General features: G+C 49.6%; 1 protein-coding gene and 2 long non-coding RNA genes across 4 annotated transcripts; 1 reads left to right on the forward strand and 2 right to left on the reverse strand.

Annotated features, from left to right (window-relative positions):
* Positions 1-9978: 9978 nt before the first annotated feature.
* Positions 9979-12838, reverse strand: LOC121134218. The gene is made up of 3 exons (XR_005871264.1): positions 12783-12838; positions 11240-11331; positions 9979-10060 (listed from the first exon to the last, which is right to left on the reverse strand). It is a non-coding gene; the product is annotated as an uncharacterized LOC121134218 (long non-coding RNA).
* Hk1 (hexokinase 1) lies at positions 10001-99167 on the forward strand. 2 transcript variants are annotated; one of them, XM_040732021.1, is made up of 20 exons: positions 10001-10122; positions 16816-16910; positions 22359-22406; positions 56113-56275; positions 65692-65840; positions 72400-72519; positions 76848-76943; positions 77370-77469; positions 77563-77746; positions 80676-80831; positions 82685-82918; positions 85072-85376; positions 86670-86818; positions 87085-87204; positions 88511-88606; positions 89367-89466; positions 92926-93109; positions 94149-94304; positions 96448-96681; positions 98271-99167. In XM_040732021.1, exons 2-20 carry the CDS (start codon positions 16884-16886, stop codon positions 98413-98415), a joined length of 2766 nt encoding a protein of 921 aa, XP_040587955.1. In that variant the 5' UTR covers positions 10001-10122; positions 16816-16883; the 3' UTR covers positions 98416-99167. The 2 variants fall into 2 exon arrangements, with proteins under 2 accessions (XP_040587955.1, XP_005070963.1); XM_005070906.4 differs by lacking the exons at positions 10001-10122; positions 16816-16910; positions 22359-22406 and adding an exon at positions 33852-34026.
* On the reverse strand, positions 97181-108419 carry LOC110341016. Its single transcript, XR_002382895.2, has 3 exons — positions 108311-108419; positions 97676-97856; positions 97181-97292 (listed from the first exon to the last, which is right to left on the reverse strand). It is a non-coding gene; the product is annotated as an uncharacterized LOC110341016 (long non-coding RNA).
* Positions 108420-110736: the final 2317 nt, after the last annotated feature.

A 110736-nucleotide genomic window follows, 5' to 3' on the forward strand; every position in this document is an offset into this window, starting at 1 on the left:
GTAACCTTTCCCCAGTTCTTCCTGGGTACCACACTGTCAACTCTCCATCTCCATCCCACTTCCCTGGCAGTGAGCAGCATCCTTTTTGGACAGATGGTCTGGCCTACAGGTTCAGCCATTCCCTCCCTTGATCTCTGAGCATATGTATGCAGGTATGAGGAGACCATCCTACTTTCTTGCTTAGTTCTGATCTCTTGGAGGGAAAAGGATCCCCAAGGTATCTAGGGACCCTTGGCCATTGTAGCCAACTGATGACATCATAGAGTTTGAAGCAGAAAAGGAACTCCAGAGAGGGCAAACATCCATTCCATGACTTCAGGAGTCCACCCATGAAACACCCGGGACAATGGAGAGCCCCCCTCTGCTCAAGGCTTGCTAGGCCAGATCAGTAACTACACCAAGGTAAACTGTCTTTAGGAGAACCTCACAGACTTTCTTCTTTAGAAGATAAGCTGGGGATGTAGCTCAATGGGTAGAGAACTTGCCTAGCATACAACAAGTCATGGGTTCTGATCTCTAGCCCTGCATAAACTTGGAGCGGGGACATTTGCTCAAATCTCAGCACTCAGAAGGGGAAATTCAAGGTAAGTGAGTTAGAAGCCAGCCTGAGATACATATAACCCCATTTCACAATAAAATGAAAACAGCCTTGGCATCGTGGAGGCAGAAGCAGGTAGATTTCTGTGAATCTGAGGCCAGCCTGGGCAATGTAACAAAGGCTGTGTTCGGCAATGGAAGACAAAAGCTTTCTTTTCTACATTTTACAGCGCCATGCTGGCTTTCTCTTGGCACTCTTACAGAAAGAGCTGACAGGTAGAGATGTTAGACTTAGGTTCCTCCATCACCCACCTTTCCACAACAAGTGGCCTCAATTGTCATCATTCAGGAACAAAATTTCTTCCGCCCGCAGGCAAGAAAGGGTCTCAATGGGAATGAGGACTGAGTTCTCAATCTCCTTCCGCCCTGTGGTCCCCAGAGCTAACTGCAGCAGCGGGCAGTGTGTAGACCTTGTTCTCTGAAGAAACCAATGAGCGAATGGCCAAACCAGCAAATGATTGTGTTTACTGCTGCTGTTTGACTCTGCTCATCTGTCTCACCCAGTGGGACCCAAGCTTTACATACATAGGCCATGGCTCTATGGGTGCCAAGTCCTGCTTCAGGCATTGAGGACCCAAGGAAATACGACACCATTGTGCCACGGAAGAGTCCACAGGAAAGAGAAGGGCCTATTTGTATCTGCGGGACAGCGTGGTAAATGAGGAGGTGGAGGCAGACTGTACACTCTGTGCTTTAGACTCTCTGAGTGTGTACTCCCATGCATGGGTGCACCATGGACCCTTGAGGTAATAGCATGAAACTTAGGGATCCTTCCTCAGGAAAAAAAAATGTTAAGTGCATAAAATGCAGAAGATTCCTGAAGGAATTATACAACTCTTAAGGAAGTGGTACTAAGGCTGGGGAGGCATGCCTGTTATTCTGGTTACTTGGGAGGCTGAGGTGAGGGTTACAAGTTTAAGATTAGCCTTGGCCACATAGGGAGTCTAGCCTATACTACATAGTAAGCTTCTCTCTCTAACCTCTACTCTATCTCCCCCCAAAGAAAGCAATGAGATAGCCATACATGTTCTTGTTTATTAATTTGTTATAGAACAAGTGCCAACAGAACCTAATAGCTATCATAATTTTGAAGCTCTTAGTGTAAACCTTATTTTGGAGACATTTACAACAATAGCATAAAAATGCCTGTAGTTTCTGGGTCAGCAAGATGACTTAGTGTTGTAAGGCACTTGCGGCAATCTGAACTTGACCCCCAGGACCCAGGTGGTGGAAGAAGAGAACAGACTCCCAGAAGTTGTCCTCTGACCTCCACATACATGAGGTGACAGATGTCACCAACCCCATAAGCATAAAAATAAATTTTGAAAAGTCTGTGATTTCTGCTGAAGACAGGTCAGTATGATATTCACCACGGTGGCTTTCACCTCTAGAAACATTTAGAGATGTCTCTTCTTCTACGGTAGGTCCTAATGACAAATACATTTCCCCTCTATTTTTCTGTTAGTAGCCGAGACTTCATTTTTTCAGGCTGTGGGAAGTGTATGCTGTTTTATTCAAATAGCTTCAATTTCCATCTTATTTATCCCCTGCCACTCTTGCTGTCCCAACACTGGCTCTGCTGCTTCTGTCGTCCACGTTGTCTAACTTGTATTCTTGTCTACTTCCTGGAAACCAGGAGAGCCTTTCGGTTAAGCAGCTCCTTCCCTTGTATTAATTCGAATTGTTGGCTATCTTTCTCTTACGTGTTTGATCTTCTATTGTCTAAACAATGTCTTTGAAATATCGTTACTTTCTTTGAGGATTTCATCCAGTATATTTCGATCACATTCACCCCAACTCCACCCAGGCACACCCCTCCTCTCTGTTCCTTCCAACTTCTGCCTTCTTCATTTTATTCAGTAACACATCTACTGCCAGCATTGTCCTAAGTACAGGGCGGTCCACTGGATGTGGTTGACCTACCAGGAGCCACACCCTTAAGGAAAATGAACTCTACCTTCCCCAGAAGCCACCAACTCCCCAAAGCTCCTGAGTTAGGAGTGGGGGCCCATGAACCCCTTCCCCCCTCCATGCTTGATCTTGTGAGGGTCTTATGCAGGCAGCCAAAGCTGCTGTGAGATCCTGCAAACAGTATCTTTTAAAGAAAACAAAAAAGGCTTTAGCCGGGCGTTGGTGGCGCACACCTTTAATCCCAGCACTCGGGAGGCAGAGGCAGGTGGATCTCTGTGAGTTCGAGGCCAGCCTGGTCTACAGAGCGAGTTCCAGGACAGCCTCCAAAGCTACAGAGAAACCCTGTTTCGAAAAACCAAAAAAAAAAAAAAAAAAGGCTTTAAAGTCAAGTATGGTGATACACACATGTAGTCTCAGTACTTGGAGAATGGAGTCAGGGGACTCAGGTGTTCAAAGCCAGCCTCAGGTGTATAGTGAGTTTGATGCCAGTCTGGGCTACATGAGAATCTGTCTCAAAAAAAGATTAAAAACAGAAATTAAAATTTGACATCTAATTTGTTATTTTGTGTTATTGTATTCTATTAAAAAAGAAAGAACACAACCCACCAAAATATGGTCCCAAGTTTTTAATATTTTTCAATGACCTATCTTATGTATTTCACATGTGTATTTCTGGTTCTTTTTTATTTCAGGGCTTTGAGTATGTATTTTCCTCTTCATTTCATAAAATATCTCTGCTGTCCCTGTTTGCCATTTGGTCTGCCTGTTCTGATTCCTGCTGGAGGTGGCACATGTCACACAGTTTGTTGACATTTTCTTCAGTAGTTTTTTTTCCTCAGATGTCTGGTGACTTTTCATCCTGTAAGTTTTTCACCCACGGGTCACCCACTGCTCTGTCCTGGAATGTTCTGGGTCAGGGCCACTTGGTCTGAGTCATTCTGATACAATGAGAAAGGAGAGGTACCTTGAAAGCAGAAAGTCCTAGGCACCCCCAAAGCTTCAGGGAACCCCCGCCAGTCCTGCTATGTTTTTGTCAGCTTGACATAAACTAGAGTCACGTGGGAGGAAGGAACTTTAGCTGAGAAATTACCTCCATCAGGTGGTCCTGTAGGCAGGTCTGCGGAGCAGGGTCATGACTAAAGATTGACAAGTGAAGGCCCTGCCCGTTGTGGGCGGTGCCACCCCGTTGGTGGTCTTTGTGGAGGAGCGGTGCAAGCCTGTATCCAGGGTTCTTTCGAGGTCTCTTCGTGAGTTCCTGCCTTGAATTCCTGCTCTGTCTTTCCCTCAATGAAGAGGCGATGGACCCTGTCCTGGAACTGTAAGTCAGATAAACCCTTGCCTCCCCAAATTGCTTTAGTTCGTGGTGTTTACCACAGCAATACAGAGCCAACTACAACAGGTCCCAAGACCCTTGGGCAAGGTTTTAGGAGTTGGCCTTCAGTGTGTTCAGGCTGCCCACCTCGCGGGGCTGGCGAGTGAGTGTCTTAGGCTAGGTGAGCCTACCAGCTTTCTCAGCTCTAGGCCGAACAGAGCCTCTTTCTCTGCCCTTAACCCACCAACATCTGTGCGGACCACAGGTTCTGTCTACAGTGAAGGACAATTGTCTCCTTTTACAGAGTTAATTCACGGCGGTGGTGAGGGTGGAATGCGGGGCTTCAGCACGCGAGGCGGCACTGTATGCTGAGCGCAGTTTATCCCCCGGCCCAGGAGCAAAGTTTCAGTCCCCCTTCTCTTACCTCCAACATCTTTCCCTGCAGAAAAGGCCATTTCATGGCGGGACTTTATTTTACACACTGTCCTTCTAAACCTTACTACTAAAATCGTTTGTTCCTTTTCTTAATAGAAGAGCATAGCTAGCCATTAAGATGGACGCTATCTTTTGCATTTTATATAGCCCCTTATAAGCAGATATACTCCGGTTTTCCAGGTGCCCCGGTGTAGATGAAAATCATGTTATACTTAACTGTAGAGAGGAGTAGCAAATACCCTGGTGTGGGATTAAACCAGAGGGCAAGGAGACAAAACAGCTCCCAGGGAAACCGACAGTTCGTTTGTGTCCCAGGTCAGACCCCTCTGCTTAGAGCTACCCTGTCACTACTCGCCGCCCACGTCATGGCTGCCTTGAGTATCTTGTCTTTAATTTTCTCTGCCTTCAAGTTTTGTGACGGCTTCACAGTTCTGTTCTGGCCATCTCCCAACTCCTCACATCCTTGCCCTGCTGGGCCTGGGACCCAGAAGGCAATGGGGATACTGAGTTGGATCAGAAACCTACCTTTTCTGTCCGAGGCAAATGAATCGGTTTGGTCAGTCTCTGGCCTAGTTTTCTAGTCTGTCTTGGTTTCTGTGTGTGCTTAATGGGCTTGGGGCAGGCTTCAGGATAAAGCCAGGGTGGACTGCTCTGGGATGAAAGCTTGGGTCTGAACTGTTAGACAGTGTCTGGGATTGTACACAAAAGAGAATAGAATTGTAGATCAGCTGGGAAGCTAGTGAGGCAGCCGCAGTGCCCTGGCCGCTGGGGCTGGACGCCTGTGGGAGCGCATAGCTGGCATTTTTTTAAGCATGCGATTAGGAAGTCTTTTGCTTCCTCTGCTGAAGACTTGGATCCAATGGGCTCGAGGTAGGATGGGAGCTTTTGTTTTGGTAAAAACAAAACAAAACTAGATTTGGCTCAGGTGTTATGAGACACCACACAGATGAGTGTTCTGCCTCATGCTTGGTGAAAAGTTTCGGAACGGGGGTGGGGTGGTCTGTTGGACTCTCCAGATGCTGTCTTTATTTGAGAAGCCTCAAAGCAACGTTTCACAGTAAGTTCTGAGGTCTGTTCCTGGCTGGTGCTGTATCAGAGCACTTAGGGTAGTGGTTCTTAACTGACAGGTTGTGACCCCTGGGTCACATATCAGATATTTACATTATGACTCCTGACAGCAAAATTACAATTAGGAAGTAGCAATGAAAATAGTTTTATGGTTGGGGTCACCACAACATGAGGAACTGTATTAAAGGGTTGAAGCATTAGGAAGGTTGAGGACCACTAGCTTAGGGGTTGGTGTCACCTTCAGATGGCAACATCCCAGAAGCCCATACTGGGGCACTGGTTGAGAGGGAGGCCTGCCCTGGGCATCTCGTGGAGCTTCAGGCAGGTTCTCTCTGACATGGAATGCTCATCTCTCCACCTCTAGCTCATGTCAGTCTCATAGGATGTTCAGACAGGGCCAGCAAGACGGCTATGTAGGGAAGGGTGCTTGTAGCCAGGCCTGAGTTTTATCCCTGGAACCCACCCGGTGGAAGGAGAGAACTCACTCCCGCGGGTTGTCTCATGACTCCTGCGTGTACACCGTGTGTGTGCATGCTCGGACACACACACACACACACACGCACGCACGCCCGCATGCACGCACACGCATGCATGCACACACGCGTGCCAAAATTTTTAAATTTAAAAATTCTTTTTGACTTATAGTTGCATGTCTGTTGCTTACATAGTATGTGTGTGTGTGCACGTGTGTATATACATGCATGCTATGATGGGGTCATGGGGGTGAGAGACAATCTGAATAGATCTTTTCCCTCCATTGTGTGGATTTTGAGGATGGAACTTGAGTTATCAGATCCTTATCTGCTGAACCAACTTGCCAGCCTTAGAATTTTTTTTTAGGTTTCTTTTTTTTTTTTTTTTTTTTTTTTTTTGGTTTTTCGAGACAGGGTTTCTCTGTATTGTTTTGGAGGCTATCGGTCCAGCCCAGCCTCGAACTCACAGAGATCCGCCTGCCTCTGCCTCCCGAGTGCTGGGATTAAAGGCGTGCGCCACCAGCGCCCGGCTTCTATTTTTTATTCTATGTGTTTGGGTGTTTTGTATGCACTGTGTGTCTGCAGTGCCTGTGGAGGTCAGAAGTTGGGCCCTCTGCTAGAGCAAGTGCTCTTAACCACTGAGCCATCTCTCGAGCGCCCCCTACAGAGATTTTCTGAAAACATTCCTTGTTAGTGTACTTTGCTCTTACAAAATACTGGGCTCGGTTGTGACATTTTCATAGCATGCGTGTCATGTGCTTTGATCTGAGAACAACACTTTACATAAACATGCATCATAGACTGGCAGAAGTGTGTTTAGTTTAGAGCCATTTCATGATCTGTCAGAGATTCTGTCCTAATCCCAAACCACAATCTACTTATTATTTATTTATTGGTTTTTCAAGACAGGGTTTCTCTGTGTAGCCCTGGCAGTCCTGTAACTTGCTTTGTAGACCAGGCTGGACTTGAACTCAAAGATCCACCTGCCTCTGTCTCCTCAGTGCTGTGATTAAAAGTGTGCCCCTCCACTGTCTGGTCCAAAGCACGATCTATTGAACAGGGTTGTATGGTTTTTTTTGTTGTTGTTGTTTTTTTGGTTTTGGTTTTGTTTTTTTTTTCATGAAACTCAAGTGAGCCATTCAAAACGCAATTTTTAAAATCACAAATTCCAAACAATCCAGAAATACGCCGCTGATGCTTCTGTGTATTGATGTCTTTGCTTTCTGTAGTTAAGCCCCGTGTAAGAGCAGCCAGCTGTCTATGCACGGTGAAAACACTGTCCTCCGTAGCACCCAGCAGCCTGGGGCCTGAGCTGAGGGGCTCCAGGCAGCACCCGTTGGTGCATGTGGCGACAGCACTCCTGGTGCAGTGCCTGGCTGTGTGTGTGTTCAGGGCCAAGGCTGCAGTGATGTCACAAGAGGCACGGTGGGTGAGCACTGCCAGGGGCACCTCGGATACGTTATGTGTTTGGTTTTGAGTTAATTTTTGCTTTTGTCTGCTCAGATACCTTATACTCTAGCCACAATTCTTGAGACCTCTTATATTCAGTTGCATGACACCATGTGTGGTTATAACCCATAGTTTAAGAAGCTGGGCTCAAGCCTTTAATCCCAGCACTCGGGAGGCAGAGGCAGGTGGATCTCTGTGAGTTCAAGGCCAGCCTGGTCTACAGCCTCCAAAGCTACACAGAGAAACCCTGCCTCAGAGAAGGAGAAGGAAGAGGAGGAGGAGGGGAAGAGGAAGGAGGAGGGGGGAGGAGGAGGAGGAGGAGGAGGCATCTGTGCTCTAGGGGGGACAGAGTGCATCCCACACCGTTAAGTTCCAGATCTAGATAGGGCAAATGCATAGATATCAGGACAGAGTAGTCATTTCTTTTTTTTCCTTACCCTCCCCTGTCATCAAGTTTCACTTGGCCCCTGCCTGAGAGGCCCCAAAAGGAAACTCTGGCCCAGCTCTAGTCACCTCCTCCAGGAAGCTTTCCAGGATCAGACTCGTGGCTCCCTAGTATTTTCACAACAGCTACCCTGCCACCTGCACGTTGGTCCTTGTGATTTATGATGCTTCTTATCTCTCCTGCGGTCCGTAAGCTCCCTGAGAACATGATTATAGGAAAGCAGAGTAGTGGGGACAGCTGGGGAAGACCGTGCAACCCAGAATGAGAGCACGGTAGCTCTTGTCCCCAGAGGAGGGGCAAAGGTGGAAGCTGGAAGGAGGTGACCAAGAGCTCACTGAGATCTGGCTCGCCTGGCTCCCTGAACTGTCCCTCACTAACCATGGCTTACCAGGCTTCATTTTGTCCATCAGCCTGGCACTGAAAAAAACACCTTTGTGTGCACAGTAGAAGTGGGGGCCACTCGCTCCATGGGTCCTGGTGGAGGTCAGGGGACGGTCTCTGTCCTCACCTTCCACCCTGTTTGAGACAAGATCTCTCATTTGTCCCTGTGTATTACAGGCCAGCTGGCCCAGGGGTTTCTGGGACTTCCCTCATCTTTGTCTCCATGGTCACTATTGGGTGGGGCTTTTGTGATGCTCTGGGGATCTCAACCTCTGGTTCTAACGCTTGTATGGTAAATGCCTTATCCAGTTAGCCATGCCCCCAGCCCCAGTGCACTTCTTTACACACTTTGGGGGTTGGGGATGTAGTTCAGTCTAGTGCTTGGCTCCATACACAAAGCCACAGTGGCACTTACAATAGGTCACACAGGAGGTAGAGGTGTTTGTCCTTTTTTGTTCACACATGGAGGCTTATTCTTCATTATAAAATGCCCGTTCTTGTTGCAAGCTTCTCTTAAATTAGCCCATCTCCTTTTTGCCTCTGGGCTATTTTCTTACTTCTTTATATCTTACTTTCACTCTTACTCCATGGCTGGCTTGGGTGGCTGGTCCCTTACATCCTCCTCTCCTTGCTCTCTCTTGCTCCTTCCTCTCTTCCCAGATTTCTCCTCCTATTTATTCTCTCTGCCTGCCAGCCCCGCCTATCCTTTCTCCTACCTTGCTATTTAATAGACCATCAGGTGTTTTAGACAGGCAAAGTAGCACAGCTTCACAGAGTTAAACAAATGCAACACCTCTTTTCATTATTAAAACAAATGTTCCACAGTGTAAACAAATGTAACACATTTTAAAATTATTTTCCACAGCAAGAGGCAGGAGGACTCTTACATTGGAAGGACATCCTTGGCTGCATAGTGAGTTCAAGGCCGGATTGGGTGTGTTGATCACTATTCTATTGCTGTGAATAGACACCTTGACCAAGGCAACTCTTTTTAAAAGAAAGCGTTTAATTGGGGCTGGCTTACAGTTTCAGGGGTTTAGTTTATTATCGTGGCAGGAAGTACGGCATTGTGCAGGCAGATATGGTGCTGGGGAAGTAGGGGAGAGCTATAGCCTGATCTGGGGAGGGGGAGGGAAGAGGGGGAAGTGGGAGGGAGCAGCAGCGGGAGAGTGAGTGAGCTTGGGCCTGGTGTGGGCTTTTGAAACCTCAAACCCCATCCCCAGAGATGCACTTCCAACAAAGACCACAGTTCCTAATCCTTTTAATCCTTTCAAACAGTGCTACTCTGGACATTCTTATTCAAACCATCATACTGGGCTACATGAGACCTTCCCAATCTCAAAACAACAACAACAAAAAACCTCAGGTGTTCTTAGCTCTGAGCTTCTCATCAGCCCTGAGCCTTACTCCTGCATCCTAGAAGGAAGAACTAGGGCTGAAGGGACAGGGCTCCAAACCAGATCTGCTGTTGCTGTTCTTCCATGAACAGGTGTATTGACCTCTCTGAGCTTCAGCTTCCCCACAGTAGAATGATCTCTAGGTCCCCTGTTGTTAGAAGCTTCCAGGCGGTCATGCACTGAGATTCTTCATGCAGCGGCTGACATCTGTTATCGCCACTTTCGTGGTTAATGCCTTCACCCTTGTCTCCACTCTCTTACCCAAGATCTCAGTGGGACTCCAGGAGAACACAGAACCTGGTGACTAACCAGTACTCTAGATGAGAAGGACAGCTCTAGAGGGAACAGAGGGCAAGGCCCACATGACACCCAGGACCTCTGCCCTCCTTTCCATAGGATGCCAAGCGGCTCAAGCTATTTGGGACTTTCAGTAAGTCTTCTGTGTCTCTGTTCTCAGGGCTCCAGTTAACCAGCTGAAGACTGGCCTCAGAGAGCTGGGAGGAGAGAACTCGCCTTGGTCACTTGCCCTGCTCCCAAGTGCTTTCTGTCGACTGCTCAGTCATCCTGCAAGGACAGTAAATGCTGCTGCCCCCTGGAGAAAATGAGAGTGAAGACAAGTTAAGAGCTGGCAGGCTTGACTCAGGTTCTCCCAAGGCAAGTGGACAAGGACGTGGGCTTGGGCTGTAGACCACCGTGGGTTTTACAAAAAGCTCCCATGAGCTGCCTTGGGCAGTTTCCTGGCTTCTGCAGGATGTGTTAAAGAGACCCAGTTTGGGGATCTGTAGATAGATGTCAACATTTCGCTGATGGGACCTAGAGAGAGAGACACTTTCCCAAGGCACCTAAGCTCACTGCAGTTAAGTGTCTGATGTGATGAGGCCAATGCTATTTTTTTATTGGTTTTTTGAGACAGGGTTTCTCAGTAGCTTTGGAGCCTGTCCTGGAGCTCGCTCTGTGGATCAGGCTGACCTCAAATTCACTGAGATCCTCCTGCTTCTGCCTCACTAGTGGGGATTAAAGGTGTGCGCTGCCACCACCATCACCTGGCTCTTTGTTTTTTTCAAGACAGTGTTTCTCTGTATAGCCCTGGCTGTTCTGGAACTCACTTTATAGACCAGGCTGGCCTCGAACTCAAGAGATCTGCCTACCTCTGGCATTAAAAGCATGTGCCACCACTGTCTGGCTATTAACACTTTATATGATCACAACTGGACAAGATGGAGAATAAACCCCCAGTAGCCATTTGATCTCATTTTTTTTGTATGTGTGTTTTTCTGTGTGTGTAGGTACACATGTGTGCACTTGTGTGTGTGTGTGTGTGTGTGCCCAAAGACATGCTCCAGTGTTATCCCTCAGGAGCCATTCTTCACCTGTGCTTTGAGACAGTGACTCTCTGGAATCTGGGTTCACCAATTAGGCTAGGCTAGCTGGCTAGGAAACCCCAAGGATCTGCCTGCTTTTGCCTCCCCACACTGACATTATGCTATTTTCCATGACTTATGGAGATCAAACTGAAGTTATCTGCTTGCAGGACAAGCACTTTACCACCTCCCTAGCTGCCCTTCCAGCTGTCTGCAGGATAGGATCTCCCTATGTAGTCTAGACTAGATAGACTCAAGTCCACCATCCTCCTGCCTCAGCTTCCCCAATGCTGGGATTGCTGGTATGCACCATGCCTGGTTGTCCTTCCTTGTCAGCTCGGTGTCTCAGTCTCTCCTGTTACTGTGATAGAATACACCAACAAAAGCAACTTAAAAGGCCAAGGGCTCACTCTGGCTCACAGTTCAGGAGACTGTCCATCATGGCAGGGGAGGGGCAGGGCATCACAGTAGCAGGAGCTTGAATCAGCTAGGCATGTCCCATCTACAGTTAGGAAGCAGAAGGCAGTAAATGCATCCATCCCGCTTGCTCTCTCCAGTTTAGACAGTCCAGGATCCACGCCAGGTCCTGCCTACAGTTCAGATGAGTCTTCCCACGTCAATCAATTTATGACAGTCCCCACACACATGCCCAGAAGCCCGTCTCTCAGAGGGATCCTCCCAAGCTGACAACTAACATTTGGTGTCTGAAAGGACAAAGTGACTAAGAATGATAACCCCAGATGATCACAAAGCAAGGAGATTGAGGAGATTCAAGGGTTGTGTTGGGATGCAGAACAAGTTCAAGGCCAATTTTGGGGGACCCTGTCTCAAAGATTTAAAAGTAAAATCAAACTTGGGGATTGTGCTAGTTTGAATGTAACTGGTCCTCATAATCTCATAGGGAGTGGCACTATTAGGAGGTGTGGCCTTGTTAGAGGAAGTGTGTCACTGTGGGGGCGGGCTTTGAGGTTTCCTATGCTCGGGATACCGCCCAGTGTCTGAGCCAACTTCTTGTTGCCTACAAGATGTAGAACTTTCAGCTATTTCTCCAACACTATGTCTGCCTACGGGCCACCATCTCCCCACCACGATGACAATGAACTGAACCTCGGAAACTGTAAGCGAGCCACCTCAATAAAACGTTTTTCTTTATAAAGAGTTGCTGTGGTCACGACGTCTTCACAGCGATGAAAACCCCGAGTCAGGGCTCGGGGATATGATTCAGTTGTGGATAACTTTTGTAGCTGTGTGAGGTCCTGTGTGATAGGGTTGGAGAGTGCGCGGGGGGGGGTGTTTAGAAGATGAATGGGAAGCCAAAGCTAGGTCGACGGCCCAGCTTCCAACCTGAACTTCGTCACTTACTGTCTGTCTGAGCTCAGGAAGATAGCTGACCTTCCGAGCCGCAGTGTCTCTGTCTATAAACGAGAGTGACAGCACAAGGATCATTGTGAACAAATGCTTCTACTCTCTCTGCTGATACCGAACTGTCACCTGCCGTTTGTAATGACCCCACTGAATTAATTGGGGAGAGCAGGTTGAAACAATACAAGGGAAGTCAGAGCTGGCAAGGAATGAGGGGTCCAGTCAGCAGCAAACCGTGAATGAGCTGTCGGTTTCGGTGTTACTAGCACGCTGAGAAACCAGGAGCCTCAAACCCAGGCAAATGACCTAAGACATGAAGCCTCTCACCTGAAACTCACTGTGGGGCCTGGACCAGAGGTTTTGGAAAGACAAATGCCTGACTCTCACAGATGTTTTTGATTCTGTCAGAGGGGAGGAAGGAAGCAAGGAAGACAGTTCTAGACACCCTCACAGCCCCAGAGAGGACCCTGGGCTCCCTTGGGGTGGTGGAGAATACCCACCCCCCAGCAGGAAATGCCCTACAGAATGGACTGCACAGGGCATGTTGCCAGTGGAGTGGGCCACAGATAACATTCCTCATCTCTGCCTAACCTCTGGACCAAGCGATGTCCTGACAGAGTCCTACCATCACCATGCCTCCAACAGATGCCCAGCGCTCTTTCCCCTCCCCCGCTCGTCTCCGGGGCAACAGTTGGTGGTTAGCAGAGGAAGGAAGAGGACCATAATGTGTAATGCTGTCATTCAGACTCTCTGTCACCTGCACCAATGTGATGGGGAGCACTCTTTTGTAAGATGCTTCAAGACCCAGGACAAGCTGGGGAAGCTGCCCCTGTGTCAGAAAGGCCTACAGGTGCGTGGGGGTATCTGCGGACTTCGTAAGCCTGTCTGGCAGAGACACCAGGACGTTTTCTCATAATGACAAAGCTAACTCATCCATGGTGGCTCACGCCTATAATCCCAGACCTTGGGAGTCTGAGGCAGGAAGATGGTCATGAGTTTGACACTATCTTGGTTTACACAGTAAATTCCAGGCCAGCCTGGATTATAGAGTGAAACCCTCAAAAAACAAACCAATAAACAACAGAAACTCATAAATTATGCCCAGTGTGGTGGTGCCATAAACAGCACTGGGGAGGCTACAGCATAAGAGTCGCCATGAGCATAGGCCAGCATAGGCCAGCACAGGCCAGCATAGGCCAGCATAGGCTGTTGTGCTGTGTGTGTTTGGCTCAGGTTCTGCTCCAGGTTGGGTCAGCTGCTGGGTCTAATCAGCACAGGCTGGGGTCACAGCAGGGCCCTCTGTGCAGGAAGCTGAGTGAGGACCGGACAGAAACCTTGCCCATCTGTAAAGTATCCTTGCCTGTTTGACCCCTAGCTCGTGGATTTGAACTACTTTGAGGTTCTATGCCAGCAAGTGCCAGCCATCTCTCATCGACCCGGGGATACAGGTGTGTGGCCACAGCTGGCCTCTTTATGTGGATGCTGGGATCCCATATTGCATTCTTGTACTTGTGGTCAGTTGCTCTTACCCATTGAACCGTCCCCCCAACTCCATAACGGGCATTTTCTAGAATTAGCTAGTGGAGACACCTGTACCCTGGAAACACACTGAAAATAGCCAAAGTCTTTAAATCTCCACGAAATAAGCCGGTTGGCTTAGGGGCTACATTTCAAGTTTTAAATTGATAATTAAATAAATAAATATTGTCATTATATGGAGCAGTCCCCAAGAGTCACACAGTGAGATTTATTTATGCATTTGGCAGTGTTGGGGATCAAACAGACAGCCTTTGGTGCCTGTTAGGCAAGTTCTGTCACGGAGCTACACTCTGAGCCTTATAGGGGAAAATGTAAAAACTCAGAAGTCTGCAGAGACCTCTTCTAACCTTCCTCCACACTTCTTACATACAGTGCACAGACATATATGCAGGCGAAACTCCCATACAGATCAGAACAGAACACAAAGGAGCAGTGTGCAAAGGAAACAGAACCAGCCCGGACAGACCAACACCATGGGTGCCCCATAGTCAATGCTTGAGTTTCCACTGCATCTACCAGAAAGACAGAAGGGAGATGCTTAGGGGTTAAGTCAAGGATTGCTACAGAAACGCTGCATGCTTGTCTGCTGAGCCAGAATCAAGCCTGAGATATCCCTGCAAGGAAAGGGGAAGGTACCCAGAGGGAAGGAGGGAAAGGGGGTACTGGCAAGATGGGAACAGCCCTATAGATACTGAAGATGCCAAAGCAGGCCAGGCACAGAAGGATAAAGGTGCCAGAAAACTGTGTGTGTGTGTGTGTGTGTGTGTGTGTGTACATCTGTGATTGTACATCTTGAAACACTATCTTATCAATTTTTTTAATGCAGAACTTTATTTAAAAGGATAAATAAATAAAAGCTCATATATAAAAGTTCCTTTTGCCGCCCCCCCCCCAGAGTATTGTGTCTTCCTGGACAAACCACTACCTTGAGCTTACCTGAGCACAATATGCCTCCACTCAAGCTTTTCACGGCCCTTCAGTCTGTCCCCAATAGCAGGGAGCATGTGCTGTATATGTGCCAGGCACCAGGACTCCTGTGTATGAACAAAGCTTCGATCCGGTGTGTCTCCGTGATCATGCCCATCTCATAGTTAATGGAACTGCAGTTTCTGCAGCTTCCCAGGCAGGGTGTGGTGCACACCTTTAATCCCAGCACTCAGGAGGCAGAGGGAGGCAGCTCTCTGTGAGTTTTAGGAAAGCCTGGTCTACACAGTTCTAGGGCAGCCAGGGCTACATCGTGAAACTATCTTAAGACAAAGTCTCCCCAGGTCAAAGCTAGTAAGAGGCCAAGCAGAGTCTCAAACTAACATCCTGGCCTCACATCTAAGCTTCATTCCAAAGCTGCATCCAACATGTTACTGTGTGAGGGGTACAGCCTTCTCATACGCCCCCCCATACTGGGAAGTCAGTACACAAGCAATCCAGTTACAGCTATTCCCCAGCAACCTAAAGACTACAAATGCCCAATTCCATTTTGTTTCTTACAGAAACCTTTGAGTAGAGGGAACAAGTATCAATATCAAATCAAAAAGGAATGCTGTAAGCAACTAGCAAGAATGAAAGTGTACCAGTTTTGCTTGTGCCAAACCCCAGCTAAGTCTCCACTGCCAACCTTTGTGACTCGGCCAGCGGCCTGGCCTTGTACCCATAATTGAAAGCCTAGGCTCTGGTCTTCCCTGGTTGGAGTAGGGAGGGCCTCCAGTGGAGGGGACTCTTGCAGTAGCTGATGCTTCATGCCAGTTGTTAGGCAAAGCACAGAACAGGCCTGAGCTGTTCAGGCTGTTAGAGATTGGGCAAAGGGGCTGTCAGTCTTGACTAATTGGCTAGGAATCACCTCTCAGCTTTACTGATGTCAAATTGACAAACTCTGTGTTTGTAGTATTATATGTACACACACACACACACACACACACACACACACACACACACACAGAGTGAAATTATTACCCCAGTTAAGCTAGCTAACAGCCATTATCTTATTCCTTACTGCTTTTTTTTTTTTCCTGTCTGGGTAAGTACTTGATCTACCATCTTAGCAAGCATTGATACTTAGTATATTTAACCATCACCACGCTGTGCACCAGATCCACAACACGAGCTGAATGACTGGAAGTTTATACAATTTGAGAAACACCAGAACAAAAAGACAAAATGATTTTTACCATAAAGTATTTCGTGGGAAAAATGCTAGTCTTAAAAAAGAATATTTTAGGGCCAGTAAGACAGTTTAGCAGGCAATGGCACTTTCTGCCAAGCCTGACAAATGGAGCTCAATCCCCTAGAGACTCCATTCCTGCAAGTTGACCTCTGACCCCGCTTGCTCACAGTGGTGCAAATGAGCATATGCACACAAAGATAATCAATGTAAAGCAGTAGTGTAGCATGACTTTCTTTTGGTGTTGTTGATATGTAGTTACCTAGAGAGAAATTCAAAGAAGGATACATACCTAAAGTAACATACATTATTTCTGCAGGAGTGTGATTTCAATTTTTAAGTCACTTACTTCTGTTCTTGGACTTCTAAATGAACACCATGCATTGCTTTTCTTTTGCAGGGGGTGGGGTGAGACAGGGTTTCTCTGTGTAGCCTTCGCTGTCCTGGAATTGGCTCTGTAGACCAGGTTGGCCTTGAACACAGAGATCACTTGCCTCTGCCTCCCCAATGCTGGGAGTAAAGGTGTACGCCACTACCATCTGGCAACATTGCTTTTAGAGTTAGAAAGCTAGGCTTTATTCCGAGATTCTCCATACCATGTTTTAAGTTAGACAGATGAGGACCAATGGGAACTAGGACAAAGGCCATACTTCTGAAGCAGTGACTTTGAGGATGCCTCAGTTGGTTCCCAGGTCTGCTGATCACTTCCCTGAAGCACACCTGGACTTCTACCTCCAGCCAACCATCCAGGAAGTACTTCCAGAGTAAAACTCCATTGGAAACTTTATGTCGCTTTATCTGGGTTCATGGATCCTTCTAGAAACGGGCTTCTATGCTGTGTCAGTCCTTGATATCTGTCCTCAACTGCTAAAGACAGAAGGATGTTGTAGAGACTCTGACTGACCTCTTCTGAACTTAACCTTTCTTTAGGAGCAGGAGATCAAGTTTCTGAGATTGGAAGACCCCTGGGAAAACAGTACAGCCAACGCCTCTACACCATGGGACAGAGCTGCCAGCGAGGACAGGTAACTCCCCCACCCCACCCCCACCACACCCCCACCCCCGGGATCTCACAAATCCCAGGTTGGCTTCAACTGAACTCCATGTAGTCAGGAAAGACCTGGATCTCCTGACGCTCCTTTGTCCACCTCCCAAGTGCTGGTTTGACAGGCGTGTACTACCATACCCAGTGCACGTGCTGCTGGGAGTTCAGCCCAGGGTCTCTTGCATGCTGAGCAAACACTCTCTCAATTGAGTCATATACCCAGGTTTCCCTGGCCTCTCACAGGGTCCTATATCTTCCTCAGCCCACTCTCCCAGGGTGTCGCCTTGGAGTCCAGCTCAGACCTAGGACACAGCAAGCACAAATCACAGGGCAGGCAGGAGCCCTCCATCTAGCCCTGGCTTTTACCACAGGTTCATTTCTCAGCCAGACCCCTGGTCTCTCCCCAAGGGGAGTCTTGCAACCTCATGGCTAGTCATTTCCTGGAAAGTTATACTACAAAGTCATGGGCATGGGCTACCAGCAGGAATCTGGCTTTGAGAGAAGCCCCTTGGGCTGAACCCCCCATGCCTTCCCAAACCAGAAGCCCATTCTGACACTGTACGGTGCCCCCCAGACATGGGAACACACCTTTAAAAAATGTGGCTAGCACAGCTGGTATTCCTTTGAGTAGCTGGCTCACTTGCAACCCATCTTGCTGCACATGGCCCCTGGAGTGTGGTCCACAATTGTTTTCTTTAAGGGATAGGGGAACCTGTGTCCCTCATAGGTCTAAGTCCAAGGACAGATACAGGGCTGGCACTTGCTATATGCTCTGTGGCTCAGGGGGCTCAGGGCTCCCTCTGAGCTACGGGAGTTAAGACGCTGGTCAGCCCATGGGGGACATGTTTATCGTGACTTGTCTTAAGAATTGAGGAGAGTCAGGCGGTGGTGGTGCACGCCTTTAATCCCAGCACTCAGGAGGCAAAGGCAGGCAAATTTCTGTGAGTTCGAGACCAGCCTGGTCTACAAGAACAAGTTCCAGGACAGCCTCCAAAGCCACAGAGAAACTCTGTCTAGAAAAACCTAAATAAATAAATAAATAAATAAATAAATAAATAAATAAATAAATAAATAAAAGAATTGAGGAGAGCAAGAGCAGGGTGCTATTTGGACTGGAGGTGAGGGGTTTAGGCGTTGAAGACATGCAAAGTCTGGAGAGGTGTAAATGCCATCCTTTGTCCCCTCTGAGAAAACCTTTGCAAAGTCTGGCCCAGATGTGTCTTCCTTCCCTCAGAGGCTTCCAGAACATTGACTTTGTGTCTTCTTCCTCCCTCTTCAAGACGAGGTCTCACTGTCATAGCCTAAGCTGGCCTTGAACTCTCAGTGTTCTACCCGAACCTTCTGAGCACTGGAGTTCCACTCCCAAGTTTATGGGGTGCTGGGGATCGAACCCAGAGCTTCATGAATCCTGAGCAAGCACTCTTATCAATGGCGCCACAGCCCAGCTCTGGAGCAGAGAGGCTCTCCACCTCGTTTTCATTTGCCCAGCCCAAAGCACCAGTGCGGGCTACGTTGGAACAAGGCAGTCATAAAAGAAATCAATCTGAAGAGCCCCTGTGACCCCTGACCTCTGGAGTGCCCACCCCCATTTTTCCCTTTATTCCTCAGCCAGGGCAGAGAATAGTGTGCCCTGCTCTGGGAAAGGAAGAGTGTTTCCGAGCCACAAGGTTTATTTGGGATGCCATTGCCGCCGCCCTTCCCCCCTTCCTGTGCCCTGTCGGGCTTCGCCAGCCCCAGGCAGAATGCCATCAAGAGTTTATAAAGCAGTCCAGGCCAGCCTCGGTGAGGTGGCACAAAGCAGCTAGTGTCACAGGCACCGTGTGGCTGTCAGGAGGCTTGGACACTTGTCTGGGATGCAGTGCCAGTCCATGGGTCTAGCCTTGGTCTGTGTGGTACTTGGGAGTTCAGAGACAGACACATGAGCTTTGGGGTCTCAGATTCAGGGTTAATGGCCGAGCATTAGAAATTGGTATATTTCCCTCAAGCAGCCCCAGGGAGTCTTCAGTCTTGACTGTCCTGAGTCTCTGTTAGTTGATGAGGTATGCGAAGGCTGTTCCCGTTACACAAGCAATCCCAACGGGTCTCTGCATTTGTGGTTCCTGTATCTGTGGACTCATTCAATAGTGGGTTGAAATAGTCAGGGGGAAAGGTTACATCTGTCCTGGACAGATAGACTTCTTCTCTTGTCAATCGCCAAATGACACATTAGAACAGCTATGTGGCATGTATCCTAAGCAACCAGAGGTGACTGGAAGTCTATGGGAGAGTAGCTAAAATGTTTGCTGCAATAGCATAAGGACCCGAGTTCTGGTCCCCAATACCCACATAAAAGCTGGGCATCTGAAACCCCAGTACTGAGGTAAAGGTGGGGAGTGGGGAATGGGTTTGGTGCAGACAGACAGATCCCAAAGGCTCAATAGCCTGAAAGCCTAGCTGAAGCCACCAGTGCCAGGCTCACTGAGGGACCCTGACTCAAAAAATGAGTCTGCGGGACTGAAAAGGCAGAGACTAAAGGTGCTTGACTGTGTAACTGGGGTTTAATCTCCAGGACCCATATAATGACGGAAGGGGCGACTGACTCCATGCAGTTATCCTCTGTGGCCACCCCCTCAATAATCAAAACAAATGAAGTAAAGAGTGATTGAGAAAGATACCCAATGTCAACCTCTGGCCTCCATTCATGTATTCGTGGATGCGCGCGCGCGTGTACACACACACACACACACACACACACACACACACACACACACACACACACACAACCACATAAGCACATGGACATTCTATGGGAGGATGGGCACTGGAGACTGCAGACAGTATACCATTTTGCAAAGGGGACTTGAACGCCTATTGGCTTTGGTCACTGAGGTGATGCCAACCCCTCTACACAGGCATAGCAAGGAAAAACTATATGCCCTGTGCTGGCCTTCTTACATGTCTCAAAAGTCCTAATGAAGTATTAATACGCCCATTTTACTGATGGGTGAACTGAGGCTTGAAGAAGTTCAGCCACTTGTCCAAGCTCTAATAGCTAGCCAGTTGCAGAATCTAGGTGGTCCACTGGGGTCTCTGTCACTCCTGAACTCTGGTCATCCTTCATCCACATCAAACCCAAGGCTGCAGGAGTAACCTATTGGCTCTACTCCTGTCTTCCTCATGCCACGCATGCCGTGGGCTGTCCTAAGCTTAGACACACTGCACACTGGTTAGTAAGTTTCCACTTGTGATCTAAGGAAAGTTCCTCAGTAGCTCTCTCCAGGGCTGCTGCCCAGGCAGTATCTTTCGTTGCTGTCTTAGTCTTGATTCTCATGAGGCCTCTTAAGTATCTGTGGGTCTTCCTTAGAGCCCCTTCAGTGTGAGACCAGCCTGGGCCTTGGGCGTGTACGGAGCTTGTGCAGATGGTTCCGTTTGTCTTTGGTCTGTAGTGTGTCCCCCCACCTTTTGTTAAAACCATGGTTCTGTCTCAGCCCCAGCAGAAAGGCTGGCCCTTGCCCATCCCTGAGGCTCCAGCCTCAGTTTACCTCCTAGGGACCCGAGGCTTCCTTTTCCACAACATAATCCAGGGATGAGAGAGCCACGCCTCTGAGCTGGCCTCCACGTTGTACTTGCCCTGGGGGCTGTTACAGGAGGAAGGAAGGTGTCTCAGACACGGATGCCCGTGTCATTTCTGCCTTCCACACCTTCCTCTGCCTCAGTTCACCGTGTCCCTAGCCCCCCTTCACTGACCCATGAACTGGCAATTTGGCCTGAGCTCAGCTGGGGCTCTTTACTGAGGCTCTTATCCTTGCCTGGTAGGTGATTGACAACAGGCAGAGGTGGCCAAGAGGTGTGGGCCATGGGTCCCCCAGCCTCCAGGAGACCTGCTGGGGCACAACGGGGGTGGGGGTGGGGAGGGCGCTCATCCATGTGGGAATGATTGCAAGGACCCCAAACCAGAGAGAAGTGAACACAGAAGTAGATGCCCTGGACAAGAGCCTTTGCCTGCATTGAGGTACAGTTGGCATGGCTATCATGATGTATAGTTTGCAGAGGTTTTCTCCCATTCTGTAGGCGCTGTCTTTACCCAGCCATGTCCTTGGCCGTGCAGAAGCTTTGAGTCTTCATGCAATCCCATTGTCAGCTCCTGGGATTATTCCCTGAACCATTGGAGTCCTTTTCAGAAAATCATTGCCTACGCCCATGCCTTGCTGTGTTTTCCTCTGGCAGTTTCAAAGTTACAGGTCTCACCGTAAGACATGCGTTCCAGTTTGAATTGATCTCTGTGCAAGATGAGCAGCATGGGTCTGGTTCCATACCTGTACATGTGGAAATCCATTCTCCCCAGCTACTCTTCAACCAACAATTTACTGTACCTACCCTATGCCTTCAGGGACCACCATGAAAATCGTATCAGGCCTTTTCCGGTTGGAACTGGAAGTGTCTATACCTTGTGGGGTAAGGGGAGTTAGGGAAGGGCAAGATACTAAAGTCACCTCTCCCAGTCTTACCATAAGCTGTCTCTATTTGAAAGTGACTTTCTTCCCATGCTCGTCTGGGAGGCACTGTATCCTGTAGTGTTGAGGACACAGTGGAGCCAGCCAATGGTTGGACAGAGACCAGACCCCCGTGTTCCCATCTCTATGTCCCATTCCCCCTTTTGGGATAGGGTCCCATGTAGCCCAGGCTGGCCTGGAACTCATTGTGTAGCAGAAGATGACGATGAACTTTCCATCCCCCTGCCCCCATCTCTAAAGTGCTACAGTTACAGACATGTGCCACCACACATAGTTTATGTGATGCCGGGAAATCGAGTCGGGGGCTTTGTGCGTTCCAGGCCAGCTGTCTCCGCAGTGAGCTATGTCTCCAACCTCTTGTAGCTGTGTTTTCATTTCCAGCAGCACCCTTGCCTTAGTGGCCAGTCCCTAGGGGACTATTGGCTCCCTGCGGGGCTGAGCCTCTGTTGTTCTCCACTTGTTGTTGTTGTTTAAAGATTTATTTACGTTTTGCTTATATTTATGTTTAAGCACCATACTCAATGTCCAGTGCTCCAAGAGTTCAGAAGTGGGTGTCTGATCCCCTGGAACTGAAATTAGGGGTGGTGGTGAGTCACCATGTGGGTGCTGGGAACTGAACCTCTGTCGGTCCTCTGCTAGAACAACAAGTGCTCTGGACTGCTGAGCCATCTCTCCAGCCCCTGTTCTCCATCTTTGAATTACTGGTGCCTTCTGCAATGCCTGGCGCCTCTGTGAGGACCTGATAAGCATTCATGTGAATAAATTCATGAATGGGAAATGTCTGAGGCCATTGCCTTTCGCCTGCAGAGCCATTAGACCCATCTGCACCAGCTCCTGGTAATTGTACTTGTTCTCTGCACGCATGCACCGGTATGTGTGAATGCAGGTTGCCACGCTGCCTTTGTAACACTGTCTTGTCTTGTCTTGTCTTTAAGGCTGTAGATGTTGAGCCACGAATACGACCCCCGCTCACAGAAAGTAAGGTAAGATGCCTAAATGTTTTTGTTGCTTCCTTCTGAAGAGTGTGTGTGTGTGTGTGTGTGTGTGTGTGTGTGTGTGTGTGTGTGTAAGAGATCTCGTGTGGCTGTTCTTTCACACTGGGGAGTCTGATGATGATTTTATTTGTTTTTTTTGTTTGTTTTTTGTTTTTCAAGACAGGATTTATCTGTTTTGGAGGCTGTCCTGTCCTGGAACTCGCTCTGTAGACCAGGCTGGCCTTGAACTCACAGAGATCCGCTTGCCTCTGCCTCTCCTGAGTGCTGGGATTAAAGGCATATGCCACCAACGCCCAGCTGATAATGATTTTAAATAACTGGGCAGCCCTGTAGTAGAATAGAGTTCCCTGGGTGGGGAGCCATGTTTACTTCCAGGCTGTTCCTCTCTGGGCCTAGATTTCTACATGGCAGGGTGCAGTGGGAGAGCCTTTGTGACGAGGGTCCCTTCTCAGCCCTTTTTGGGAAGTAAAATGTTAAGTGTCTGAGCTAAACACAGGACCCTCCTACATTGGCATGGCATGACGACTGTGGGGGAGACTGTAGGAGATAGGACAGGGTCTCTCCCCTCCATGTTTCCCGTTATGCAGACCAGGACCTTGGAGTCTGTCTCCTCTGTACTTCAACATGGACGAGTGTCAGGCCTTTCTTACCCACATCGGCTGATATGAGTCACATGATCCCAAATCTAGAGTTTGCTGTGCCTCCCCCTACTCCCCAAGCAGGCACCTAATGGCATTTTAAGGCTGAACATGGGGCAGCTAGCTGGTCAGTAATCTTAGGATTTGGGAAGCAGAAGCAGGAGGGCAGCTACAAATGTTGGGACAGCCAGGGCTACAAAGTAAGACTTCGTTGTTCTCCCCGCCCCTAAACAAAACTAGAACAAAGTGTGACAGATAGACTCCAACATGGTTTGCTCCGTGAGAAGGTGGTAAGGTAAGGACTTTAGTAACCAAACTGCTGCCAGGGTGTGGTGGTGTGAGCCTGCCAGCATAGCACTCAGCTAAGGCAAGAGGAGTAGCGCAGGTTTGGGGCCACACTGGGATACTAGTGAGGGTCGGGCCTGCCTGGGGTCTATAGCAAGACCTTGTATCAAAATATAATAATATTCCAATTTATCAGGTTACTAAGTCTGTTTTTAAAATTATTTTTCTTGAGACCATACTATGTAACCTAATGTGACATGGCATGGCATTCATGACCCTCCTCAGCCTTCTGTGTGCTGGCGTCCCCGGCTGGTACTGACATGGCTGCATAATAAATTCTTGTTGCTGTGGGATTTTTTTCCACAGGGTCTCACTGTTTAGCCCTGGCTGGCTACCCTGAAACTATGTAGACCGGGCTGGTCTTGAACTCACAAACATCTTACTGCCTCTATCTCCTAAGTACTGGGGAGAGAAAAGGGAGGGGAAGGAAGGAAAAAAAAAATGGTAATGGGTTTTTGAACCCTCAAAGTCCTCCCCTAGTGACATATCTCTTCTAACAAGGCCACGCCTCCTAGTCCTTCCCAAACAATTCCACCAACTGGGGACCAAGCACCCCGACATAGGAGCCTATGGGGCCATTCCCCTCCAGAGCACCAAATCTGCCTGCCCTTAATCATGGATTTCTTACCTCCCAAACCAGAAGACAATACAGTTATGTTGTTAAGCCATGCAACCCGTGGCATTTCATTATGGCAGCCATACCAATAAGGGACTTAGTTCTTCAAGGTGGAAAAAAAAAACAAATATTCGTCTGTTATGAAAGGAGAAAGGAATCGTGGTATGTCCACACAGTGGAATATTACTTGGCAACAAAACAATAAAACTCAGATACATATGACATGGACAAACCTTAAAATTATTCCAAATAAGAGAAGCCAGTCATGAAGCATATTGTGTTGTTTCATTTATATAAAATACTGAAAGTAGGCAAAGATATGGACACAGTCAAATGTTTGCCAATGAGCTGCACATACAGAAATTTGCAAGCTTGTAGTTACCAGAAAGAGGGAGAGGAAATATATTCTAAGGTTGACTGTGGTGAGGATCTCCTCGCTTGGAGATTGTATCAAAATGACTGAACTCTACCTGTGTAGCAGGTAAATTAACCCTCTTAAGCTGCCTGCCTGTAGTCTCAGCTCTTTGGAGGCTAGAGTATGGGGATCCCTTGAGACCAGGAGTTTGAGGCTAGCCTGGTCAACCTGGTGAGTCCCTAAAAAAAACAAAACCAAAAAAAACCCCACAAAAATAAATAAATCTTAAAAACAACAACTAAATAAGGGGCTAGAGAGATGACTCATTGGCAGTTAAGAGTACTTGTTTTTACAGAGCATCACATGGTGGCTCAAAAAAGGTCTGTTACTCCAGGCCTAGGGGATCTGAAGCCCTTTTCTGGCTTCTCCAAGGCCTGTATACACACAGTGCACATATGTACATGCAGGCATCATAAAATACAAATAAATCCTCAAGCAATGACAAAATCAGATGGTGAAATTATGTAATATGTGGGTTTACATCTCAGCAAAACTTGTGTTCCACACCGCATTCATTCTTTTGTGCAGCAGAGACACGGTTCACTGTGGGACCCATGGCCTGCTCCCGTCTTTCTCACTTCCAGATCGTTCCCCGTTTGTGACTGTTCCTTAGCAGAGTTGCATGCTGCAGAAGGAACATGAGCACACGTCTTTGCATGTATAAAGAAGCAGTACTAGGGCTGGAGAGATGGCTCAGCAGTTGACAGTGCTGGCTGCTCTTCCAGAGATCCGGGTTCAATTCCTACCACCCACATGGCAGCTCACAGCTATCTGTAACTCCAGTTCCAGGGGATCCAACAGCCTTACACAGAAATACATTCAGGCAAAACACCAATGCATATAAAATTAAAAATAAATATTATATGTGTACATGTATGTGTAAAGCAGTACTGTACTTAGTTGATGTAATCCTGACAAAAGAAAGTGACATTCAAATACTTTCAAAATGAATAAGCCTTAAAAACATAATTTCCTCTCTGCAGTGGAATTGCTGGGAGATATTTAGCCTGAAGAGAAGCAGCTAGTCTCAAGACCATTTCATGTTTGTGATTTATACATATTAATGCAGTAGTATGCATTGGCAGTTAGAAATACATATGTAATTACTCCGTTGCCTGATTAAGATATTTGAGATATGACCAGAAACATTTCCTGACAGGGAATCCTGAATTCTAGTTGGGGCTAGGAAAGAGTTGTTGTCTATAAGAGTTCTGTTGACTTCCAGGGCTGGGCATGGAAGTGCATGTTGGTAGCCCTAGCCCTTGGGAAGTGGAGATAAGAAGATTGTGAGTTCAAGCCCAACTTGATCATATTACAAAAAGGAGGCCTCTTTCTCTAGGGTTCCCTAGCAAATTACCACAAGGCTACAGGACTAAAAGGGACCACAAAAGATCGTTTTTTTTTTTTCCAAGAAGGTCACAGTTGCAGGATCTGGGAGTTTGTTCACACATGTTCTACTGAGGGTGTAGTTTAAGCCCATCTGCAGAAGACATCCAGAGAGGTGGGATTCGGGGGCATGTGTGGTCTGATTGGTTTGATTTCCTTTGTTCTGAATGGATTTGGTGACAGATGGCCTATGGAACAGAAGGTGCCTAGGGACATTGCTTGGGTTTCCAGTTTGGGTGATAGGGGCACTCTTTCCCAGACTCTGGCATGGCTTTTCCCTCATTTTGTTCTGCTCAAATGTCACATCCTCAGGGAGGCTTTCCTGTATACCCTGCTTAGGACAATGCCCTGACCCCTTAGTTATTTAGCCTCTGATTTGGTTGAATTGTAACAGAAAACCCCTAAATAGCCACAAACACGATGCAACTGTATTTTTCTCTTCATTTTGGAAATCTGGAGATAGAAGGTATGGGGCTGGTGCAGGCTGCCTTGCTGACTGGGACACAGGCACCTATTTTATTTTGGTGCTTTATCTGGTATGGCTGTCTTTCCCAAGGTGATTCATAATCCAAGGAGCTGGCAGGAAGAATGTCCTAGGGAAAGCGGCTCAAATAGCTGTATGCTCGGGCAGGCTTCCAAACGTTACCAGAAGTCTCTCCCACTTTCATCTCTATCTCCTTAGCTGGAGATTGGTCACATGGCCACACATAGCTGCAAAGGAGGCTGGAAATGTGATCCTTAGGGTGGGGTGGGGGGACACTGAATTCAGCTAAAAATGGAAACATTGATTAGTTAGGTCAAAGGAGAGGTGATTATGATGGGATGTGACTGTGGTAGCTACACCATGCTGGCCTAATAAATTTAATTTAATAAAATTAATTTAAGCAGGATTTGTTCACTGTCTCCCAAACTGTGGGCAGACACTTTGTCTTGTCCATTGCCACATCTGGAGTGACCAGGGAAACAGAGAGTAGAGAGTGTCTCAAATATTTATCGAGGGGAAAACTGACATGGTAGGGACTTGAAAATAAGTGGGGTGCATTTTTGTTTTACATTTTGTTTTCTGAGACAGAGTCTAAATAGATAGCCCAGACTGGCCTTGATGTTCCTGACTCTGCCACCCAAGAGCTAGGACTACAGAAGTGAGCCACTGGAGCTGATACAAATATATGTAAGGAGAAAATGACTGCCAGTGTCTGTGTGGGGAGAGGGTTTGATCCTCATAAGAGCTGGAAATGTGTGTCTGAAGCTTGTGGGGGAGGTAGAGGCTGAAAGGACTTGACGAGGCTGACTCTTCAAGGGCCGGCAAGGTGGCTCAGTGTATAGAAGTGGTTGCTAGGAACCACGCCCTCCCATATTGGAAGGAGATAACAGACTCCCAAAAGTAGTTCTCGAATCCCACATGTGTACCACAATATGTCCATGAACACACACACACACACACACACACACACACACACACACACACACACACACAAATGAATCATAAAGAGTTTAAAAGGATGTTCCTAACTAGGTGGGTGGCACACACCTTTAATTCCAGTTCTGGAGGGAGTGGCAGAGGCAGGAAGATCTCTGTGAGTTTGAGGCCAGCCTGGTCTACAGAGTGAGTTCTAGGACAGCCAGGGCTACACAGAGAAACCTTGTCACAGCAAAGCAAAACAAAACAAAAAGGATGTTACTATATATCATGCCTCCTTTATTTTTATTTTTGAGATAGGGTCTCACTATGTAGACCTGGCTGGTATGGAACTTGCTAGGTACATCAGGCTAGCTTTAGATTTGGGGTCATCCTCTTGCCTCTGTCTCCTGAATTTTGTGTATAGCAAGCTTCTTTTTTTTTTAAAGATTTTATTTATATATGTATTAAGTATACAGCATTCTTCCTGCATGTCTGCTACAGGTCAGAAGAGGGAACCAGATCTTATTACAGATGGTTGTGAGCCACCATGTGGTTGCTGGGAATTGAACTCAGGACCTCTGGAAGAGCAGCCAGTGCTCTTAACCTCTGAGCCATCACTCCAGCCCTAGCAGGGCTTCTTAAACTTTTCCATTTCTACTTTGCCTAAGAACTTTTTATATGACCCTGAGTACATAGGTGTATAAGGAAATGTACAGATTAAATATTTAATGACAATGAATCATAAGTTTATTTTAAAATGATTCATATTCATATATATATATTCATATAACTTTTAAATGTAAGGTTTCAGCTGTGTGTTAGTGGCGCATGCCTCGAATCCCAGCATTCGGGAGGCACTTGGCTTTAATTTTTAAATTAAATTAGTAAATGTTTAAATTAAATTAGTGACTATGGTGTGGGGAGGGGGTCGTCGGTGCACGTGCAGTCAGAAGATCACTTTGACAGCCCATTCTCTCCTTCCATGATAGCTTCCAAGGATGGAACCTGGGTTTTCAGGCTGGCAGGGCAGTAGAGCCACCTTGCCAGCCCTAGTATGCATTCATATTCATATGCCATCTACTGAAGATGAGAACAATCTGGCTGCTAATAAGATGAGCATGTTTGGCCAGGTGGTGGTGCACTCCTTTAATCCCAGCGCTTGGGAAGCAGAGGACAGAGGACACCCCCTGTCTGGGCGGTGGGAGTGGAGAGAAAGAAAGAGGAAAAAAAACCATGAGTGTGTTTTTATATAAATAATTAAACCTGGGATGAATATTTTATCCTTATTTCATCCTGAAGGATATACCAAATCTTTGCGGCTTTATTCATTTTTTAAAATTTTTTAGAATCAACTGCTGTTTAATCTTATAATCATCAACGCTTAGAAACCACTTCCCATAAATACGTGGCATAAGATGGCAAAAGCACGTTTAGGGCCATTTCAGAAATGGTCAGAGATTCTAACCCCAGGCTAAAACCCACTGAACGATTTTAAATGCTTGTTAGAGACTCAAATGGCAACTTACAGGGGCTGGAGAGGTGGCTCATCGGTCAAGAGCACTGACTGTACTTCTAGAGGACCTGGGTTCAGTTCCTAGCACTCACATGGCAGCTCACAACTGTCTGTAATTCCAGTTCCAGGAGACCAGACACCCATGACAAAACATTGATGCACATAAAGTAAAAAATAAAAAATTTTAAAAAGATTAAAAAAAAAAAAGATGACTTCCTACATAGTCCTGGAATTCACAATGAAGACTAGAATGGCCTTGAAGTCACAGAAATTCACCTGCCTCTGCCTCCTGAGTGCTGGGATTAAAGATGTGTGCCACCACCACCCCCATCAATAAAAATAGCTTTTGGGAGATCATTTCTTAGCAAAAATACCAAATCAGTTCTTAATTTTTGTCTGCTTGTTAAATTTTCTCTGCATGCTTCTGTCCTGGGAACCTTGTTGTCTAGGCATCGATGTGGCTATGTCTGTAAGCACTTCCTAGTATATTCTGGCACAGAGTCAAAGGCAGGTGGGCGGAGGCAGGACCTTCGATGGCTCTGTGAAGGTGGTCATGTGTGGGGACTGGGCAAAACAAACCAGGACGCTCAGGGTAGTCAGCCAGGGCACTCATAATTGCTCTGGTCCAACAAGATAAGAGATTCCTGTGGGGATGGCCTGGCTTGAGTTAAAGAATGGGTGCCTAAATGAAGTGCCCCAGGCCTTCAGTTTAACCTACCCTCCTCTGGGCATTCCTCAGCCTCTTAGGGTAGAAGTTAGCTAAGGATGTGGGAGTCTAGCCTTCTCTAAGTAGTGATGAACCAGCCAGGGTAAAGCCAAGCAGGCAGGCGGGAGCCATTATACTGAGGGGCAGGTGTATTCAGGGTACAACATTCTCGTGCAAACTTAAATGTGGCACCCTGTCTCCTTCTTACTTTATCCCTACCCCTACCCTGGCCCTAATGCCTGAGACCCATTGCTTACAAAGTCCACCCATTAGGACAGGGGCAATGCTTACAGGTATCATCAATCAGTGGCGTGGGTGGCTTGGGTGGGCATGGGCTAGCTACAGACGCCTGCCTGGGCTGAAGAGAGGGTAGTGGCTGCTCTCATGTCTAGCCCACCCCTTGCTACATAATTATCAACATGTGTGGTTAGACCCCGGCTGCTAGAAATGTGGGTTTGAGTGGAGTCTAGTAATGCTAAGTGTTGGCAGAAAGTCCCTACAGCTGGGCTACACGAGACATTACAGGATACCGTTTTAGTTTAGCAGTTGCCAGTTAATTGGCCCCGTTACCATGTCAGAGGGCAAGAAGCTGAGAATGTGATTTTACCAGTCCAGCCACTATGGGTGGTGCCCGGAGGTGCTGGTAGCTTTTTTTTTTTTTTGGGCAAAGCTGAATAGAGGTCCCAGTGAACTTTCACCCATTGGCACTCTGCATCAGAAAGTCCCTACAGGCTGTAGGTGATAGGAGGCATCATGTCTCTTCATCCCCATGGAAATGCAGGGTCTGAATCCTCAGCCAGGTTGCAAACCACTGATGTGAGCCACAGAAACACGGCCGGGCTCATTGTCTCTGTGAGACCTTCTACAAGCCTCTCTCACACCTCACTGATTGATTAAGTGGGCATAATGATATTTGTTCTCATAACCACTCCAGGCTGTTATCGGGAGAAATGAGGCAATCTATGAGAAACTGCTCTGTAAACTGGTGACATTATGTAAACATGATTATTGGTAGGAGTGCGCTCCCAGGTGCCAGGAGTTTCAGCCAGTCTGTCGGAGGTCACTGTGGAATGATACCCAGTGCTGTGGGTCCCGTGGAAGTTAATAGATGGCCTAAACATCTAGCCTGAAGTGTCTTCTGGGCAGCTGTGTTGTGTGGGTGGGGGTGGGGTGAGCAGCCTGGCAACATTTGGTCTCTCCCACAACTTGTGCCAGGAGAGCCACTGAGTTCAGACAGAAAGGACAAGTCTTCCAGAAGGGGATGGGGAGGACCCTGGGACTCTCTGGAGTGAGTTCCTCCTGTGGGTCATGACCCCTTTGGCGTGGGGGGTGGTGGGAACAGCACTGTCTCTTACAGAGGAGCAGGTTTCAATTTCCAGTTCACAAACATGTGTAACTCCAGTTCCAGGGGATCTGATATCTTCTAACTTCTTTGAGCATCAGGCACGTACACGGTATACATATACACACACACATTCGTAATACATGTAAGCAAAATATTCATATTCAAAAAGGAGCCCTAAAAATTAAAAATAAAGCTGGGCATGGTGGTGCCCGTCTTTAATCCCAGCACTTGGGAAGCAGAGGCAGGCAGATCACTGTGAGTTTGAGGACAGCTTGGCCTACCCAGAAAGTTCAAGGACAGCCGGAGCTACCTAGTAAGACCCTGTCTCAAAAAAACAAAGAAAAAACCCAAGGAGAAACATGTATGAGGTGATATGTGGTTCAACAGACAGGAGATACAACACTGCCCTGGCGCTACCTTCAGGAAACTGTCTGATGGGAGCAGATAACACCAGGCTCCCAGCAGACAGTCACCCATATCAGGGAGGCAGTCCTGACTCAGGGTTGCTTATCTGGGACTCAGGCTGCCTGAGGTGACGAGGTAGGATGGACAGAGTGCTGGCTGAGCATCAGAACCGGGTTTGAGTCCTGGCTCTGAATTCTACCCGGAACCTGCCACTGGGCAAGATGGCCCACCAGTTGTACGTCCGGCTCCTTGTCTGTAGAGAAGAGCCCTGGCGTCCATTTGCATGGACTCTGAGCACTGTCCGAGTGTGCCCTGTGGAGGTGCTGGGGCCTGGGAGGCCAGGGTGAGTAGCTGAGGTCAGGGGAGGCTGACCAGGGAAGGAAAGCCAGACGTGCCTGCCTTTGGTGAAGCTGGGACTTGGGCAGGTGCAGGTGAGCAAGACAGTGTAGGGGCACAATGGAACAGACGTGTGGGGGTGAGGACAGTGGGATTAGCCCTGCTGTGGAAGAGAGAAATGGAAAGAGAAGGGGTAGGGCCAATATGTTTAAGCTGGCTCCCTCAGGACGCAGTGCCCAGAAGGGACTGTGGACAGGGACGGGATGCGATTAGGTTGACTTTCAGTGCAATTAACGTGGCCTGCGGCTTGGAGTGGCTCGGATGGCTGGTGGCCAACAGCCAGAAAGACAGCTCAAATGTTCTTGCCCGTATTTCTGGCTGGAAAGGAGGCAGATGTGGGGCCGGTGGGGGCGGGGGTAGGGGACTGTTGGGAGCAGCAGTGGGTCTAACCTAGAGATGTATCAGGAAATGATGCTGACCCTTGGTGCCGGCTTTGCATATGTGTGTGTGTTCTGAGTCACCTTGGTACAGGGGCTAGGGGAAGGAGCATCTTCTCCTCAGCTGCAGCTTGCTGGGTAAAGGTCATGTGGCAGATTCGTGGTAGTCCTACCCGAAGGCTGGGTGAGGGCCATGATCCTGACACTGGGCTCAGAGAGGTGACCATTTAACCTACTGAGCTAAAAACAGCAAACAAACCTCCATCCTCCAAGAGTCCCCAGTCTTGAGAGCTGGCAGAAATGCACCCGCAGACTTAAATGGGGTTCAGAAGAACCACTTTGTCCTGACGGCCATGTTAGTAGTGTTTGTGTTAGCCGGAAAACCCGCTGTCCCGTCCCTGATTTATAATAGCTGTCCAGGGGTAGATTGAGATTTACGTGGTACTCAAAGGCTAGATAATCTTTTTTTGGGGGGGGAGTTCTATTAGGAAAAATAATTCAAATGTAACTGTTAGGCTCTCCCTGGGCCTGGAAATGGTGACATACAGGTGGCAAGCCCCCAAACTTTAACCTGTAGGCTCCCAAGTCCATTCTATGATGGTACCCCTGTTTATTAGAAGCAGGTGTTTATGCTGTTTCACAAAAGCCATGGGCTGTAAGCATCAGTGGCTACGGCTCTATCTTATGGATAAAGAAAGAGACTCAGAGAGGGAGAGGGGACTCAGGACACACCTGCTCCTGTCATAAGGCAGGTTGGGGAGATGTGCTTCGCATGGAGGCCTCTGGTTCAAGCTCTCCTTTTTAGTGAGTGGTGGGAGCAGTGAGGGCCCTGGGTTACTTGAAGTCTGTCCTGGGCCTTAGGTATCTTTGTCCTGATGGATGCTAGGCAAGGGGCTCCCAGCACACAGGTGTGCAGTCGAAGTTGGACTCTAGTCACCTCAGGGCACCACATGCTGCAGCCCTGGTCTCAGGAACATGGCCTGCAGGAGAAGCTGCAAACCTCTTCGAGGTCACTAGTGTTGCAGATAAGCAAACCCAGCCTCTACTCCTGAACACAACTGTAAAGTAGGCCTCAGGTTAATAACCTGTGGGATCAGGGTGGTAGTCACTTCTGTGTGTCTGAGTTCTTACATGTACTAACATGACATTCCCTCAATCAATCCCCAACCTGAACGTACCCCCAACCTCCCAGAGCCTAGTTGCCCAAGAGCCAGAGAAGGCTGGGGCCTGGGGACCAGATTCCTTTCAGGGGGCCGTGAGCCACTGGGGCGGGCAGTTCAGGCTTATCAATGTGGACTCTGACAGTTTGGGATGTAGGCCTGGGGACCAAGGTGGAATACCGTGTATCACCCTTAGATCCTGGATTCTCTAGGGCGGGCAGGCACAGGGACCCAGTGCAATATCGGTGAAGCCGCCTAGCTCCGGCTTCCGCTGACTTTCCACGCCCACTTGTGTGCTTCCCCAATGTGGGGATGGGAGGGAGGGCGAGCCCTAATCTCCGAGGAAGGGGTGTGGCTCCGTTCGTGTTCTCTAGTATGTGGTGTCTGGGCAACACTCCAGGATCTGTCCTCTCCTCCTCTCCAGATCGTGTCCCACACCTCCTGCCCCGCGTCCCACCCACCCGCACAGGCATGGCACAGTGCCACCACGCGTGACCGTGCGCTCCCTACGTGGGAGACGTGCTGAGTACTGCCTCCTTTCCGGTGCGGGAGGGAGCAGCCGTCTTTCTCCCGCTCTGGATGGGAAGCCCCAGCCTGGTGCTGCAGAGGCGCGTCGCAGCCAATGGGGACTGAGGAAGTGGGCCGGCTGGCGGCTGTCACCCTCCCAGTGACTGGAGCTAGGAGGTCCGGAACGCGCAGGCTGACGCCCCACCCGGAGACTGGGGGGAGGAGCTAAAGGAGGAGGAGGAGTCGCAGATCCGTCACCGGAGGACCACTGCTCACCAGGGCTATCGAGGAGCCACTGGCCCCACGTCTGTTCCCCGCATCCCCAACCGCCAGCATGATCGCTGCACAGCTCCTAGCCTATTACTTTACGGAGCTGAAGGATGACCAAGTCAAAAAGGTGAGCCCCGCCGGCGCCGCCCTGGCCACAGCCCTGCATTCCCGCATCCGCTCGCCACCGCCTGCATCCTCCCCCAGCCTCTCCCAGGCAGCATCTGGTTGGACTACAGGGTGCAGGCGACAGGCCTCGCGCTGGGACTCTCCAGGGCTTTGTCGGCATGCAAGCATGCTTGTGCTTTGAGGAGCTGGGCAGCTGGCTGAAGACCCCTCACTCCTTTCTGGGGCTGGATTGTATACTGCAGTGTCCTTGAAAAGGACCGTGGATGTCAGATGGGTACCCGCGAAGGGCCGGACTGGGACCTGGTTGGGTGGGGACCAGCGGACCTGTCTGTAGGGCCTGTTTGGAAAGGTCCATGCGCCGTGGGCGGGGAAGGTGTGATCACTGAGATATGGTGGGAGGTTAGTGAGCAGCTGGCGGGGGCGCTGGCTAAAAGCCAGGGATCCCATATTTGGGGTTCCCTTCTGGAGAACCTGATGCCCTCCAGAAACGGGGCTCCGCCAGCTGTTGCAGCTGCTCCTTAATCGGAGGACGGGGTGACCCGCCTGGCTTTCCGGTGTGGGGAGGGGAGCAGAAGCCACCGGAAACTTTGCTCATAGGCCTCGGGTCTGGAACCGCATGTCTGAATGGAATTTTTTTATTCCTTAAAAAGCTGTAATTTCCAGGCAGCCTCAGCCCAGGAGCTCAAATAAGACACTTGAGTCACTTGAAGATCGTGGAGGGGTTGGCATGTGTTGCCTGTGACATGTGGGCTCTTGCACATGGACACATGGTTCTAGGGGCGATGTTTGTCTAGTGTTAAAGTGTCATCTGCTGGCGGGGTCTCAAACATTTATCTCACTTTTCTGTCACCTTAGACAGGATGTTTTTCCAGAAATAGCCTGAGGCAGTAGGGGAAACAGGCATTTTTATTATTGCTATAGGTATATGTTTACCTACCCTTGGGTGGTTGATATCATCAAGGTTAGGTACTGTTCAGTCAGTCTGACTTTAACACCCAGACAAGGAGTACTAACCACAGGTGAGGGCAGAGGTGGCCAGGGGCTGACCCTTTCCCACCTGAGACCTCCTCATCTGGCACTTTTGGAAATAGTCTCACTGAAGATCGTGACCTCCTGAAGGACACACAGCTAGTTAGGGGTGGAGCCAGGGCGGGGCTCCGGCCTCCATCTCCCTAAGTACTTGACCAGGACTCCTCTTGGATGTCAGCTGAAGGGGAGGTGCTGAGAGACAAGGCTGCCAGGCATCCTGGATCTCAGGCTGAGTGCGCACCGACCGGGAGTAGGGTGGTTAGGAGACAGGCTTGAGAACATGCCGCAAGCTAGGGCTCCCATACCTCGGGATGCACGTTCACTCCCCTGGAGAGACCTGACCTCAGGGAGCTATGCATCAGCACTTGCAATTCCTGAGTTTCTTCCTCGGTGTGGTGTGCATTGCTGATGCTTATCTCATGGAGAGGGGAGGCTAAAGTCCCAGCACAGCCGAGTGTACTTAGAATAGGCCTCCAGAACCGAGTGTTCACAGCCCTCCTACTTGTGATCCCTCTGTGGCTCCGGAGTGCAGATCCCAGGGTGGAGGCCCAATGGCCTTGTAAGCTAAGTGTCTAGCATCACGTCCACAGCCACCTGTGTGACTGCCAGCTGTCTGGCTGCTCCATTTCATGGTGCTGGGTGGCCTCCAGTGGCTGAGTTGGATTAAGGTTTGGACCACAGTTCTCCACTCCAACAAGTGTCCTGAATCACCCCTATTGCATTCTGTCTTACAGCCCCCCTCCCCCCATAGGTATATGAGTGTGTGACTTCTGATTCAAATGATTGGGATATCCCTTCCCCCACTCTGTCCCAGAGCCTTGCTGGAGGAAGGTCCTGAGGCTGAAACCTATACCTTGTTTGTGTAGGAGATCTTTACAAAAGAAGAGCTCCCAGCTGGGCAGGGTGGTGGTGGTGCACGCCTTTAATCCCAGCACTTGGGAGGCAGAGGCAGGCGGATGGATCTCTGTGAGTTCAAGGCCAGCCTGGTCTATAGAGTGACAGGACAGCCAGGTTTATACAGAGAAACCCTGTCTTGAAAAAAAAAACACAAAACAAATAAACCCCCTAAACAAAAAAAACCTCCAATACCAACAAAACTCCAAGAGTTCCCTTCTGCGTTTCACCCAGAACTTCATCTACTTCCTAGGCTCCTTCTGGGGCATCCCCTCTGCCTGTGCGGTGAGCTGCCGTATGTGGGTGTGGTCCAGGAGAGGATCCCTAGCACATGGCGGTCACTTGCTCCAATGAGTCAGTGTTCTCCACTGCCTCTAGGGCTCAGTCACTATGTTGTTCGAGGCCTGTCCCTCCCACCCCACTGCCTGTTACAGCTGCCTGGGAGTGCAGGTTTCCAAATCTTGTTCTTATTGTGGAGTTGGGCCCCATGAGCCACCCTAAAGGGAACCCAGTGGAGACTTTGCCAGTGTGGGCAGCCATGATGATTCAGCCCTCTACCCTTAGGCAGCCCATGGGGCTCGGGGAGACAGCCTTGGTGCCCTCTGGTAATTCCCAGGAGGAAGGAAATTGGATCTTGTTGGGGAAGGTTTTCAGGGTTGCCCAGAATACAAAAGGACCCAAGAGGAGGGTTTAAATCCCTCCCGCTGCCTGGGAGGCAGCGTAATCCACATTCTGGGCGGAAACGGGGTGAGGCTCCTGGCTTAGCTCAGAGCCTTGTGCTCCAGGCTGCTTCTGCATAGTGATGGTTAAAGGGTGCTGTGAAATACGTGACCTGGCGGATGGAGTCAGAAAGCCCACATTTTCCTTCGCGCATCTCCTGATCTTAAGAGGAAGAAGAGGCCCATGTGTGTGTTTGCGACCGCTTCCATTCACCAGATCGCCGGACATCCTCTGGCTCTGGGAGAAGGAGGCGGGGCCCTTTAGCCTCCGAGTGGCTTTTCACATGCCTTGTGTTGCCCAGCCTCCTCCATTGTGTGTCACCAGGAGGGACCCCTTGGGTGAGGGATTGCATAGTATGCTGTTTGTGCAGACGGAGCCGGAGAGATGGCTCAGTAGCTAAGAGTGACTACTCTTCTTGTAGAGGTCCTGAGTTCGATTCCCAAACCCGCAACAGGTGGCTCCAAGGCACCTATAACTCCAGCTCCAGAGAGAGTCTACCTCTGGGCTCCTTGGATAGGGACACTTAATCTAGAAAAGACCAGATGTGGGATGCTTTTAATCCCAGCACTTGGGAGGCAGTGGTAGGTAGAAACACAATAATATAAAAAGAAACATGGATCCAAGAGTATCAGAGAAGGACTGGATGTCCTTCTCCCTAGGCTCTCCAGAGCCACAAACAGCAAACATTAGTGGCCTTTCTCTGGGTGGATCCCCATCACCCTACATAATCTGCAGAGGGAACGAGCAGGTGTGAATTGCCCAGTGGCCCAACCCAGGAGGTGCTGGCCGGGGAAAGCCAGGTAGAATGTGCTTATCAATTAAAGGGCCTCCAAAGGCCTTTTCCTCAGGCTGGCAGTATAGCCGGAAAGGCAGTTGGGAGAAAGGAAAGATGGAACCTGCAGCCCCAAGACTTGGCAGGCTGAGACTGGAAGGCATGAGAGCTCTAGGCCAGCTTGGGGTACACCCTGAGACCCCCGTCTCAAAGCCATCCTGTTCCTTATTGCTTAGGGAGGGCAGGCGAGATAACTCCGTGGCTAAAGCGCTTACTTCACAAACATGACGTGCCTGAGTTCCATCCCTGGACCCCACGGTTGGAGAGAACCAGCTCTCACAAGTTGTCTTCTAACATCCACAAAAGCATGCCTGCACTCACAACAACAATAAACTGAACTTTAAAAAGAAAGTTATGAGAATTGTCTTGTACGACTTTCAACCTGGTATTACACATGCATCTAGGGAAAGCCTCTTTGGTTCTGCCAAATAATTATAAATTGAGTTTTAAAAATAAAATTATGAAGCCGGGCGTTGGTGGCTCACGCCTTTAATCCCAGCACTCGGGAGGCAGAGGCAGGTGGATCTCTGTGAGTTTGAGGCCAGCCTGGTCTACAGAGCGAGTTCCAGGACAGCCTCCAAAGCCACAGAGAAACCCTGTCTCGAAAAACCAAAAAAAAAATTATGAAAATTATTGTATGTTTCTCAACCTGGTGTTGCGCACACAGCTAGGGAAGGCCTCCTTGGTTCTGTCCTATTCCCTGGTCCCGCCACCAGAGGTGTCTTAGGCGTTGCCACTGTAGTAGTGGCCCCTCATTCATGGGTAGGATCCTGAGAGAATGTCGTGAGGAAGAAACCAGGCAAGTGGCTGGCCGGCTGTGAGGTCCCTCCTCATCTGACCATGCCTGCCTCCCACACTCCTGCTGTTCTCCAGGGAAGTTACAGAAAGCCTTTTCCTTGAAAGACGGGGCATGCATGTGTGCCTGTATGTCTGTACCCAGGACTTCCTGGCTGAGGGAGCTAGCCTCTGGGGCCATCTCTGCATATGCCCCAGGAGGAACTGAGACATGTTAACCACACAGAGGCAGCCGACCCCCTGCGTCTGTGTGCAGGAATTAGTAGTGACCGCTCCCCTTGCTCCTTGACTCTAGGTCCAGGGCTGTGTAAACCAAGTTCTGTGTGTTAATCGGAGAAAGGATGGACATTTAGTCTGGTTGGGGGAGGGTGGACAGGTGCCCACCATCTTCTAGACTAATCCCACACTGGCGGGGTGTGAGGAAACCACTTAGTGTGTTGTGTTCAACATATCTGATTCTAAATAAAAGCAGCTTCTAACAGCAGGTAGATTTTTATTTCTGGAAATGACATTGGCTTCTGATGAACTGGACAAGCAGCCCTGTTAGAGGCTTTGAGAGGTAGAGCCCAGTGGACATCAGTCATCATGTGGTTGAGGTTCCTTGTTCTAATGGTTTCTCAGCTCTGAGCATCCTGAGGTACCTTGTGTCATATGGGATGTCACTTAACTATAACTGAGACTGTGCCATGAGTATTTATTTCAAACATGAGTATTTTCAAACATGCTATGTGTATATGCATTCGTTTGTTCTTCCAGAAAACCCAGAGAGAGCCGTGGCTGTGGCTCAGTGGCTGTGGCATGTATCAGATCCTCAGTTCAGTTCCCCATCACTGCCAAGCTACAATCAAATCCATTAGCCAGGCTGCCAGGGCAGGAGGCATCACCCCCGAGCTTCTAGGCCACCCCTCCCGTGGGCAGTCCCGAGTGCTGCAGAAGGTCTCTTAGTCCCTACTTAGAACCCGGGGCTCTTCCCCACACACAGACAATAGGCTGTCCCGTCCCCCACCCCCTGGGTTGTAATAAGATTATGAGTGGAATCCAGAATGTTCTTGTTCTTTCTCCTTCTTTTAGGAGAAAAACTCACTGTTGTCTATTTTAATGACATACCTTAGAACCTGTATTTAATTTCCTGCCCTCTCCTATAAAAATATGAATTATTTTTATTAGGAAATATTTGAAGTTCATGCGGCTAATATACATGCACTTACCCCTCAAGTTGACAATTCAGACACCTTTGATTCCATTCTTTTTTTTCCCTCTCCAGAGGCTGTCTCCTATCTGAATACTTCATTTATTTGTTTCTTTTAAAATTATTATTTTAAAAATTTTTATGTATGTGAGTGTTTTGCCTGCATGCATGTTTGCACATGGGTGAAGTGCCTGCGGGGGTCAGAAGAGAGTGTTAGAACCCCAAGAGTTGGGGCTATAGGCAGTTGTCTGCCGCCATGGAGATGCCAAGAACTGAACTGGGTCGCCTGCAAGAGCTGCAGGTGCTTGTGATCACTGGGCCATCTCTCCAGTCCTTCTGACTGTCTTAGTTTTAAGGGTTTTGTGTGTGTGTGTGTGTGTGTACTTGGGGGCCCAGAGGCCAGAAGAGGGCATCAGATCCCCTGGAAGCTGGAGTTACAGTGATTGCAAGCTGCCTGTGTGGGCACAGGGCACATGCCTTCTAGAAGAGCAGCAAGCTCTCTCATTGGCTGAGCTGCCTGCAGCCCCGATGTCCTGAAGTTGATGCCTGTCATTTCTGTACTTGCTTGTACACCTGTACCACATGTATTCCGTACATAGTGTCTAATACTGTAGATGCAGTTGTGATCCTTGTGGCATGGCTTTGTTTGGTTCTGAGTGTTTATAGTTGGTGCTCTGCTGTATGCACTCTGCCAAATTCCTTCCTTGAGCTCCATGTTCTAGTGGGGGACTTTTTTCATGTTGTTCAGTGGACTTAATTCATTTAAAGTGCTCTATGCTATGACAGTGTGCACGTCTCCACTGTGAATCTAGCCGTTCTTTTGACAGGTGTTTGAGTTTCTCGTTTTTCAGATAGTACTGTACACGAGCCACTTTCAACTCCTTTTAGCCCCTGAGCAGGCTTCTGTTGGCTCTAAACTGACCTGTTATGAAGTGTTTGTCTCCGGCTCGGCGGCTGTAAAGTCAGGGGCCAGCAGCTGCCCCGTGATCTCATGCCTCTCGTTGGGCACCAGAAGAAGTGTTTATCTAATTATTCTCTGTCAATAAGAACTCGGGAGTCAGGTATCGGGGTAAGAACCCGAACGATCAGAGAAGCAGTGGAGAAGTGTCCAGTAACCCCCTGTCTCTTTTGTTCCTCCATCCTAAAAGACCCTCTCTAAGCCCCGCCCTACTATTTCCTATCTACCTGTCCTCAGTCCCCCCAAATTTTGGTCCACTAGTAGCCAGCTCCACCCTCTGGCTCAAACTAAATTTTATTTACGGCTTGGGAACATCGAAATATCACACAGCACTGTTACTTCAGCTAGAATTATGAGGTGTAGGGTGTGTTCCCAGTTTGCCACCTACCAGATTTGCCCTGATGGCCTTGCCCTATCACACTCCCATCGGAGTGTGGGCATTTGTTTGCTGGGTCATGCCAGCCATGACCCTTGGTATGGTCAAACTTTTACATACATCTAAATCTTTTAAAAATCATGTTACATTTATTTATCTGTGTCTGTTCGCGCGCCACAGTGTGGAGGTCACATCCCTCTGTCCACCCTGTCTGTTTGGGGACTGAACTCAGGTTGTCAGGTTCGCAGGGCAGGTCGTTATTAACCCTTTGCATGTTTGTAACAGAGCACTTCAAGCCGCTTCCATTCACATCTCAACACTGGGGCATACTGTAGAGACTAGCCTGTTTCCTGATTTACCTTATCGAATGGCATTGGTGGTTCACAGGTTCAGCAAGCGAACCTGGCGGCTCTAGGTGTGAGCTGTGCCCCACCCCCACCCCCGGAAGCTGAGCCTTTTGTGTGGGTCTGGGTGGCTGCAGAGCTCCCCTGCCCCTCTTGTGGATCAGCCCATGGCAGAGTAGTCTTATCTGTCTCCTAAATGTGCTCAGCCCTATTCAGACAAAACCCACGCCAACAGCCTCTCTCAGGCTATCTTCCCGTAAGAGGAGAGGGGGTGAATGCGCACTGCTTCAGGGAAAACTGAAAGGATGGCGAAGCTTGAAACCCAGCCCTTTGCAAACAGTAACTGACCCTGCCCAGTGTGGGCAGAAAATGTCAGCGCAGGCTCGGTTCTGTCCATGCTGATGCTAGGCTCCAGAATCTAACACCTGCGGGGAACCTCCCTCTGGGATTGCAGGGAACCTCCCTCTGGGATTGCAGGGAACCTCCCTCTGGGATGGAGGCAGCAGGGGTGGGGTAGGATGTGGGGGAGTCACGCCATGCCTGCTACAAGCTGTGTTTTTCTTCGACTTTTTAAAATAGGTGTGTATACATATGTGCATGTAAGTACATGTGTGTACATGTGTGTGGAGGTCAGAAATTGTGTCACCTTCAGCTTCTTTCTCTTATTTTTTGAGCCAGGGTCTCTCACTGAACCTGGAGCTCACCAATTTGGCTGAACTAACTGTGTCTACCTGTCTCTGCCCTTCCCCTGCTCCCCTAGTGCTGGAGTTAAGATACTAGGCTGTGCCCACCTTTATGTGGGAGCTAGGGATCCAGACTCAGGTTCTCATGCTTGTACACCACATGCTTTATGGAGGGAGTCATCTCCCAGCCTTGGCTTTTCTTTAAAGACACGATTTCTCTATGTAATTCTACTAGCCTGGAGCTCGCGTAGTTTAGTCTGGCTCCGAACTCATAATCCTCCTGGCTCAACCTCCTAAATGCTGGGATTATAGGTTTGCACCACTTCCTGCTTCTTGGCTTCAGAGAAGGCCGATCCTGTTTGTCAGTTGATGGACACCTGAGATGGTTTCTCCTTTGGCTGCCATGTAAATGCTGCAGTGGCCGTTCCAGCCCACATTTTTGCATGGACGTTGGCTTCCATGCGCCTCTTTTCTGTATGTGCAGGAATAGAATTTTTTGTGGGACCCTCCCACCCCAGAGTGGTGAAGCTCCTTGTTAAGTTCTGCCTGACTCAGAAACCCAACCATTGCACTCATGCTGCAGTTTAGGGAAACCGATCCAGAGAAAGGATGGGGGTGGGGAGAGCCAGAGCTGGCTTAGGACCATCCAGGTCTGCTCCTCCCCAACACCAGCTCCACTCTCCACCTCATGCCCCCTTACCCCCCACACACAGAGCGAGCTTAGAGTTGAAGGAGCCCTTTCATTTGGAAAGGAAACCGACCCAGTAAGTTCATGTACAGTGAAATGTTCAGGATTTGTAAACGGCTACTGTTGACCTTTGCCTGATAATGCAGTAAACTACCGGTGATGTCTTCAGTTGATTGACACGTACAGATTGTCTTCAGCAGCCTCACTTGCTCCAGACCTTTCTCTTAGGGACCCTGGTGCTTTCCAGGACCCTGTCCAGTTGGGTGGGATGGAAGTGCCCCCCCCCACGACCTCCATAACAAAGATGCCATGCCCCTTGGCAAGGTTGTGTTCCATTTTCAAAATAATCGATTCAGGGAAATGCTTTGTTGAGTGGAGTCCTTCCAGTGAGCTTGGAAGCAAGTGTTTCTTCCTGCATTCTACATTGGGTCGCAGTTGGGGTCCTACAAGTAGAGTCATGTAATCTTGATGGCTGGAAAGCAGTCAGGCCAGTGCAAGGGACTCATGTGTCCTTGACACCATGGGGTGATCTCTTAGTGTGTATACAGAACCAGGACTGTGGTCTTGGACTTCAGGGAAAGCTGCCCTAAAATATGGCCTCGAAGCCAGAAGGGTTTTCCTGGCATTCTACTGAAGCAATACCCATACCCAGAACAATGGAGGATTCTGAGCAAACAGACCTGTAGTAGTTCCCCCTAATTTGTTTATTGTTGAGTCTTGCTGGTAGCCTAGGTTGTGCTCTGGGATTGTAGCCTGTGCCAAGGCACCCAGCTCAAAAATTCTCATGTGATGAGGATGTTGCACCTTTAGAGACAAGAATATGGACACACCAACCTACCCTGATCTGCAGGGCTTACTATGTGGCCATTAATGACCTTATTGTGCATGGCCTCACATACAGGGAAGTTGTCTCAGCTCCCAGGGCAACACAGGCCAACAACAACAAACTCAGACACCTTCCCTTGTCCTCACACCCCTTGCCAGGGGGACCAGGATAATACCCTGAGGTCAAGCCCAAGGTCCCACCAGTGACCTTGGCACCTGTTAACCAGTGCTGGCTGGGGAGAGTGCTCATGACCATGCAGGGGAAGAGAGCACAACTGTCACTTTGAACCAGCTAAAAATTCAGGAGGCTGCACGCCCTCCCGGGAAAGACAGCATCCCTGGAATGCAGCGGGGCAGGATCAGCAGGCTAGATCCTCTGCTTCCTGTGGCTAGCTGGGGAGGGACTGAGAGCCTCCTAATTCCCTGTGTCCTAGGCGCCCAAGACAAAGGTGACACCTGAAGTGCAGTTTTCTCTCTCAGGATACTGCAGCAGAGAGAGGTGACTAGGCCAGAAATGGAAAGCCCTGACTCAGCCCTCAGGGGAACCAGGATAAGTCACTCCCATCTCCATTGTTAAAATAGCAGTAATGACATATGACAGACATAGGGACGCCTCAGAATGTAGGCATTTCAGATACACATCATAGCTTTTATCTGAACATTTGTCTAGGGAACATGGACACTCACTAGGGCCTTGAGACCTGCTGTCCAGGATCCTTGCCTAGGGCACTGAGATCTGATTATACAGGAAGCCATACCCCTCATCTGGCTGTTTAAGGCACCTCCAGGTGTGTTCTGGGCGAGCCACACTAACCAGACCAGGAGTTGTAGCTTCTATAAGCTTTCCAAGCCACTCCACATTTGTTCTCGAATTTGGTAAATGGATAGGTGTAATGGGTGGTTTGATGTGTCAACCTTTTTTGTTTTGGTTTTTTGAGACAGGGTTTTTCTGTATTGTTTTGGAGGCTGTTGACGTGTCAACTTAATACAAACTATAGACTCATCAGAGGAAGGAGCCTCAGCTGAGGAAATGCCTCCACGAGATGCAGCTGTGAGGTTTCTTCTTATTTAGTGATCAATGGGGGAGGGCCCAGCCCATGGTGGGCGGTGCCTTGCCTGGGCTGCTTGTCCTGGGTTCTATAAGAAAGCAGGTTGAGCAAGCCAAGTAAGCAGCTCCCCTCCATGGCCTCTGCATCAGCTCCTGCCTCCAGGTTCCTGCCCTGTTTAAGTTCCTGCCCCGACTTCCCTCAGCGATGAACAGCAGTGCTGAAGTGTAAGCCTGATAAACCCTTTCCTCTCCAACAAGCTTTTTGGTCATGGTGTCTGGTTGTAGCAATAGAAACCCTGACTAAGACAGCAGGTAACAAGGCAGGAGTCATTTACCTCTTGAGACAAAGAAACTGAGGTGCAGAGGGCTTGGTGGTCACCTACCAGTGCTGTCAGCCTGGGCTTTCATATCCAGTTCCAGGGTTTTCTGAGCAGCTATACGGCAAGACCTTGTCTTATAAAGCAAAACCCCCAAACAAGCAACACTGGGGTTGGAGGGATGGCTCAGAGCTTAAGAGCTGCAATCACTTTCCAGAGGTCGCGTGTTTAGTTCCCAATGCCTGTGTCAGGGTGTTCAGAAACACCTGCAATTCCAGCCCCAGGGCATCTGATGCCCTCTTCAGGACATGTACACGCTAATGAAAGTCCAAAAATTAAAAATCACTGGGGCTGGGGAGATGGCCCCTGGGCTATCTGAGGACCTAGATGCTTTGCCAGCCGAGGACCTGAGTTTGGATCCCCAGAACCCTCATAAAAGCCAGGTACAGTGGTCAAGAGCCCCTTGTTGCTCTTGCAAAGGACTCAAGTTTGGTTCCTAGCACAGATGGTTCACAACCATCTGTAACTCTAGTCTAGATCTTTTTTTTTTTTTTTTTCGAGACAGGGTTTCTCTGTGGCTTTGGAGGCTGTCCTGGAACTCACTCTGTAGACCAGGCTGGCCTCGAACTCACAGAGATCCGCCTGCCTCTGCCTCCCAAGTGCTGGGATTAAAGGCGTGCGCCACCAACGCCCGGCTTAGTCTAGATCTTTCTACACTCCGTGAGCCTGAGGCATGTACATGGTACATGTAACATGCAGGCAAAATAATCATACGCTTATATTAAGAGAATTCAGGTATTGTGTCAAGAAGGCTGGTGAGACTGAGTGAGGAGGACCCTGGGGCATGGTAGCCAACCAGGTTAGTTAAACTAGTGAGACTTTGTCTTTAAAAAAAAAGCCAGCTGTAGTGGTCCATGCCTTTATAATCCCCAAGAGACAGAGGCAGGAGGATCGCTGTGAGTTCAAGGCCAGCCTTGTCTGCATAGTCCCAGGACAGCCAGGGCTACACAGAGAAACCCTGTCTCAAAAACCAAACAGCAACAGAAATTAAAAATAAAAAGAAAGATTGAGGACCTGACACTGACCTCTGGTCTCCACATGTATGTATATACATGCATGTGGATATGAACAGGTACATACACAACAAACAAAAAAAATGGGGGTGCTTTTCCTCTTGAGCTGTGGATAGAGTTGTTTAAGAGTTCTTGGGGCTCACCATGTTCATTGAGGCAAAAGGAATGGCTTGGCTGTATAAGCATTATGCTGCCTGGAGGGAGAGCAACGACCTTGTTTGTATTTTTGCTTTGGAGATACTTGAGCCAGGCCTTTGGAGAACCTCTGCTGGGAATTCAGTTTCCTCCCGCTCATGCCCTCATGTTCCCGCTGTTCCTTAGTGACTTGCAGATGGCTCCGTACCCCCTTACAGGAACATAAGAATCTGATTAGCTTTAGGGCCCTGGCGTTCATGCTGGGCCTCAGCCAATTAAGGGCAACGTATGAAGGCACGGAGAGGGTCAGGTGATGATGGGACAGGAGTGCCTGGCCGTTTGGGGGAAAAGGAGGCCGTAGGCCTTATCTAAGCCAGCAAACCCTCTGAGGCCTCCCACCCGGCAGAGGAGCCACCCAGCCCGGCAGAGGAGCCACACACAACGTGGCAGCAGCCTGAGGACTCGGGGACACACTCAGGACAGAAGACAAGGCGCCTGCCCCTCGGGCACTAGCAGTCCAGCAGAGGCGTGGACCACGCATGTGTTCCTGTGGCATCAGGAAAGACACACACCATGACGTGTGTACCGGGCCCCGCCGACTTCTCCATAGAGGACACCTAAGGCTGGGGGGATGCTGAGGAGAGGGACAGACGGAGGCGTGGGCCGGGTGGATCATGGCATGGCCCGTGCAGAAGGTGAGTCTGAAGGTGGCTTGGAGGAGCAAGAAGCCGGGGTCAGTCGGCATGGCGGCACCAGAAGACGGGGCAAGCAGGTCTCTGTGAGTTCAAGGCCAGCCTGATCCATGTAGCAAGTTGTAGGCCAGCCAGGGCTGTCTCAAAAGAACAAAAGCGGGACCCACAGAAGCCACTGGGTGGTGACTCTACAAGGAAGAAATTTGGGTGACATACCATCAAAGCATAAGTCTACTGGCAGCTATGGTGCTCTAGGGACCTCCAAAGGGTTGTAGATGCTCCCTGACTCCCCACAGCTAACTCCATCCCTTACTCAGAAACTGGCTACCAACTGTGGGAAAGATACTAGTTTCCTACGTGGCCGCCATCTGCAGCTGTGAGGTGGGGCTGGCAGCTGGAGAGCCACGTGCGTGCGTGCGTTAGGAAGTAGATTGGGGAGATACTTGGCTGGCCCCGAGATGGCACCAACCACAAGGGAGGGTCTGGTGGCCCTGGACCTTCCAGCTTTGCTATGATTTCTGAACATTCTCCCCATGATGGCTGGGGGATGGGCGGGCACATAGGTAAACCAGCCCCTGATGGGAGGTGAACTGGGCCACCTGGAGTGCTTTTCAGACCTGTGGCAGACTTCCTGCAAGGCTCAGCAGGCACACTGCTTAATGGCTGCCTGGAGTTGTGACAGCAGTGCCACCTGTGTTCCATTGTCTCGTGGCCACCAGGGAAGCCCCTGACCTGGCTGTGATATGCAGTCCAACATAAAGTTGTAAATTTACTTTGCTTAGGACAGTATGAGATTTCTTCTAATTTTTTTTTTCAAGACAGGGTTTCTCTGTATAGTAGCTCTGGCTGTCCTGGAAATCACTCTGTAGACCAGGCTGGCCTGAAACTCACAGAGATCATCCTTTGTCTTCCCAGTGCTGGGATTCAAGGTGCATGCCACCACCACCGGGCTTCTTTTTACTTTTATAAAGGAAAACTTGATTTGGGTTTTCAGGCATGAGATTTCTGCTTTTGTCTTTGAGACAGGGTCTCACCATCTCTGGCTGTCCTGGAACTCACTGGGTAGACCAGGTTGAACTCAGAGATCACATGCCTCTGCCGTCTGAGTGAATGCTGGGATTAAAGGCACGGGCCACCATGCCTGGCTCTCAAGCATGCATGACCTATGTAGATTGCATTGTGTTGCTATGTCAGAGGTTGGACCCGTCTGGTTTACAGGAAGGAGCATAGGACCGGGGATGGTGGAAAAGCTTCTCCCTCCTAGTTCTCTGATTGGCATGTGGGAAACCTCCTTGACCTGTGACTTTTCCCTGGAGCAGTGGAATTAACTAGTCCCGTGTTCTTCAGACAGTAGTACGGTGTGGACCAGCTTGTGAAAGGGCTTGCACAGTGGAAGCCTTTGTAGATCAAGGTCACTGAATATACCCGCAGGATAGATGGTGGGAAGGGTAGGGTAGGAAGGCCGAGGGGCTGCCAGGAGTCAGATTTGAGCTGGCACTATCCCATCTTTGTCCTGTGTTCAGCCAGCCTGAGCCCCTAGCGGAGCTCCTGTGTGGCTCAGGCAGGTCTTGGAGGCAATTCACAGAAGAGAGAGGAAGGTGGAGTTAGGACCCAGCGATACACGGGATTTCCAGATTGATAAAGCAACATTTAAAAGCCAGTGTGGTATGTATGCTTGTGCAGGTGGGAAAACATGACAAGGACACAGAGCCCTGTAAGCAGGGGTGTCTTGGGGTGGGAGAGAACTTAAGCTTTTATTTTGGGGTACAAGAGTGTATTTGGCTAGTGTAAAAAATAAGTACATATTGTTCTTGTTTTTTCTATCCATGCATCCAGGCATCCATGTATCCATGCATCCATCCATCCACTGACCTATCTATCTTGAGACAGAGTCTCATGTAGCCCAGGCTGGTCTTGAACTCTGTGTAGCCAAGGATGACCTTGCACTTCCAACCCTCATACCTCAGCCTCCTGAGCGCTGGGATGATGTGGGACACTCGGCTTATTACCGCTCTTTTTTTTTTTTTTTTTTTTTTTTTTTTTTTGGTTTTTCGAGACAGGGTTTCTCTGTATTGTTTTGGAGTCTGTCCTGGAACTCGCTCTGTAGACCAGGCTGGCCTCGAACTCACAGAGATCCGCCTGCCTCTGCCTCCCTAGTGCTGGGATTAAAGGCGTGCGTCACCAACGCCCGGCCTATTACCGCTCTTAAAAGCAACAAAACTGCAAGTGTTCTGGGGGATTTGGGTGGAACCTCTTATTTGCCCCATTTTTTTAAGGCATATTGTCACCTTGTTGTTTTCTGCAAAGTGGGCCAGTATTGGAGCTCGAAAGACAACTCCTAGTGTTAGAGCCCTTGCCACTCTCGGCTTTTTTTGCAGAGACCCAGGTGGCTCCAAGATATCCAGTGTCGCCTTCTGGCCTCCATGAGCATCAGGCAGGTACACAGTGCACACATACGCATGCAGACAGTCACATGTGTAATTTTTTTTCTTACAAAATGGGTTACTATAACTTGTAGTTGAGTCGTTCTTAAGGTATTTCCTAAGAACAGAAGGAGCTGAGAACACATGATTATGTCACTCAGGGTTGGGGAATGAATGCTTTTACCTCATCCTTGGCACATGATGAGAGTCTGTTAGATGAAAGTATTGTGCCCATCCCACGAGTGAGGAAAGCAAGACCGAGGAAGATTAAGAAATTTAGTAAAACCACACAGCTAAGACATGGCAGTTCCTTAATCTGAACCCAGCTGCTGACCCGCTGCCCCCCTGTTCTTTCTAACGGTATCTAGAGTCCAGACATGGCTTCCATTTAGAAGCCCTATGACTTTGGGGTGCTGTGTCTCTCAGTGTCCTGTCCTCTAACTCGGAGACGATGACCCTTTCCTGGTGGCCTTACCTATGGCGGTGGCAGGGAGAAAACGGCCAATGGACTGCAGCCCCTGCTTCCTGGCTGGCACTTGGCATGCCAGAGCCCTCTGCAAGTGTTAGTGCCAGTGACCTTAAGCAGCACCAAGCCCCTTGTCTCCCTGTCTCAGTGACTTGGAAAAGAGAAGTGAGCCTGTGTTGAAGTCTCCACCGCACATGTGCCAACTTCTTAACCCCTTGCTGCCCGCTGCCCAGTTCTCCTCTGTGAAATGCCTTGCTTGGAAAGCTCAGTATAGTCGCTTTGTGCTTCAGACTCCTGCTGCTTGGTCTCATGAGTCAGGGTCTCATTCTTAATGTTTTTTATCTCTGAGTCAGAGTCCCATGTAGCTCAGGCTGGCCTTGATCCCTACGTAGATGAGAGCGAGCTTGAAACTTTTTTTTTTGTTTTTGGTTTTTACAAGACAGGGTTTCCCTGTATTGTTTTGGAGGCTGTCGGTCCAGCCTAGCCTTGAACTCACAGGGATCCGCCTGCCCCTGCCTCCCGAGTGCTGGGATTAAAGGTGTGCGCCACCACCGCCTGGCGAGCTTGAAACTTTTAAGTGTGTGTGTGTGTGTGTGTGTGTGTGTGTGTGAATGGTGTATGCTGTATGCTTACATTTGTGTGTGGGTTATGTGTGCGCATGCATGCATATGTGGGGCTGGAGGAAAACACTGGGTAACTCTCCCTTTTTATTTATTTTTTTCAAGACAGGGTTTCTTTGTGTAGCAGCCCTGGCTGTCCTGGAACTCGTACTATAAACCAGACTGGCCTCGAACTCGCAGAGATCTGCCTGCCTCTGCCTCCCGAGTGCTGGGATTATAAAGGTGTGCGCCACCGCCGCCACTCTCCACCCTGTCTGCATCCACATCAATATCTATTGGTCGTCCTCACTGGACTCCAAGTTCCTGTTTGGTTGGCTAGTCAGTGGGCTTGTGGGACCCACCTGCCTCAGCCTCCAAACACTTTGGATTACAGGGATGTATAGACTATGTATGACTCTTCCAGGAGTGCTGGGGAGTTGAACTCAGGTCCTCTTGCTTTCACAGCAAGTGCTCTTACCCACTGAACCATTTTCCCAGCCTGACCCTGAACTTCTGTTCGTCCTGTCTCTAGCTCCCACGTGCTAAAATTGTAAGCTTGTGCCCCCAAACTTGGTTTATGTGGTGCTGTGGGTGGAACCCAGGGTCTCCTGCATGTTAGGCAGCCACTCTGGCAACTGAGCCACAGACCCAGCCCAGGCTTCACTTATTTTTAAGCGATGTCTTACCGTGTAGACACGCTGGCCTCACACTTGCAATCCCCCTGCTTCAGCTTCCAAGTGCCAGCGTGACAGGTGTGCCTCACCACTCCCAGCTGCCTCATTCTCAATTCCCATGGAGAGAGAATGGGAGAGGGAGTGAAATTTTCCATGGCCGTGCCCTGCCTTCGTAATTGAAAATGCCCATGTTGCCAGTGGCGACTGGCAATCCTGCTCACTTGGGCATGTCTAGTCTTGAATTCTTTTTTGTGTTTGTTCTATTGGGATCCGGAGGCGGGACTGGGGTCAGGCACAGCCATGTGGGTGAATAGGGCCCAGTGCCAGGGCACCAGGTCTTTCATTGGACATAGGGCTTTTGGCCAGGGGACTTGGGAAGGCGGCATTCTTTCTGCTGATGGCATCTGCTGCCTCAGCCTAAGCCCATATGGGAGGTGCTGAGCTTCAAGGCCCTCTTGGTCCACACTGAAGAATAGTGAGGTTCCGACCCTCATGGTTAGGACTGGTCCCACATGGGATGATGGCATAGGCCCTGGAGTCTGATCTGACTCAGGCAAGAGCTACAGGTCTGACTTGGCACGGGATACCAATGCCCCTGTCAGCCTGAGATCCCTGTAGACTCGTGTGCTGTATCACGTGCTAGAGTAAGCACTTGACAGCTTTATTTACTTATTGGGAGGCTTATGACAAGATGTTCCAAAGCCTGAGACTTGTGAGAAGAACCACCTGTAGATGGACTGTGCTGATCAGTATAAAAGGGAAGGACGGAAGGGAGTCTGTGGTCACCAGTGCCTAGCCGGAGCACTAAGGCAGCAGTGGATGAGTGGATGGGAGCAGAATCCCAATGGGGGGGGGGATTGTGAACGTGTGTGTGTGTGTGTGTGTGTGTGTGTGTCTGTGTGTGTCTGTGTGTGTCTGTGTGTGGTCACGTAAGTGTTTGTGGGTATGAGGACCTGGGGGAGAGGGGGATATCTTGCATCCTCTGATGACTCATGTAACCCACAGTCTCATGCACCTGCTGCCGTGCCTTCCGAGCCATGATGGACTGTATCCCCGGAACTGTAAGGCCAGCCTGGCCTACAGAGAGAGTTCTAGGACAGCCTCCACAACAATACAGAGAAACCCTGTCTCAAAACAAAAACAAATATAGACTAGCTTGGAGGCTGTAACCATCGAGGCAGGACTGCAGATGTTCTAAGGGGGGCATTGCCCTCCTTGGCCCATTAGACCTTGGAGACAATGGACCCTATGGAGTTGAAGTTTCCCTAGGAGTCTCACACTGAGAAAGTAAAGGCTGGAGTTCTGGTACCAGCCAGAGGAGGAGCTTGTCTCCTGGGAAGACATTTCCCCCAGTGCTGACAACCTGAGGGGCCCTCCAAGACCCAGGAACTGAAGCAATGATGCATCCATGTAGGGAAAGATCATACTTGATGGGGACTGCTTAGCTATGCACACCCTTTACCTTCTATTGCAACCTGAGACTCACGTCAGGATCCCAAAGACAGACTTGGGGGTGCCTTTAAGCTTCTGTTTGTTCCCCTTCAGTGTGACCATAGTGAGGAAATCTCCTTTCTCTGCTTTTCATTCGTTTTTGTCTGTTTAATTGGCCTACTGAGGACAGGTGGCCAAGCCAATGCAACCTGTGACCCTAACAACTCCAGTAACGCCGGTGTCTAGTTTCCATGTCTTTTTTTCTGAGAGAGTGTTCTGTCCCGTGGTGACTCACACACTTGAGCAGGAGAGAAGGGTCCTCCAACCTGCTTTTTCATTTGAACTTCTTGGCTCTCTATGGGCCAGGATCAATTCAAAATGTTGAGTTTTGTGATTAGTATCTGTACTGAGATAACCATCCAGTTAGGAGTGAGGACACCTGGGGAGCTTCAGAGTCCTGCCTTTTCTAGAAGCTTCTATCTAGCTGGAAGACCTCAATGGCTCTCCTTAGGTCAGCCCTCAAGAGCCAAGGATGGTTGCAGGGGGGGCCTTGGGCTTGCTGGTGGGAAGACCGTGTACTCCCCTGACTGGGTTCTTTGAATGGATCCCTTAACTGCTTGTGGCCTTTCTCCTGTAGCCATAAAACAGGGATTAAGGACAAGGTCTTTTGAAGGGTACACGGCACGCTGGATGTGAAAGCACTTGGTTTATGGAAACCACACTATGATTACAGAGGGACTCCAGCAGCTGGCAGCATCCGAGCTGCCTCCGTGCCAGGCGACTTGCAAGGCTCCATTCAACACATTTCCTTTCCCTGGGGCACCCACACCATTAGAAGGCATGGGCATGTGCATCCTCAGACAGTCGGGATGTCGTGGGAGAAGGGTGGCGGATGAAGCGTGTCCAGAGAGCTGGGACAGCCTTGTGACTAGGTCAGGCCCCTACTCCCTGCAGACACCTTCTCGCTCCTCCAGAAGCTCCGTCACCTTTGACGCTGTCTCGGGCTTGCCATGCGCCGGGATCAGGTCTGTATTTGTTGGCATGGCTCTTGGGACCCTGTGTGGTGCAGCCGGCTCTGGGTGGTTCTCTTGACTTCTTCACTTCTTGAACTGTCTGCTCCATCCACACCGAGCTGATTTCCATCCATCTTTGGCTACATGTGCACCTGCTTTTGTCTGGACTCACTTTCTGACGTCACCCCCTCAGGACTTCTCCAGCATGCTTGCATTGTGACCTTTGTTGATGTCCCCCCAACCGAGGGCACCATGCCTACCTACGCTGGTGCTGCCAGCCTTGGGGTAGAACACTGTGTGTCTCCACCCAGGGCCCTGCTTCTGGCAATTTCTATTCTGCTTTATGTGGCTTTGTCATGAGGGAGAAAGGAAAGGGTAGCTGGACGGCTGTGGGGACTGGGGACAGTGATGCGTCCCCTCGGGCTACTTGGGACGGGTAGACTCCTAGCCAGGGTTTTCTATGAAACAGGAGACAGCAGAGCCTGGAGTGAGCATGAGGCCTGGAGAGCAGAGCAAATACGAAGAAGTGACCTGGCCTGGGGACTCTGTCCTTAAGTCAGGACATTTCTAGCCTTTCTGAACAGTGAGTATAAGATGCAGTGCTCAGCAGCCAATCAGCATCAAGGTCTTGTCACTGTTACAGGGACTTAGATCTGGCTTCAGGGATCCAAAGGGGGGCAGCGGGGAGGTTGAGGCAAACAGCACAGATACTGTGGAGGGAACATGTGCAGAAAGTCGTGATACATGTTGAGGACCGTGGGAAGGGTTATCTCCAGCCTTGGGGGACTTGGGCGATGGTAGGAGCGTGTGACTCCTGACCTGGATCTCCAGGGGCTGATAAGGGTTTGATAGCTGAGAAGAGAAGGAAGTCATTTCAGGTGGAGGTGACCCCTGGACCAGAGGCAGCAGCAAAACGAGCTAGGGTTGGGTGAGGGCAGAGGGCAGAGTGTCCCAGAGTGGTTGCCTCTGGGAAGGGAGGGAGGGAGGGGACTGGCCAGACCTGCCCTGAAATGGGTAGCATGGAAGGAGACTGAAGATGGCATCCGAGGTATCTCCAGTATTACTAGCTCATGCTCAGCTGGGTTTCATAAGTGGCCGAGAAGCCAAGAGAGCAATGGAGAGCACCAGACAACTCCACGAGGACAGGTGTTTAGCTGACCACTTTCCGCACTCTGGTGCTGGGCCTTGTTGGGGCTAAGAAGGAACTGTACCACTGAGCTACAACACCTTGTAAATTATTTTGTTTGAGACAGGGTCTCTCTGTATAGTCATGTAGACGGGAGGACCTGAGCTCCTCATCCTCCTGCCTCCGCTTTCTTAGTGCTGGGATTACATGCCTGTGCTGCCAGACCCTGGGTTTGACCCAGGCCTGCACACATGTGAAGCAAGCACTCTACCAACTGACTAATACCCCCAGCTCCCGGTAAAACACTTAGAGAGACTAAACAGAAGGGACATCCAGTGACCACCCAGGGCTTTGAGATTAGCAGCCTGTGGACTAGAAGAGAATCAGGGGGCGGAAAGAAGTCTGAAGGACAGAGAGCTCTATTTGGAGCATGTTAAGCAGGCACTGAGTCCCCACATGTGGGCATGGGGCCCCTGGCTCCGTCTCCATACATTTGAGGGTGGGGTTATTGCCTCCTCTTGGGAATAGCCACCTGTGTTCTCTGAAAGTTCTAGCTCTTTGACTCTGACCACTTCTGCCGTCTTAGAAATTATATTTGGGGGTCTGGAGAGATGGCTCAGTAGTTAAGAGCACTGACTGCTCTTCCAGAGGGCCCGAGTTCAGTTCCCAGAAACTCACAACTGTCTGTAATTCCAGTTCCAGAGGATCTGACACCCATGGTAAAACACCAATGCACATAGAATAAAGATTAATAAATTTTAAAAAAGGGTGACAGAAAAGACCCATTTTTTTTTAAAGAAATTATATTTGGGACTGGAGAGATGAGTCAACAGTGAGGGGCACTTCATATTCTTGCAGAGGACCTGAGTTTGAATCCCAGTACCCACAGACACACACACAGCATACTTATATAGGCATAGACAAAGTACTCATACACATAAAATAAAAAGAAATAAACTTTTAAGTAAACTACAAATCATGTAGCCATGTGCCCAAAGAAACCCATGGGCACTGCTGCTTCATCTGTCCATTCATTTAATGTTGGTTTTTTCTGTTTTTGTTTTTTGGTTTTTCAAGACAGGATTTCTCTGTGGCTTTGGAGACTGTCCTGGAACTAGCTCTTGTAGACCAGGCTGGTCTTGAACTCACAGAGATCCACCTGCCTCTGCTTCCCGAGTGCTGGGACTAAAGGCATGTGCCGCCAACGCCTGGCATTTAATCTGGTTTTTTTGAGAGTCTTGCTATATAGTCCAGGCTGGTCTTGAACTTGTGATTCTCTTGCCTCAGCCTCTTGAGTTCTGGCATTATAGGCATACACTTTCGTGTCTAGTTAAGTCCTATTTATTTCAATTGAAGAAACAGAAATCCACGCAACTCTTAGATAACATGGCTAGGCCTTGAAGCCATGTGACTGGCCCTAGTGCCCATGCTCTTAACCTGCATGGTCTTGCCAACCTTGAGGACCCAGGGCCCTCTCACAGAGGGAAGGATGCCTAAGGTGCCTCTGTTGGAGGAGGAAACCTGCCTGTGTCATATCCTTGGGGACGGAACAGCATTTGCCATGTAGTGTTCCAGGATTGGAAGGGGGCCTTGGAGTCGTCCTGTTCACTTTGTAGCCGAGGAAAAGGGACAGGGAAGCACTTGTGGATCTGCTCTGGGTGGCACTTTCTCACCCTGCCACGTCCAGCCGCGCTACAGCTGATCTGCGCGCCCCATGAACTCAGCCTTCTTCTTTCTCCTTTCTTATCACCCCCCAGATTGATAAGTATCTGTATGCCATGCGGCTCTCTGATGAAATTCTGATAGATATCCTGACGCGCTTCAAGAAAGAGATGAAGAATGGCCTTTCCCGGGATTTTAACCCGACAGCCTCGGTCAAGATGTTGCCGACCTTTGTTAGGTCCATCCCTGACGGCTCAGGTGAGTCTCTGAGAGATCGGGCTCCCGAATGTTGGGTGAGACCATTCGTCCAGCAGGTGTTTGCTCGTTTTCACTCATTCGCCGTTTCATCCCCGGCTCTCCGACTGATCTGCCTACCGTCCCGCCACCCACCCGCCCGTTCTGACGCTGATCTGTCTCCTCCCTCTGTCCTTCCATCCACTCGCCTACTCTCTCACCCGCCTGCTCTCGGTTGCTCCCACTATTCACTCCCTCATCCCCTCATCCCACTCACCATCCTCCACTCACCCCCTTGGCCACCCCTTCCCTCGGTCTCCCGTTGATCCCTCTGTCCATCAGCCCATCTGTCATGTGTCTGCGAGGCACACTGATGACACCACATTGGACAATGCTGACCAGCCCTCATGGACGGGCCTGTGTGACACTTAGAAAGTATAGCATTTAGGGGTTGGTGGGTGCTGTGTTGGGGTTATCTTACATCTCTAGTAGAAACCAAAGGTTCGTGGGGAGAATCCCAAACAGCAGGTCATCTTCCCTTTGGTGCCCCAGATAAGTAGCACGCCTAGTGGCCAGGTAGGGCTTGGACTCAGAAGTAGGACATACAAGTCCCCCTTGGAACAAATTCCCTACCCAGTATCCAGGTAGCCCCAGGAATTCTCAGTCTGCTGTCTTGTGGTCCTGCCTGCTGCGGGGAGTTGAAGGACTTTCCCTGAGGCCTGACAGCGCTCCTCTCCAGGGAATTGGCATCTGCTCTTCACTGGCCGAGTGGAAGCAGGGAGGCTGTGGCAGCTATTTTCCCAGCCAATCCATAGTTGCTACTAGTTTGCAAAAGTCCATGCTGAAGGCACTCCAGTACCAGTAGGGGGTTCACCTACAGCATGCCATGAGGGGAGCTAGGTTCCAGGAAGTTGTTTCTTTCTGAGTTCTCTCCCATGAGTGTGGCCTCTGTCCTTCTGCAATTTCTTTCCTGTTCTGGAGGCCTGGATTTTCAATCTTGTCTCGAGATGGTCTGAAGCAGTTTGTGTGCAAGGCTTCAGCTCTTACAAACGTTTTCCCAGCAAAGGGCAAGTGCCGGACTTGCTGTGCAATCTGGCTAGAATTGGAATAGTCCGGCTATAGCTGGCCTTGGGGAATATCCTCACTGAGTCTCCGGCCTGATGTCCACTTGTGCCGTTTGTCCTGTTTTATAGATGGGACTCACTGTACACACATCACTCTCTCTATCTGAAGCTTCTTTGTTAAGGAATTAACTAGCTCCAACTCAGGACCTTGTGTTTCTTCAAGGGCTGGTGACTAGCAGTTCAGCTCTTAAAGCAGTTCTAGCCAAATGACCCTGGCTGCTATATCTTTGGCGCGTTCTGGTGCCTGTGGCTGGGGAAGGGAGACCCCTTGTGTTGTGTCTCTTTTTCTTAGCCCTGGGTGAGTCCATTAGCAGGTGACTAATCTCCCTGCTGTTTGCAGCTGAGTGGGGAGAGAGGGGAAGTGAGCAAGTGAGCTGGGCTTGGGGAAGCTTGGGAAGGTCACATGATCCCGTGCGATCAGGGAGGAGGAGGAGGCAGGAGAGGGGAGGAGGCAGGAGATGTCTTTTCTTTCTTTCTGAACTTGCATCTCCCACCAACTTCCCCCAAGTACCCTTAGATCAAGCAGTGCCCCTCCCCCACTTTTCCCACTGTTCATTTCCAGGGTCTCAAAGTGTGACATAGTAACCTAGCCACCCAACACATACACACACCCCACCCAGATATGCTTCCAGACAAGGCCCACTTTTGGGAAATACCTCATTCTCTAGTTCCCTATGGGGGTCCAAGGTAGATATTAAAGGCCCTGAGCAGTCCCGCATGAGAAGGACCTGTTTGCTTTAGCATAACTGCTCCCATGTTTCATTCATCTGGATTCACACATTAAAAAAAAAAATCTCAGAAATATGTATTGTTTTGTATTGCATTCCATCCTTTTTTTTTTTTTCCTGTTATTCCCACCTTGTAACTAGCCGGTGGCATTTTCTTCTTGGTTAATGTTTCATCAGATGATTGTGTGTCTCACAATCAGTGGTATCTTAAATGTGGTGACTCACATAGCTATATGCTCATGTTGGGATTTAGTTCCAGGGTCTGAGGAATGGGAGGCAGCGGCCTGGGCACTAGGCCTGTTTCCTCTAGTGCTGACAGGCTTGAGTGTTGGGGCTTCTGAGGAGCACAGGTGGATATTGACAATGAAAAGAGGAGGGGGAGAGAGGAAGGGAGGGTGAAACCGAAGACTTGAGCAACAGTGATTATTGGATCAGGGATGGGTGGGGGCTCATGAGCTGAGCCTCTTTTCCCTGGTTACCATTATCTGTAAGTCCTCAGGGAGCGGGAGGCCTCATGGCAGGGTATGGATGGGCCCCGTCTTACACAGATCTTATGCCGATAAACGCAGTGGTGGTGAGGTGGAGAACACAGCTGTGTTGTCATGTTCTGTGGCAGCCTTCCTCCTTGCTGTACCCCCTTCTCCAGCTCTTACGTCCTTCCCATCCCCTCCTCACCATTTTGCCTGAGCCTTGCAGGGGTGACATTGATGTCCCATTTATGGCTCAGCATCCAACAGTCCCTTGTGAGTTTTTGTTTACTGTTGTCCACTGTAAACAGGAGTTTCTGAGGCAAGGCTGTTGGCAGCACTGACCCCTGGAGACAAACATTCATAAGGCCACATACCTTTGGGTTTTTTTCCAAAGATAGATCTTTCTATCTATGTTATCTATCTGTGTATCTATGTATCTATGTATCTATGTATCTATGTATCTATGTATCTATGTATCTATCTATCTATCTATCTATCTATCTATCTATCTATCTATCTACCTACCTACCTAGCTAGCTTATTTGAGATAGGGCCTCACTGTGTAGCCCTAGCTGACTTGGAACTTACTATGTAAACCAGGTTGGCCTGGAACTCACAGAGATCCACTTGCCTCTGCCTCCCCAAGTGGTGAGATTAAAGGTGGTTTTTTTAAAAAATGTATTTAAATGTTTTGTTTGCAAGTATGTATATGCACCATGTGTGCACGTGCCCTCTGAAGTCAGATGTCCTGGAGTTGGAGTTAGGGGTGGTTATGAGCCATTAGGTCAGTGATGAAACAGAACCTGGGTCCTCTGCAAGAGCAGCCAGTGCTCTGTCTCTTCCGGCTCCCTTGGATTTGGATTTTTTTGTTTTTTGTTTTCTTTTTTTTTTTGTTTTTGTTTTTCGAGACAGGGTTTCTCTGTATTGTTTTGGAGCCTGTCCTGGAACTCGCTGGGTAGACCAGGCTGGTCTCAAACTCATAGAGATCCACCTGCCTCTGCCTCCCGAATGCTGGGATTAAAGGCGTGAGCCACCAACACCCAACCCCTTGGACGTTTCAGTATTTCTCATGAAGTTGCTCCAAACTGACTGTGTCTCATTCCTGAGGTTTCCCCTGCCCCGTTAGTGCTAAGGATATTGTAGGTCTTGGTTAGTCCAGGAGCTGTGGGAGGCTGCTGCATATTCTTGGAAGTTTGTTTCTTTCTCATGTTCTTTACAAGGGAGAAGCCACAAAACATTTCCTGGAAATGCACAGATGTACCATTATCTTCTTCCATGCTAAGCAGAATGACTTATAGTGTATTTGGTCATTGATGGGGGAAGTCCTGTGTATATGTCAATAAAGCACTGTTGGCCAATAGGCAACCAAGATAAGTGGGACTAGGAATCCAGGAGGACTCTAGGAAGGAGAAACAGAGAGTCAAGATGTAACGCCATGGGGTAGGAAGCCCAGAAACCTCTCCAGTAAGAGAAATACTTAGATTAACAATTATGGGGTAATTAGTTAAGTCAGAGCTAGCCAGTAAGAAACAAGCAAGGCCAACAGCTTCATAATTAATATAGCCTCCTGTATGTTTATTTGGGACTGATACGGCTCTGGAATCAGGCTGGCGGGAAGGCTTCTCTCAAGGAAAAGGCTTCCCTTTACAGGTCATATCCCTCTCCCCCTTTTTAATGAGATAGTCTTATATAAACCTGGCTGGCCTTGAACTAGAAGCCTCTCCAGAGGTATATTTACAGGTTTGTGCCACCACACTCACAATGGTGACGGGTATATTTTTATAATAATTATTTTTATTTTATATGCATTGGTGTTTTCCCTGCATGTATGTCTGTGTGAGGGTGTCAGATTTTGCTTGGAGTTACAGACAGTTGTGAGCTGTCATGTGGCGAACCTGGGTCCTCTGGAAGAGCAGTCAGTGCTGGCTCAGGTGGGGCTTAGGATGAAGATAGTCACCGGGGCTGGCTTGCCTGTAGCTCACTCACAGAGCGGGGCACTTCATGAAGGCAGTTTCTGTTTGTCTTGTGTTCCAACACAGGCTGGTGCACAGAGACACCTGGCCCTGTGTTTGCTTTCCATTATTTCCTGGTAATAATGGCCATCGTCAGAAGGGAAGAGATGCCAGGCCCTTCAGAGCGATGCTTAATGAGCCTTCTCGTGAAGAGTGGCTCCCTTCCCCCAGTACGATGGGAGATGCTGGCAGGGGTTAGAGTAGGAGGCCCCTGGAGTGGGAAGGCAAATAGGGGACCAAAGATACAAAGAGAAAGCTGGAGGGAAGCCCACTGCTGGTGCCAGAAGCCGGACTGGTGAGAAGAAACAAAACCCAAACTAATGGAGAAGTCCCCAGCGCTTTAGTGCGACCTTGGGGAATTTACTTCAGTCTCTGTTTCCATTGCCTCTTCTGTAAAATGGGTATGAGGAGGGAGTTTGGCGACTCTGTACCTAACATCCCAGCATTTGGGAAGGCTGAGGCAGGAGAACTGCCATGAGTTCCTCAGCTTAAAGAAATAACTAATAGGACTGATCAAAATAATAAACATGAAACGGAGGGCATGATGCTCCCTGCTCTGGCTGCCGTAAAAAGCAGGATGAAGTGGAGAAGCTTCGTGGGCTCTGTCAGCATCGCATTGCCCTTGCTCTTGGCGTGCACCTCATGGGGAGGGCCTTTCTAAGCAGCATTCTCGGCGATAGAGTCCTTGGAGGAAGGGTGAGGAGGGTTTTAGAATTCACTGGTATTGCTGATGCTGTGAAAGGAGACAGAAAGAAGGTGAAACATGGTCAACCTCCTCTCTCCTCAGCCCCCTCCCAGCTGGCCTCATAAGACTGGTGAGCCTGAAGTGGGCCTACTGGTGTGCTGTAGTCTGAGCACTAAGGAAGTAGAGGCAGGGAGATCGCAAGTTCAAAGTCATCCTCAGCTGCGTGTTCCAGACAGCACTGTGCTGTGTGTGACCTTATTGGGGAGGGGAAGAAGCATGGATGGATGGATGGATGGATGGATGGATGGATAGACAGACAGACAGACAGACAGATAGGGCAGTTGGCTGGCTGGCTGGTTAGCTGGCCAGCCGGCAGGCAGGCAGGTCTGTAGGTAGATTGGTAGGTATATAGATCGGTTGGTAGATGGGTAGATAGATGGATTAGATCAGTAAATAGTAGGTAGATAGATAGGTCCATAGGTAAGTAAGTAGGTAGATGATAGGTAGATAGGTAGACAGATAATTGATAGGTGGGTAGATGGAAAGATCTGATAGCTAGGTAGATAGGCAGGCAGGCTGGTGAATGCCTATAATCCCAGCTACTTAAGTGGCTTAGGGAGGAGGATACTGAGTTTGAGCTAAGGAAATGCCAGGCATCCAACAGAGCTCACCAAATGCCCTGTGGCACTCACCTAAAACTATTTCCCTTTGTCCCTGGCCTGGCAGAACAGAAGAGCAAACAGACCTTGTGACTGACCCAGGCGGTTCCTGCCCAGCCAGCTCATACACTTAGATTGTCTGCTGTCTGCAGACGCCACTGCACAGGGCAGCAGGTGACATCACCCTGTCTCCAGCTTGCTCTTCATTCACCCAGCTGAGGAAGAATAGACCTGCAGACATATTTAAAAAAATGAGCATTGAATGAGAATGGAGGGTCCCCATGACCACTGGTAGGACCAGTTTGCTTGGAGCTTTCTTATCTGTAAGTTGTGGCATGGAGTTAATATTTCCCCAGCATTTCCTGGGCTGTGAAAGTGGTTTTCAGGCAGGCGTGGCAACCTTTTTTTTTCCTCAGACACCACACAGCATATCTCAGATGGAGTCACAGAGACCCCGGGTAGGGAGGATCACTCTTCAAGAGAGGCCCCTTGGCTCTCAGCAGTCACCCAGCAGGTGTCTTTTTAATTTGCCGTCTTGTTTGCTGTGGTCCAGACACTGCCATTTGAATCACTCTGAACTCTGTCCTGGCATGTCACAGGCGTCCTTTCTGCTGTCACCTGAACTCCCTGGAACCTTGCTGGCTTGAGCCTGTCTCAAAGGCTGCGTGAAGATGGGGTGGGTGAGCAGGACAGGGTGGGGTGGGCCAGCCCAGTGTGCCTTACTTCTCAGCCAGCTCAGCCTTCAGTGATGGGAAACCCACTTTCTTTTATTCATCTAAACATGAGACCCAGTTGGCAACTGGAAAATTTCCCAATTATAAAAGTTTGTAATGAATTTCAATTATAAGCATATATCTACTGTGTAAAAGAGAATACTATATTTTGGCAGGAAAGAAACACTAACTTTAAAAATAATATAAAGCCAGGTATGGTGGTGCATAACTTTAATCCCGGCACTCAGGAGGCAGAGATGAGTAGATCTCTGAGTTTAAGGTCAGATTAGTGTACACAGAGTGTTCCAGGTCAGCCAAGGTTACACAGTAAGACCCTGTTTCAAAACAAAACAAAGTAAAACCCTAAACAAATAAAACATACAGAGAGACAGAGACACACTTTCATGGTCAGTTGATTTTTGGCAGGGGTGCCAAGGCTATTCAATGAGGGAAAAGAGAGTCTCTTCAGCCTGTGGGCCAGGATGCTGAGCGTCCACAAAGAACCAAGTTGTACCTTTACTTCATACCCTACACAAAACATTAGCTCCAAGAAGATCAAAGTCTTAAATAAGAGCTGGCACCATGAAACTCCTAGAGGAAAAATAAATGTGAACCTTTGTGACCTTGCATTTGGGGGGTTGGATTCTTACACACAACACAAAACTAAACAGCAAAACCAGAAATAAACGGCACTGCACGAAAATGTAAAACTTTGGTTAATGCTTTTGCCCAGCCCCACAAAAGTAAGAAGAAAATTTTGGAATGTTTGCACTTTCTTTATTGTTGCTATATTTGAAAACTTAGGTTTATTTTATTTATTACTATTGTGATGTGTATAGTGGCACCCAGGTACCGTGGTATGTGTGTAAAGCTCAGAGGACAGTTCTGTGGAGTTGGGGGATCTTTATGGGATGGGTCCAGGAATTGAACTCAGATCTTCAGGTGTGCATAGAGAGTGCTTTACCCATCTCATAGCCTGGCCTCATAGTCTTTTTACCCCCATATATCTAACGCCAAGACCCCTCCAGTTTTGATCCGAGTAAAGGGTCAGTCAGTAGGTGGACAGTGCTGTAGCATCAGCCTTCATCAGAGAGATGAGAGTGACAGTGAAAATGACGTCATACACACATTACTGAAGATGTGGACAGACTAGAGCTTTCATTCATCACAAACAAGGCAGTGATACAGCCACTTTGTCAGACCATGGCATTTCTGCAGACCAACCATGCTTTATCAGGCAGTCTGACTCCGCTTATACCGGAGAGAAACGAGGGCACTTGTCCACATGAGAACCTTTGTGCCAGTGTGCCTAGCTGTGTTAACCACGCTAGCCCAAAATGGAAGCAGCCATGCTGCCCGGCTAATGTAGGGACAAGTAAAACATGGTAGTGGGATAGTTTTAACTGCAAAAAGAACGAAGTGCTGATAAACAAGACAGCATAGAAGCACGCTGGAAACATTTTGCTAAGTGATAAAAGCCAGTCACAAGGAACCATTAATGTGAAATGCCCAGCACAGAGCCATTACATTCCCATTTATTTATGTTTTGTTTGGGATGCTGTGGATCAACCCCAGGGCCACTCATATGCTGGGCAAGTATTTTACCACTGAGCTACATCCCCAACCTTTGGATTTTTAAAATATAATTTAAAAACATTTAGATAATATTATTACACACACACCCAGATAAGTTTTTACCATGTAGCCCAGGTTAGCCTTGAACATGAGATCCATATGTCTTAGCCTAAGTGCTGGGATCACAGTCATGCACCACCATGCTTGCTTGGCTTGAGCATACACTTGAATGGATGAGTTGCGTGCTATGTGACTCAAATTGCAAAGTGTGCATGCGTGCATGCCTCTCTCTGTGTGTGTGTGTGTGTGTGTGTGTGTGTGTGTGTGTGTGTGTGTGTAAAATCTTGTCAGGGTAAGCAAGGTGCCGCCAGTCTGATATTGATAGCCATGGATTTGTGAGGGCTACTGGGATTTAGGGAGACAAGAGTGACTGTCACTCCTAGCTTGCACACACAGGCTACAACATAAATGACATTACACTAAGTAAAAGCCACCAGTCACAAAAAGACAGTTTATGCCTGATTCCACCTATATGAAGTGTCTAGAGCAGGCCACTTTCAGATAGTGACGTAGAGGTTACTAGAGTTGGCCAGGGGTGAGGAATTACTGCTTAATGAAAGTTTTGCTAATAGTGGGGATGGCTACTTAACATTGTGAATGTCCTTAGTGACACTGAGCTGTGCACTCAGAAAATGGTTCCAGTGCTAAGTTTCACATCATCTATGTCTTACCACAACAATGGAAAAACAATCCAAGGAGTAACTGGGGCTTTGAGCAAGCAGTGATTGGCATCTGAGCCAACATGGAAGGAACCCCGGGCATGGGCTGGACCTCAGCACAGGCTTTTCCTGTGCTGAAATACTGTACAGGCTGGGTGTGACAACACACACCTTTAATCCCTGCAGTTGGGAGGCCCGGGCAGCAGGGTTGGGAGATTGGGGTCATCTTCAGCTTTATCGAAATGTTGAGGCCAGCTTGGGCTCCATGAGACCCCATCTAATCAAAATAAGAAGCCAGTGTTGTGTGGTCCTTATGGGCAGCAGTGCTGTCTTTATTTTTATTTTTTATTTTTTTGGTTTTTCCAGATGGGGTTTCTCTGTATTGTTTTGGAGGCTGTCCTGGAACTCCCTCTGTAGACCAGGCTGGCCTCAAACTCACAGAGATCCACCTGCCTCTGCCTCCCGAGTGCTGGGATTAAAGGCGTGCGCCACCAACGCCCGGCAGTGCTGTCTTTAAATAGGCTAAGCAACCAGAGGAGTGTGGAAAGGAGCTTTGTGCCTCATTCCACACCTCTTCCTCTGCAGTGTGAGACTAGAGTTGCTCCAGCAGGACCAGGCAAGGTAAACGCGAGTTCTGCTGAAGGTGCTATGCGGTGGGCGGGAGACATAGACAGGGCCAGATCCAAAGGGTAGATACCGCTCATGGCCACCTTCTCACACGAGTCCGACATGATCCTTCTTTTCTCCCTTGCCAGAGAAGGGGGATTTCATCGCCCTGGATCTTGGCGGCTCTTCCTTCCGAATCCTGCGGGTGCAGGTGAATCACGAGAAGAATCAGAATGTCCACATGGAGTCTGAGGCCTATGAAACCCCGGAGAACATCGTACACGGCAGTGGAAGCCAGGTGGGTTCCTTGTCCCCCTCATTCTGCTCCATCAAGCCAGCATCGCTTGGAGCACCTCATTAGAGGTCTGTCATAAGAGTGTCACTTGTAAAGGACTCCCAGGGGAGGGATGAGGCAGCTGTGTACCTGAAGAGGCATGCACCGTCTGGTGGACTGTTGGCTTGGGAGTGGGTGAAAGCTGGGGGGAGGGAGACCCTGTGGCACTGTTGCAAGTGCTTTTGTCCCAAAGGATCGCGGGTTGATTCCTTGGCACAGGGTTAGTCCACTCTTGGGGTAGAAATGTCCCTCTCTCGGGCCACTGAAATACTGTACAGGCTGGGTGTGACAACACCCACTCTCTGGAAGCCAGGCCCTGTGGAGTGGTTCCTAGCTTGGGACATCAGGAGCTCTGTACTCTGATTTAATGGTGCACACGCACCCTTGGCACGGCAAGCAGAGGCTGCAGGCTTTGCTTTGGAAATGGCTGTCCCTCCTCACGCTCGTTACCCAAAGCTTCTCCCCTTTCCACAGGACCTTGAGCAGGGCCATCTTTCCTGACTAAAGCACCTGTGCATACCCGAGAGGACCTGTTTTGTGATGTGTGGTGGGTTCCTATCTCCCCAGGGCCCTGTGACTAAGGTTCTGACAGTACCCTCAGGGTTTTATTCATCTCTGAGTCCCCTGAACCTACCACACAGCATGCTCCATTACTCCAAGTGACGACTGTTGTGGATACGTGTTGAGTTTGTGCCCTACCCACACTTCACATTGGGGCTGTGGTGTTGGTCCTGTTGAAAGTATGTCGGGTTTCTGTTGGAGAAGGTGTGTGTTCAGGGCAAGGTTCGCAAGTTCTCCAGAGAAAGCAGTGGTTCTGGGGTGGATGGTGAAGTGAGGCCCAGGGCCCTCCTCGATAGGATTCCACTTGGTGCCTAAGTTACTGTGGGTCAAAGTTGGGACAACCCACCTGGATAAGAGCTGATCCTGGCCTTGAACTCTGCCTGCTGCTTGGGTTCCGAGTTTTTCAGAGCACAGCACAGTGAGCATGGAAGTAAGCTCTGTCTCTGGAGTAGGCAAGCCACTTTATAGTCAGCCACGGAGGCAGGTAAGGCACGTTAGGTGGTCCTGCCTCCGTCACTGGGCTTTGGAGACTGGTCCCTTCAGCTCAAGGCTGCTGCTTGGGGGAGGGAGGTCTCCCGCTCATGTCTCCATTGCCCACTGTGTGACTCCTTTTCTGCAGGTAGCCAGCAGCCTGCTTGGCAGGCTCGGTTCCACCTAACAGGTTCTGGGTGATCATGGTTGTTCGTGGTCCGTGGGTTTATCCACTATCAAGACTGTCAGTGTGCACACATTCCCTGTGTGCCTTGGCCTGGCCTCTTAGGAGCAGGGCTTGTTTAGGGGGTGCTTCCATCCCAGGGGACACCTCCTCAGTAATTTCCAGCCTGTGTCCGCAGTCTCCCTTATTCCCAGATCATTTTGCTTCCTGCTGTTTGCTTCTCTGCTCCTAAGTCATCTAAAAAGATAGTGATGGTGGTGATGTGTGGTTTTTTTTGTTTTTGTTTTTTTCAAGACAGGGTTTCTCTGTGGCTATGGAGGTTGTCCTGGGACTAGCTCTTACAAGCTGGTCTCGATCTCACAGAGATCTGCCTGCTTTTACCTCCCAAGTGCTGGGATTAAAGGCGTGCACTACCAAGCCCAGCCTGTGGTATCTTATTTTATAGCACACACTGGTACCATGCTTGTAATGTGCAAGTGGCTGACGTATATACACTTTGTACCTAGTGACTCATTTCATCATCATGGCAACCTGTGGGTAGGTCTTCATTATGTCTTACACATGGGAAGGTCCTAGCTCAGCTGTTTTAGTAGCTGTGCAAATTCTGAGATTTCTGAGGTGGTCTTACCCCAGAAGTTAACAGTTTCAGCTGCTGGGAATTTTCTTCTTCTTCTTCTCCTTTCCTTTATTTGTTGATTTTGAAACAATGTTTCGCTGTGTAGCTCTGGCTGTCCTGGAACTCACTTTGTAGTCCAAGCCAACCTCAAACTCAGGGAGATCCACATGCTTCCGCCTCCCAGTGCTGAGATTAAAGGTGTGCATTACTACATCCAGCAAAACATTTAAATGGGTATATGTGTGGCTAGTGTATGTAGTATGCCACGTATGTATAGGCATAGATGCACCAAGAGGCCAGAAGAAGGCATTCGGTCCTCTGGAATTGGGGCTACAGGTACTGTGATCCACCTGATACGGATGCTACCAACAAAACTGGAAGAACAGCAAGCGTTCTTAACCTCTGTCATAGTTAGGGTTTCTGTTGCTGTGAAGAGACACCATGACCACAGCAACTCTTATAAAGAAAACATTTAATTGTGGTGTCTTACAGTTCAGAGGTGTTCAGTCCATTATTGTCATGGTGGGACATGGCAGCAGATGTCTTGCTGGAGCTGAGAGCCCTACATCTTACAGGCAATAAGAAGTCAACCGACCACTGGGTAGTATCCTGAGCACAGGAAACCTCAAAGCCCGCCCCAACCGTGACACACTTCCTCCAACAAGGCCACACCTACTTCAACAGAGCCACACCTCTTAATAGTGCCACTCTGTATGAGCTTATGGGGGCTAATTGCACTCAGATTACCACAACCTCTGAGCTTCTCTCTATCTCTGTTTCTTAAGATTTTGATGGTGAGAAAATGTGGCTGTGGACAGGAGCTTAGATCAGGGTAGGAAGACAGACAAGAATGAAGCCGGAACATCTCCTGCAGTATTCTGGTGTTAGCGGTCAGCTGGTATCCAGTAGCCCATCTCCTGAGTTCTCTGACGTCTTCTATGGAGCTCATGTTACTCGTGGAGCTGCTCAGACTCAGGCTATGAGCAATGAAGGCTTAAGGGTCTGGATCCTGTGGAGTTCTCACCCTCTGTGATGTGCAGATGTTTTAAAATTGGTTTTTAGCTTGTCGTCTGAAATACTGCTAAACCGAGAGATGAGCAGACAGTGTGTTCACCCTGAGGGGCTCCCACACTCAGTCTCTTTTTCTCCCCTCCTACCCACAAAGTATCTCCAGCCTCCTGCAGTTTTAAGCTTTATGATTCCAGGAGCTGCGTGCAACATTGTTAAGACATGGCTTCGGTGACTGGGGAGACCGCTCGCTCCGCAGTCATTGTCCTTGCTGCATAAATATGAGAACCCGAGTTTGGATCCCAGCACTCACATAAATAACTGGGTGTGATGGCAGTGGTAGTGCATGTCATTAATCCCAGCACTCAGGAGACTGAGTGAGGCAGGTGGATCTTGTGAGTTCCAGGCCAGCCTAGGCTACAGAGCAGTTCCAGGACAGCCAGAGCGGTTACACAGAGAAACCCTTTGTGTGTGGGGGTGGTGGTGGTGGTGGATGTGACTGCCCAAATTACTCAGAAAACAGGCAGGAGGATGGCCTGAGCTTGCTGGTCACCAGCTCAGCTCCAAATTAAGTGAGAAACCTTCTCTCAAGGTAATGAAAACAGAGATAGAGCAGAGCACTTGATATTTCCCTCTGGCCTCATATATGAGCACTGGGACACACATATGCATATACACCTTATGCACACCACACACATACACACACACACACACTCTCTCTCACTACTTAAATTAGTTTTGGTAATTTTGAATAATACTTAAAGTTGTTGCTTGTTTTGTTCTGCCATTATTTGCCCTGCTCTAGTCAGTTGAAGGGTTAAGTCCGTATTTGTGCGTATGTGTGTATAGCGTGTATATGTACAAGTTGTGTGGGTGCTCATATACATGTATGTGAGCACACAAGTGTAGAGGTCAAAGATTGCTATCAGGTAACCTTTCTCCAATACTCTCTCTGGTATCTGTATGAGACATGCTCTCTCCTTGAACCCAAGTTCACTGACTGGCTGGCCGGGCTGGCCGGTGAGCTGCTCCTGTCTTCCTCTCCATCACCAGAGCTGCACTATGCTGCCCCACCTGGCTGTTCATGTGTTCTGGGGACCTGAACTCAGGTCCTCATGCAGAAGACGCTTTACCAACTGAGCCCTCTCCCCACCCATTAAAATTTTTTTTTCTAGCCGGGCGCTGATGGTGCACGCCTTTAATCCCAGCACTCCAGAGGCAGAGGCAGGCAGATCTCCGTGAGTTCGAGGCTAGCCTGGTCTACAAGAGCTAGTTCCAGGACAGCCTCCAAAGCCACAGAGAAACCCTGTCTTGAAAAACCAAAAAAAAAAAATTTTTTTTCTAGCCAAGTGGTGGTGGCTCCGCACCTTTAATCCCAGCACTTGGGAGGCAGAGGCAGGTGATCTCTGTGAGTTCAAGACCAGCCTGATCTACAAGAGCTAATTCCAGGACATCCTCCAAAGCCACAGAGAAACTTTGTGTCAAAAAAAACAAAACATTTTTTTCTTTCCCACATGAGCGCGCGCGCGCGCGTGTGTGTGTGTGTGTGTGTGTGTGTGTGTGTGTGTGTGTGTGTACACACGCATGCACACCGTCTGTGGTAGGTGCCCATGTGCCACAGTGGGAGTATGTGGAGGTCAGAGGACAGCTTGGGAGAATTTGTTCTTTCCTTCCATCTTGTGGGTCCCAAGTGTTGAACCCAGGCTGACAGTCTCGACGGGAAGCACCTACCTGCTGAGCCATCTCATTGGCTCTAAAATGTTTGTTTGTTTCATCTGGCTCAGGCTGGCCTGGAACTTGCTAACTAGTGCAGACTGGACCTCACACTCATTACCCTGCCTTGGCTTCCTGAGTGTAAGATTGTAAACAGGAGTCACACAGCTTCTGTGTGTATTTTCAAAATAATGAGCATGTTATTGGGAAGGTAGTGAGGGTTCATTCATTCATTCATTTTGGGGGTTCTGAGTATTGAATTTGGGGTCTTGGGATGCTAGACAAGTGCTCCACCACTGACTGCATCCCAAACTCATTTCTTACGTTTTATTTCAGAAGACAGGGACTCTCTAAGATACGTAGGCTGGCCTGGGGCTTACTGTAGCTCAGGCTGGCCTGAAACTCTGGCTCCTCCTCCCTCAGCCTCTCAAGTGCTAGGATCATAGGTGTCACCCAGTACACCCTGCGCAGCGTGGCCTCCTCAGCCGCTATGGGGAGGAGCAGTTGGCTTGGTTCCAGGTGCTGGTTCCAGGTGTGGCCCTGTTGCTGCAGTGGGCTGGCCCTCCACCCTGCCCTTCCTGTGCAACCATCCTTCCTTCAGCTCACTAGGAGCAGGAGTGCCTGGAGCCCCGGGTGCAGATGGCATAGACCTCAAAGATTGACTTAGTAATGGGCTTGCATTAGTCTGAAGTAGGTCACAGGAAGCTTAGCCTGTTTTCTCCAGAGAGGCTGGTCACGTGTCCTTCAGTCAGAGATACTGCTGCTGTGTAGCCTGTGTAATAGTGACTCAGACCAAGGGTCCCAAGTCAGAATGGACTGGGCGCTCCCTAACCCCAGTAGTGAGTCAGGTCCTCTCTAAAGCTGGGTCAAGGTGACTAAGATTTGGCACTTTGACACTGTCCTCTTCTGGACTCTTAAGGAGCTCTGTGACTGTGTTCCCAAAGGCACACTACCATCAGCAGCGTACATGCAGAAGCTAGGGAGCCAGGCTTCTGGACTCTTTCTTAGTGGATTCCTGTGGTGTGTATACACCTACTGAGTCAGAGCCAGCAAACTAGCATGGCAATGCTGGAAATAACACTGTGGGATATTCATAGCATGGCGTGTTCATGCGGAAGTACAGTGACGGACATGAACAGTCCTTAAAGATACATGGATGACTAGGAACAAAGGCAGCAGAGAGCATACCCGGCTCCATTTCCATTTCCATACAAGAGTGCTAGAAATCGGGGTGGCAGGAGTCACCCTAGAGCCATGAAGTGAGCATCTGGGTTTTTGTTGTTGTTATTGTTTCATTCCATGGGTTTCACTCCATTACCCAGCTTGGCCTTGAACTCTTGCCTCAGACCCCTGGGTGCCAGAATCATAGACATGAGCTACCATGTCTAGCTAGTCATGTGGGTTTGGGTATTGTTATATTTCTTTGGGGGTTAGGTCCTGGGGATCAGACAAGGGCATTGTGGCTACATACATGCTGTACACTGAGCCGTGCCCCTAGCCCTACTTGTCCTTCTTGATGTGGGAGTCGGCGATGGAGCATGTGCAGCTTGTGAGAGCCCTGTGACCGCCACACTTAGGATTCGTGCATTTTAGGGCTGCTCACCTTTCCTTCAGTACGTAAAGCAAAAGCACAATGCTTTGATGGTTCTTCAGCCATGGAGCTACCTGAAGATTTCCAGGACCAGCGTGAGGAGTGGCCAGGTGATGGAAACCCATGGCCAATGTGTCATGGGAGACTGCTGATTTTCTGTGGTTTCTAATTTTCCCCCAGTGCCAGTGACCTCTGAGAGGCCAGTTCCTTTGGAGGGCTGGAGATGTTCTGTGTGAGCTGTGTTTGCTGTTGCACGCGCATGGGGCGCGCGCGCGCGCACACACACACACACACACACACACACACACACACACACACGGTGATCTGAAAGAGTCGTCTCTCCGCCCCCAATCTGATGTCCCTTTTCTGTGCCTTGTAGCTTTTCGATCATGTCGCTGAGTGCCTGGGGGACTTCATGGAGAAAAGGAAGATTAAGGACAAGAAATTACCCGTGGGATTCACGTTTTCTTTCCCCTGCCGGCAATCCAAAATAGACGAGGTAAGGATGGCTTGGGGCATGACTGGGTTCAGAAGGCGGCGACCTCCCTCTCAGGTTTCCCTTTGCTTATGGGTGACTCGCGTGCCTCTTAGTTTTGGAATCATTTGCCAAAATTAATGGGAGGTTGTCCGGCCTGTTTCTTCTTCCCCTTCCTCTATCTACCACCCCCACCCCCAGACCTCTTCTGAGAGGTCCAGTGTATCCCAGGCTGCTCTCTGGATAGTAGCCTAGGATGTCTTTGAACTCATGGTTCTCCTTTCTCAGCACCACCGTACCTGGTTTATATGGAGCCGGTGGTTAAACCCTGAACCTAGTGCGTGCTGGACAAGCGCTCTACTCACTCAGCCAAGACAACTGTTCTGTTGGCCCTGTTACTTTAGTTGCTGGTGTACTTATAGCAACCAATTATGGAACTTATAGCCACCAGGTAGAGGGAGCCATTGAGGAAGCTCTCGCAAGTGAGCAAGGTAGACAAGGCTTAATAGCAATGGAGAGAAGCGGAGAAATCTTCATGGGGACTGGGGTGTTTACCTGGACGCCACATGGCGACTGCGAGTCTGGGCACGCGCTGCGCCTCAGGAATCACGATGTCTTCTGCCCTAAGAGAAACCTCTGGTTTCCTTGTTGAGCTCCCAGGTGACTGACTTGTCACGGCATCTTTTTATTTGTCATTTGTTCATTCATGCATCTTTTTGGCAAGGATGTACTCAGCTCTAATCCTGTGGTAAAACTGTTCCTCTGAGAACTACAAAGATGTGGAAAAAAGTAGGCGGAGCTTGTTTCTTTTCTATGTGAAGGGACAGAACAACCCTCCACCCCGTGTGTCTGCGTGCGTGCGTGCGTGCGTGTAAACAAATGCCAGGGATTCTAACAGTTAACTTTGAGGGCCCAGCAGGCCCTTGGCTGCGTTTTCATGTGCACGTCACAGCTAACATAAATCTACGAATTAGGTGTTTCCCGCTGTGGATGGAGAGAGACTGAGGCTTGCCTGCAGCCCAGTGGACAGCAGAGAGCGTGATATCACACCGGTGTGCTTTACTGCAGCATTTGGGCACTGCACACTTGTCGGCAGTGCTGGACCCCTTTGGTGATGGGGTCCGTGTTGTTGCTTTTCTTCACGCTGGAGGTCGTGCATTTGTTTGCCTTGCAGAATCGGCAGGAAGGGCTTGGGGAGCCCGGTAGCTGGAGCTCCTTGTTTTAGGATGGAGAGCAGAGGCCTCCGTGGGATGACCCAGATTACTCATGACAGAGCCAGGAGCACTGTCACAGGCCTCACCTTCCGTTTTGCGCCCCCTCCCTTGAGTTTGTGTGACATGTTCCTGTCCCTGGTTTTCTCCACCTGGAACTTGGGTAGTGCGTCCCATCTAGACTCCCTAGGTGTCTGGCAGTTCAGTACTTCCAGGCCGTTCAGATCAGCTCTCCTGGGTCTTTCTCAGCCTTGCTGCTGTGTGATAGTATGGGAGAAAGGCCCCAAGTCCCCAGAAGATGCCTAAAGTGTAGGTCATGCTGGACTGTGTATGTGTACATTCTTGCCTATGCATTCACATGCCCGAGAAAGTCTAGTTTGTACATTAGACACATTAAGAGATTAATAACTGTAACTAATGATGAGACAACTCTAACCGTTTACTATAGTAAGAGTTATATAAAGATACATTCTCAAAATACCGAAATTGCTGGGTGGGTGGAGACGCGGCTTAGCTTGACAACTGTCTAGTATGCATGAAGCCCTGGGTTTGATCCCCAGCACTACATAAACCAGGTATGATGGTGTATTTCCAACACAGCCATAACCCAGTACTCAGGAGGTGGAGGCAGGTGGATCAGAGGCCCAGGGTCATCCTCAGCTACATAGCAAGTTCAAAGCCAAAGTGGGGCACCCTGTCTCCCAAAAAGTCAATTGCTCGTTGATACTTGGCAGTTGGTCTAATAACCAAGATGGCCACTAAGTGACCAACACGATGACTAAGTGTTTGATAGGCACTGGGCCAGGCCCTGAGAGAGAATGCCTAGCAGATATGGCCTGGCCTCCACAAAGCAGTCTTTGAAGTGGAGGAAGGTGTGGTAAGAGAGACATCCTCTTGGGGACAGGAGCCTGCAGGATGGAACAGATGTGGGGGTGGGGCTTACCTACAAGCCTGACCTCCCCATGGGGGAAGGGTTAAAGGCTGGGACCTCCATTGCTCAAATTTAGACCAGCTCCATTTTTTTTTTTTTTTTTTTTGGTTTTTTGAGACAGGGTTTCTCTGTAGCTTTGGAGGCTGTCCTGGAACTCACTTTGTAGACCAGGCTGGCCTCGAACTCACAGAGATCCGCCTGCCTCTGCCTCCCGAGTGCTGGGATTAAAGGCGTGCGCCACCAACGCCCGGCTTAGACCAGCTCCATTATTCTCTTCTGTTTTTGGTTGTGAGCCTAGCCGTTAACAGCTGAGCCATCCCTCCAGCCCCCATTATTCTCTATGTACAAAATGCTCCTTGAAGGGATGGGGTAACACTCTGCCAGGAAGTAGGTAGGAGCTTGGGGAAAGGACTGGGTCTCTGGTCTCTGGTCACCCATGTCCATGTCCTTCCCACAGTACCATATTTGTTTGTTTCATTGGAAGCTGAAGGAAAGAAAACATTGACCAGGGTCATTTCCAATGCCTGGCTTAGTCACAGTTGCTCCAGAGTGAAGGATCACAAAGTCAAGGAGGGTTCGTCCTCTCCAGTCAGCCCATAGTCTGCACAGCTCTCAGAGTGAGGTCAGGCCCCTCTTCTTTGTGTGAGTCCTGGGAGGCTGGCAGGGCCTGGCAATGGGTCATCCCAAACCTGCTGTGACTACAATCTTCCCCACTGAGAAAAAAGCAGCCAAATAGAACTGTTTTACACTCTCTCTCTTTAAAGATTTACTATGTATACAGTGATCTGTCTGCACACCAGAAGAGTGCACCAGATCTCATTATGGATGGTTGAGAGCCACCATGTGGTTGCTGGGAATTGAACTCAGCAGCTCTGGAAGAGCAGCCAGTGCTCTTAACCTCTGAGCCGTCTCTCCAACCCCTTCCCCCTCTTTCTTTTTTTAAAAGCCATGTGTAAAAACCATTGAAATAGTACAAAGTATGTTGCAAAGCTAAGTCCCAGTTCATGCACACTCCTGGGACTTCGCCTCGTCAGTGTCTCTCCTGCTTGCTGCTGCTCCGTGAACACGCAAACAGGGACGAGCATCGTACCATATAGCGGTGGTCGGGGCACATACAGATGGGAGTGCAAGTTCCAAACAGCCACAGGTCCCATTAGCCAGCACGATTCCTTCAGCCCCGGAAAGAATTCTCTTAGCATTCTTTTTCTCTTTCCTGTTTGGTCATGGATTGAAAACTGAGGCCTCGCTGGAAAGTTGAGGTGATCAATCAGGTCTCACTGAATTTTCTGACTTTCTCTCCCACTTGTTTGTTTGTGCGGGATCACACGCGCGTGCCACATACTTGTAAAGGTCAGGGGGCAAGTTAGGGGATTGGCTCTCTCGGCTCGTCAGGGTTAGTGGTAAGTACCTTTACCCACCGAGCCATCTTGCCGGCCCATTGCTTTGCTTGTGCCCCCTCCTTCTCAATTTATATATATTTATTTATTGTGTGTGTGTGTGTGTGTGTGTGTGTGTGCGTGTGCGTGCACGTGTGCATGTGTGTGCACACTCACATGTTCCCACCAAGGTCAGAAGAGGGTGTCAGATCCTCTGGAACTGGATTACAGGTGCGTGCGAGTCATCAAACATGGGTGCTGGGAAATGAACTCAGGTCCTCTGCACAGCACCAAGTACTCTCAGCCGCCGAGGCTTCTCTCTAGCTCCTTTTGCATGGGGCCTGGCTGCAGAGCTGACATCCGCCTGGGTGTTAGAGGCTCTGCTGTTTACTGACGTGCCGCTTTCTTGATTCCAATACTGCAAGTTGGAGATTGTGACTCTGTTTTTTTTTTTTTTCTCTCTCTCTCTCCTTTAAGTTCCTCCAGAGGGGTTACAGAGATGGCTCTTTAAGTTCCTCCAGAGGACCAAGGTTCAATTCCCAGCACCCACAGGGTGGCTCACAACTAACTCAAGTTTCAGGGGATCTGACACCCTCACACAGACATACATACAGGCAAAATACCAGTGCACACAAAATAAAAAATAAATGAATCATTTTTTAAGAAGTTTCTCGAGAGAAACCCATTAAGTGGACAGACAGGTGGTGGATCAATATCGCTCTGGCTCCAATGTGACTTGGTAGAGGCCACTTGATGCTCTGCTGGAGTAGCCCCCAAGGCCTTGGGATGCCAAGGCTCGCTGCCCTCATTCCCCTTTTCCACTCTCTTTCACAGGCTATCCTGATCACATGGACAAAGCGGTTCAAAGCCAGTGGTGTGGAAGGGACAGATGTGGTCAAGCTGCTGAATAAAGCCATTAAGAAGCGAGGGGTAATTTCTCTTGGGTTCTGCAGAATCTGGTATGGGGGGAGGGGCGCAGAGATCTCCATCTTAAAATGACTCCCCCCTCATGTTGCCGGGAGGGGAGGGGCACAGAAGGTGCTATGGCTTGAACACCCTGACAGGGGACAAGTGAGAATCCCAGCCCAGGGGGGTAGGTCAGATGGGAACTCTCAGCAATGCCCCCCAAAGGTGGCCTGCAGCGGAAACCCCCCAGCTGTAATCTTACAGTTCCCATAACGCAATCACTACTCTGTAATCCAGTTAACTGAGTCTAGGCTGCAGTGAAGCCTGTGCCACCTACTGCCTTGGTGGCAATTGAGACTATGAACACGCCTGCCAAGCTTACCTCTGAGGCTGGGATTTCTGCACCCATGTGGGAGCTGATGGTGACATTCTCTCATTATTGGTCCCCAGGACTATGACGCTAACATTGTAGCTGTGGTGAATGACACAGTCGGGACCATGATGACCTGTGGCTACGATGACCAGCAGTGTGAAGTTGGCCTGATCATTGGTAGGGTGACCCCTGAGCTCCGTCCTTTGATCAGCCAATGAGGCGCCCTGCCCTTCCCTGTGTGGTCACAGCTTCCCACACTGTCTCTCCCAGGTACTGGCACCAATGCTTGCTACATGGAGGAACTGCGACACATCGACCTGGTGGAAGGTGACGAGGGGAGGATGTGCATTAACACAGAGTGGGGAGCCTTTGGGGACGATGGGTCCCTGGAAGACATCCGAACGGAGTTTGACAGAGAGTTAGACCGGGGGTCCCTCAACCCTGGGAAGCAGTTGTGAGTAGACTTTCTCTTCTAGCTACATATCTGACTTACGAAGCACTTAGCAAAAGACTGGGGGGCGGGGTAAGTGGGACCGCCATAAAGTCAGGTGGTCACAAATGCCATCGCCCATTGGATTTTTCTTTTGTCTCACTGGGTGTGGTCCCCAGGGCCAGCTGGCATGGTAGGCAAATACTCTACCACTGAGCCACATCTTCAGCCTTTAAACTGTTCTTTACTTTGAAAGAGAGGCTTATTAAGTTGCCTAGGTTGGCCTTGAACTTACAATCCTCCAGGCTCAGCCTCCTGAGTAGCTGAGGTGACAGGCTTGCACTATCAACCTGCCCTCTCCTTCAGATATGCATGATTGGAGTTCACGAGGAGTTCACACCTTTAAAGGCAAGATGGCTTAGTGGATAAAGGTGCTTAGTGTGTAAGCCTTGGACTTGAATCGGAGACCTGGAGCCCACGTAAAGGTAGAAGGAGAGAACCACCGCCTGGAAGTTGCTCTCTAATCCCCCTGTGTGAACCCATGCACGCACACACACACAATATCTCTGCCTGCATGCCATAAACTGGGCGCAGTGGCACATCCCATCATCAGGAGGTGGTAGAAGAGGTTCAGACGTTCAAGGCCACCCTGTGCTATACAGGTATGTTCAAGGACAGCCTAGGCTGCGTGAGACCCCCATCTCAAATGAACATATAGATAGCGTAGGAAGTGCCAGGCACAGGCAAGAAGGTCATAAGCACTCAGCCAATCGCAAGCCGGATCTCATGGTCAGGACCTCTATGAACACATGTCCTCTGCAGAGGAAATGGAGTCCTAGACAGGCACAGTGGCAACAGAACTGATGTGAAGCCTGGCAGTCAGGCTCCGCTTGCCTTCCAGCTCAGGGATTCCAGCCGAGGCTCCGCAGGGCTCTTCCCGCAGGAGCCCGGACAGTAGCCGAACAGCTAGGCCACCACAGAGGGAGCATCCATTCTCTGGAGCTGGGTGGGCCTGCCTGGGCCTGTCAGGAACAGGGAACAATGAAGACTGTGTTTGGAAGGAGGCTGTGTGCTGTGCTGACAGGCCGTAGCTGGGCGCTCGAGGGCCCAGCCGCATCTTTGGCTGCTGGATGGCACTGACGAGAACAGATTGTTTTGTTGTATCACTGCCAGCTCTGGGGGTGCCAGCTAGCCAGCCAACCAGCCGCCCTCAAGAGGAGTCCCCTGATCTGCTTGGCTTAGGGGCTCCTTCCCGTCCCCGACCAGCCATACTTGGGTCTGAATCTGACTCAAATATGGTATTAAGCCCCAGTAGCCCTCAGACTGAGTCTTTGGCTTGGCCTGTGTTAGTTTCCATCCACAGGCTCCCCTATGGTGCTTGGACCAGAGAGGCTGCTTCAGATATGGAATCACATCTCACAAGCACATTCGCTGTGGGATTGGTCCATTCCTGAGTTTGGTCAGAGCAGTGGGTGAGCTGATTGGCCTTCACTACTTAAGACCCACCCCTGGATGTCAGGATGAGGCCAGTGGGGAAGGAGCGTGCATTTCTCAATGGCAATCATGCGAGGGGCTGGAGATGTAGCAATGCTGGCACAGTGTTTGCCTAACATGCACACAGCCCTGAGTCAGAACCTTGGTACTGTATAAACCAGACCTCATAGCACACGCCCGTAATCCCATCCCTCAAGAAGTGCAGACAGGAGAATTGGAAGTTCAAGGTCATCCTTTGCTGTAGACCAGGCTGGCTTTGTGAGAATTTGTCTCAAAAACAAAACAAACCATCAAACATAGAGACAGACTTCTGAGTTGATTGATCTGAGCTACATACCAGCTCTGGCCTCAGCTGAGTTCCAAACCCAGATCTGCTGTTGCTGTTCTTCCACGAACAGGTGTATTGACCTCTCTGAGCTTTCAACTTCTCCATGGTAGAATGGTCCTTGGGCCCCCTGTTGTTGGAAGCTTCTGGGCAATGTGAACTGAGGTCCTTAGTGCAGCGGTCCCTGACACCTGTCATCTCCATCTTCCTCATCGTCTTCACCGTCATTAAGCACCAAGGCTGTACTCAACAAATGCACCGGGGCTGGGGAGATGGATCAGCAGTTAAGAGAGTACACTGTTCTTGCAGAGGACCTGAGTTCAGGCCCCAAGATCCGTGCCAGGAAGCTCAAAACTACCCGTTGTGGGCACATATACTTCGGCACACAGACAACACATAATGTATATGCGTATGCATATGTGTATTAAATATATTGGGTTTTCAAGATCAGGTTTCTCTGGTACCTTTGGTGCTTGTCTTGGCAGTCACTCTGTAGACCAGGCTGGCTTCAAACTCACAGCGATCCACCTGCCTTTGCCTCTTGGAGTGTTGGGATTAAAGGCGTGCACCACTCCCCCCAACTATTAATGATTTTTTAAAAGTTATCTTATCAAAAACCAAACAAATGCACAAATAGCCTTTTTCCCTGTGAAGAACAGCTCCCCCACCTTCCTAAAGAAGCTGATTTTCCTCTTTTGAGCTGGGCACTTCCTGGCTGCCTTCATGTGATAAAGTACTAGGAATGAGAGCCCTGTGGAAGGCACCTCACGCAGTGGTGTAAAAGGTGACCCTTTCATTTGTGTGGGGTCCTTCTCACCTGCCACCTCTACTCTAAATCCCAATGTCCCCTACTTCCGGGCAGCCAGCCTTCCTCGCCTGGCCTGTGCCTGCCTGGCAGCATCCTCCTGGTGGCCACCCTGTCTAGAGTCAGCGTCCGTCCGTCCTTCCGTCCGTCCGTCCGTCCGTCCGTCCCTTGTTGAATCACACACGTGACCTTGCCTACCGACGGAGACTGGGAGCTTGAGAGATGCAGTGGTCCCCTCTGCTTTTCTGCTGTTCCCTCCTTGAATGCTGACCCCAGCGTTGGGACAGAGGGAACTTAAAGATGCCTATGGGGTTCCCTCCCTCCTGCAGGTTCGAGAAGATGGTCAGTGGCATGTACATGGGGGAGCTGGTCCGGCTGATCCTGGTGAAGATGGCCAAGGAAGGCCTCTTGTTTGAAGGGCGCATCACTCCAGAGCTGCTCACGAGGGGCAAGTTCAACACTAGTGACGTGTCAGCCATTGAAAAGTAGGTACCATCTGGGAGAAAGGCGGAGGCCTGCTAACTCTTGAGACTAAGTGCCGGGGGCAGCTTTTCTCCAGGGACCGGGCTGTCTGGATCCCCTCACCCTCACACAACCTCTCCAGCTGGTTTCCCTGCACGATCTTTCTGGTGCAGTCTTTCAAGAAACACCCTAGAGGGCTGGAGAGATGGCTGAGCAGGTTCAGTCCCCAGCACCCACATGGCAGCTCACAATCATCTGTCTCCAGGAGACCAACTTCTGGCCTCTGCAGGCACCAGGCATGCGTGTGGTGCACCAAAACACCCACAGACATAAAAAGCAAATGAATCTTAAAAAGAAAAATAACTTAGGACAGTGTTTTATGGATGATTTTCTTGTCTAGTTTCAAAATCAGTGCCCTCTTCCTCACCCTCACACACCACCCACAAGCACACACACATCCACTACACACACACACCTCACTCACCGTGTTCACCCTCATCCCATCCGCTCTGGGTAAGATTTAGGTCAAGGAAACTGATGATTTCAGTGTTGAGCAAGAGACTGACCAAACCTAGGCCTGGATTCTTTGGAATTCCCTCTTGGGAACCTAGAGGCTTCCAGTCAATGACTGGATGGTTCTGGGGGAATACTAGTTTATAGTATTCATTAACTAGAATACTAAAGAAACCTGATCACTGTGATTAACCCAACATTCCCCAAAACTTATTTGGAGCCCAAACCACCTCCCTGCTTCTACGTGTCCTCAGACAATGCCTGTGGACAGCCATGCTCCCTAAAATTCAGATTTAGGAAATACTGGCTATAATAGGTAGATATAAAAGGAGAAAGTTCAGGCAGTATCCTGCCCTCTACCGTCTGGCATCCTGTAATGCTCAGAATCCACTGTCTTGCTGCAGGCACAGGCCTGCATACTGAGAGGCTCACAGTACGGTGCGGTCCAGGAATACCACGTCTAAAGGATGCCTGTGCTGTGCACAGCTTCTGTGTCCATGGGGTTCGGGAGGCTTCGTGGAGCCATGGAAGGCCATTGGCAAAGACACGAGGCCACTTGCTGCTCCAGGCCATCTGACCCCACATGATCTACCTGCACTGTGCCCGCACTGGTCCTGGAAACTTAGATCATGCCAGTGGAGCTTTGCTTTGGCTCTGACAGTTTAAGGATAGCTGTCTCTGTGGCTAAAGAAAGAGGCTGCCGGGAGGGTGAGAGCTTTCCCGGGCTCTTGCTGCGTAAGCCGTGTCTTGGCGTTTGTCATGGGGTCATTCATTCTCTTTCGGCCCAGTCCTCGGATTCCATGTGTGTGCTGTAACTGGTGAAGTCTATGCAGAAGTGCCTGCCTTATTCATCTTGGCCTGTTTCTCCCATTGGTCTTTGGTTACTAAGAACCAATGAGATGGGGGGGGGGGGAAGGGATGATTTTTTTTTTAAAGACTAACCAAGTACAATAACAACAAATCTATACAGTGCCTCTGAATGAAATGAAACCATTAGAATTTTACAGAAAACACCAGGACATGTGTGTAAGCAGCTCAGGTCCTCCATGAGGGGAGGCTCTCCCCCTTCCCTGTGAGCGTTAACCCCCGGCGGCAGAAACAGCTCTTTCTCTCCGCTTGCTCACAGTCCATGTGTGCCGTTAGCCCTCTCCCAAGCCCGGCATGACATGCCCGGCCTGGCAGTGTTTCCACCAGTCATATTTCTTCTGCAAGAGCACCCACCCCAGGCATCTCACAGAGCTACGGCCATGCCAGGCTGCATGGTGGGATCTGCTATCCCCAGCTTTGCCTCCCAACTCGGGCGCTTGCCCTCCACAGCCTGCATGGTCCCGAACTCAAAGTCTGGCCTCTCGTCACCTCACAGGAATAAGGAAGGCATTCACAATGCCAAGGAAATCTTAACCCGCTTGGGAGTGGAGCCATCTGACGATGACTGTGTTTCGGTCCAGCACATATGCACCATCGTCTCCTTCCGCTCAGCCAACCTAGTGGCTGCCACGCTCGGGGCCATCTTGAACCGCCTGCGTGACAACAAGGGCACAGCCAGGCTTCGGACCACAGTTGGTGTGGACGGTTCTCTCTACAAGATGCACCCACAGTGAGTCCACCCTGTGTGTCAGCTCCCTCATCCGAGTGAGACCAAGGCCCTCCCCCAGAGGGCAGATGTGTGTACCCAGGGCCCGGTTCTGGGGAGCAAGGCTAAGTAAGAGTTGCCTCATTTGGGACACCTTGCCCTCAGTGCACCCGTCCATGTTGCTTCTGCAGGTCCTTTTTGGTCTCTTATTTCCCAAGGTGAGATAGAGGTATCTCCAGAAGGAATGAGAGGTGTGGTGTGTCCGCAGCCTGGCTGCATTTACCCAGAGGGACTTCATCCCCATTAGAACTGGAACTTGGGCTGGACACTGTGGTTTAGTCTCAGCACTCCAGAGGCAGAGGCAGGTGAATCTCTCTGTATTTGATGCCAAGTGTGGTCTACAAAGCAAGTTCCAGGACAGTCAAGCTACATGGAGAAACCCTGTCTTAAAAACAAAACAAAACAGCTGGAATTTGGTGGTAGGAGTAGTGGCAGTATTTTTTGTTTTGTTTTTGATTTTTTTTTTTTTTTTTGAGACAGGGTCTCATGTAGCCTAGACTATCAAACTGGTGATGTAGCAAAGGCTGGCCTTGAGCTCCTGATCCTCTGGCCTCTGCCTCCAGAATGCTATTATAGGTGTGTGCTGCCAAGACTGGTGGCATCCATGTTCTTGTTTTAGAAGCTTCTGGTAAAAATCCACCAGCCCCTCAGACCCTGCCGCTTTAAACAGGCACATGCCCGCTCTTGGCTTTTGAGAGCCAGAGGTAGAGTAGTGAGAAGAAATCTCTCCAGAGCGGGCGAGCCTTCCTATTGAGGTGCCTTCTTGCCTGCTGACCACTCTGGCCCATCTGAGCATCAAGGATCTCCCTGGACATTGAAAACGTGCTAGAGACTTTTTAAATGGCTGAAAGTAAATTCTGAGTCTTCGCGGAGTTTTTGCAACATCTGCCTGTGGTGTGGTTTTTGTGTGAGTGTAGTACCTAAGCTCCTTCACGCGTTTGTGTCGCCCACTCGCAGACTCTCAGCCTCAAGGATGCTTGCACAAATGCTGCTTTGGGTTGAAGTAGCTCTTGGGTGCTGAGGGGCAAGCGTGCTAGGCTCGTCAGGCGATGCTCCCTTCCAAGTTCACAATTTTGTTATTTTTCATATTTTAAAAATATTTAAATAGAAAACTATGCCATTCTTTTTGTTTGTTTGTTTGTTTGTAGACAGGGTTTCTCTGTAGCTTTGGAGTCTGTCCTGGTACTCGCTCTGTAGACCAGGCTGGCCTCGAACTCACAGGGAGTCATTCTTAGTCCATTCCTTGGAAGGCGATGTCTGCTAGTATTTTGGGAAAAGGGCTTTTCCTGATTCCTTTGGCAGACAGCCTTATACAGCAGGACCACAAGTTCTGTGTCTCACGAGGGCCTAAGCTTTTCTTCTGGGGAGGAAGGGAAGAGCCAAGTGAAAATAAAAACAAAACACAAGAGGGGTTATTGAGCCCTGCCTCATGGCCAGTTCCTTATGACAGCTCCTCACTGAACCCATTTATTTCTCAGCATTCTGTGCCTTCAGGCATTGATCTCCATTGAGTTCAAGGTCAATACTGGCTCAAGGTCACTTGCCACTGCAGCAGTGGGCGCTCGCTCCCCCTTGTTCTCAGATGGAAGCATTTGCCTTTGCTCCCCCCCACACACTTTTTGATCATTTGAAACAAAGTCTTTCTGTGTAGCCCAGGCTGGCCTGGAATTGACTATGTAGCCCAGGCTGGCCTGGAATTGACTATGTAGCCCAGGCTGGTCTGGAGCTAGTGGTAGTCCTCCTGCTTCACACAAGATGGTGTGGACCCTTGAGTTTTTTTCATAGGTAATACTCATAAAATAATAAGTCCTCCCTTTTGTTATTCTTGTTGCTATAAGCAGTTTTGGATAATCTCCTGTGGGTGTGCATGTGGGGTGTGTATGTATGTGGGGCGTGTCTGTGTGTCTGTGTCTGTATGTGGGGTGTGGGGGTGTGTATGTGTGTGGGGGTGTGTGTGTGTGTGTCTGTATGTATGTGGGGCGTGTCTGTGTATGTATGTGGGGTGTGGGGGGTGTGTGGGATGTAAAGAAACAGCAATAGTAGAGAATGGAATTAAGGCGTGCTGACTGGAGAGTTACCAGACGTCCCCAACAAGTAGCTTCCACCTTCTCCCTCAGGTATTCCCGGCGTTTCCACAAGACCCTGAGGCGCCTGGTGCCTGACTCCGATGTGCGTTTCCTCCTCTCAGAGAGTGGCAGTGGCAAGGGTGCTGCCATGGTGACCGCAGTGGCCTACCGCCTGGCCGAGCAGCACCGGCAGATTGAGGAAACCCTGGCCAACTTCCGTCTCTCCAAGGAGACCCTGATGGAGGTGAAGAAAAGGATGCGGACTGAGATGGAAACAGGGCTGAAGAAGGAGACACACAGCAAGGCTACCGTCAAGATGCTGCCTTCTTATGTCCGGAGCATCCCGGATGGATCCGGTGAGGGCTTGTTGGGACTGCCACACCTCTGTCCCAGGAACAGAGGGACTGGGTACAGGACATTTTGGACTCTCCCAAGGATGCTTTTGCACTGGTTATGTCTAATTTGACAATGACTGGATTCTTAACCTACCCCAGTGTGTGTGTGTGTGTGTGTGTGTGTGTGTGTGTGTGTGTGTGTGTGTGTGTAGAGAGAGAGAGAGAGAGAGAGAGAGAGAGAGAGAGAGAGAGAGAGAGAGAGAGAGAGATTTGGAGCTTAGAACAATTCAATTCTTCTGGTGGGACCCTCTTTGTAAAACCACTTTTGACTGGAAAATGGGAGTCCAGGCATAGTAGTGCACACCTATAATCTCCGCACTCAGGAGGCTCTGGAGTTTGAGGCCAGCCTCAGCTACATGAGACAGACCAACAGAAGAACACACACAGTCCTCTCCTTTTTAAGTACTAGTATGTGTGAAGAAGGCAGGTTTGGGGCTTTGTTTCCCAGGTAGGTTGGAGAAGCATCCTGTTCCTCACTAAGGCTAGATTCTGTGGCAATACTGAAGAGATTTTTGAGTGGATCCTCAGAATAATGACTGGGATAGAAAACTCATCTTACAGATAGGTTTTTTTATTGCTTTACTATAAACCACTCCCAATTTTAGTGGCATACATCAAGTACCATTCACTAGTGGCCACAGGCAATTCTGTTCATCCAGGCGAGGCTCTGCTGGTCTCTGCTGGGAGTCAACGCAGAGGCTAACCTCAACCTTTTCTGGATACCCAGGGTCACAGTGGCTGGCCATGGCTTTCCCACTAGTGGGTCACTGAGCTCTACAACTGGGTAGAAGCAGGATCTGGAAGCCAAGGCTAGGACTGGCTTAGCTTTTCACATGCCACACCCCTTGGGCCCCAGAACTCCAAAAGAAGAGAAATAGGTTCCTCCAATTTTCAGTTGCAAGAACTGTATACCCACATTGCAAAGAGGGAAGGAGGGCTCTGGCCACTTTTAGATTGCATACATTGTTACAAATAATGTGTATTTTTATATGAGGGTCACTAAAGTCAAGATATTGTTGTTGGGCTTTGAAGTAACCCTGGTTAGTTCACTTCCTGGGGCCACCCTTCTGATGCCAGCCCAGCTTGTGACTCAAGAGTCTCTCTCTCCTTTGAGACCTTGCTCTATATCTCAGGGAGCATTCATTGCAGTCCCTGAAATTCAGGATGGGTGACAGTTGGAGGTGGGGGTCGGGTACCGGCCACCAAGATGTACTTAGCCATTTGTGGCTTCCTCTGTGTTTCCCCTTGTGACAGAGAATGGTGACTTCTTGGCCTTGGATCTTGGAGGAACCAATTTCCGTGTCCTACTGGTAAAGATCCGCAGTGGGAAGAAGAGAACAGTGGAAATGCATAACAAGATCTACTCCATCCCTGTGGAAATCATGCAGGGTACCGGGGAAGAGGTAAGGCGGACCTGTGTGTGCACACCTATCGAGGGCACGTCACTCACCTGACCAGTGGCATCGGTGGCGCTCATGAGATAACCCATATCTGCCATGGGACAGTGTAGCTGTGTCCCTGGGGCCCTAAAGCATCAGGTCTTTCGTGCTGTGCCTTACCCATGATATTCCAATGGTCGGGGTTCCTAGAGAAAGGGTGTGTGTGTGTTTGCATGCTGAGAGTGAGAAACCAAAGAGAAGCTGGGTAACCCATTTCTTATCTCTTAAAGCTGTTTGACCACATCGTCTCCTGCATCTCCGACTTCCTGGACTACATGGGGATCAAAGGCCCCCGGATGCCTCTGGGTTTCACCTTCTCATTTCCCTGCAAGCAGACGAGCCTGGATTGTGTGAGTCTCCTGCCTGCAGACAGCAGACTTCTGACAGAGCTGACTTCATGTGGCTAGGGTTTTCTCTGACCTCAGTGCTATCCTTAGATGCCTGGGACAGTCTTATATGTCTCATGGTCACCCCCAGGACACCGTAAGACTACTCTCCTGTCATTGTTGAAAGGAGCCATCTTGCCAGGAGGTGGCAGTGCACGCCTTTTATCCCTGCACTCGGGAGGCAGAGACAGGTGGAGCTCTGTGAGTTCGAGGCCAGCCAGGTCTACAGAGCCAGTTCCAGGACAGCCAGAGCTGTTACACAAAGAAACCCTGCCTTGAAAAACCAAAAAAGAAGGAGCCACCTCTTCTGAGAACCTCGGGGCCCTTCTGTTCTCCTGTGCCCTCGGCCGTCACCTTGGTTACAGAACTTTGCACACTTAAGAAGCTCACTAGCTCTTCTTGCCTTCCTCCCCAACCCCACTCCTTTTTTTATCCAACTCCTTTATCCCAGGCTGGCTTCCACCTTAGCCACATGGCCACTCCTAGGGGTCGGTGTGGCAGGCATGCACCACCACACCTGACTTATTTGTGCTGGGATGGAACCCTGAGCTTTGTATAGGCAAGCACTCTGCCAGCGCGCTCATCCTCAGTCCTTAGGGGCTTTCCTTTTGGCTGGTTGTATGGCAAGGAGCTCGATACCTACAGGCCCTGGCACAGTTCTGTGCTAGAATGGACCTTTAGATAAATGCTGAAGCTATAGGGTGAAAGGGTCCCAGATGGGGCTTGGGTATCCACTGGGAACTAACGGGTATGGATGGGTGAAGGTTACTGTTAGGTCTCACTCAGTATCTATGACTCCTCCCAGCACTTCTCGCCCCACCCCCTATCCTAAACATTCCTCCCCCGAGGCTGATCCCTTGTAATTCAGCCATTTTGGCTATACCAGGCTCCTCTTTTGGTTGGTGACTTCTCTCTTGCTCTCCCTCCCCCTCTCCTCTCATGGCCCTGTTTAGTCTGCTGGCCCTGCTCAGCCTGGACTCTTTCTGCTTTCTCCCTCATATCTACAGCAAGAATCATCTCCATACTTTCAGAGTAGTCATGTCCTCCTCCTGATATATTTTTTTTTTCATTCAGTTGCCGTTTCTGTTTTTAGGGATCTCCTGTGCCAGTGCGGGAATCAGAACCCTGTGCCAGGACGGGTCAGGGGTGGGTGGACATATTGGGGGGCAGATGGAGATGATTATACAGAATCCCTGAGGGAGGACATCAGCTGCCCCTGGCTGTAGAAGGGTTACTCACCCAAGCTCTTCTGGTGCTTTTCTTGTTGTAGGGAATCTTGATCACCTGGACAAAGGGTTTCAAGGCCACTGACTGTGTGGGTCATGACGTTGTCACTTTACTGAAGGATGCGATAAAAAGGAGAGAGGTAATTTAATATTTTTTATTTTTTTATGTTGGGAAGGGTTTACAAAAATTAAGCTTGCTTTTTTGGGAAGAATTGGAACACCACAGAAGCATGTAATTTGGGAGTGGTAGAAGCATCCCCCCAAGTCACTGCCAGCATTAAAGTAACATTAAGGGATAATATGGGAGCTGGTAGGATGGTTCCACAGCCTGCCACCAAGTCTTCCCAGAACTTACATGATGGAGGGAGAGAATTAACTCCTGTGGTTTATCTTTTGATCTACAAACATGTGCTGTGGTGTGTGTGCGTACACACAATAAAGAAGTGTGGGGCTGGAGAGATGGCTCAGAGGTTAAGAGTACTGGCTGTTCTTCCAGAGGTTGTGAGTTCGATTCCCAGCGACCACATGGTGGCTCACAACCATCTAACATGAGATCTGGTGCCCTTGCCTGGCATGCAGGCATGTATGCATGCAGACAGAACACTGTACATAATATTAAAAAAGTGTGGAAAGGATGATATAGCCAAAGAGAGGCCAAATGACTCATGGCGATGGAAAAAGAGAAGCAGTTCCTAAGAGCCCATACAGCCAGGTACTGCTGTGGACGTCCTGTTGGCTGGAATAGACTTAGACAGCATTGCTACTCTGTGTCAAAGGACAGAACACAGTCAAGGAGTCAACCCTGGTTCCCAGCAGCATCCAGTCCACAGCATGAGCTAGCAGGATTCAAAGCAGGCCAAGTTAGCCCTTCCCTAGATCCATGTCCCTTTCTCTTCCAAGGAATTTGACCTGGATGTAGTGGCTCTGGTCAACGACACTGTAGGCACCATGATGACCTGTGCATATGAGGAACCCACTTGTGAAATTGGACTCATCGTAGGTAAGCGTCCGGAAGGGGACACTGGCGTTTCCCGGTTTGTAGAGATCTGGCAGCTCAGTTCTTAGTGGGAGACAATTGGTTTACCACCTCTAGAATTCTATACTGGAGGAAGGCTGCAGCATTCCCTTCCCAACATCCCATAATGCCGCTGCACATCAGTTATGATTGAACCGTCTGTCATGTGTGGATGGAGTGGGGTGTCTGAAACCAGCCCGTGTGGAAGAGCCCTGGTGCTGCAGTTTCACAGGCTGAAAAGGGAGCAGAGACCATGTCCTCTCCTGACCGTGGTCTAGCTGGGAAGGGCATCATTCATCAGTCGCCACTGTCTAAATGGCCCCAGCCCTGTAGGTTGTTTCCTTGTGTTCCAAACCTGGCAGAGGCCTGGGCCTCAAGCACATTAAACTGTACGGGTGTCCATGTAATTTATGGACAGTGTGTGCGCAGGAATGCGTGTACCACGCAGTGTGAATGGAGGTCCAAGGACAATGTGGGATGTTGGTCCTCACCTTGTTTGAGATGGATCTCTTGCTTGCCTCCCACCTTGCTGTGTGGGTGATAGGATTGTAGGCACACACTGTCATGCTGAGTGATTGCATGAGTTCTGGGGATTTGAACTCAGCTCCTCACACTTGCTCAGCAAATACTTCACCTGCTGAGCTGTCTTCCTAGCCCAAGACTTTAAATTCTTGAAGCACTTTGACTAGGGTGAGAAAGTCCTTTGACCTAGCATCCAGAAGATGCTAGAAAAATGAAGCACCCTATGTTCATGTTGGCTGGTGTGATATTCAGACTAGCACAAGCAACCTAGGGGGAAAGGGGTTCCTTTTTTGCTCCCAATTCCAGGTTACAAAGTAACAAGAACTTGAAACAGCTCCTGGCATAGTACCCATGTAGAGGGAAATGAATGCATAGGCTTGCTTGTGCTTAATGTGGTTTTGCCCCTCTTACCCAGGTCAAGACCCGAGCCTAGGGGATGGTGCTGCCCACAGTGGGCTGGGTCTTCCATACCAACCCAATGCAGACAATCCCTTATTAAGACTGTCTCCCTAGCTGATTCTAGGTTGTGTCAAGTTGGCAATTAAACATTGCACCCCCCCCCAACACTTCCTTCGTCACCAACATCTGCAACTACTACCTTGGACAGCGTGAAATGTCACCCCGGCAGTCTCAGGACCATTTCCAGTGTCCAGGGGTTGGGATGGGGCTCTCAGGCTGCCCTCTATGCCAGGAAAGCTTTTGTATGTTATTAAGCATCTTCAAGCGACTGCTGTTAAGACAGAAAATCTGGAAGCATGTCCAAATGGAAGGTGTTTGGCATCTGCCCCTGAGACTTTTATTTATTCCTTCCTTTTGGCAAAGCTTTCTCTATCCAGCCCTGCCCAGCCCTTTGCATGTGAATGGGCTTAGGTGAGACCTGCAAAGCCAGAGTGACTGCATATTTTCTTCCAGGCCAGGCCTCACCTTCCTGCCTGGGGGAGCTCAAGCCTGTCCAGGTCAGCACAGACTATGAGCAGCTGGTGCCACGACCTAGCTAGTTCTTGCCATCGTCAATAGCTCTGTTTGCTCAGAATTCTCATGGCTAAGAAATGCAGTTTACACAGTTTGGCTTTCTCTGCATCTTCTATTTCTGGGCTCCTTTTTTCTTTTATACTTTGGGTAGAAAGGAACTGAGAAAACAGTAACAATCCAGAGGAATGGAGCGTCTTGGGAATTCTGCTTAAGTGTTTGGTCTGGCCATCGAGGAGTGGGGGCATACCCTTGAAGTAGGTGACAGCTGCCTCCTCCCTGAGGGCTCTGCTACAGTGTGTGCAGTTTGTAGACTGCAGCATCTCCCCTAACCTTAATCCAGACCCCTTGAGTCAAGATCGAATGAAAATGAGGACACAGCCACTCCAGGGTATGGTTGAGGTGGTTTGTGTTGTAGATATGAGGGAGAGTCCAGACTGAACATGGCCAGCAGCATGGAAGAGAGACAGGATGCTAAAATGAGCCAAGACATCTGGGACCCAAGAGGCCAAGAGAGGAACCAGCAGCCAAGAGAGCATAGGGGTCGGGGGCAGGGTGAATGGGGGCAAAATGGCTTAAGTTACAAAGGAAAAGTAAAGCTGGAGAAGGGAACCCAGGGCTAGGGTAGGGGGCGGAGTGAGATGTGTGGGAGGAGCCACCAGTACTGGGTGAGACTCCTTTCAGGTTCCCATGGAACCTAACCAAGATCTTCATGAACACGAGCATCTTTAGGAAGGTCTCCTTGCCTGAGTGTGCAGTAAGACAAGTCTAGGGAGCTCAGCCTGAGGCTGTGACATTAAAGCTGCTGTGAGGACTAGCCAGATAGACCTCAGTGGGTAAAGGCACCTGCTGGCCTGGGTCTGATTCTCAGGTTCGCTCCACAGTAGAAAGAGAACTGGCTTCTACAAGTTGAACTCAGACTCTACCCATGCGCAGGCCCATACATGTGTTACACATACAGTTTGAAAATAACAAACTTCTGTGAAAGTATATCTCCCCAGTTTGTTTACACGGCCCCTTGTGGGCTAAAAACTGCAATGGTGCTCCTTCCCCTGGGTCCTGAGGGATACCAAGTAAGACATGCTCTAGGGAGTTCAAGAATGGAGACCAGAGGCCTGGAAAACCAGAATGCCCTGGGAACCACACACCACCCAGAGGAATACTTCTCATCTCAGAAGCAGCAGACATTCTATGAGGTTCATGTCCCAGCTGCCTTTATGTCAACTTGACAAGTTAGAGTCGGCAGAGAGGAGGGAGCCTCATTGAGAAAATGTCCCCACAAGATGGGGCTGCAGGCAAGCCTGGAGGGCATTTTCTTAATTAGTGATTGAGGGGGGAGGACTCCACACATGTACATGCACCGAGGGCTGGGGATGTAGCCCAGATGGCAGAGTGCCACTGAGTGCAACCAGCCCTCTTCCTCCGAGGCTCAGGGGTCCTTATGGAACAGGGGGCAGGATACCGTAAGAGCCAGAGGTGGCTAGCTGCTGTAGAAAAACAGTCTTGTACACACAAACTCCAAGATGCTCACTGTAGGCAAAAGGCCTGCGCAAGATTGAGGCCTGCACAAGGCAGACAAAAATCCCGGCGTGCATGGGGCGGGTGTCCTGAATGCCACCCTAGCTGAGAAATCAATAGCTACTTTGGAAGGAGGGTCACTTCTGTTGTCCCTGAGAGGTTCCCAATGCTCTATAGATGGCCCTGCCCTAAGATCCATGCGGGCAGCACTACCTGGGTTCAGTAGGTATTTGGGGGGGCATGGAGTTGGGAGGAAAGAGTGGTACAGGATAGGGGGAATTGGTGGGGAGGGGGTACGGCTTATTTAACTCAAGTGTGTGCATATATGAATATTAAATTTTTAAGCGCCCCCCCCTATCTTACATCAGCGCTTACATCCAGGTGTGATGTCCCCTTGGTGTGGGCCCCTCACTGACCTCCGCCCCTGTGTCTTAGGGACTGGCAGCAATGCCTGCTACATGGAGGAGATGAGGAACGTAGAGATGGTGGAGGGGACCCAGGGCCAGATGTGCATCAACATGGAGTGGGGCGCCTTTGGCGACAACGGCTGTCTGGACGACATCAGAACAGACTTCGACAGAGTGGTGGACGAGTATTCACTGAACTCCGGGAAGCAAAGGTAACCAACCCACAGAGCAAGCGCCACACTTGGGGTGATGAGGCTGGCTGAGTTCTGCTGCTGCTGTACGGACGTGTTTCCAGTCGGAGGGAGGCTGCAGGGGCTTGCAAAGCCATCCCTCTGGTATTACACTAACCTTGGGCTTTTGATTCTTGGCATGGTGCAGGATAATTCCCAACAGTGATGGTGACAGTGGACCGTGCCCCCAGGGGGTCTCAAAGAGTTAAGCCAAGCCCTGTTTGTTCCCTAGCCTGAATGAGGTGGATGCCCTTCCCACTTGCAAGCTCCTGTGCCCCCTAGTGGTTGCTTAACGTTTTTGCACCTGAGGTCACAGATTGGTTCTGAAATGGTTTCATCCACCCAGTCTTCCAAGAATCAGGATATTCAATGACCAAGACAAACTGGTCCAAGTCATGGCCTTTGGAAACAAACTGGCTCCAGCTTAACCTTGAAAGCGTTGTGGCCCACCCGACTTTCCCCTACTTTGTGCTTGATCAGTATTTTGGTTGATGGCAAAAACCATCCAAAAAACACAAAGAACTCTCTCTATTGTTCATTTAAAACTCAGCTATTTGCTTAGTCTGAAACTGTTCCGAATACCTCGGTGAGGGCCTTGTACTGTGTTGGGCTGTGACCTCACTGAGACTCCCACTCACTCCCTGTCTTCTCCGGGCCATCAGTCATTGTGTAAGGGAGCCCGTGTGTGTGTGCTGTCCAAGGGTGGCTGTGAGAGAGCCTGGAACAGGTGAGAGCCAGTCTGGGCCAGACTTCTCGTGACTAACAGAGTAGGATGGGGCCAGGCAAAGACAAAGTTGTCTCTGGGGAGGAGGCCACCTAGCACAGTTTCTGTGACTGCTGAAGGAATTCCTGTGGGGAGGGTGGAAGGCTTTCTCGGTCCCTCTCTGCCTGTGTGGGGACACACAGAGCAGGCATGTGACGGTGGTCGGCATGCCCTGGATGGGCAGCCATAGATCCGGAGCGACAGATGGACCGTGGGCGCGGGGTTCCCCTTACTTAGCCGCCTCCCCTCTTGACTTAGGTTTGAAAAGATGATCAGCGGGATGTACCTGGGGGAGATCGTCCGCAACATCCTCATCGACTTCACCAGGAAAGGGTTCCTCTTCCGGGGACAGATCTCTGAGCCACTCAAGACTCGAGGCATCTTTGAGACCAAGTTTCTCTCTCAGATTGAGAGGTGAGGAGGGAGGGGCTTTGACCACCATTTTCCTCTCTGTGAATCTATTCTAGGTGCCTCGTGTAAGCAGGATGCACAGTAGGAATGCATTCGAGTTTAGAGTACTTCACTTAGCATGGTGTTAAGGTTCATCCTTGTTGTATCCTCCCTTTGTAGGCCTGAGTAATATTCCATTGGATGCGCCCACCACGCAATGTTTTTAACTACTTCTGTTGGGCAACTCGGGCTATTTCCACCTTTGGGCCGTTCTGAAGGAGGCTATGAACGTGGGGGCAGCAAATACTTTTATCTCTCTCATGGACTTGCTGGATCCCTATGATAATTCCATTTTAAATTTCCTGACGAACCTCCATATTGGTTTCCAAAATGGCCAGTTCGCAAAGGAAGAAACAAAACAGAGCTACATAGTTTCTCTAAGGTCTTTTCAGGGTTAGTGTTTGGGAGAAGGAGGCGAAGAGCATTGGGGAAGACATTTGCTTCGCATGTGACAAGAGGCCACAGCATGGCTCAGGGTGGGGCTGGGGGCACTTCTGACCCTGAGACCGACCCTGACTTGTGTGCCTCAGTTTCCCTGGGCCCATTCCCTCCTCCTTAAAATGGGAACAATGAAAACCTGGGTGTAGTGGTGCAGGTTAGAGGGCCAGCTATATAGTAAATCTGGGGTCAGCCTGGGCTATCTGAGGTCGTGATTGTTTGTATACATGCAGTGCATATAAAATGCATATCGTGTAAGTGCTTGGGAAAGGCCAGCCATTCTTAGCTCTTTCAATTTGCTGAGAGAAAAGCAAGCCTTGGGACACACTAGGTAGTTAATATGACCATTAGTCAAGGGAACAAAGGCCACCTTTGCAGTGGATTGCAAAGTAAGCCACAATGCGGTAAGAGATGGCATTTAAAAAGGAATGTGTGTGTGACTGAGTGTGCTGAGTTATAGGGTACACATGGCAGTCAGGACTTCCTCTTGTGTGAGGCTGGTTTCCCAGCATGCTGCTGTGGGGTGCTTCAGGCTTTTAACATGGTTGCTGGAGTCCATGTTAGTTCATGAGGCTTTCATGACCAGGGCTTTACTCACGGGGCCGCCTCCCAGCCCTGATACTATTCTTAGAAAGTTAGTTTTCAAAGTGATCTTTCCTAGGTGGGCATTGCAGTGAGGTGGTGAGTTTTTAGGTCATCCTGGACAACACTCAATCTCAAGAAAGAGGAGGGAGAGCTGGGCACTGATGGCGCACACCTTTAATCCCAGCACTTGGAAGGCAGAGGCAGGTGGATCTCTGTGAGTTCGAGGCCAGTCTGGTTTACAGAGCGAGTTCCAGGACAGCCTTCAAAGCTACACTGAGAAACCCTGTTTCAAAAAAAAAAGTATTTTCCCTAAGGTATTGGGACTATGAATATGGATAAGCTGTTTTTCAATTTTCCTTTTTCTAGGGTTCCCATATTTCATATTTTAATGAACTCATTAAAAGTTTAAAGCAGTGGTTCTCAACCTTCCTAATGCTGAGACCCTTTAATACAATTCCTTACATTGTGGTGACCCACCCCCCAACCATAAAATTATTGCATTGCTACTTTGTAACTATAATTTTGCTACTATTATGAATGTAATGTAAGTATCTGTATTTTCTAATGCTCTCAGGTGACCCCAGTGTAAGGGTCATCTCAATCCACAGGTTGAGAACCACTGGTCTAAAGAGATGGGCTACAGAGACGGCTCCTTGGTTAAGAGTGTGCACTGCTTTTGCAGAGGACCCAGAGCACCGCCCCGTCGGGCTGCTCATAGCCAGTTCCAGGGAATCTGATACCTGTAACTCGTGCACACACCGACACACACAATTTTTAACTAGGGTGGGAGAGACTTAAGAGGACTTGTGGCTCTTCTAGAGGTCCAGGGTGTGATTCTCAGCGTGCACAACATCCTGTAGCTCCAGATCTAGGGGAATCCGACACCCCCTTCTGGCTTCTCTGGGCATTAGCATACCATGGCATTTACATAGGCACCTACCTTTTCATTTAAAAAGCTAGCTAGAAAGGGAATAAGCCCCCATGTTGTCATTCACAGACCAGCAGAGTGCTTTGGACCAGGCCTTTGCTCCAAGGGTTCGGTGAGCATGCTCCCTCCAACTCGCTGGCTTTTTGTCCTCCGCAGTGACCGATTAGCGCTGCTCCAGGTTCGGGCCATCCTTCAGCAGCTGGGTCTGAACAGCACGTGTGACGACAGTATCCTGGTCAAGACTGTGTGTGGGGTGGTGTCCAAGAGGGCCGCTCAGCTGTGTGGTGCCGGCATGGCTGCTGTGGTGGAGAAGATCCGAGAGAACAGAGGACTAGACCATCTGAACGTGACCGTGGGAGTGGACGGCACGCTCTACAAACTTCATCCACAGTGAGTTTGGCTTCCTCCTGGGATGGAGGGGGAGGACCCTCCCTACTGGTGAGTCCCTTGAGGGTGACAATGTGTCAACACAATTCTTCATGGGGATACAAGAGCCTGAGACCAGTGAAGGGAGTTTGGGGAGCCAGGGACGGGCTCTACTGGGCCAGCTCACACGGGCAAGGTGTGATACTCTCCCTAGTTCACCTGCAGAACAGAAGTCAGTGTAGACCCAGGGCTCTGTGTTGGGGACGGGCTTTTTGTTTTCTGTATGTTCCAAAGCTGGGGTCTTAGGAGCAGTGACCAAGTCTGACCAGAAGCCCTTTTGTATTAGTCAGGGTTCTATAAAGGACAGAACTGATAGAATGAATCTATAGTAAAATAGATGTATCAGAGTGGCTTACAGGCTGTGATACACTAGTCCAAAATGACCACCGCCCAACAGAAAGGCCATGAATCCAATAGCTGTTCAGTCCAGGAGGCTGGAAGTCTTAGCTGGTCTTCAGATCACATCGGAATCCAGTGCCTCGGTAACTGGATAGATGAACTTGCCAGTGAGAGCGAGGGCAAATAGGCACAAGGCAAAAGCTTCCTTCTTCCACGTCCTCTTATGTGAGCTGTCACTAGAGGGTGTGGCCCACGTTCAGGGTGGATCATCACCCCTCGGATAATCCAATCAAGAAAAATCTCAGCCGTGCAGCGCACGCCTTTAATCCCAGTACTCAAAAGGCAGGTGGCTCTCTGTGAGTTCGAGGCCAGCCTGGTCTATAGAGCGAGTTCCAGGACAGCCTCCAAAACAATACAGAGAAACCTTGTCTCAAAAAAAAAAAAAAAAAAAAAAAAAAAAAACCAAAAAGAAAAATCTCACAGATGTGCCCAGACCCTTGGGTTTTAGTTAATTCTGGATGTAGTCAGGATGACAACCAAGATTAGCAATCACCTAAGACCATCCTAACTAAAGCGGGCTACAGTCTGACCCAATGTCCTCAGGACGTTACCCACTTACCTTGAGCTGGTAGCATGGAGCCATCATTTAGAAGCTGTGTCCAGCGGGGATGTGACTCAGTTGGTAGAGCACTTGCCTAGCATGCGAGCAGCTCTGGATTCTATGCCCAGTGCAGCATAAACCAGGCAGTTGAGGGATTCTGAAGCTGCCCTGGACTGTCACACTTCTTTGATTCCAGCTCCTGGCAGGAATAGAAATTATGTGTGTCATAATGCTAGCCCCTAGAGTCACTTCCCTTTATGGGGCTGCTCTCTCCTGCTGTTTGAAGATAAGCTCAGAGTCTTGGCCTGTATCTTTCCAAGCTTCAGAAACCTCTTTCATAGTTTTTTTCAGGTTCCCTAGGGCCACCAAGATCTGAGGTGGGGCCAGGTTACAAGTTGCTGAGTCTGAGGTCTGAATCCATATACCCCTGACCATAAGCCTGCAACTCTCAATAGCTGAGGGTAACCTTGAATTTATGCTCTTCCTGACCTCCACCTCCCCAGTTCTGGGAATCAGATTCAGGGCCTGGGCCTCCTGAATGCTAAGTAGGCAGGGACCCCACCAACTGAACAGCCCAGCCACAACTGACCTCCTCCGTCTCTTGTCTTCTCAGTTTCTCTAGAATCATGCACCAAACTGTGAAGGAGCTGTCACCAAAGTGCACTGTGTCCTTCCTCCTGTCTGAAGATGGCAGTGGCAAGGGGGCTGCCCTCATCACAGCTGTGGGCGTGCGGCTCAGAGATGCCATGACCACCTAAGAGCCAGGATCCTCCCAGCCCCCAGCCCGCTACCCTTCCAGCACTCCCCCATTCCACCCAGCAAGCCCAGCTGGGAGACGGAGCCCCGGAGCCCACAATGCCGCAGGGGGAGGAAGGGGACCGCAGTAACGGAATATAATATAGAATACCACAAAGAGTGCGTGCTGTCGATGACCTCTCGCCTGGACCCCTCAACCCCCACCCTGCCACTCTGCATGATTCAAGTTCGACCCGGCCATGCTTTGCCCATGCGTGAATGTAGTGGCACCAAGTCTACGGCAGACATCTAGCCAGGAAAGAGTCCCTCTCTTGGACCCACCTTCTGGGCCTTCCAAGCCTGTCTTTGGAGTCACCTCCCCTCCGTGTGAAGTGTATTATCACCAGCAGACACTGCCGGACTCCTTCCCACAGGGGCATGGCCTGAAGGGCGGGTGTGGACGTGACGCTGCTGTCTCCTTCCTCTCCCAGCACCTACGCAGAAGCCTGCCATCCTGTCTGGATGTATTGTATCGATGCCACTGAGTTGTGTGTCCGTGGAACCAGTCCTAGTCACGTTATGACAGTCTTGCATTTCGTTTGTCTCGTGGTGGTGGTGGTGATGGCTGGTGGTGGGATAGGTGGGCAATCCTGTGGGCAAACATCTTGTCTCCATCTTAATAGAAGGAACCAACCCACAAAACAACGCCGTCACCGGAATCTCCCATCGCTTTAGTGAGCCTTGTACGACTAGTAAACTTTGTACTGATTCAAAAGCTCAGAGTGGTGTTTCCTGTGGGGGAGGGGAATTTTAGGATGTGGTGACAGCCAGACTAAAGGGTTTTATGGACTCCTGGGCTGGGGAGAAAGTTCAACAGTGGCACAGGTGCCATAATCCCAGCACTTGGGAGGCGGAGGCAGGAGTTCAAGGCCCTTCTTGGCTACATAGTTTCATGCCAGGCTGTTCTACATGACATCCCATCTCAAATGAATCAGTAAAAACGTCTCCAGCCCTGAAGTAGCCTCTGGCCTGATCTCCCAGTACCTGCCTGGTAGTCCCCACACCCTAAGCCCCAACCTCACGGCCTGAAAAAATAAAAGTATGTGTTCTCTTGTTGGGAAACAGTGAACTTGACCTTCTGGGGCTGGCTGAATTTAGGGAGAAGGCAATGTAGTCTTCTGTAACAGGTGTGTTGGGTAGTTGTCAAGGGGTTTTCAAGGTCAGTTCCTTGGACAGACAAAGAATTGAATGCCCAGAAGATAGAAGACCAAACAATGGAGAATAAAAGCAACCACTTTGGGAGAGGGGGGTCCCTAGGACTGGGAGTCTGATCAACTGACTCTGGCTTGGGTGTTCCCCAGAGCTTCTGGGCCTCCCTTCTCCCTGTCGATTCTGTTGAGACGCCCACCCCCATGGCTTCCCCTGGCAGTGTCTTTGGGGGACTTAACTAGAAGATGCCATCTCGGGGAGCCTGCCTTTGTTCCTCTAAGCCCCCATCAGTCCCCCCTTCTCAGAGACTGACAGATGCTGAGAGGGGGCAGAGTCTAGGGGGAGTTGGCCTGTGAGAGGCAGGCTCCTGGGGGCCGGTTCAGGGGCACTGCAGTAAAATTCCAGTAAGCAATGCACCCACGTGCAGAACCACCTATAGGAGCCAAGGGGCTAAAGGAGTGAAGATAACATCAGAAGCTGTTACAGTAAGGTGAATATAGCCCAGCCTAGAGTGGCCATTCCTGAGTGGTGACAATCGGTTGAACAAAATCCAGTTGAGGACAGTGAAGAGAACAGACAGGGTCGGACTCACACGAGGCTCAGGGCCTCCAGTGTCTCTCAGGGGTTGAATCTGCTTTTGGAGAGGCGCTTTCTCCTAAGGTGGGGTCTTGCAAAGGGCTACTTCTTGGTCCTGATGTGATGGATCCAGAGCCCATGCCAGTCACCTTAGCTTCTGGAGGCATTGATAAAATGACAGAAGGGTGCTCCCAACTGGGATTTAGAGAGGGTGTCTCTTTGACTATCTTGACCAGAGAACCAGGTCCCTGGGACACAGTGGGTAAGGTACCATGTCCTCACTCTAGACCTCCTTGTCTCATAGTTCTGAAAGGATTTGCTGGGACTTGATGTGGGTGGTCTGTGTCACCAGATGGTTAATTTCAGGCTTATGAGCAAATCCCTTGAAAGGAAAAGCTTGTCATACAAGGCTTCCAAAGGGACCAGTCACAGTCGTCATTAGCCATCGGAGCTAACTAAGGGTAGCAACTATAAGGGTTCAAGGAGTTTTGCGTTCTTGCACTAATTTAGCAAGGTGCCTTTTTAGTAACACATTTGTTCTTTGTATCTTTCTAGAAGGCTGGGGGTGCCAGGCACAGTGGAGGAGTAAATTATCCCCAAGGCCTAGGAAAGTCCCTGGTAGATTCTGCCTTGGAGGCTGATCATTATCACTGTACACCCTTAGGTACCTTAATCCCAAGAATTATTTCATTTAGAACAGTCATCATGTCCTATACCTTTTCCGCTTTACAAGGAAAGGCTTCGACCCAGCCAGTGAAAGCTTTCACCAGTGCAAGGAAAAGGTAGGACTTTGTTCCCTCTGCCAGTGAGTAAAACCTATCCATCAGTCCTCTTCTGCGCACCAGCGGGGGACAGATCAGAATGGCCTTTTGGTGTCTCTCATCTCTGAACCATTGAATGATAACACCTGATATTCCCTTCCCCATAAACATTTTACCTAGCTAGTCGGAGTTTTCCCACCCTGGATTTTAGAATCCCCCATTGTAAGGATCCAGACAGCCATACATGGCTATTATGGGCAACTCACTCCCCACCCCCAAATCCACAGTGGTCCAGGGTACAGGCATCCTCCATTGTAGGGACGGTATAGCATGTCCTCATAGTAGTTGGAGGGAAGGAGTCTTCCCATAGGAATATGTCTTAGTTACTACTGTTGTGGTGAAACACCATGACCAAAAGCAACTTGGGAGGAAGGGATCATTTGGCTTATGTACCTGAATCACAGTCCATTGAGAGAAGTCAAGGCAGGAACTCAAATCAGGGTGGAGGCAGGCGCTAATACGCAAGCCACAGAGGTGTGCTAGTTACTGGCTCGCTCATGGCTTGCTCAGCCTGCTTTCTTATAGAAGTCAGGCCCACCAGCCCAGGGATAGCACCTCCCACAATGGGCTGGACCCTCCCCCATCAATCAAAGAAACCGTTCTGCAGACTTGCCTACAGCTAGATTTTCTGGAGGTGTCCTCTCAATTGAGGCTCCCTCCTCTCAGATGACTCTAGCTATGTCAAGCTGACATAAAACTAGCCATCTCAGAGGAGCAGTCCTGGTCTCCATGCAACTGTGTTAGGAGCAGTACCTGCCGGCTTGGTGGCTACCAGAGGTCATCGGGTCCTCTTCCTTTTGATGTCTCTGGCAGTGCATGGCTGCCACATGGGAGCTGAACTGCCTCAAATAGGCGGGGGACCCAGATGCTACTAATCCTCCCTTCCTTCCGGGTGGCTGCATTAGCCAGAACCAGATATGCACATCCGGAGTCAGCACAGACACTCACCCTTAGTTTCTCACTACAGCTCAAAAGCCCGAGCCAACAGAGTACCCTCCCCTCACGAGCTCCACCCTGAAGAGATGAAATGTCATCCGTTAACAGAGTTTGGTCGGTAAAATCAGGTCTAGCTGTGTAGGGGTCCAGCAAGACCCCCTGGCACGAATGCTCATGACCTTCCTTGACAAGGAGGTAGGAAGCAGGGTTGAGACAAGGACAGACCTCAGTGGTCACCCTGGTTCTCAATTAGGAGCCTTACAGCCACAAGCGTCTTTATTTCCCCAATGCCACGGAGACAATATACAGTAAGGGTTTCTCTAGGGTTTATGTATGGGCCTCTGGAACCAGAAGCCTCACAGCTACAATTGCCCTTGGGCATCCCGGCCATCCTCCCTTTGTCACTGAGTCTGACTCCTGGCTAAGGTATCCCACTGGATGTGGGTCCTATTGATCTGGCCAGAATGCCCAGGTCAGTTCCCTCTCAAGAACATACAGTCAAAGTTGAGGCTGAGTGGGGAACCCCAGAGAAGGGGTGTGGCAAGTGCATCCTTGTATGTGACTCGAGAGTGACATAGTTGGGACTTCTCTCAAGAGATCGTATTTCTCTCCATTATGGCTGGAAAAGTTGGGGAGGCTGGGATGGTGGGGTGGAGAAATTTGAGGAGACACTCAGTTCCCTGACAGGTATATCTTTCAATGCTCCACAGAGTAACAGATCTACATATTGGTACAAAGCTACATGGGGATTGACCAGTCTATGAGGTCCTGGGCCAAGGCCAGTGCAAATAAACAGGGACTGTCCCTAAGCCTCTTGGGCAGGACGGTCCAAGTAACTTGTCTGACCTTAAAATTGTGGTCCCCAAAGGCAAACAAAGGCTGAGTATCCAGGTGCAGAGGGATAAAAAAATTTTTTTCAAATCCAAACAGAACAGTATGTTACTCAAGGCTAAATCTGGGTCAGGAGATCATGGGGATTGGGTAGCACAGGATGGAAGGGGACCATAGTCTGAAGTCCTGTACTAACTTGTATTTGTTAGGTCTCTTTTGAACTTCCAAAGGAGGTGGGTTATAGGATCTGGAACATCCCTTCCCTCTGGAGTCCCTATTCTTTAAAGGCCAAGATGATAGACTTGAATCTTCTGTCACTCCAGGCTTTATTGAGTACTGTTTCTGATGGGGAAAATGGGAGGGCCCTTTAAATGTATTGGAACAGGTGAAGCACGTTAGTTGGCCCCATACAGCAGGGGTTCTCAACCTTCCTAATGCTGCGGCCCTTTAATACAGTTCCTCGTGTTATGCTGTCCCCAACCATACAGTTATTTTTGTTGCAACTTTATAACTGCACTTCTGCTACTTTTATGAATCATAAGGTAAATATGTTTTCTGATGGTCTCAGGTGGCCCCCAAAGGGGTCGCGACCCATAGGTTGAGAACTGCCTCCCTATAGGCTCTCTTCACCTGCCCATCCTGAGAGATACATATTGACTTCTACCCAGTGTAAGAATAGGTTCCCTCTCAGGGGCAGGACAAGTTCCATCTGATACTGGGAGAGAATGTCCCTGCCCAAAATGGGTGCAGGGGTCTCTAGAAAATGAGATAACCGTGTGAGAACAGAGATCTCCCAGTTGGCAGACAAGAGACTGTGTAAAAAGATCTCTTCATGGCTGGCCTGAATATGTCCCCAAAGGCAGCAGTTTGGGGAACTGGGGAACTGGAGAAAGGGCAACACTGCACATTGGGGTCCCATCTGTAAAGTTGGGACTCCTCAAGCTGAACAGATTACGGAAGCCTGGAGAGGTAGCCCCGGGACCCATCAAATGAAGGTGGTGGCATTGAGCCTTAGAGTTCAGGGGACGCCTTGTCCTCCTCTGGTGATTGCCTTAACTGTTGGGACAGGGTCCATGTGGGCCCGAGACATTTTTAGCTCTCCCTTTCTTGGGACATTCCTTCTAGAAGTTACCTGGCCATCCATCCACAGAGAAAGCACGCCCTGAGGGGACCCTTCAGCATGGCCCCTCCTTGGGCAACTCTCATCAACAGCCAGTGGGTCAGCATGTCATTTTTTTTTCCTTTCCCTTTCCAGGTCCAGGGTACAATACAATGAGATTTCATTTTAGACCAGCAGTTCTCAACCCGGGGGTCAAGTGACCCTTTCACAGGGGTCACCGAAGACCAATGGAAAACAGACATTTACATTACGATTCATAACAGTAGCAAGGTTACAGTTATAAAGTAGCAACAAAAGTAATTTTATGGTTGGGGGTCACCACAACATGAGGAACTGCATTAAGGGGTCACAGCGTTAGGAAGGTTGAGAAACCACTGGGTTAAAGCAATTGGTCTAGGCTCTCACCTGGTTCAGCCACCAGTTTCTGGAAAAATACTTTTTCTTAAAGACAGCATCTCACTATATAGCCCTGGTTGTCTTGAACTCACCATGTAGACCAGGCTGACCTCAAACTCAACAGTGATCTACCTGCCTCTGCCTCCCAAGTGCTGGGATTAAACGTATACCCTACCAGACTGGCTTCTGCAATTCTCTATGGCTGTCTGGGGCTGACTGGGTCAGGAGTTTGTCTTCTAGAGTCATCCTCCAAGCACTCAGTGTGTTTTCTGATACCTTTTTTTTTTTTTTGGTTTTTCGAGACAGGGTTTCTGATACCCTTATTTAGTCGATGAGAAAGGTAATGGGAGGTTCATTTTCTCCCTGGCAAATGACCATCAGCTGAGAGTAAATAAGAATTTTGATCTTGGCTTTCCTGAAGCCCTCAGAAATAAGAGAGATGAAATGCTTTTCTCCCAGTGACCTCTTGGGGCTCCTGATATCCCTAGATGGATCTGTCAAAGGGGCAGCCCGGACTCCTGTGAGAACTTGGGCCTGTGAGTCTTGGTCTGAGTCATCAGTTAGTACCAATGGCTAGTGCCTCTTCCATTACCCTGTTTTTCCACTGAGGTCAAGGTCTGATCTAAGAGAACACAATCCCTCCACGCTATGTAGTAAAGACTGTTTAGACATTGGCAGGCCTGTTCGTGTTGGTCAGGATTTGCAGCAAAACTACCTTAAATCTTACATTTTTTGTTTTTTGTTTTTGTTTTGTTTGAAACAGGTTTCACTATGTAGTCTGTCTGGCCTGAAATCCACTAAGTAGATGAGGCTGGCTTTGAACTCACAAAGATCCATCTGACACTGCCTCCTAAGTGCTGGAATTAAAGGCATGTGCCGCCCACCTGCCGCCACCACTACCTGGCTCTCCCTGACTCTTTTTGATACCTTTTCAGCTCTGCTAATGAACAGGCTCTGTGAACCTATGTGGGCCCTAATCTCTCACCATCTCCTGCAAGCGAAACATCTCTAGAACTCCTGGTGATAGTTGGAGACCCTCAGGTGCAACTCCCCCAAGCCCTCCAGCATATGGTGTGGGCAGGGTTCTGTGGAAGTCAGACAGTGAAATAGCAGGACCTAGCTGACAATTGTAAGCCAATTCTGAGTAGTTGCAAAGGTATAAGATCTTAGACCATTTCACCGAAGAACTGGTCCAGCTGAAAACAGTTTTGTAAGCCAGGCATAATGACTCACACCTTTAAGCCCAGCACTCTGGAGGCAGAGGCAGGTGGATCTCTGTGAGTTCAAGGTCAGTCTAGTCTACAGAGTGAGTTCCAGGACAACCAGGGAGACATAGTGAGACCCTATCTCTAAAAAAAACAAAGAAAGGAAGAAAGGGAGGCAGGGAAGGAGGAAGTGAGGAAACAGACACACACAGAAAGAGAAACAGCATAATTAGAGTCCTCTGAGGTGGCCATCCCCTCCCTTTATCACCCAAGAGATAGTAGTACTTCCTGCTAAAGAAAATCAGGGTTGGTTGGTTTGAGTGTCTGAGGGTCCAAATCTGCCCTTGGAAGGCAGTTGAGGGCAATTTTGGAAGAATTATAGAGTCAGTTTCCCATCTGCAATGAGATGGAACCGGAAATGAGAAGTCTTGGGTCAGGGTAGCCCTTTCTCCTCTCTCCATCCACGTGAATGAGTAGGTAGTGTCTGTCAGTAGGGCCAGTTAGTGCATCTAGTCTGTCCAGAGGAGGAGCCAGACTGAGTTGGATCCCAAACCTGCATGGCCCAATGCCCTGCCATCCCCTGGTTTCCTCCTTTAGTATTCCATGATGTTTGATGCCACCAAGTCCCCCAAAACACTTGATTTTGCCCCAAGGGCTACTTTCCAGGTAAGCCATACATGCCAAGAGCTACTTTCCAGGTAAGCCATACATGCCAAGAGGCACCGGAAGCTCCAAGTATTGAGTTCATTAAGCAGGTGGCTCTATCGACGCCTTGCAGGATTCCACACGCCAGTCACTCACTCAAGTTCACACAGCTTGAGACATTGCAGAAAGGAGGTTGGTGGCTCAGGTTAGGTCCAGCCCATTATCCTGGAGGGCACAGGGAGTCAAGATTTATCTGCCTCATTCTGGGACGCGTCCACCCACTAACTGGGAAATCAAACCATTTGCAGAGACCCCAGAGAGATCATTAGAACGGTGTACTTTTTTTTTTTTTTTTTTTGGTTTTACAAGACAGGGTTTCTCTGTATTGTTTTGGAGGCTGTTGGTCCAGCCCGGCCTCGAACTCAGAGATCCGCCTGTCTCTGCCTCCCAAGTGCTGGCATTAAAGGCATGCGCCACCACTGCCCGGCTTAGAATGGTATACTTTCTAATTCCAAGAGTGAAGAACCAGGGCACTATCAGAAATAGCTCAGTCACATAAATGCCTCAGAATCTTTGCTCTCCGCCCACCTTTGTAAGTCCAGACAGTTAGCCCACTATGAGCCATAGCCAACAGGCAGGGTTGGTCCCCCCTCACAGACTTGCCTCTGCTGTCCACATCTCCTTTAGTCCCCAGGTGAACAGGCTGGAAGCCTTTTGGGGGGGACAACACCTGACACACCTGTTATCTATCCTTGAGTCTTGTGTCATTCAAATGAGACAGCTTCATGTGGCCTTTGAGTTTCAGTCAGTAAGGGTTCACTGCCTGGGTGCTAGGTGGGCCTGCCACCTGCCCATTGTTCAACAAGAACAAACAAAACCCCAGGCTCCTCGTGGGTGTCTTGCTTAGTACAACTCACCCACAACCACAAGGCTCTGTAACAAGCAGACCCTGTAGCTGCCACACCAACCTCTTTTTTAAAGATTTATGTATATGAGTCTACATGTATTCCTGCATGTCTGAAGAGGGTATCAGATCCCATTATAGATGATTGTGAGCCACCATGTGCGTGCTGGGAATTGAACCTGGGTCCTCTGGAAGAGCAGTCAGTGGTGGGTTTTTTGTTTGTTTGTTTTTTGGTTTTGTTTTTTGAGACAGGGTTTCCCTGTGTAACAGTCCTGGCCATCCTAGAACTCAACATGTAGACCAGGTTGGCCTTGAGCTCACTGAGATCCGCCTGCCTCTGCCCCCCACCAAGTGCTGGGATTAAAGGTGTGTGCCACACCCCACACCTCTGGCCCACAGTCAGTGCTCTAAACCACTGAGGATCCCATTATAGATGTGTGTTGGATACCATGTGGCTGCTGGGAATTGAACCTGGGTCCTCTGAAAGAGCACGCAATGCTTTTAACCACTGAGCCATCTCTCTAGCCCACCACACCCACTTCTTAACCATGCAAGAACCTAGAAGGAGAACCAAGTCAGGAACTCGGAGTGGGGGGGGGGGTCAGCAGCTTAGTTTCAGGTCCCTCCAGCCTAACCCCTTCTCGTTCTCCTGACCCTGCAGGAGCGGGTAGTTTTTCCAACACTCTCTGTGCCCCTCTTCTGAGGTATCCTTGAAAGGACTCCCTTTATTGACAACACTTGGCAGAAACTGAGACCGCGCTTAGGAAACGCAGGTGCCTGCAAACAGCCTATCTATCAAGCCCCACCCAGCAAGAAATTATCCACCGATGACTTGGAGTTGTGGAGATTTTCTACTTGGTTCACGTGCCCCGTGTTGGGGCCACTTTCCTTGAATTAAGTACCTGTAATCTACAGAAGAAAATGAAATCGAGAGTGGGGTGCCGAGGATGTGACATGAGCAGAAACAAAAGCGGGGGGGGGGGGGCGTAGAGAAGACCTAAGATGCCGAGCGGGCATTAAGACCCAGCAGAGCCCCTCATCTCCAGCCTCCCATCCAAGCAGCCTGGGCTTCGTTGCTCCCTGGCTTCTTTGTAGCGCCAGACTGGGTCTGTGCTGCTGCACACTCCCAGGGCCTCCTGCATGCGCCACTCAGCCTCCCATAGCGGAGTCCTACATCTAGTTCCAACCTCTGTCCTTACCCGGTTCCTGCCTTACTGTTCTATGGCTGTGAAGAGACACCACGGCCAAGGCAGCTTTGCCTGGAGGCTTGCTTACAGTTTCCGAGGGCTAGTCCAGGACCATCACGGGAGCGAGCTGGCTGCATGCAAGCGAGGCACTGGAGCTGTAGTCAAGAGCCTTACATTGTGGTGCAAAGGCAGGAGACAGAGAGAGAGACTGGGCCCAGGGAAGAGTTTTTCAAACTTCAAAGCCCCTCCCAGTGACACACCTCCTCCTCCAAAGCCACGCCTTCTTAAACAGTCCACCAACTGGAAACTAAACATTCAAAGACAGGAGCCTAAGAGGGCCATTCTCAGTCACCACCACACTCCCCATTGACTTGAGGACCTCCCCAGGCCAACGTGTAAGACAGCCAGGGCTGGGGAAGGGTTTTGTGTAGAGGAGGGATCTGCCCCACCATAGTAGCAGTAGCCATGTAGGATCTTGACAAACAGTCAAAGACTCTCAGGGGTGTCAGGACCCAACAAAGCTTTCCTAGCTGGAGACAAAACTCCCCCCCCACTCCCAAAACCCACCAGGAGCTAGGCCTATTTGAATTTTAAGGCTATCTCACCTTGAACTCAAGCTTGGTAAACTTCAAGGTTTGTCTTATCGTGTGATAAGACCCTTAAGCTTTCATTCCCCGGAGACAATCCCCAGGTGCCAACCCTTAGCTTTGCACAGCTCGTGGGCCTAGGGGTCAGGTATGGGCAGAGGAGTGGTTTCCCCGAGGATCCTTCCCTAGTTTACTAAAAGGGAAGAGGAGCTGTTCCCTAGGGCCGGGTTTACAGTGTCTCCTGTTCGCCTTGCTGTGCAAGTGGGAACTGACAGTGTCTAGCCGGGGTGGGGTCAGGGCCTCGCTGGAAAGGGGTCCTCGGAGTACAAGGTAACTGCAGTCACTTCCAAGTCCTCTGGTTTCCAGTGAGATATACTTACTAGCCTTAGGAGATCCCATGAAATGTAGTGGGGTTCTAGTGACTTTCGGATTTGAATGTCTAAAAGGTTGAGCCTCCAGAAAAACTGAAAAGCAAACCCCAAGGGAAGTAAACATTACTGCCTTGGGTGTGAGGGCTGCTAAACTACAAGCTGGCTTGACTACTTCATAGACCCTGGGTGCTCCCCTTCCCCCGGTGGGTCCTATTTAGATACACACCCCCATGCCTGCCTGCCCTTATCCCCTGGCAGTGTCTTCTGGGAACAAGAAGTCGCAGTCTCACAGAGCCTGCCTTTGATTTCCCTGCCTACCCGAGTTCCTCTGAGTCTAACCCTTTTCATCTCCCTCCCCACACACCCCGTAAGTAGCCTTCCCTCCCTCTCTGCACCCTCCAGACGGTGAGGAGGCATACCCTCTGCTCTAGTGCGTGAACATCGGAGCAGTCCAAAGAGACGGAGTGGCTGCTGGGTCTCCTCCCCAGACTTGATGACCCAGTCTGTGGGACCCTAGCCCCTGCCTGCCCCTTTTACACATCCTAGCTCAGGAGATCGCTGCTTTCATTCCAAGGCTGCAGTTTGGGATTCACCATCAGTCCTTTGCTGGTGCCCCAACAGTGCCTTCTAAGCCCTCTGTGATGTCCGGGTCATGACTACAGGTCTAAGTGACATCAGAGCCCTCTATTGGGGGTACTAGCAGAGCCAGCATCTGACACAGTGATCTTTGGGAGAGCTCAGTGAAACTTTGAACAATCGTTTACTGCTTACTTGGTTTTCAGCGGGCCCTGGGTAGGCTGTCAATGAGTCAGCACCAAACAGGGAGTGGCCCGGGCTAGGTCTGATACATTGTCAGAACTGGGACAGTCATTGTCCTCTGCCTGCCAGTGCCTTGCTGCAGAAGTGAGGGTGGGAGCCGTGTTCCTGACTTGTAGGTGGCTTTTGTGTCTTAACAGCTGGCGCAGTGTAAAGAATCATGGTTACTATTTATTGAGTGCTAATCTGAATGTGGCCTGCTGGCTTGTAGGCAAATTACTTCCACTGAGCCTCACAGCAATCCTGCCATCAAGCCCAGGGGCAGAGTGACTTCCCCCTAACATCTCAGCTGGGGTTCCTTTAGACTACTAACCACCATCTACTCTGGGCTGTATTTGAGTTGTTAAACCCTAAGGCAGAGAAGCCCTGGATGCACTCTCAGCCAAACGGGGAACTTCCTCCTGTGAGTCCTGTCTTCCGCAAGAGACGGTGTCACGGTTGTAGAAAGGAATGGAGTTGGCACAAGACACTTCAGGTCCAATTTCTCAGCACAGAAGAAATTTATTTGCCCCAGAGGCACAAAGGACGGGGAATAAGAGACAAAGAAAATAAAGGACAAGGGAGAAGGGGACGGGAACAAGGGAGAGGAGGTGAGGGGGGGCAGTATTTGTTCCAGAGGGGGAGAGGACTGCCTCTGGATAGAGAGGAGACAGACATGGCCCACAGGTAATTGACAGTCTATAAAGCAAAAGAGGAAACCCTGCGTTAGGATTAAACCCAATTTTAATTGGGCATGTTAA

Source organism: Mesocricetus auratus, unplaced genomic scaffold (assembly GCF_017639785.1).
Source record: "Mesocricetus auratus isolate SY011 unplaced genomic scaffold, BCM_Maur_2.0 Super-Scaffold_100027, whole genome shotgun sequence".
In the NCBI taxonomy this organism is placed as follows: Eukaryota; Metazoa; Chordata; class Mammalia; order Rodentia; family Cricetidae; genus Mesocricetus; species Mesocricetus auratus.

Coding starts and splice junctions, on each gene's coding strand:
- Hk1 (XM_040732021.1), top strand. CDS start 16,884: ATGGGACAGAGCTGCCAGCGAGGACAG. Junction 16,911..22,358: donor AGAGCTGCCAGCGAGGACAG/GTAACTCCCCCA, acceptor CTTGTCTTTAAG/GCTGTAGATGTTGAGCCACG. Junction 80,832..82,684: donor GACGTGTCAGCCATTGAAAA/GTAGGTACCATC, acceptor GTCACCTCACAG/GAATAAGGAAGGCATTCACA.